This window comes from Carassius carassius, chromosome 29 (genome assembly GCF_963082965.1).
Source record: "Carassius carassius chromosome 29, fCarCar2.1, whole genome shotgun sequence".
Classification (NCBI taxonomy): Eukaryota; Metazoa; Chordata; class Actinopteri; order Cypriniformes; family Cyprinidae; genus Carassius; species Carassius carassius.
Window position 1 is genome coordinate 18436964 of NC_081783.1, and position 121896 is coordinate 18558859.

The 121896-nt window shown below is 36.2% G+C and overlaps 7 protein-coding genes, 1 long non-coding RNA gene and 1 other non-coding gene across 16 annotated transcripts; 4 read left to right on the forward strand and 5 right to left on the reverse strand.

Moving 5' to 3' along the window:
• Positions 1-1618: 1618 nt before the first annotated feature.
• Positions 1619-1691, reverse strand: trnaa-agc (transfer RNA alanine (anticodon AGC)). Its single transcript has one exon. It is a non-coding gene; the product is annotated as a tRNA-Ala (tRNA).
• An 83-nt stretch (positions 1692-1774) lies between these two features.
• LOC132109810 (bromodomain-containing protein 8-like) lies at positions 1775-21445 on the forward strand. The gene is made up of 19 exons (XM_059516163.1): positions 1775-1826; positions 2243-2339; positions 4140-4209; positions 4313-4362; positions 4704-4826; positions 4904-4984; positions 5228-5292; positions 5577-5719; positions 5803-5994; positions 6512-6614; positions 6897-7022; positions 7854-8038; positions 8367-8858; positions 10348-10550; positions 10623-10715; positions 10799-10867; positions 13545-13827; positions 15901-15993; positions 20947-21445. The coding sequence occupies exons 1-19, from the start codon at positions 1808-1810 to the stop codon at positions 21004-21006; spliced, it is 2547 nt and encodes an 848-aa protein (XP_059372146.1). The 5' UTR covers positions 1775-1807; the 3' UTR covers positions 21007-21445.
• A 201-nt stretch (positions 21446-21646) lies between these two features.
• Positions 21647-24023, reverse strand: LOC132109811 (DNA damage-inducible transcript 4-like protein). The gene is made up of 2 exons (XM_059516164.1): positions 23716-24023; positions 21647-23123 (listed from the first exon to the last, which is right to left on the reverse strand). The coding sequence occupies exons 1-2, from the start codon at positions 23870-23872 to the stop codon at positions 22675-22677; spliced, it is 606 nt and encodes a 201-aa protein (XP_059372147.1). The 5' UTR covers positions 23873-24023; the 3' UTR covers positions 21647-22674.
• A 3330-nt stretch (positions 24024-27353) lies between these two features.
• On the reverse strand, positions 27354-31088 carry LOC132110159 (stimulator of interferon genes protein-like). Its single transcript, XM_059516756.1, has 6 exons — positions 30817-31088; positions 30308-30485; positions 29413-29521; positions 28833-29056; positions 27811-27997; positions 27354-27688 (listed from the first exon to the last, which is right to left on the reverse strand). The coding sequence occupies exons 1-6, from the start codon at positions 31041-31043 to the stop codon at positions 27411-27413; spliced, it is 1203 nt and encodes a 400-aa protein (XP_059372739.1). The 5' UTR covers positions 31044-31088; the 3' UTR covers positions 27354-27410.
• Positions 31089-32865: 1777 nt separating this feature from the next.
• On the reverse strand, positions 32866-33239 carry LOC132109813 (uncharacterized). Its single transcript, XR_009424553.1, has 2 exons — positions 32955-33239; positions 32866-32912 (listed from the first exon to the last, which is right to left on the reverse strand). It is a non-coding gene; the product is annotated as an uncharacterized LOC132109813 (long non-coding RNA).
• An 85-nt stretch (positions 33240-33324) lies between these two features.
• ppp3cb (protein phosphatase 3, catalytic subunit, beta isozyme) lies at positions 33325-82131 on the reverse strand. 2 transcript variants are annotated; one of them, XM_059516165.1, is made up of 14 exons: positions 81703-82128; positions 59341-59541; positions 55742-55866; positions 55505-55616; positions 53923-54068; positions 50297-50436; positions 48264-48341; positions 43263-43357; positions 42195-42320; positions 41729-41806; positions 41326-41410; positions 40625-40722; positions 40235-40282; positions 33325-35110 (listed from the first exon to the last, which is right to left on the reverse strand). In XM_059516165.1, exons 1-14 carry the CDS (start codon positions 81758-81760, stop codon positions 34932-34934), a joined length of 1569 nt encoding a protein of 522 aa, XP_059372148.1. In that variant the 5' UTR covers positions 81761-82128; the 3' UTR covers positions 33325-34931. The 2 variants fall into 2 exon arrangements, with proteins under 2 accessions (XP_059372148.1, XP_059372149.1); XM_059516166.1 differs by lacking the exon at positions 40235-40282 and having other exon boundaries at positions 81703-82131.
• A 1217-nt stretch (positions 82132-83348) lies between these two features.
• On the forward strand, positions 83349-91195 carry ube2d2 (ubiquitin-conjugating enzyme E2D 2 (UBC4/5 homolog, yeast)). The gene is made up of 7 exons (XM_059516185.1): positions 83349-83689; positions 84889-84952; positions 86399-86430; positions 86555-86632; positions 87009-87114; positions 89719-89812; positions 90542-91195. The coding sequence occupies exons 1-7, from the start codon at positions 83666-83668 to the stop codon at positions 90585-90587; spliced, it is 444 nt and encodes a 147-aa protein (XP_059372168.1). The 5' UTR covers positions 83349-83665; the 3' UTR covers positions 90588-91195.
• A 1298-nt stretch (positions 91196-92493) lies between these two features.
• zgc:110843 (uncharacterized protein LOC541492 homolog) lies at positions 92494-96102 on the forward strand. Of its 2 annotated transcripts, none has more exons than XM_059516168.1 (3): positions 92494-92661; positions 94144-94316; positions 95516-96102. In XM_059516168.1, exons 1-3 carry the CDS (start codon positions 92589-92591, stop codon positions 95603-95605), a joined length of 336 nt encoding a protein of 111 aa, XP_059372151.1. In that variant the 5' UTR covers positions 92494-92588; the 3' UTR covers positions 95606-96102. The 2 variants fall into 2 exon arrangements, with proteins under 2 accessions (XP_059372151.1, XP_059372150.1); XM_059516167.1 differs by having other exon boundaries at positions 92499-92661; positions 94114-94316.
• A 5475-nt stretch (positions 96103-101577) lies between these two features.
• LOC132109815 (CXXC-type zinc finger protein 5-like) lies at positions 101578-117063 on the forward strand. 6 transcript variants are annotated; one of them, XM_059516171.1, is made up of 4 exons: positions 101580-101719; positions 102659-102792; positions 106233-107259; positions 115382-117063. In XM_059516171.1, exons 3-4 carry the CDS (start codon positions 106435-106437, stop codon positions 115424-115426), a joined length of 870 nt encoding a protein of 289 aa, XP_059372154.1. In that variant the 5' UTR covers positions 101580-101719; positions 102659-102792; positions 106233-106434; the 3' UTR covers positions 115427-117063. The 6 variants fall into 6 exon arrangements, with proteins under 6 accessions (XP_059372155.1, XP_059372154.1, XP_059372157.1 ...); XM_059516172.1 differs by lacking the exon at positions 102659-102792 and having other exon boundaries at positions 101578-101719; XM_059516174.1 differs by lacking the exon at positions 101580-101719 and having other exon boundaries at positions 102432-102792; positions 106233-107267; positions 115385-117063.
• The last annotated feature ends 4833 nt before the right edge of the window (positions 117064-121896 follow it).

Sequence of the window (121896 nt, forward strand, 5' to 3'; positions counted from 1 at the left end):
TGGCCACGCCCTTAATTATGCAGAACTTTAAGGATTAATATAATTTAAACGGATTAATTTAAAAGAAAATCACCCCCCCCCCCCCCCCACAGTTGTCATGAAGGGCAAAATTGGCTAAATAGACCAAAATATTTTTTTGAACCAGGCTGTAAACGTTTTTTTTCTGTTGTAAAGTTAAGCATTTTAACGTGGAGTCTATGGGACTGACTCCCTTTTGCAGCCAGCCTCAAGCGGCCAGTCGATGAATTGCAGAAGTCACTTCCTTGTTGGCTTCAGGAGAGAGAGCGGGAGGTTGCCGCTCAGTTCTACGAAATGAAGTCACCTACATCTTGGATGCCCTTGGGGGTAAGCAGATAAACATAACATTTACATTTTTGGGTGAACCATCCCTTTAAGTATTTTTTTGGGGGGGGGGGTAACCTTATCTGTATTTTACTTGAGTTTTTATATTTCAGCGAACTTTTTACTTTTACTCCCCTACATTTCCTATTTAACATGTATAGTTTTACTCCGGTACATTTGTCCTAAGTATATTCATTACTTACTACAAAATAGTCAGAAGAACACAGACTGCAGGAAAGGAGGTTTGACGAATCAGTGGTCTGGCATTTGCAAGTTAGACTAAAACCCATTTGCAAACAAGTGAGTCGTGTGCGCAAGGTGCGATCTACAGCATCATCTGCAGTGATATGGTAAGTGTTGTTCTAATGATGTGCAATCAAGTAGGCTTTATTACCAAATCACGCACATTGATTTATTAGTCTATTAAAACTCAGTATTACAGGCATTCTAAATTGTATACGGCAAACATGTTTCTGTATGCTTTTTATATTTATATAATTTAATTTAACTAGGCATAGTTAACTTAATCTATAACGTTACCGTATTTTTTTCAGATGTATGAACACATTTAATAATAATTTTATATAAGTTCAGTAAAGCAATAAGTGACTTATATTTTAGACATTACAATGCTTGTTTTGCTAGCATTTTGCTAACGAAAGTAGTTCCAAACAAAGATCACAGCACTGTTTTGCATGTCTGAGCAATAAAAAACGGTGTTCACTTATTGAATAAATCAGCTTTTTGAACGAATCGGTTGAATAAGTTATTCAGTGATTCGCTCATTAACACAGTCAAATGCTTTGTTTCTGAATGAATCATCCATTTGAATGAATAGGTTGAATCTCAATGACTCACTCATTAACAGTCACTTGCTGTCACCTACTGGCCTTTTAATTTCACATATCGACTTTTTTCATGTTTTAAATTATTTCAAATGTCAGTATTCAACGTTTTATGTTAAAAACAAAACATTACACTGTTTATGCATTGTTTATACATTTATACATTTTTTTCTGCAGTTTAAATGCATCCATGTCCCCTCTGAGATACATAAACTGTGTAAATACATGCTAAACGGTGACTTCAACTTCTACCAATCATTTTCTGGTAAGATATCTGTACTTGAGTATGACTTTCATGTACTTTATACACCACTGACTATAAACTATAAGGGATAGCAACTAACGTTACTTGGGTATTTAGTAATCTCTCATTAATCCTCAATTGCTTCTGTGTTGTACCAGAGTGAAGTTATTAAAAGTAAAGCAATAAGTGGAGGATGCGGGCATCGATCCCGCTACCTCTCGCATGCTAAGCGAGCGCTCTACCATCTGAGCTAATCCCCCTGTGCTAGCAGTGGTGGTATGTCGGAAATATATTTATGTTACACCTGAAAGTGTTCATGCGGGTGTTACACTATAATAGTTCCGGCGGAAGTAAGTTATTGCTACAGACACTCAAAATGTCAACCGGGGTGGGAAGTAAGTGTTATTTTATTTCCTCAACATATTCACAACACAGTCTAAAATCAAATCACTGTGTAAATTTGATTTTGAAGTATTTTATCCTGTTTAAACAGAGTAGCTAATGCTCTTAGTAACGCCGTGGCGAGCAATTTAAGTTAGTTGTTGACGAATGACGATCAATGTTTACATTGTCAACACACATTTATCTCAGTCCTTGAACAAAAGAAGAAATTTTACGTTGTATATATGTAATATAAATAATTTTGTTTAACAAATGGTCTTGTGTTTAATGAATGTTGTTTTAAAGAAGCACCTAACGTCATACTACATTATAATCAGCCTTTTTATTTTACCATAATTTCCCCCCACTTTTTTGTGTAAAGATTTGCATTCAGTACAGCTTCGAATAAAACTCGTGTTTTCAACCCTAGAACACAAGATGCTGTCAGTGGGTCCGACTGAGCCCTGGTCGGTTCGGGAGAAGCTCTGTCTCGCCTCCTCCGTGATGAGAAGCGGCGATCAGAACTGGTGAGAATAGATAATTAGCACTCATGATCACAGAACTGTGTTGAGATTGAAGCATGTTAATAATGCAAAGCTCTACTCGTAGCAATATCTGTTTTGTAGCTTTTCTTAAATGTATGAGTACATTGTTAATCGTCCTTAATCAGACGTGGACTTAAAAATGGCTTATTTTATATTTAGAGAAGATTGTGGTCAGTAGTTATGATTAGGACGTAAGATAATATTTTTTGGAAGATGCGGGCATCGATCCTACTGCTACCTCTCGCTTGCGTCCCACCGACTGAGCCAAATTAAGCCCACATGAGCCAATCTCGTTTCGCCTGTGGCTTACTTTGGACCAATCGTGTTTCTCCTGTGGCTTACTTTGAACCAATCGTGTTTCTCCTGTGGCTTACTTTGAAACAATCGTGTTTCTCCTGTGGCTTACTTTGAAACAATCTTTTTTCTCCTGTGGCTTACTTTGAAACAATCTTGTTTCTCCTGTGGCTTACTTTGAAACAATCATGTTTCTCCTGTGGCTTACTTTGGACCAATCGCTTTTTTTACTTTTGTCCAAAAGCTTGACCGTCTGAGCTAATTGTATTTATAATTTTTGTTTTTCATTTACCAATAAATGTCTGATAATTTTTTATTTCATTGATACTGTTTTAGTACATAAAAAAAAAAGCTAGCGGTGCAGCACAACGCATTAAAATGAACAAAGTTCTAATATTACAATTCACTTATAAGTAATCAGCAAGCATTGCTAAACAGGGGTGCGTTTCCCAAAAGCATCGTTAGCTAACTATGGTAGTTAAAGTTAGTTCCATTGAAACGACGGAACTCCATACCATAGTTGCTTTTGGGAAGCATAACGTTACCCCTGATCAGTTGTAGTTTGTGCAGTGAAATGACTGTTGGAAAATGCTTTCATTAATGTATAAAGCATGTTTCATTACAAATTACGTTATGAGCATAAAGATTAAGATTTGAAAATGTTTCCAATAGAAATCTGTGATTAAGAATTGGGGGGAAAACACATTTATGTTTTTAAAATTGTAAATCATTGTTTTTCTTTCCAAGTAATAGAGTTTGAATCTATTATCCAAGAAGTTGTGAATAAAACAAAGATTACTGGCGTACATTTTTTTTTTAAGAAAACTCTTAGTCTTTATACTTAAATTTTGCATTTAATTTTGTGCTGTCAAACTATTAATCGCAATTAATTGCATCCAAAATAAAAGTTTTTGTTTACATAATAAATGTGTGTGTACTGTGTATATTTATGTTTATATTAATACACACACAAATAGAGTATTGTTTTTTATTTATTTATACACACACACACACACACACACACACACACACACACACACACACACACACACACACACACACACACATATATATATATATATATATATATATATATGAATATATATATATATATATATATGAATATATATTCTTAAAATTGTGATTATATAAACAACATATTTTTCTTAATTATTACACGCTTGTGTGTGTATTTATATATACATAATAAATATACACATTACACACATTTATTCTGTAATTCATTTTATTTATTTATTTTGTATGCCATAAATCGCGATTAATATTTTGATAGCACTAATTTAATTCAACGCGTTTATTTTTTCTTTGTAATTGTTTGTGAAGTTTACTAGCAATTGCTGATTTGGAATTTTATTAATTATATTATATATGATATAATATATATGAATTTTATCAAATTTTATTAAGTGCATGTAATTATTTATAAAGAATTAATATATATGATACACTGTTATATTTTTTTGTTAGGGTGTCTGTAAGCAGAGCCATCAAGCCCTTCTCAGAGCCTGGACGACCCCCGGACTGGTTCTCCCAGAAGGTAATTTAAATAGAGAGGGACTGGGAGTGATTTTATTAGTATTAGTGATTTGCTTGGTGATTCATATTTTCAATACGATCTCAAGTCAATACGATCTCTGCAGCATTGTGCCTCCCAATATTCTGAGCTGCTGGAAACCACAGAGGCCCCAAAGTAAGTAAATCCCTCTCTCTCTAATTCTCAAAACATTTGTGCTGAGAGTCTTTATTAAATATTGCCATTGTTCTCGCAAAAACCAAAAGAGTTCAATTTTACGACCTATTCTGTGTATACAATGAAAACTAATAATCAGCATAGAAGTTGTACTTTATATTTGTGCATGGAAAGCAGTAAATATGTGAAAAAGCATTTTATGATTTTTGCACAGACTTTGTGTAATTAAAACTCTGGCTATTATTTTAGCCAGTTGTAGTAGTTTTGTTGTATTAAACCTAAACTATCTCAGTGCATATTCACAAGTTCACTGGTAAGTTTGACATGTTCATTCCCTGCAGACGTAAACGGGGTGAGAAAGGGGAGGTGGTTGAGACCATTGAGGATGTGATCGTGCGTAGATTGACAACAGAGAGGATCGAGGAGCTCAAGAGGCTGATCAAAGACACACAGGAGAAATACAGGTACATCTCCACCTGCTTCTCCATCTCACTGTCTATATCTTTCACACATATGTGATACCTGTGTGCTGTCCCTTCAGGAAACTGAAGAGAGAGGTGGATTTGATTCAGGCAGGCCATCTGGACCCTAAACTGGAGGAGCTGTGGGCAGATATAGAGCTGTAAGACAATTCTGTACCGGTTTTGCACTTGTCTGTCATTTCTGTTATTTGTCTTTCTTTTCTATTCTTTTTTCTATATGGTCTAGTTTCAACCACCCTTGTACTGATTTCACTTTACCAAACATTATTTCACATTAGGTTAAACACCTTAAGAAATGGCTGGAGCCCTTTATTGTATAAAAACATGTTTTTATGAAATGAATGCACTCTGTCATCATGAGATTGTGTGTGTTCTCTTGTCAGAAAGAGGAGGCAGGAAGAAGAGCAGACAGAGCAAAAGAAGAGGGCGACTGAGGCAGCATATCAGGGTGAGATTTACATTCACTCAGCACTTTCAAAAGTGAATGCCTCCACAAAAGAAACAATTGTTTTAATTAAATTAAATTAGCAGAGTAACATATTGCTGATGTACTTGAAAATAATATTAGTTTACCATGCATCTTATTGCAAAAATTGCATTTTTAATACTAGGAAATTTCAGTTTGTATTACTTTGGGCTTGTTGCTGGCAGTGAAATGTTTATTTTGCATAAATACATTAAATACATTTCTTTTGCATTAAAACAATAATACATTTTTCTCTTTCTTTCCAGTTCGTCAGGCAGCTAAAAATACACCAAAGAGAGTTCCCAGCGTGACCGTACGTTCTCCACCCAGTGCTAGTTTTCCCAGCCTGGACGTCTCGCAACCAGAAACACTGCAGCCAATGACAGATGAATCCTGTGCCAGTCCCATGGTGAATTCCTACCTCTGTTTTATTAACATTTAAACTTAAAGCTGATTCTAATAAGAGATCATACTCATGATTTCTCCGCCCAGGCTCAAGGACTGACCGTCTTCATGGCTATGTCAGAGGTCACGGGTCCAGGGCCTAAAGAGTCAGGTCTGGCCCCTATGGTAGATGACTCCCCGCAGAAGAAGCACCTTGTTTCAAAAGCCACACCACCTCCCTCCCCGCTGCTGTCTGAACTGCTGAAGAAGGGCAGTCTCATCGCTGCCAGCTCTAGACTTGTGAGTGTGGGATACCGTGAAGCAACGTTTAAGCTTTAAGTTTAAGCTTGGATTTAAGGGGCATGTCACAGCAAACAGGATTTTGCCTGTCCATTTTACATTTCTCAACTTTACATTCATGTTTACTTTATATTGTCCTATAAATATAGTCACCAGAACCCCATGGTTCTAACCTTTACAATGTAAAGCTCCCTCTTCAGGCCAACCCATTTGTACCAACTAAACTGCAGATATGTATATATGTATATATATATACATACACTTCTTATATTTATTACTTGTTTTATTAGTAGTTTTCTCATATTAATTAAGGCAATATTTAGAATTTTTGTGCAAGGTTTTAATCCTATTTAGGCTTTTTAAATTTATTTCAGCCTAATTAAAAATGTTTCATAAATGTTTTGTTTAGTTAACGTGCAAGAGTGCAAGAAACCTTGACTAGCATTAAAAGTGGAGAGTGTGTTTGTAGATTTTGCGAATGGTTTCTCGTATTGTTCTGTGTGTGTCTGTTGGGCAGGTGGTTGAAGGTGATGTGGCCACAGGTTTGAGTAATGGATCACATGGAGTGGAGCTTCACACTGCTGCAACCGCTCTGCCTGCTAATCTAGACATTACAGCTGGTAAACAAAGACACACTTTTCTTTCTTTATGTTTTAAATGTCTCTCTTCAACATTAAACATTTTCTGTGTCATTGAACAAACTGAATTTTGAGTCATGCTGTTTGTTTTGGTTTGATTTACTTTAGCACAAATCTTTTGCATTTTTACAATGCGTCCTGCATGCAAGTTCTAGATTTCATGCTCTGTGTAGGACATTATTACCATGTAGTGTGATTATTGTGAGAGTAGCTGTGTGCTTTAGTGTGTGTTTGTAGCACTGTATGTGTGTGTCTCTGTGTCAGATGCTCCTACGTTATCTCGTCTGTTGGAAAGCGCCACCCCAGCGCAGCCACCTGTCAGTGCTGATCCCCCTAAGCCCCCCACAGTGGTCCTCCCAGCCCCAGACCACCTCTCTGTGCCCAAAACAGGTCTCTGATCTCACTGATTTCCTCTCTTCAGCACTCTCTCTGTAGAACTGTCTGTATGTTTTTGCTCTGGCTGTCTGTTTCCTGTTTGTGTAGTTCATTTTTATCCAATCATAAATCACTCAGAGTGCACTGACAGATATTCTAGAATAACAGTTAATACAAACAAAGTTTGTGGTCAACAAGATTTTTTATTTTTTTTATGTTTTTGAAGAAAATCTCTTCGCTTACCAAGGCTGCATTTATTTAATCAAAAATACAGTAATACTGTGAAACTTTAATACAATTTAAAATAACTGTTTTCCATGTTATTATATTTTAAAATGTAATCCATTCCTGTGATGCAAAGCTGAATTTTCAGCATCATTACTCCAGGTTTCAGTGTCACGTTCCTTCAGAAATCATTCTAATATGTTGATTTGCTGCGTATTTGAAATATTTCTTCTTATTAACAATGTTGAAAACCGTTCATGTAAAAATTCCATTCCATTTTTTTGCTTTTTTTCAGGATTCTTTGAATTAAAAATTCTAAATGTATTTGTCACTTTAGATCAATATAATGCATCCTTGCTGAATAAAAGTATTAATTTCTTTCAAAGTAATGGCACTGACCGCAAAGGCCAAATTCAGCCAATTTTGGGTTCACCCAAAAATTTTCAGATTTGGAAGAAGGATAAAAGTGAATAAATGATGACAGAATTTTTGGGTAACCTAACCCTTTAAAAATGTGTGTTTTTTCCTCTTAAAAAGAGGCATTACTTCCTCTTCAGTGCACACATGAAAGAAATGAACCATAGTGAGAGTACTAAGCGATGTGTTTCCTGTTGTGTGTAGGAGCTGCAGCCATTGCTGAAGGTTCTGGAGCAGAAGCAGTAATGGCAGGGTCATCCACTCCAGCTGAGGTGGAGGGGAAGGAGGCAGAGCTGGTGGAGGAGGACACAGTGCTGTCAGTGTCATACATGGCCCACGAACTGGACCTGGAGACCGTGGGAGACATCATTGCAATCATAGAGGAGAAGGTATATGCACACAAACACATGTGTATGGTTGTGATGTGCGATTGGTTGCTACTTCATGTCATGTCAAAGGGATAGTTCATCCAAAAATTTAAGTTCTGTCATCAAATACTTGCCCTCAAGTAAACCTGTACAAGTTTCTATCTTCTGTTGAGCACAAAAAATATATTCACAAGAATGTTGCTAACCAACCAGTTGACTTCCATAGTATGGAAAAAAATACAATGGACGTCCGTGGGTACCATTCATCTCTCTGACTCCTAAAACAGAAAACAGTTCGAAAAGCTTTTCCTTTCTGTTGCCAAAAAGTAAACTAGTATATCTGTCTTAGGTGGACGATCCTGTGGAGGCTTTGGACGCAGCCGCAGTGGAGGCGGCTCTCTCTCTCTGTGAGGACCCAGCGGTCAATGGCCACCCCCTCACCAGTCCTTGGGAGTCACAGACCTTTAAGGCAGCCGAACCAGAGCCCATCGTCCAGCAGAGTCCTGCCCCAGCGGTCACACAGAGCAGCCCTGATCCTGCGGGTGTGCAAGGAGAAATGGAGGTTCTGGTAGAGAAGGCTACAGAAACCGAAGTAGTTGATGAAGTGACAGGGCACACTGTGGCACCTGCCGCCCCTGACACAGAGCAGAACCAGGACTCTGAGGTTAAGACTGAGGGTGAGAGGGAAGGAGACGGAGAAGGAGGGATGGAGGAAGCGCAGCAGGATAACAGAACCCTGAGTCCAGTCGTGAAGTGTGAGCGGGAGGACTGGGTTCAGCCAGACACCATGACGCCCTGTCTGGACTCAGAAGATAGCTCAGCCTCGGCGAAAGACACAAAGGTATCAGCAAAGAAGCAGAAAAATGAAGCCTGTCTTAATATGCATTTGTTGTTCTGTGGAACTTTCTATTCATCTTAGAATCCTGTACAAAATGTATCATGTTTTCCACAAAAATATGAAGCAGCACAACTGTTTTCATCATTGGAAATAATAAGAAATAATGCTACTTCGGCAGCAAATCAGCATATTAGTGTATGTATTTCTGAAAGGATCATGTGACACTGAAGACTTGGAGTAATGATATTGAAAATTCAGCTTTGCCATCACTGGATTAAAATACATTTTAAAATATAAAAGTTATTTTAAATTGTAACAATAGTTCACAATATTAACATGTTTGCATAACATACAGTACAGACCAAAGGTTTGGAAACATTATTATTTTTAATGTTTTTGAAAGAAGTTTCTTCTGCTCATCAAGCCTGCATTTATTTGATCAAAAATACAGAAAAAAAATGTAATATTGTGATATATTATTACAATTTAAAATAATTGTTTTTAAATTTATTATACTTTTAAATTAGCATTTATTTCTGTGATTCAAAGCTGAATTTTTAGGATCATTATCACATGATCCTTTAGAAATCATTCTAATATGATGATTTATTATCAAAGTTGGAAACAGTTCTGCTGCTTAATATTTTTTCAGAACATGTGATACTTTTTTAGGATACTTTGATTAATAAAAAGTAAAAAAAAAAAGAAAGAAAGAAAAAAGACGCTATGTTTTTTAAATATAAATATGTTGTAATAACAATATACACTACTGGTCAGTACTGTACATTTGGAAAAACACTATAAAACACATTTATAGTGTCAGATGAAAGCATAAGAAGTTACCAACAAATGTCTTTTTCTAGAAAGGGAATGAACAAAGACACTGATGACCTCCAAAAATGTCAAAAAAAGCACTTATGAAGTCATAAGATTGCTTTATGTGAGTAAAAGATCAAATGTAAGTTATTAATCACTAAACATTATACCTTTTAAAACTCTCAATCTTATTTGCATTCAAGTATGTATGAAAGACACATTGGACATCAAACCTGGTCTGAAGCATGTTGACATGCTTTATTTAAAAGACTGGGAATGCAAATGAGATTTGAGCTGTAGTGAATTGGAAGAAAATGATTCAGTAACAACATAATTAGGAAATTCGGCAAAAATAAAGCTCTCTTTTTTTCTGTAGAAAAGAAATTCAGAAGAATTAGAATGGCCAAAATGGCACTTTTAACCCTTTTGACCTAAATAGGTACCTTTGAGATTTTAATGTTAGTATTTTAATAATTTAAAAATAAATCAAAATGTTCTCAGTTCTCTGATGCTGGTTAATGGTCACATGACATACAGGTAAGCAAATAGTGTTTTTTATTTTAAATTAAAAAAAAATGTAAACTTCATCAACTCACAAGCCCCATGCATTTCCCTCACAGAATGACTTGAAGGATGAAGAAGTAACTGTTTATTATTCCTCCTTCAAATGCTGTAGGAGGTGAAGGAAGAGGATGGAGGCAGTGAGGTGGATGTGGATGAAGGGATGGAGATGAAAGAGTGTGGCGATGGGGACGGAGAGGGGCCGTATCTCTCAGAGGTTGATCCTCCTGCCAGTGAGAGTGAGGATGGATACGGCAGTCACTCTCAGCGCTACACTACAGCGGACTCCACCGCCAGCAGCCCTGCCTCATCTCAGTTGTGAGTGTGTGTGTGAGCTTGTATTCTGTGTGTTTCAGCCTCTCATTTGCCTTTAACAACACTCTCTCTCAGCTCCATGTGCAGCGAAGATCAAGAGGCCTTGCAGGCTCAGAAGATCTGGAAGAAAGCCATCATGCTGGTGTGGCGGGCAGCAGCCAATCACAGGTGAGCTACCTCAGCTGCTGTTTTGTGATGAGCTCTCACTTGTAGACACAAATGTTGTATGCATTTGTCAATTATTGTTTCAGGTATGCAAGTGTGTTTCTGCAGCCTGTGTCTGATGACATCGCCCCTGGTTATCACAGCATTGTGCACAGGTATCAAGATGAGACTCTCTTACTTTTTTGAGTGTCTAGGGCTTTTGGGTGAATAAATCTGTGAATAATTAACCAAATCAAGATAAGGATAAGTATCTTAAGTATGAATAATAATAATAATATAATATAATAATAATAAAGCTGTATTAAATCATAAATCCAACCAAATTAAAACAGATAACAGAATTTCCTGAATTAATGAATTAATGAAACGGTTCATAGGGCCCTATTAATATAAAAATTATGATTAGATTATTAAATTAAAGTGTCATGTATTAATATGATATGATTTATTGATGATGAAGATATATTGAATATTAATTCATTAAAATATTAAAATGTAAACATGGAATGTGGAACCAATAAAACACAGTTTGGGAAAAAATAAAAGATTTCATGGGATTGTAAAAATTTAATTTTGGTTAAACCTTTAATAAATTGTTGAATAATAAACATTTTGTGACTTCAAGGCAATAGATATGCTTTTTAATCACTAAAATTGCTAATATTTAATTTAAACATTAAAACATGATCCAGACAAATAAAAACCAAAAATAACTTTATCCAGAAAGGGATAAAATAAAAATTAGAGAACTAAAAATGAAAAATACGTTTAAAGGATTAGTTCACTGAAAACTGAAAATTTGCTGAAAATGTAATACCCCTTAGGCTCAGACCATCCAAGATGAAGATAAATGTGTATCTTCATCAGAACAGATTTGGAGAAATGTACATTATATCACTTGCTCACCAGTAGATCCTCTGCAGTAAATGGGTGCTGTCCAAATGGCTGTTAGTAGCGATGCACCAATACAGTCCCGATACTGAGCTCCTGTACTTGTACTCATACTCGTTAAAATGCCCCGATACCACACAGCATGTGATAAGTGCCATATTCAGACAAAGAAACACAGACAACAGAGAGCAGAATTGAGTTATTAGAGATTAAGGTTGTCTACGTAGGATATCTATGCAATGAATATTATGTTAAACATTCAGTATTAACGCCTGTGTAGTTGACATGCGCAAGCTGATAAAGCACGCTCAGTGGATTGAGCGCACAGCGGCGGAGATGCACGAGGTTGCCGACTGAAAATACATTTCGTTACTGGAAAGTTTGTAGTTCAGTCGGATATGTCGGATAAGTAATACAATGTACAAGCTACTTAACGGTAGAGAGTGACAGAGAGAGAGAGCGAGAGAGAGAGAGAGAGAGAGTGAGCATGCTCCAGCACTTTTGTTGTGTGATTTTTGATGTTAGCTCACTAAGCACACGCATTTGGATTAAAACTGAATCGTAAAAAAAAGAGTTTATATGGTCATTAACTATAAAAATCTTTAATTTTCTACCTTAGGCATACATGAGTTTATGGCGAAAGTGAATCTAGTAGCCTGTGTAGGCAGTACGTTACTACTGTCCCTCTAGTTCTAGTACAAACACATGCACGCATTGGGCGTCTTTTGCTTGCTTGAGTGTTTCTGCATTATATGAGTAGCTTTGAATATAAATAGTAGCACGTTACAGATTAAAAACAAAACAAAAACAAAAAAACCCACCTTCTATGTGTGAAAATTATCACAGGAGATTTATAACGAGTGGTTCCCTTCATTATTACAGCAAAGTGCGTTATTACAGTACGAAGTCGCTGCAGTGGAGCAGCTCTAATGCTATTAAATTACAGATGATGAACCATAGATCAAAAACATGAACAAAGAAAGTAACAAAAACTTATCAAATATATTTTAATGGCTGTCTGAATAATTTTTGGTTGATTGTAATCCATTACATACCTTTCTATCAAAGTTATCTAACATTATCAAGATGAAATCGTTCTGACACAGTTTAACTATGAGTTCTTGTAATATTTAATTACCATCATCTAAACTATAGAGAATAAACTGTGATAATGTCAAATGTTGGTGTCTGAATAAACTTCGGTTTGACTATCTATTTAATAAATTAAGTCAACCAGCTAACATTATACATACTCTTTTGGTTTCTATACCCAATATAAAAAAAAAAATTACAAATGCAATTTAAAATATCGGTATCGGTACTCCTGTATCGGCAAGTACCAAAAATAAAAGTATCGATATCGGGTGAGTACTGGGAAAGAGTGGTATCGGTGCATCCCTAGCTGTTAATTTAGGTTAATGCATTGGTCTCAAACTCAATTCCTGGAGGGCCACAGCTCTGCACAGTTTAGCTCCAACCCTAATCAAACACACAATCGAGCTAATCAAGTGAAGTGAGTGAAAGTGACATACAGCCAAGTATGGTGACCCATACTAGGAATTCGTGCTCTGCTTTTTAACCCATCCAAAGTGCACACACACAGCAGTGAACACACACACCATGAACACACACCCAGAGCAGTGGGCAGCCATTCATGCTGCGGCGCCCGGGGAGCAGTTGGGGGTTCGGTGCCTTGCTCAAGGGCACCTCAGTCGTGGTATTGAGGGTGGAGAGAGCGCTGTAAATTCACTCACCCCACCTACAATTGATGACTACAAGGTGTGATTTGTAGCTGGTTGGAGCTAAACTCTGCAGAGCTGTGGCCCTCCAGGAATTAATGTATTAACTCATGTCAACTAAACAAACATTATAGTAAAGTATTACCAGTTTTTCTGTTGGGTAATTGTGTTTTTGTCCTTCCTGAAACCTCCACAATCTCAGACCGATGGACCTATCAGCCATCAAGAAGAACATCGAGTCTGGGCAGATCCGCACAACGGCGGAGTTCCAGCGTGACATCATGCTGATGTTCCAGAACGCGGTGATGTACAACAGCTCGGATCATGACGTCTACCACATGGCCCTAGAGATGCAGAGGGACGTTCTGGAACAGATCCAGCAGTTCTTGGCCACTCAGCTGATCATGCAAACATCAGAATCAGGCATCGGCACCAAGAGCCTACGCGGAAGGGAGGCCAACCGCAAACAAGACCCTAATGAAAAGGTTAGAGACAAACATGCATAGTCACACACAACGAAACCAAAAGTGGAAGGAAAACGCTGTGGAGAAGATTGGAGGAATATCATCATCGCACACACACACACACACACATATACACACAGTGAGCACTATAGGGAGAAGTAGTCACACAATGCTTTCACTGCTAATTATTTGGGCAGTGACATTTCATAGTTTTTCAACAGACATACTATTCAGTGAGAAAAAAGAGCGTTTAAAGAAGCAGGAAGACATTAAAAGCTATTTAAGACTGTTATTTTAGTTTATTTACATGTGACTATAGTTATTAATATTTTGAATTGGTTGTTAATTTTTAAAAATAATTTTAATATTTTGCTTATTTCAGTTGATAACCAAGGCAGCAAGTTTTTTTTTTATCTAATACTTATATTTAATTTTATTCCATCTATATTTCATTTCTCTAAAATGATTTTTTAAATAATTTTAGTTCAGAATAACAACACTGGACTGTTGAGAGAAAAGTAAGTGCAGTTATATATATAAAAAAAAAGCATCTCTAGAACAAATTAAGATGCTTGATCCTTTTCCAGGATATAGTCTGAGCTGTTTTTCAGAGAGCAGGCTAGAACCTTCAAACGTCTCAAGGACAGGACATCAAAGAGTCTGTGGACATCTGAAGGGAAGTATTGCAGACAGTGAAACGGTTTAGGAAGCGCAAGCTCAGAGTCACAGAAAGGAGAGTAAAAAACAGCGTTCTGTGCATCACAGCATGAAGCTTTATCTGTGAGGATGACGCTGGGGGTTGGCTCTTATTTCGGTCTCTGTTGAAGCAGCATTCATTCAAAAGTGTCCTGAAAACAACATTATTTAAAAACCATTTGCCTCTAACTATCGGCTGGCAGTGGCACTGAGCGGCAAAAGAACCTACAAACTGACCTGCTTTCAGTCCATCTGAGAATGAACGGGAAAGCACAAACTGAAGCATCATCAGGAAACATAACTCGTAATGTCTTTAGCCTGCAGACTTAATGGCTGTCAATACACACAAAATGGATTTGCGACCACAAACTGCATATGACGTTGTAATACTCACAGGTAATCTGCACAAATTGATTTTCTAGCTCTTAATGGGATGGCTGCGCTCAAATTGTCGTTTCAGCACTTAGGCCCTGAGCTAAGTTTTATTTAAAATCCAAAAGTGCTGAAGTGCAAGAAAAAGTGTCACTGCCCAAATACTTTCTGTACAAACTCATAAATGCAAACCTTGTTTGCATGGTGAATCTCACAAAAATGGTTCATATTTCACCCCAAAATGAGAAGCGTAAAATAAGAACCAGAAGTTTAATTTCCATAGTTATGTTTTTTATGGCAAATATAAAATACAGTGCATTCAGAAAGTATTCAGACCACTTAATTTTTTTACATATTGATTGTGTGGCAGCCTTAAATCGCACATAATTTCACAGCAATCTAAAATCCATAGCCGAAAATAACACATTTAAAACCAGACTTGTAAAGTTTTACAGCTTTTTTAACTCATTCAAGTGTTGATAAAAAAAAAAAAGATTGCTTGAAGCTAGAATAAAATAGTTGTTGTTGTTGTTTAAAAAGTAGAGGCTCTCTGTATTTTGATGTATTGCATGTTCAGGTATTCATACAATAAAATATTCAGGGGCCATGAATTTTAGCGAAATGTAAACTTTTTTTTCAAAAACGCTGTCGGGGAAAGAGTTAAAAAGAAAAATCTCATGCAACTGAAATAATATGCACAAAAAAATGCAGCTTTATAGGGTATGGAGTGTAGATGGATGTGAGAAAAAAATAATAATAATCTGCAACACAAAAAAAAGTGAGTTGAGTTTTTCTGAATGCACTGTACCTTTTATTTGGGGTAGAAATGGGGCTGGACATGTTTGTGTTAGATTGATCCAAAAGCACTTTGGTTTCCCCACGTTCCACATAGATGAACCCCCTTTTGATAGAACCCAAATAAAACACTTTCTGTCCCTTACACACACTAATACACACACATGAACTGCTGAAGTCCCTGACAGTAAGGTTAGCGTTACTTGCATTAACACACAGTCTTGTATGTAGACCCTGAGTCCTGCACACAAAGACCCTCATTTAGAGCCAGAACCACCAGCCAGAAGGAAAAGGAACAACTCCAAACAAGACACTAATGAGAAGGTCAGTGCTGTACACACACACACTCACAGGTGAGAATCAAGGGCACTGCAGGTGAGAGGACCTCTGTACTAACCCATGCACAAACACCTTGAGTCTAACACTCGAGTTTCTCTTCCAGGTTTCCACATGGCACCATATTTGTGTCCTAGTTGTCCTGGAAATGATTGTATCGAGTAATCTAACATTTTCAGAAATATGGGAGAATATCTGTCTATCTATCTATGTCTGCTTATACATACAATACTGTTCAAAAGTTTAGGGGCAGTAAGAGTTTTTAAAATGTTAAAATTCTTTAATATTGCGAGATAGTGTTAAAATTGTAAATGTTTTCTATTTTAATATTTTTTTTAATGTAATTTTATTCCTGTAATGCAATGCTGATTTTCAGTCTTCAATGTAACATGATCCTTCAGAAATCATTCTAATATGCTAATTTGCTTCTCAATAAATCTATTTTATTGTTATTATCAATGTTGTAAACACTTGCTTAATTTTTCTGGAAAATGTGATGTTTCAGGAATATTTGATGAACAAATTTCAAACAGCATTTTTTTTTAATAGAATTGTTTAACTTTTGCAGCGTTATAACTCTTTTTTTGCTGAATAAAAGTATTCATTAAAGTTCTTACTGACCCCAAATTTTTTAACAGTAGTGTATTATTTTATTATAAACAGAATATAAATGTGATTATTGTAAGCATGTAAATAATGTATTTATGTATGTGGTGCAAGGGTTGGCTTAAACACCTACTTGACGGTTTCTTTGGTTGAATCTGTGTGCCGTTTTTATTTTTAACACACACCAGACCAAAGTTAAAGTTTTTTTATTTTATTTTTATTTTATTTATTTTTTTGCATGGTTTTAGTCTCAGTGATGCTTTCACACTAAGTTGTTTGCAGTGTGATTGAGGTCATTTAAATGACTGGACACTCATTTCATCATCTATTTGAGTTTATGTTGGAGTGCTGCGGTCATCATGCAATTGGTTACAACACACTCCCTCACACATGAACATCTGATGTCTTCATCACGCATATATACACATCACTGTCACTCATCAACCCCTCAGATCCTCTCTTTAGTATCTGCAGTCTTAGGATTCTCTTTTCCATTGTGATTCCATCCTCCTTTTCTTTCTCAGCTGTGTGTGTGTCTATGTAGAGAAGCTTCTAGGGTGACCAGAAGACTGTGAGAGAAAAATACTCTGTCCTCCCATGTTTTATATGTGGGAAACTTTAGAGTTCAAATCCATTCCAATGTAAAAGTTTATGTATTTGTTTTAATGCACAACCATCTGGGAAAAAAATCCAGTGGAAAGCAAATGTTTTGTTGACCTGAAGTCATTATAAGATGTTTTTAAGAGGACTGGCAATGTAAAAGGTTTGCCAGAATAAAGAAAAGCGAGTCTGCTAAATGTGTAAATGAAAATAATTCAACTATATCACGAGTAGGTTTGTTTTTATAAGCAATTAGAAGATGATTTAATCACTTTTTTCAGATTTTATTGTCAGAACAATAAAATTAGCATCTGCTTCTCCTTAAAAAAAATTGGCAATCATTTTGCACATGCATGATCTATATTTTCATCTTATCTCTTCGTATTATAAAGAGAAAGCAACGGATATCCCATCCACTTTTGTCATTTAAGGCTATATCAAATCACTACATAGAAATCAACTAAAGTGAATGTTTGTCCATCAAGATATGGGATATGGCTCATAAAATGTCTGGTCATTCTAGTCTCTTTGCATGTGTCTGATGTTTTCCGTCTCATGATCAGGGGTTTAGATTAGTATGCCAGCCGTTTGCTCCCATAACACCTGCTTTTGCTCTATTGTACATTTCTTCTCTCTGTTTCTAGAATAGGTTTAAATAGTGAACTTTTTTTTTTTTTTCACTGTACTGTTTGTCCTTCTACAGGACAGCCTCTCCATGGCCTCTCCCGCTTTCCTTCTCTCTCTCTTTGTAAGTATCCAGGCTCAAGATCACAAGATATTTCCCATCCCCTCTTACCAAACACAATCACAATCACACACATTTATTCTCTGACACTGCTCTCTGATTGGTTAGAGCTGATCACTCGCTTTGTTCCAGGTCTGTGTGTTAATAAGTTGTGAATAAATTGTCATTAGTTATTAAATGTATTCTATTTTAAGGTTTGAACACTTTTATTTAGCAAGGATGTGATGAATTGATCGAAAGTGACAGTCAAGATATTTTAATGTAATACTTTTTTTTTTTTCAAAATAAATTATTATTATTATTATTATTATTCTGTTAACCCTTAAATACATACCTCGGGTCTCTGTGACATCATTCACTACCTTCTTCCTCCTCCATTTTTTAAAAGTTAGATGTCAACTTTCTTCGTATTCCTCAGTCTATTCATTATAAACAATATAACAAGAAAAAAGTCAAATTTAAAATAATGTTTTCTGATAAAAAAAAAAATTGAGTATATTTTTTCCTGAGCAACAATAAATTAATATATGACTATGTAAGTGCACAATGATCACATTTATTCCTTAAGGTGGCGTTATTTTACACTTAATTACTTCAGGCATAAAACAAAAGAATATCATCAGTAGTATTGAACCTGACTGAACTGCTAGAATGGCTTTTACTACAGATCCATTACTGTAAGCAATTAAAACAAGTGTCATTGTCGTTTGATGGCGGATGTGGTGAATAAGCTGCCAGCAATCACAATATGGATTTTTAAAGTAATTGACGATAGATTTGTGAATATGGTTGAGATCGCGAATATGAGCCAGATTATGAATGTAGTGGGAAAATGCGCTCTGATAATGACCGTGATGGAAAAAGCGTCTGCTCAAATTAAACCCTTCTATGTTTCAAAAAGTAAAGAAATATGCTTTATTTTATTCTTTTGTAATTGATACAATACAAGAAAACTATATAATACAAAAATATTAATCAGGACAACTGTTTTCGATGATGATTTTGACTTTATTCTGAAATATTACGACTTCAATCTCGTAATCTTAAGATTTTTTTTTTCAAGTCAAAATACTCCGAGAATGAAGTCGAAATACTCCGAGAATGAATTCGAAATTTTCAGAGAATAAAGTCGAAATACTTTTAAATAGTATTAATTAAAGTTATATTATTTTCAGAGTAGGCCTTTGTTGAGGATGTAAATGTCCCAGATTGAGAGCATCGGGAGAAATTGCAGGCCACTTGAATTGATTTGAATATTGTTGCGTCCGAGCGGCCACATCTTACTGGGATGAGGAAGAGTCAATTTTATTAACAGACTTAACAGGAACAACTTTTTTTTTAATATCAGGAACAACAAATTTTAATATCAGCTCACACACCCGATCGACATTCCTTTGGGGGGGCGCTGTAGCTCTTTTATTTAATACACTACAAATATATGTTTGATTATTAGCAGAAATCATACCATGTGTCATACTTGCAGGGACAGTATGCTTAGAAATAATATTTCTTATCTTCCATTGCATTCGTTATTTAAAGTGCGCAAGCCACACTATAGTAATAAGATTCATGCTTTTGATAGACCTGCTTTTAATATCTCCGACTTTATTTCGACTTTATTCTCGAAACATTTCAACTTTATTCTCGAAACATTTTGACTTTATTCTCGTAATAATTCGAGTTTATTCTCAAAACATTTCGAATCTATTCTCTTAATATTTAGACTTTATTCTCATAATCTTTTTTTTTCCAACGTGGCACTAAAACGCCGTCCTAGTTTTCAACGTTGATATTACTGAAAACAATTTATAAGCAGCAAATCAACATTACAGTGATTTCTGAAGGATCATGTGACACTGGAAACTGGAGTAATGATGCTGAAAATTCAGCTTTCCATCACAAGAATAAATTACATTTTAAAATATATTAAAGTGCCCCTATTATGCCATTTCCAATATTGCCTTCCATGCAGTGTGTAATGTAGCTGTATGTGAAAATAAACGATCTCCAAAGTTGTAAAGCTGAAAGTGCACAATAAAGTTATCTTCCAAAATAAAGAAACAGCTCTGTACAGACTAGACGAGTCGTTAGTGGTTCGAATCCCACAGTTCAGTGAGGGCTACACGTCACTGGGTTACACATGTACATTATCCCGGTCCATGTTCTACGTTGGCCGGCCGCGTACAACTTGAAATAGGCCTATTATTTCAGACACATGTACACCACACTGTACACCGTAGACCAATCACAACAGACTAGGCCATCTGACCAATCAGAGCAGAGCAGGCTCATGGAAAAGAGTGGTTTAGAGATCATTGTATAACTGGAAAATGAGGTGAAATGAAATGCATACAAAAGCGTTTTTCTGACCTTGCATGCATATAGTCCTATTGTAGGAGACTCCCAAAACAATATTAGGATCCGAATATGGCATAATAGGGGCATTTTAAAATAGAAAAAATATATTTTAAATTGTAATATTATTCAATAATTTATGGTATTTTTAAGAGAATGCAGCCTTGGTGAGCACAAGGGATGTTTTTAAAACAAACAAGGAAAAAAAAAACAACAGTGTTGTGACATGATGATTAAATAATAGCAGTTTGAGAACTTTCCTTTTAAATGGATCGGTTAGAGTTTTTTTTTTTTTTTTTTTTTGTCTTCAAGAAATGACACAAAACCTCCATGAGCAACTTTTAACTATTAACACATTCACACCTAAGCACTATATTTTAATGCGCTTTTCATGATTGGGTTTTTTTTTTTTTTAGCCTTTTAGGCCTACTCATCAATTTCGTAACTATGTATCGCACAGTTCTGAAGTCACCGTCTCTTTAAGATGAAGTGCTTGTTCTATTAACACACACACACACTTCGTGTTCTCAGGTCAAATTAGTTAGTTTCTCACACTGATGGTCCGGTGTGTTAGGGCAGTGGATGACAGGCTGTCTGCACTTTCTCACGGCTGGCCTGCTTCTCTGCTCTTCCAGGATGGAGGCACCAGAGGGCGCCGCAGTGCCATTGAGGCCGATATGAAGATGAAAAAGTGAACTGAGATGTCGCACTGCTGCGGTTACAGAAGTTCAGATAGGATTTATTTCCGTTTTGTTTAGAAGTTCTGGCTAAGCTTGACACCGCAATTCGACAGTCTAATTACAGGGACACAAAAAGAAGGGAAACTTTCACAGAAACCCTTCAGTCCTAGACCTGAAAAACTGGCCAAATGTGCTCTGATTCTAGACTCACAGGACAGGACAAACTGACCTTGTGTTTGAATTTAGGAGTTGCTTAAAAGTTTTAGACATGATGTCACAAATCTAGCTGTCATCACTGGCCTTTTAAAAAAAACTGAATGTACAACCGTCATGAATCAGAATGTTATTTTCTAGAGCTAATGAAACCTTACAAGCCATTGTTCATGATGTGGAACCCTGAACGATGGAGGAAGGAGCAATAAAAGTAAGCTTTTTTTCTTCTATAGGAATGAAGATGGATTATGGATGCTTTGGTTTACAGTTAAAGGTCTACTGTACTATGTTCAGTTTGTTTTTGTTCTTTAAGTGAGAAGTAATTTGACATCTGTATGTTTAGAAAGAACATAGTTTTGTACAGGGTCTTTGTGTACAGTGTTTTTGTATATTGTGTCATTAAATGTGTTAATAAAACACGAAAGTCTGGAATTATAAGATATCGTTTTAGGAATAATTTATTGAACTTGTGCTTCAAAACAAAAAATATTAGTACAAATGCTTAACTGGGAGGACAATACCAGCCTGTCCTTTTCAAAGTCTCACACACACCCAAAAAAAAAAAAGACTCAATATCCATTAAAGACGTCAACATATATCAGTGGCGTGATTCATACACAATGTGAACCATCCTATATCCCTGAACATCAGTAAACAATAAATAGTGAGAACTGAAACTGAACATTCTGGAGTCTCTACACACCCATCATACTCACACAAACATGATCTGATCTCACGTGCCGTGTCACCTGACAATAGTGTTTGTCACAAACATCAAGATATGACAAGGTAAAATCCCGGGTTATACAGGAGTCTACATTACTGTTCACACGCTCTGGGTCAGTGAGATTTTTTTTTAATGAAATAAATTATTACTTCTATTCATAAATGCTGTTCTTTTGAACTTCCTGATCGACAAATAATGTAATATTAATTAAATGTTAAATTGTAAGCAATAACGGTTTACAACATTGATAATGCTAATGTTTCTTGAGCACCAAATCAACAGAATGATTTCTGAAGGTTGCAGACTGAAAATGCAGCTTTGCCATCAAGGTAACATACATTTTACAATATAAAAACGTTATTTTAATATTTGTAATATTTAATAATATTACTATATTTTTAATCTAATGAAACAAGATTGGTGAGCATAGAGGCTTGTTTAAAGAAAATGTATAAATCTTACAGACCCCAAACTTTTGAATGATTGTGTATATGCATATATTAATGATATTTTAAGCAAACATAATGCAGTATTATAACAGCTGCTTATACGGTGTTAGAAATTTCAGTTGTATAATATCACATTCTTTCTTTGAACTGAACATTATTATAAACTATTCGGTGAACTGAAAGACACTGATTTAACAGTTATAATGGTAATGTGCAAAATGAGCTTTTCCTAAAGTTGTCCTCTTTCTCTAAGACCTAAGGCATTGTCTTCTCTTTACTCTTAATGCCAAACTTTTAATAACACTCCAGTACAGTGGGAGTGGCGGACGAGTAGAGCTTCCGCTTGATCAGCCGATATTCCCGTCTGAGGCTCAAGACCTTCCCTCTTCCGAACAGGATCTTCAGTGGAGGCCATCCACCCAGATCAGGCTGCAGCACCACAGAGACCTCAAAAGTGGGTGTGAGACTCCGATCGGGAATGACGGTGCCCAGTTTAAGTAGTGTGCCCTTGCTTTCCATGAACAAATGGATCATCGCACCTCGTATCCCACACGGCTCATCGGTGGATGAGCGCAGGATGTCTCCGGCCACACGTGCGGTCATGCGTCTGGGCAGACGCAGCTCCTGGCAGCTCAGACTGGCTCCTTTGGCCTCATAGAGGCACTTCTCAATGCGTTTGGCCAGGTCGAATTGAAGACACACATCTTCTCCTTCCTCTTCCAAACTGCACTCAGATCCCAGACCTGTGAATGAGTAAATGGGAAGAATGTGTGAGGCTCAGCTGACCAGACAGAAACTTTACACCTCAGCAGTTTGAGAGTGACCAGTGGCTCATTAGATAAGGATCTTGAAACTAACACCGTCAGCCTCTGATACATTGTCATCAGCTGATCTAAGCTGCCATAGACTTTAGTCTGCAGAATTAATATGTTGCAATTTAGAAAAACTGGAACAATGCTTCCCTGCTCATAAATAATCACGTGTCTGATCTAAAAGCTTTTGAACATAAAATAAAAAAGATTTAATACACTATAAGGGCTAAGTTGTCACAATGGGGATATTCTGTCATTTTCAAAGTATATAAAAATCTAATCTAGGCCTACACAAAACACGACATCAATGTTCATTCGACTTTTAAGCTGACCTTTGCTTCGGTGTCATCCAGGGTTTTTTTTATTAAAATATTTCAATTTAACATTAGTGAGCTGGGTGATTTCAAATCAACGCGCAAAACCAAACCTTTTGGTTTTTGTTACTGAGATAGAGCGCCTAGTTGTGACAACTTGACCCGGTTTCTCTTACAATAGATAATTTAGACAGGAATAGGTTACTTACTTGATGAGCTGTGTGCTTTCATGAGTCTGCCACAGTGTTTGAGTTTGTCTCTGTCTGGTCTGAAGTGCTGTAGAAAGCTCAGGTCCTCAGCTAGGTTTTCCAGCTCGCTCCTGACGGACATCTCGTTACCGAACACGAGGGCTTGTGTATAGACCATGTTAACGTGATTTCTTCCGAGTGTTTCCCCGACAGCTCGCCCAGCTCTTCCACAGAATGTTTCTTTGTTCCTTCCATGAATGCGAGAGGTTGAATGTGTAACTCTTCTGACTGCAGCCGGTTTTAAACTGAGTGTAATGTTGCATCAGCTGAAGTTTGGGGGCTGGGCTACATTAGGCAATCCCGAGAGAGATGATATCATCAGAGCAGACGCCGCGAGTACGTGCAACCGAACCGGCTTCTTGCGTTTATATTATATTATATTATATTATATTATATTATATTATATTATATTATATTATATTATATTATATTATATTATATTATATTATATTATAATATAGACATTATATTAAGTAAACATTTGGCAAATAAATGTGAACTTTTTGGATTACTATTTATATATTTCTATTATGGATTTTTTAAAATATTTTACAATAATCTGGCTGCTCACTATTTCCTTTCCCACATTTTTAAAACACCTTTAAGTTTTATTTGTTTGTTTGCTTACCATGCAGATACCTATTTTTATAGCCTATTGTTTTTCTTATTTTAATCATTTTAATATTTACAACACAATATTTATTATACTTTTATTTAATTTACATGTATTCAATTAGGTCATAAACATGGCTAAACTGCTTTAATCAGTATAGTAAGCAATTGTGGGAATATTATAGCATTATTGTTGTTACTTATTTTTTCACAATTTTTAATAAACTTTTAAAAATTCTTGAAATTCACTTAAGTAGTCCTAGAATATTCATTTATTTATTCAGTTGTTTATTTGTTTGTTTGAATGCAGTTTCTCAAATAATATGAGATCATAAACATTACTAAACTACTTTCATCTGTAGCAGATAATTATGGTTATACTATATAATTTCCCCCCATTTATTTATTTTATTTTGTTTACTACTTCTTTTTCCACTATTTTTAATCAAACTTTAATGTTGTTGAAATTCACTTAAGTAGTCCTGCAATGCTTATTCATTCATACATTTATTCATTAAATTATTTATTTGTTTGTTTACATGTAGTTTCTCAGATAATATGATATCCTAAACATTACTAAACTATTTTCATCCATAGCAGCCATTTATGGAAATATATATATAGTATTTTTTCCACAATTTTAAATCTACTTTGCAATGCTTCCTTGCATATTTATTTATTATTTTACATGTAGTTTCTCAAATAATAGCCTATTACAGACAATTATGGGAATATACTTTTTAGACCCTTGGTTAAAAAAACAACTTAAAAAAATATATTATCCTAATAATTTATCAATGCACATAAATGCTGATAGACAGAACAAGTGTGTGCTGTACTAAAAATGTATTTTCCAGAAAGTGATTCAGACAGTGTGAGATTAGGTGTGATTATTCACAGGTGAGACTCACATGACCAGAAAGACAAACACATGGTCAGTAAAATCCAGTTCAGCAGCCTTCTCTTTGAACCAGGAAGCACGTTTACACTCTTACAATTACAATCACTCATTTTTTCAAATTACATTGAATTAATAAACAAACAGAACCTTTTTACCTGTTTCTTTTTCTGACAATTTTCATTCAGAAATGTCTTAATGAAGTAAATCACACAATAAAGTCTGTCTAATCTGGTGCAGGTTTGATCTAGAAAGTGCTTTTACAGTTTTACTGGCATCATTAGCAACAGTCTTTTTGCCGTCTGTCTGTCTCTGAGTCACGATAAGGGACTTTTCCTCGTGACCTCACCTTTGTTCTCTGTCATTAACTAACCGGTTGCGCTGTGATGTCACATTGCCCCACTCAAGCACACAGAAGTAGAGAATCATCTTACGATAATTCAATGAGGAACTAGGAGAGACTTCTGTAGAAGCACCTTCCAGAAGTTATGTAGTCTAAATTAAGGGAGAATAAATGAATCACATATCTCGTATATGTTTCAATGAGTGGGTGAACGAGGAAGGAAGAATAAACTATCTAGAAACCTATGACCATGGGGTGCTTTCCTAATGTGACATACAGAAAAAGATTGTGTGTATTCACTGAATCAGCTGCTAAAACAATACATTCATGTGACCTTAGACTAGACTTCAACAATATGTTTTGAAATATTTTAGTTCTTTCCTTCTTTCCAGTCCAGTTGTGATTTGATCACAAACAGACAGTGAAACCCGTGATAGTTCATCCATCACTGTCAAATCAAAACCTGATGGACAAGCTCTTTCAAACAGCTGCATATATGGACCACTACATAGGAAAACCCTCAGTCATTTTCAAACATAATTATTCACTATAAAAAAGATGATCAAACCATCCATAAACCTAAAAACTTCTAGTCTTCATTTATCATTTGAGTGCCGAATTACATCAGCTCAGCTGCAGGAACCTGATGGACTAGTATATTACTTCATAAAAAATATTACTCAGCTAAATTGCTCAGCTTTAGAGTAAGCACTTAATAGATCTTTTTAAATTGCCTATCTCAACTGGATAAGACATTAGATCTGTGGATAAATGTTAGATTTATAGAGAGTGTAGTGATTCAGCTTAAAGGATGTGTTATGCATCACCTCCGTCATCATGACTTGTTCACACTTGTTTCTCTCATTCAGTGTAATTGTTCTGCCACAGGACATGGAAAGTAAAACAGTCAGTCAGAAGAGAGCTGTTTCACTGGAAGAAGCAAGGAATTTTTCAACAGCATTAATTTAGAATATGTAGTTCTTCAGTAAGGGAAAAAGCATACATAGGAATATATGAAGACATTAATTTTAAAATTGCCATTTTCAAAAGAAAAATAAATTCATTTTATTTTCTTGTAAAATCAAAAACAATTTCACCATTTTTAATTAAAAGTCCTGAGTTTTTGCAATATCTTTCAACATATTCAAAGATGCATATGTCTCTGATAATTGCAAAAAACAAACAAAAAAAACAATATCATATACAATTTTGTTAATAAATGATGCTACATTTATTAGTTGCATATAGGTAGCATAAAACATATTCATTACTTGAAATAAAGTATTTAAATATTTAAAAAATCTTCAACCTATTTTATTTTCATTTCCATTTAGTTGAACTTGAAGTACTAAAATAACTAAAACTAAATAAATGAAGAAAACTAATAAGTAATAAAAAATACACTGTAGACACATAAAAAAAAACTAAACTAAAAAGGTACTAAAACCCTTAACTTTAAATAAAATGAAACTGAAAATTCACAATATTAACAAAAACAATAGTAAATAAAAAAATATATAATAAAATGCCAGTGTTATTAAAATAATAAAGTAAATACGAAAACAAAAATGATCCTAAAATAACACTGGAAGTGTGAATGTGTCATGAGCATATATTTGAGAGCTGGTAGATAATTCTCATTGAAACTGTCCATATTTACAGAACAAGACACGACAGAGAGGAAACAGAGAAAATGAGGCTGGTAATGAACAGCTGATTTAATGGATTCTTAAATATTATTATTACGTCTAAGACTGAACAGAAGCAACCAAGATCTTATGCAGAGCACTGTATGATTCAGTCTCATCTCTTTGCATTATTAGGTTGGTTAAAATAATCAGTGGTCTCCACTGGTTCAGATCTTAAGGAATGTGGTTGGCTAAACATGAGGGTGGGGTCATTGCTTATTGGGTCTTCTGGATGATGCGCACCATTAAAATTCCTAATCGGACCCTCTTCTGGAACAGGATGGACTTCATTGGGTAGCTCTTGGATGGGATCCATGTGAATCTCTCTGTCCTGCTGTTTCAGGTGCTGGATGATCTCTCTGGAGAGGTAATGAGGGTCACCTGTGTGCTCATCTAAAAAATAAGGGGTATGAAATCAATAATAGAAATAAACAACCGTAAGAGAAAACCACAGAATTATATCCAGATACGATTTTAAAGTCTATGTCAAACTCTAATTCGAATGAAATTCTGACCGTTGAGCAGGATGAGCCGGAAACGGTTCCGGCACTCTAGAGAATCTTCCAGAATTTGGCTGAGCGTTCTGTAGAACAACAGGACCTGCTGCTTTCGTTCTTTTTCTCCAAACCCTGCACTGCTCTCATGGGACATCTGATACAGCGTCAGCAGTGGTGTGGCGTATTCCAGAACACAGCTAAAAGTCTACAGCAGCACAAAGAGAAGGTATGACCTTGGATTTATTTCCAGTGCCACTGCAGCTTTTAGCCACAAGGAGATGTTTGTGTTGCTGCATCCCAATTTGCATATTATGCATCCAACTCTACTATCCCTGCTATTTCAATGCACCTCATTGAAAACAGTATGCAGCATGGTGTCTAGTATTTCAGGTGGGTTGTCAAAGTATATTTCTGTAGTCACAGGGTTATTACAGTAAAAAAAGAACTGTATATATATATATATATATATATATATATATATATATATATATATATATATATATATATATATATATATATATATATATATATATATATATATATATATATAGGCTGAGACTAATAGTCTATTAGCCGGATTAACCAAATTCTCTATAAAAATAACCAACACAAACTCTGCAGATTAATAAAATAAAATTTTTATTGGTATTAGATGCTTTGTTAATTGCATTTAATAGATAACACTTTCAATAAAAGTAAAAATTGTAATATTATTTTACGAAGCAACTGGTTATGTTGCTTCAAAGTTTTGTAAACGTTTGTTTCTCCCATCACTAAGACGTGCAAACCTCTGCATCAGTTCTGGCATATAACCTTACCACATAGCCTACTTAAAACTATGGAATTCCTGACCACCAGGGAAGTCCAGACTAGAAAGACCGCATTAGCATTAGCATTAGCAGGCACATCTATCTCTCAATCAGTGGATACACTGATGCTAGTTTGAATTCTCTGTATATCATATCTTTGCGATGATTTCTTTGAAAAAGTTCTTGATCATTTCCAGTAACTTCAATAATCAGCAATCAGCATTAGCCCACCTCTCTGTCCTGGGTGATCTTGTAGACACTATTCTTGTAGCTACGTTTCCGCACCCCTGCTGTGTCCCGCTCCAGTTCTGGGAGGTTCTCGCTGAAGATCACATTAGTGTCCTCCTCTTCAGGTTTGGTTGGAACCCTGGCGTTGAGGGGCAGAAGGATATGTAGACGTGGAGAGCTCAGTTTCCCCCTGGTGGAGGAGTACTGGCTCACCTTGTTCTGTAAATCTGCAGGTGAAAGAACAGAAACGTGAAAATAGAAAGTGAGCAGAATCTTTCAAATGATCAGATGGTTTTACAGCTCAGGGTCATAATTTAATTACACATTTGAAACTTGACTTTGAAATTATGATGACTGTGCACACTTCCAACTGAAAGGATAAAGTGATCAGGGACTACCATGATTCAAAACCAACATAAAAATTAGTTTGTGCACTAAATGTAGAATTTTCTGAAGTTACAACCAGGCATGATTAATACATCCAGCTGTTTAGTGAGCAGCCTTTGAGTAAACCGTGTGTCATTACTGTCCCCTAGAGGCCTCAACAAGTATCGTCTCACAGGTAGAGTGCAGACGAATGTACCTGGAAGGACAAATCTGAGGTAGCCAAGATAGAAAGACCAGGCCAAACCATGTGCCACATTCATCTTCTTCATTTCACAGATTTCTGAGATCTCAACCAGAGCAGGGTCCTGCAAAAACAAAGAAATATACAAATTTGATATATGGCCTACTTGTTTAATTTGTACATTTTTTTTAGTCATTTTGGATCGTCCACAGGTATGTTGCCATACAAACACAAGAAAGGGAAATTGAGATAAATTAATGGCTAGAATGGGAATTTTAGCTTCCACAGTAATCCTGTATGTACGAACAAGTAATGAACCAAGGTGCTGTGAAGGATGACATTCTGTAATATTTAATATTAATAGCAATTTATAAATATAAAAAATGAGATGTGGTTTTAGTTGGAAACCTGAACTGAAGAGAGAAACTGCAATCAGAAAACCACAGGGGTATTTTGAACATCTCTGAGCTATTTATATCAGTATTACATATCAGAATCAGGTGTCCTGATAAATCCCACCCGTCTCTGTGAAAACAAACGTGAAGCTGAGATTATACAGCACCTTAAGCTGATCATTATATGATGCATACAGTGTACTCTGAATGATTTCCATGTGTTAAATGAGTACTGGGTGTGTTTTATCTTTAAAGTGTAGCATTTCAAATCAAGACTGAATGTCTTTTAGCTTCCAAACTGTGCTTTATGAGTGTGACGATCTAATATTTTTGAACATCCTTATAGACTCAACTGTGTAGACCACTTGAAAACCAATGAGAATGCAAAGGGCTGTGCCACACTGCATACTGTTCCTTTAGCATGTAACTGAACCAGTTGAACAAGTATATACTAAATATTATTCACATAATCATCTGATGTAAACATTGCTTTCCTGGCATGTGATGAATCTTACCAGAAACCCCAAGCTTTTGAGTAACAGGGAAACGGCACACATGAGGGCTATGGTGCTCCTCTGTTCTCCAGAGAATGAAACTACATCCAACACTAGCATCAGGAATATTGAACACACTCCGATAATGACATGCCATCTAAAGCAAGCCTGAAAGATCTCATTTATTCTGCCATGATACCTAGAAAAAAAGCATATTGTAAATTGAAACAATACATTTTTGAATACTTTCATTCAAAACTTTTATTTTTATTTTTTTGGTGTGTGATTTCATGATGAAAGAGGTGGTTTACTAGGTTTTTTCTAGGGTTGATTGTGTTTATGGGGTGCAGTTTAATGTGTTCATGCTTCGTTTCTTTGCGGAATCAAAAATGGTTCTTCTGTGGCATTGCTGGACAAAAAAAAAACCTTTTATAATATTTACTTTTAAGAGTGAAGACAACGTGTCATCACATTCTGCAATTAAATTGCATAAAACAAGGACATACATGGTATAGGAATTGTTTTCTAACCTTTGCTTTGAATGGAAGAGCCACTCCTCTGCAAACAAGCACATACTGTGAATGAACGTTTCAACAGTGATGCAAAAAATTTTCATTCCAGCTCGATCACTGAACCTGGCAGGGTCCAGCAGCCAAGCAAGCAGCAGCATGAGAAGCCCCAGTCCAGCAGAACACACCACCGGCAGCCTGCTGCGCGCTCTGGGGACCAGACCGTCCTCTCTCATCACACCAGACATCTGAACACATCACATTCACACCCACTCCTTAACTCCACTGATATACTGCACTTTCATTCCCCAGAGGTTGATTTTTCTCAAAACTAACAGGCCTTCATTATTTAGCCTACTGTACAGTATATATTTTTCATAGATCTAATTTCTTAGATTTTGATGTGATTGTTTTTTATGTTATTATTATTATTAAGGACATCTAATATAAAATGATAATATTATCATTATTACATTTTATTTATTTATTTTTCATTTATATATTATTAAACTATCGTTATTTCGCCGTTGGTCGTTTTATTCCAAAAATGTAATTTGCATCACTAATATTTCCACTACAGAACACTGTTAGAAACAACAAATGTTAATGAATTTCTTTAATATGAAGAAAAAAAACTTAGTTAAAGAAACAACTAAATCTATTTGTCTTGTTTTATACTTCTAAATTTCAGAGCAATCCTTCTTTTACTTTCAGTTCTGAATTGGTTCTTGTTTTGAACGTGGCGTAGGCTATATCTGTAAAAATGTATTTAATCATAAAGATGACCTGGGTTTACGGGAACTACAAGTTTTAAATTACGATTAAGAATGCCACTCCTTGTTATGCCACTGTCGTCTCTAAAGCTTCATTTGGTTATACAAACATAATTTAGCGGAGCTTGTTTGCATTTCAGATATGATAGATTGAGAGCTTCAGACAACACAAATCATAAGTGAGGGGAAAAACACCCGCTGCAGTTGTGTGAGAGATTATCAGCACCTGTTGCTTTATTTCGATATCCACTGTAACCACAGAAATTACTCGATCTAACCCTGATGTGTGCAAAACTTCATAAAGATGAAACGGCTTTATCTGTGTTCACTATCAGTACCTATCAATCATTAACCAGTGCCATTATCTTACAGTCGAACGTGGCGTGAGTTTTGGGGGTTGAATCTAGTTATTAATTTTAGTGCATCAGATAAAAAGTTTTAAAGTAGCCTATCCTTCACCTATTCTGCTTGCTTTTGATATTTGAAATAATCAGAATATTGATAAGAAATTCTAACACATGTTCAAAGCTTACCTTCTCCTCTCTCTTCCGTGTAATCTTCTGATCTCTCTTTCTCTCTCGCTCTTTGTCTTTATTTGGTTAGTTAAGCACACCTTATTTTTTTTTCATTTACTTTCACTTTTCGGTAAGTTGCCTATATAGTCCTTGTCCAAACATGTTTGAAGTTCTGTGAGTGTTTCAAATTATTTTTAATGCACACTAGAGGTATAGACTCAAACCTGCATGTTTTAGGGGATCATGGGGAAAAAAACCCCAATGACTTGCACTTCAAGTGAATAATCAAACAATTCAATTCATGATACTGACAATGTAAACTTTACAGAAGATCAGATGTCCTTCCAGTGAGGACATATTGTATTATATTTCCATGCAGTTCCAGAGATTCATTTGTGTGGTATGAGACAGACTCGTGTTTTGCTTTGAAAGACTTGCAGTGGTTCATACAGCTCTGTATGTTCACAGTGGAGCGGTTCAAGAGTTTTATTTTGAACTTGGACTCAAGATCTAGAAAGGTGATTTCTTGCATGAATGAAAGCAACTGTCTGAATGACTTTCTTTGGAGCAGTTTTCATTTACAATAGCAACATATATAAATATGTATACTATTTTTATGTTACATTAATCAGTATTAAGCACTTTCCTAAGGAAGGGACCAGAAGACATTGCAATTACTTAATGATATTTAGACAGACTTAAAGAAGTTCCAGATCTATACTTGTGGTTTTATTATTTAAATTATTTTGCCTTTAATGTAAATAAAAGTGCAAACAATATACTTGCTCTTGTGAATTTATTTTGATGTAAATTACATTGTGCAAGCTGTCTCTTTAATACTGTGTGGTTTATATACATGTTGCTGCACCACCAAACAAGATAAAACGCATCTCGAATCCCCTTGCACAATGTTGCACACCATTTCCAGGAAACATGTCATTCAAACCGGAGCCTGTAGCAAAACGGTGCACACCGGTTTGAGTTTGAACTTGCCCCTGAACTGGGTGTTTCAGACAAAGGAGAGATGTAAAATGTGCAGTGTTGGAGGGCCTTCAGGAATGTGGTGGGGATCCACTGATTTATGCAACCTGACCTTGTCATTTCTTCATGATTTCACTCACTAATGCAGCATATGTTTAACATTTTTTTGTTTTATGGAGATGCTGATGTCCTTGCTAATTTATCGTTTACTGTTTGTGAGACACGCTGGCAATGCGAGTTGAATAAATCAGAAAAATCCAAAAGGTTCATGCATATTTTATTCAAGAGTAAAAAAGAGATTTGTCCCATAGGGCATGCTCACACTATCCGTACTGTAGGTCAGGAAATCATGATGCTCAGAATGAAGCTCCAGAGAAAAATACAAGATATAGAATCACAAATAACTCATGAACGTTTTCATTATTCATAAAGTAAAGCACAATGAGCAACCAAAACAAAGGATGAGGCAAAGTGGAATCAACCAGCAGAACTCTTAATAATAATCATAAGTAACCAGAATATTGTTTAGAATAATGATCAGAATATATTTCTCCTTAAAAATGTGAGACACGTTAAGGTGTGTCCATATTCGATTTACATTTGAAATAACCATGCAGTCATGCTTTGGCAGCCCGGGTGTCTTTTCACAGAATTATATGTTCCTTCACACTACTGGATAATTTCTGTACATCGATAAAGAAACGCAAAAGGTTTAACACTTCATCTGAGCTTAATTAACTGTACAGCAATGTAAACAAACAAAAAAGAACCCAACAGACAATAAATAAATAAACAGCTTGGATACAAAATAAAATAACATGAAAATAAGCGATAACAAAACCGTCCTTAAAAATATACGCCATTTATATACAAAATAAACTCCCATGAATTATGTGTGGCTGGGAATCCGTTCTGTCTAGTGCGCCAACACAAGACAAGGACCTGTTTGAAACCACTCATAACAGCCAGACGCAATCCCTCAGCTCAAATCACTCCCCTGTTTCTCGAAATCACTCTCTCTCTCTCATACACATACACAGACATACACACAGAGCTGACTGAATGCTTCCCCCTGCTCAGCTCCGGAGCACCAGAGGAGGCGGGAAAGTGTCAGACTGCCATAGCAACCGCAGCAGGACGTGACAACGGCGGATTTACTCAACACAGCGAGCACACAACATGAGGGGCGTTGCAGCAACTCCAAACCTCTCTATTATTTGCAGGTTAATCGTGATAACCTGTGTGAAGTTATTCTGTGTAATATTAGTTATTCCATAGATATAGTGATTACTAGTAGCAAAATATAGAACTGCAAGAGAAGTGTGAAAGTAAATGGTTACAAGCTTCTCGCACACGTACATACGCAAACGTGCGCTCCGACGCATTCGAATAAATAGTGCGTCGGCCTTGTGTTTTATGTTTCACATCAGGCCAAGAAAAAAAAAGTAAGCATTTGTGAAAACCTACTTAATCATCATCATCATCATCGTATAGTAATTATATATCCCATGTCGCCCACGCACGCACACAAACACGCACACAAAGTGCAAACACGCATAAATAAACATCTCTTCGGACAAAGGAACAGGAAATGCACTCCGTGTTCGTATTTCCATTACATAGCCCCATATCAATAAAACTACATATCCCATCATGCAACTTTCACGCATGATCATCTTCGCGCAGCCCGTCTCGTGTTTGTCGTTGAGGCCGTTGAACGTCAAGCAGGGAGTTCTGTCTAAACATATCACATAATCCATCTGCTACATAGACAGTAGCAGTGAAAATGAGGGGAGGGGGAGAATTGCATTATGGGAGGAGGAGCAGGGGCGAGCGAGGGACGGGAGGAGGAGAAGGAGGAGATGAATCACTGGATATTGCTGTTGTCATCCGTGCCGTTGGATTCGGCCATGTTCATCTTGCCCATCGACTGCCCCACACTGTTGACCACGTCTCGGCGAGGCGGCATGCGCTCATTTATGCGGTCCAGACCCTTCGCCTCCTCAAAACTGGTGATCTTGTGCTGTGGAGAAAAGCCACGGATGGCTACGAGAGAAAAAGAGAGAGAAAATAAGAGCAGTCACAAATTGTGAATAGGCAAAATCTAAACCAGACAAGCAGACATACCACAAATGATCACATACTTTTAGACAGATGAGTGGATTATTCTACAAATTGGATACAGACACTGAGTGTTCTCTTGACATGATGATATATCTATATCCAGAGATACACACATACACATGTCTGGGTCATATTTCACTTCAAAATCATATTTAGCATTTGTTTTTTAGGTGAAAAAATATTTTTACTGTAATATGAAAAAAAGATAAAAAATAAGATATATAGCCAGCAATATAAAAAAAAATATACTATTTATTTTAAATAAATAAATGCATGTATTTATGTATAAATACAAATTTACTTTGACATTTTCCTCACAATATGATTACTGTAATGTAATTTTTTTTCTTCGAATTTTAAATAATAACATTCATTATTTTATAATATTGGACAAATTATATTAATGAATAATTCAGGGGCATTATATTGCAATATAAATAATGTGAATAATACTGCAAAAATATTCCTTTATTTAATATTTTGCATACACTAATATTTTCTTTATGCAAACATTTATTTTGATTATTGGAGTGAAATGTGATCTGGTATGATTTAAAATTTCACTCATACACAGATATCTCTTCAAACACTCGACGGTTTCACTCTGCCATGTAATAGTCACATTATAAGCACAAATTCACAACTGCACATATTTCACAACCAGTAACACACACAATATATGGTCAGTGTTGGGAAGGTTATTTTGGAAATGTAATAGGTTAGTTCAAACTATTTGAATAACTTTATTAAAAGTAATGTAGGTGATCACATTTGATTGCTTTTCTAAATGTATAGATTTTAAAATCATTTTCAGACATTTAAACAAGGCAGGTTAACCTTACAGTAGAACTCAACGCGGATCACTTTCAAAATCCCTCGTCACTTAAATTAAGATTATAATAATTTTATTTGAAAGCACAACCACCACAAACTCAGCACTTATTTTTACTTTGAGATTGTTCTGAGGTTAAAAACAGATGGAAAATAATGAAAAGAAATAGTTTAATAGCTATAATACTGTTTTTGAAATAAATCACTGCATAGCAATGACAGGAAACACTGGCATGTAACAATGCCCAGACAAAAAGTTAATCTTAAAAAAATAAAGCATATAGATAAAGCCAAATAGGAAATAAAACTGCTATCAAATAAGCATTTGTCCTCTTCTGTGTCCTAAACTCCTGAAATTCAGAACAATAAAAAACTATTTACTTCCCAACACTGTATGTGATGTACAAGGGAACAGCTGTGGCAATGATAATGGACGTTACATCTTATCCCTTTCACTCCCAGTTTAACTGGAAAACCTCACAAGGACCAATAGCACAGTCAATGTTTCCATTAGAAAACAAACTCATTTCACTGGCATCAAAATCATGTCAATTTTTTATGTATTTCTGATGGAAACATAGTGCATTATATCACAGATGATGTGAGACTCTCTCTTGGGTTTGTTCTCAGACAACAGAGATGCTTTTGGGTTTCAAATACATTTAAGCTCTTCTCATCTCACCCTGTGTGTTGAGAAAAGAGATTGGGAGTATTTTTTGCTACTGATTTTCTCCACAGGTATTTTTTGATAATAGCTGTAAACCTTGAAGTTAATCAACTCACTTTGATATGAATAATGATGCTAAAACACTAATAAATATTTGACTGTTATATAAAAAAAACAGAAAGTGCACCATTGTTATTAACTAGAAACTTTACTAATTATAAAAATAATTTCCATTCATTCAAATAAAGCTGAAATAAATTAGAAAATATAAAAAAACGTTATAAAAATAAAACATTTTGCCTAGGAAACTAACTGAAATAATTTGAATTTGAAGTACTTAAAAATGACAAAAGCATAACACCAAATTACCAAAAACTAAAATGAAAAGTAAAACATTATTGTTTTTTTTAATAAATGTTATAATAGAAGTAAAATAATATTAAAATAACTGTTGTTTACTTAACATCTTCCACTAATATATACAGTACAGACCAAAAGTTTGGAAACATTACTATTTTTAATGTTTTTGAAAGTTTCTTCTGCTCATCAAGCCTGCATTTATTTGATCAAAAATACAGAAAAAACTGTAATATGTGATATATTATTACAATTTAAAATAATAGTTTTCTATTTGAATATACTTAAAAAAATAATTTATTCCTGTGCTGCAAAGCTGAATTTTCAGCATCATTACTCCAGCCTTCAGTGTCACATGTAACATCCAGTCTGTCACATGATCATTTAGAAATCATTCTAATATTATGATTTATTATGAGTGTTGGAAACAGTTCTGCTGTCTAATATATTTGATGAATAAAAGGTTAAAAAGAACTGCATTTATTCAAAATAAAAAAAAATTCTAATAATATATATTCTAATAATATATTTTCTTTACTATCACTTTTTATCAATTTAACACATCCTTGCTGAATAAAAGTATTGATTTTATTTAAAAGAAAGAAAGATAAAAAATGACTGACCCCAAATTACTGACCAGTAGTGTATATTGTTATTACAAAATATTTATATTTTAAAAACATAGCTTCTTTTTTTTTTTTTTTACTTTTTATTCATCAAAGTATCCTAAAAAAGTATCACATATTCTGAAAAAAATATTAAGATATATAATGATAATGAATTGATAATGAATCATCATATTAGAATGATTTCTAAAGGATCATGTGATAATGATCCTAAAAATTCAGCTTTGCATCACAGAAATAAATGATAATTTAAAGTATAATAAATTTTAAAACAATTATTTTAAATTGTAATAATATCACAATATTACATTTTTTTTCTGTATTTTTGATCAAATAAATGCAGGCTTGATGAGCAGAAGAAACTTCTTTCAAAAACATAAAAAATAATAATGTTTCCAAACTTTTGGTCTGTACTGTATATATATATATATATATATATATATATATATATATATATATATTTCTGAAGAACAAAACATTTTGTATATATTTTGTATATATTTATTTTTACTGTTCCTAAAACAATTCTTAAATAAATGTTCTCATTTCATGATATTTTTTTTTAATAAAAGCTCTACACGGAAATTAATTCAACTTGTTTTGTATTATATTGTCATCATGAATACAACATAATGAAGGGATTTCAGATGTGAAACTTTTGGTTTCAAGTAAGACTCACTTTCTAAAAAAAAGTGTATTTCTTCGTTTCACAACCTTGGAGCTTGAGGTCAGTCTCACAAGGCTATGTTATTGATTTAAAGCTACTTTGCTATATGGAGATTTTAAATGGCATTTAATATCCAGAGCCCTCACTGACCTTTCAGTCAATGTTTACCAGATTTAAGCAGAGACCATTTAGAACGAGTCTTAAAAACAAACCCTATCATAGAGAGGTCACATGATCCCTGCAGATCACATGGTCATAACAGACCAAACCCAGAGTGAGTGCGCGAGGAGCGGCGCTGGGGTGCTCAGTGTTTGCTGTAAGAATACTGGCTCATTAGTGAGAGGCAGGGGCGGGTGCCCTCACCTACCCATGGCCCAGATTCTTGCCGTCTGCTGAGCCATTCTGTAACCTTGCTGATTAGGTACATAAGAATGTGTGCCGTTGGAAAAAAAGGTGGAAAACAGCAGAGCAGAGTCCAGCATTTGCATAAGCAGGAAGACACAGGTGTTTGTGTAGTTATGTGTGAGTCTATGTATGTCTGTGTATTTCTATAAAACACTATTCAGACTAGTTTTTTAAACAACCTCTGAGTTACAGTTATCAACAGAGGACATATTTTATAATACTGATTTAAACAGGAATGGGATCTAGTTTTTACTGGAATGAGATTGTCTGTTGGCTGGATGTCATTACAATGTATAAGAATGATATCCATGCTGAAAAAACAGTTTAAACTGTGCTGTTTTTGGCTGGTTTATGCAGGTCTAGTTGTTCTCCCTGCCTCTCAAGTGCCCCAATCCCTCTAAAACTATCAAAACAGATCAGCTTGGCCGGCATGGGAGACGTGAAAAGCTATTTAGGTTGATTTAATAGGTTTCTTTTAGAGGGGACATGATTATGACATTATGTATATTATTATGGGAAGGAATTATTTAAAATCATAATCAAACTTGATGCTACATAATCCTATTTGGACTTATTAGTTGAAAATAGTAGGCAATTTAGCCATTACTTTTAACAGAGATGACTACATTAGAGTAAAATTGGAGAAAACATAAGTCTGTGAAATCGTGCATGAAAACTGTTCTAAGTTATTAACAAAACCTCCATTAGGAATGCCATCAACGGTAAAAATAAAAATAAATAGGATCATTAAATAAAGCATTTTTTATTTTTATCTAGAAATTAAATTTTTCATTTCTAGTCTGTAGTCTTTGTAATTAACATCAATGTAGCTTAAAAACAATATAAGCTTATGGTTAATGTTTTTAAAAGAGGACTCTTTTAAAAGGTTAAAGGTTGAAAGGTTACATTCATTTGGATAAAAATACAGTAAAAACAGTCAAACTGTTAATTATTATTACAATTTAAAATAAGTATGTTCTATGTGAATTAGTTTTAAAATGTAATTTATTCCTGTGAGGAAACGCTGAATTTTCAGCATCATTACTCCAGTGATCATTACTCAAAAAATATTTCTGATTATTATCATTGTTGCAATTGTGCAGCTTCAAATTCTTTGTGGAAACCATGATATATTTATTTTTTCAGGATCATTTGATGAATATTAAGTTCAAACGAGCAGTATTTATTTGATATAGAAATTTTCTGTAACATTGTTTTTATTGTCATTTTTGATCAGTTTGCTTAATAAATGTATTCATTTCGTTAAAAAAATATTTTACTGACCCCAAACTTTTAAATGGTGTATGTTCCCATTTACACATCTAGATAAATGTGTCTGTGTGTGTGTGTCTGTGAAAAATAAACAATCCCTGACCAGTCATAGCACCCCACACGCTCCGTTAGCTAGGTTTGCTGTCTAGCTAGCTAGCATGTTACAGCGGTCGCTATGAAACCTCTGAGCAGCACAGAGAGATAGAGGCCGGCCGGTTTACCTTCTCCATCCTCAACCGTCTCCACGGCTTCAATGGCCTCGATGGTAGCTGAGGAGGCACAGAAAGACAGACGGAGAGAGAGGGAGAGAGGGAGGATGGATGGGGAGTTTATTGTGACAGTCATGCACGCAGCACAGTTCCCCAGCATTAGCTGCCAAGTAGCTGCTTCGGACAGTTAGCAGTTAGCATTAGCCGGTTAGTGTCCCTGTATGTGTGTGTACATTTCTGATGGTTTAATTAGTGAAGAGAATAAACGGAAGTGTTTGACTAAAAGAGAGGGGTTAGCAAACATGTCCATGAGTTTGTAAGTCATTGTCTTAGTGACCTTGAAAGAGAAAAGAGGCTGTGATGGGAGAGAAAGAAAGAGCGATGTTTGCTTTTGTAACTCACCGCTCTGCAAGGTCTGTTTTCCTCCAGACAGTACGCCGCTCGGCAGCATGCCGGTGGGGGTCAGACCTTTCAGGGTTAACACATTCTCACTCTCCTCTCTGTCGATACACAACCACACGTTTGCGATTTAAACACTCATATACTGTACGCCACACAAACATTGTTTAACATTCTTATGTGCATAATTAAAAGGTTAATGACATGAATTGTACAAGCTCAGCATGCAATTGCTTGTCCATTTGTGGAAATGTGTCTTCTGAAAAGTACTACAATAATACAACACATGAATATTTAATGATGCAAGGATTGTTTAGTTTGTGATTGGTCACTTTTGGCACTGCATTAGACATGTGATTTAAAATCAGTGCTAACCAAGGTTAAAAGTGCTTTTTAACTCATGATTTAAAAAGTAGTCAAACCTGTTCATTAGAAGTGGATGTCCCAATAATTTTGTCCATATAGCATATTTCAGTTGGTAGCCATTTGTAATTTTTATTTGAGATTAAATTAAAGTTTTTCATTTAAAATGTTTTTTTTTTCTATCTTTTTTCAATTAATAAAAATGATTTTAATGGTAGCAACGAAAACACTGTCTCACACCGCACAAATACACACATATGGCTGTGTATATATATATATACATATTTTAATGTCCTACAAATCAAAACCACAAACGTGTTCACAACCCCTTCCAGACTCACCGCAGGACTGAGAACATTTTGGCCATTTTGCCGATGGCACGGATCTTGTTTCTGATGACCTCTTTACGAGCGGCTGCAGCATTAGCTAAGAGGAACCAGGAAACAAACTTAGATTTCATAAACAACATACTGAAGCTGAATATTCTGCATAAGATTTTACAATGAAGCACTGTTCCTCTATGAATCTGGGATGGCTAAATATTATTTTTAAAGCTACAGTACATCAATGTTTATTGTTCAGTTGCTAAACAATTTAAGTTGTTAGAGAACTTCATCTTAAGTTTAGTTGTCATTTTGTTGTATTTGACTCTAAAAACTATAGGTGTAATAATTGAAATGATCTAGTCATGTGCGTTTTAGAAAACATTAGAGGAAAAACTTATGAGTAATGTGCAGTCCTCACCATCAAAGATCTCATCTCCATCGTTCATAAGCTCATCATCAGAGCAGATACTGAGGACATTCACCAACATTTCTGTCACTGTAGAGGAGTCAAAGGTAAAAAAAGAGGCAAGATCTTTTGACATTTTTGCATAAACTATGATAATTTTGAACAAATACATTCACAACAACACCAAAACAAGAAATGCTAGGGTAATATTGATATCCTGGATAAACCTGATCTCCATCTCTATCTAGTGAAATATTTTTGGATGGCTCATTTGCTTCATCCTAGTTTGACTTGTTGGGACAGAATAGATGGATCTATTCCATCTGCTTTGTTTTAACAAGTCAGCAGAAGAGCGCATCCACTTTTCTCACACACCCAGAATGAAGAAAATGTAAGGCATTTGTGCAGTCACAAAGCCTGGCTGTCTCCAAGCTGTTTAGCAACACTGTTCAAGAACATGTTTCCTATAATTTCCCACCTTTCTCTCCAACGAACGGAAGAGACCAGGTGAAGACGTCCATGAAGTTGGGCAGCCAGTACGGATGTGGAGAGCAGTTGAACTGTCGTATGTTCATTACGTTGTTCTCGTATTTAAGCACGGCCGCTGCAGACAGGCATTAAGGCAGTTATATTCACAAAAAAATCAAATATATTTACATAAGTATCTTCTGTAATGAGCATCTGTAAATTACTTTCTGTGTAATGATTGTTACACAGTGAAAACACAAAGCCTTGCAACCTTGCATTACATACAATGGCCTCTGACATACTTGAGTGTTTATAAATCTTAAAAAACAGGTTTATGTAGGAGAGATTTATAAAAAAAAAAAAAATCAACAACATGCCTGGGTTACATTTCATATTTCAGACAAAAATAAGAAAAAATATTTTGCACATACAAAATTAAGCCTTTTCGGGACAATCAGGTAGATGATATGCTGTATATGAATTATTTATCATGTGTGTAAATAATAATGATTGTAATTAATTATATATTATATAAATTGTTTTTTAAATGTATTTTTTCCTATTATCTCTCTCTCTCTGTGTCTCTCTCTCTCGCTCTGTATATATATATATATATATATATATATAATTCCTAATTATATTATATCATATTATAAATTTCATTTTTAAATTTAATAAAAAACATTAAACTTATAAATAAACTGTTTGTTGTCTATATTTATTGTATGACTTTTTACTAAATTAAACTAGCAGTTAATTGGACAGTCACAAGCCTCCCAGTTCTCATCCAAAATATTGTTCAAAAGACGAACAAAGCATTTACAGGTTTGGAACGACATGGAGGTAAGTGATTAATGACAAAATTTTGGGGTGGAGTTTCCCTTTAAGGGCTGCTTAAGAATAAATGTTCTTGACTCACTGAACCTGGATCGAATTAGTGAGATTGTGTGAACCTAAATCATCGTTTATGAAACAGCTTTAGTCCCGATTGATTTCTTAGATAAATTCAAGTCAGGTTTTGGACTTTAATTCCCACTTTTCTTAGCATCTTTTATGAAATAGCCCCCTGAATTCAGACCTTTGTTGTTGTAAACGTCCAGGTAGTTTGGAGCTGAGAAGATGGTGATGAGAGAAGGGAAACCTGTAGTCTGGCTCTTCCTGTACATACGGTAACTGAGAGAGCAAGAAAACAAAGAAGAGAAGGAACATAATTAGAGTATGGCAATCAGAATCACAACAGGAAATAAGTGAGGGAAAAATAATCTTCTTCCTCAGATTTTGCTAAAAATTAAGTACTTATTTGTGGTGGACCCCGTTTAAAACCCCAAAAAGTTTTGTTTCTCAAAGCATAGTCTCATAATAATACATGATTGTTCGGAAGCCTTTATTCACTGTTTATTTTAAAGAACTTGGACTTTAATGTGCAAAGGTGTGCAATACAACAAACATAAAATGCTTTAAATTTGATGAAAGAACATTAATATTATTAGTCTGTGTAAAATGAATGTACTCATCTAACTGTCTGTTGTTGTCTTCTGTTGTACTCAGGGATTAAAGAAAAAAAAAATTTTTTGACTGAAATTTTATCCTCATCCAAACCCCATTCCACAGCAATACCTGTCATACACCCAGTTTAAAGGGGTCATATGATGCGATTTAAATTTTTCCTTTATCTTTGAAGTGTTACAAGCTCTTGGTGCATAAAGAAGATCTGTAAAGTTGCAAAGATTAAAGTCTCAAATCCAAAGAGATATTCTTTATAAAAGTTAAGACTTGTCCATGCCCCCCTAAAACAGCTCGTTTAAACACGCCCCCACATCTCTACATCACTATGTGGGAAGATTTGCATAATGCTGCCCAAATGTTCACACAAAGAAAGAAAGCGTAACTTTTATTCTCGCTGTTGTGGAGTTTCACTGTGAAAGCAAAAATACTTTGTTTGGCCTTCCAAAAGAGGACACAACTAGAAAACAGTGGTTAAGTTGTATCTACAACACTGTTCCAGAACAGTTCAACCCAAATATTCAGATGTGTGCAGCACATTTTATTGAAGAGTGTTTCCTGATCCTGGGAGAGAATACTACATTGCCGGCTGTTCTGACTCAGTCTATAAGTATTTTTACATACGTAAAGGATTTGCCAATGATGATTTAAACACAAGTTTTGAGCAGTTTGTTCTATTCGAAAGTAAGTGCCCTGCAAAGTGGACATCACAGGATATTCCGTCATGATTCCAGTTCGAAGCGAACGTATATGTTCAATTCAAAGTTCATTGAAGTATGTGAGACGTGAATTTAAATTGTATAATAATTTTTGAACCTTAAACCACATAAACACATTTCATTACACCAAATAATGTTCTTTTTAGCAACATCATATGACCCCTTTAAGAGCAGTTTTTTTTTCTTGGGAAGTCGTGGCCTAGTGGTTAGAGAGTTTGACTCCTAACCCTAGGGTTGTGGGTTCGAGTCTCAGGCCGGCAATACCACGACTTAGGTGCCCTTGAGCAAGGCCCTGAACCCCCAACTGCTCCCCGGGCGCCGCAGCATAAATGGCTGCCCACTGCTCTGGGTGTGTGTTCACAGTGTGTGTGTGTTCACTGCTGTGTGTGTGTGCACTTTGGATGGGTTAAATGCAGAGCACGAATTCTGAGTATGGGTCACCATACTTGGCTGAATATCACGTCATATCACTTTTTTTCTTGCAAATTTAGAAGCACCTTCTGACCGAAAAAAAAAAAAAAAACTGTTCAAAAATTAGCCATCCTAATATGACGTGACATTCCTAGGATTTTTTCCAGTTGTGGTGGCAGGACTATTTCCCATGGACCATGCCCCCTCCTCTCCCCTTCCCACAAAAGAATCACATGCACTCAGAATTGAATTTATGAAATGAATGACAATCAATAGCACAAACAAAATAAAATAACACTGGGTAGTCTTCACTGTATAATGAAAGGTAGAAGGAGGTTTATTTAGGCTGCTGTCTCTTTAAGACCTCATGCGCTAATCTAATATTCTATTACACATGGCTCTATGCTTAATTTTCTTTTTAGGAGTGCTTGTCCTCCTAATTAAAAAAGATTTAGGAGAACCTTCTGATCAATAATCAAAATTTCTGATCAAAAATTATCCTTTTTAATATGAGGTGACGTTTGACTCCTTCAAGTGACTTACAGGGGTATTTTCTTTTTACCTTTGTAATGGCAATAATTTTCATCTGTCAAATTCTAATTCTAAGCTTCTTAAATTTTTTATTTAAAACCATATAATAAGAGGTAGAATAGACAAATAAATTACCAATCATATGATAGTATTAATAAAAAAATTATTTGTACTACAGAGGAGGGACAGAAGAACACAAAAGTGGCTTGTAGGTAAATTTTGAGACGTTTAATGAGGCTCAGAGGTGGCATGAGTGCAATTAAATTCATACATTCATGTGGAGATTAATGTTTTAAATATAAAAGTTTGAATACAGAAATATTAAAGGGTTTAAATAACTGAAATTATACACTAAAAATTGAAACTAAATCCACCAGCAGGTAGCGGCAAATTAACTGATTTTATCACCTAATCATGCATTCAATTGATTCGTTGGAATGTCTGATACATTCAGGAATGAAGCAAGTGACTGTCTTTATGAATGGGTAATCATGAATCACTGACTGTTCAAAATTGCACTTTCATTGAATGAATGAATCTCTGCTGTGTTTGCTTTTAGAGATGAGCAGTGGCTGAGCTGTTAGTACAGGTGCGTCTCAATTAATTAGAATGTCGTGGAAAATTTCATTTATTTCAGTAATTCAACTCAATTGTGAAACTTGTGTATTAAATTCAATGAACACAGACTGAAGTAGTTTAAGTCTTTGGTTCTTTTAATTGTGATTATTTTGGCTAACATTTAATAAAACCCCACCAATTCACGATCTCAACAAATTAGAATATGGTGACATGCCAATCAGCTAATCAACTCAAAACACCTGCAAAGGTTTCCTGAGTCTTCAAAATGGTCTCTCAGTTTGATTCACTAGGCTACACAATCATGGGGAAGACTGCTGATCTGACAGTAGTCCTGAAGACAATCAATAACACCCTTCACAAGGAGGGTAAGCCACAAACATTCATTGCCAAAGAAGCTGGCTGTTCACAGAGTGCTGTATCCAAGCATGTTAACAGAAAGTTGAGTGGAAGGAAAAAGTGTGGAAGAAAAAGATGCACAACCAACCGAGAGAACCGCAGACTTATGAGGATTGTCAAGTAAAATCGATTCAAGAATTTCAGTGAACTTCACAAGGAATGAAATGAGGCTGAGGTCAAGGCATCAAGAGCCACCACACACAGACGTGTCAAGGAATTTGGCTACAGTTGTCGTATTCCTCTTGTTAAGCAACAACGTCAGAGGCATCTTACCTGGGCTAAAGAGAACAAGAACTGGACTTTTTGCCCAGTGGTCTAAAGTCCTCTTTTTCAGAAGAGAGCAAGTTTTGTATTTCATTGCAAACCAATGGTCCTGGAGTCTGGAGGAAGGGTGGAGAAGCTCATAGCCCAAGTTGCTTGAAGTCCAGTGTTAGGTTTCCACAGTCTGTGATGATTTGGGGTGCAATGTCATCTGCTGGTGTTGGTCCATTGTGTTATTTGAAAACCAAAGTCACTGCACCCGTTTCCCAAGAAATTTTGGAGCACTTCATGTTTCCTTCTGCTGACCAGCTTTTTGAAAATGCTGAATTCATTTTCCAGCAGGATTTGGCACCTGCCCACACTGCCAAAAGCACCAAAAGTTGTTGTTCTTGAAGTAATCTAATTTGTTAAGATAGTGTATTGGTGGGTTTTTGTTAAATGTGAGCCAAAATCATCACAATTAAAAGAACCAAAGACTAAAAGTACTTCAGTCTGTGTGCATTAAATGTATTTAATACACAAGTTTTACAATTTGAGTTGAATTACTGAAATAAATTAACTTTTACACAATATTCTAATTTATTGAGATGCACCTGTATATTTAGAACTATTTTCGTTGAAGACAGAGCAAAATCAGGCAGTACTTGTTTATTGAACTGTTGTATTAAATCAATATCACATTTGCAAACACATGTAAATGATACATTTCGTCATCTGTCATCCCGTTATAAACACGGAACCTGTGGGAATGAGTAGAATTGTTATTAACAGCAGCAATCACGCGTAGAAATTCAAATTCTGCTCCATGTTGTCTACACTATATTGTCACTAAGAAGCTGCAGCCATGGCGAGATGATTTTGGTGTGCAGGCAGAACAATCCACATGGAAATAACCTATATAAACATAAATGTTTTAATATAGGTTTTTAATATATGTGACATATATAAAATTGGCGCAATAAACCGATTACACAATACTAGAATGCAAAACAAAAGCACCCCAAAACTTTGACTTAACACAAGGAAAACTAGATTTTCTTACCTGACTGGTACTTCTTGCTCTGACTGACACAATTATGTGGCATATATATGTGCATATAAACTGCATATAGGTTTCATATATGCGCATATATCCTCATATAGGTTCTTTCCATGTGGGTTAACAACAACAACAATACGCTGCATGTTTCTTTTCCGATAATTTTTTCCAAATGACTCGTTGCAATTAACGTAAATCCACAGTAGCGACGGATAACTTTAATCCCTGTGTACTGAATATTGTAGATGCATTACTGACTGTTGTTTAGCTGTAGGGTATAGTTCACTATTGTGGAGTATTGTAGAGTATCTTTGCACATTTAAAGCTTCACTGACCGATAAGTGGGCATGGGCGGAGGTGAATAGGTAAATGTTTGTTCACTGGTGGAATTTCAGATCAATAAACAGTACTGTACTGTAATGTATGTGGATTATGGAGAATCAATGGCTCTATGTGTCTGTCTGTCTGTCTGCTGTATATGATCATCCATCAACACAAACTCCACCAGCCTGTCAATATACTGTACACATACTGCTTTTGTGTGGGTGTTTCATCAGGCATATCTGTAGGAGGTGAGAAAGGTGAAGAAAACAGCCACATAGAAAGAGACAAGAGGTCAGAAGTGAAGTTGGTTTCTCACCCCGCATCCTGTGCCTCATGTGCCCTGATGACAGACAGTAAGTTGTTGGTCTGTAAAAACTCACACACTGCAGGATAGCTGTAAAAAACAAAACAAAAAAAAACATAAACCCAACATTAATGAGGCTTGATAAACACTGTTTACAGTCCTTCACTAATAACACAACTCATTTTACTAAATAACTAGCTAAATACATAGCCAGGCTGAGAGAGCATCTAAAACCAGCTAAGCCCAGCAAACCAACAAAGACTGCTTTTTCCAGCAGGATGTTAGTGTGTCATTACTAATAGTCCAGTTAGCACTTGTGATTTAGATCTAGCATATCTGTTGAAACCTCATTGCCAGTTCATTAGGTTTTATTTGATTACACAGCCTTCTGATATTTATGATAGAGGACTTCACCCGTTGCTATCGTGTTTATTATTGTCTTGCCGCTATCAGCCACCAGGGGGGAGCAGTGATGAAAATGTGCAGCTTACAGTGAAATCACCATCATTTTCTGCTCAAAATATCTGAAGGGTCTAACTGTGAAACCAGTAAAGAGATGAGCACTCAGACTTGGTGGTGTTTGATTGCATGTTGAAAAATAGTCCTGCATGTTATTTGTTAGTTTAACTTAGCATTCTATTATTTTCTTATTTTATACTGATATATTAAATGTAACAGACCTAAAGCGCATACAGACACACACTCTTGTGTTTCATTGATTTCAGAAGGTTTCATAAGAAGTGAAAACAATGAGGATTGTGGGTAATAACCTTCACACCCAAGGCTCTCATTCACATTCTGTGCAATTTTAGCTGTGGGATCCCTCCTCTTTCACTCGCTCTTTTTCTGTATATATTTTTAAGTAAGTCTGAATCTAAAAGTAATTTTAAAGTAAAAATGCTATCTATTTTTGTTTATTTGATTGCTCTAGATTTGCTGTGATTCCTTGTAATTTAGCTAAAATATACATTCTACATTATTACTAATTTATTTTAAAGTATAACAGAAAAATAATAGTATTATATGTAATAATATTATATACATATATATAGAATATTACACTGTAAAAAATATAAAGAAAAAACATCAAATTAAAGTAAAATATCTTAATTGAAATAAAGTGCAAAAACTATAATTTTACAGATTTTTCCTTGTTTCAATTAAGATTTTTTACTTTAATTTTACGTTTTTAATTTGGCAGCCTTAGCTGCCAGTCATTTATCTTTTTACGGGACTTTTTTTTTTTTTAAATGTATATAATATACAAATGTATGTCTAAATGTCTTTATTTTCAAATGTTAAGCCATTGTACATTTATCATGTGGAAAACTGCTTCTCCTTTGTTGGCTACAGGTTTAAAAATGCTTCTCGTTACAAAATGCTTTACTAATTGTTTAATTAAATAGGAGCCTTTGTGATTTGGTAATCGCACTAAGCCATATCACGATTTCAGTTTCATTTCGATTAATCGCTTGGCCCTCTTTTCTATCCTCTCTTCCTTTTCTGCTCCATCATTTCTGTCTTTATCTCAGGTTCTCACAATATCTCTGTATCTTCATATCTCAGCGGATCTGGCAGTAGTAGCCAGTTGTCATGGTAACGGCAGAGCGCAGATTCCCGTGGGATTGTGGGGATTCTGTGTTGTGCTGAGGTTGGTCACTGTTTGGACTGCTTTACAATTCCAGTTAAACTCGTGCAGCACTTCAGGCGCTGGACTTTCATCTGCACCTTTATTTGACTGTACAAACGGTCCCTGAGGAACATCGGTTTGCTCAGTGGTTGTTCGTTCATAGTGCAGAAGATTTACAATTTAAGATGGCTCTCCTAAAATTAAACGTAATTAATATAAAATGCATAAATTACACAACTGTTGACATACAGTAAGAGTATAGCGTTATAAAATAAATGTAGATCATCAGAGTCAATGTTTGAGAATGAGATTTCAGGTTACTGGGGGTTTTCTGAGGAGAAATGTGAGAACAGGAGAGTCTCAGTTTGCTGTCTAGGAGAAATCCCTGAGATACCGAAGGAGGCTGTGTGTTCACCTGTAGAAGTAGGAGCATCCGCGCACCGTGTTGTGACCGAAGTAATCTTGACTCTTTTCATTGCCGAAGTCCTCCAGCGGGTCGGCCCAGAGCAGATCACACATGGGGCCAAATGCTGGCGGTTCCTTGAATCTGTCCAGCTGAGAGACAAACAGAGTGACAGTTTAGTCTAAGTAGTATAAGAAATGTGCTCTGTTTCGAGAATCAATACTGCATAACAATGAGTGCATGTTAAATACAGCCATACTCTGGAGGCAAATTAGTTGACAAATTTCCCCACAAATACAAATATAAATATAAATAAATAAATAAATATATATATATATATATATATATATATATATATATATATATATATATATATATATATATATATATTTATAATATATTTATATATATATATATTTAAAAAATATATATATTTTTACATGTATTTATATATATTTATATATATATATAAATACATGTAAAAATGTAAACAGTATTGCTTTATTTTATTCTAAATGCAAAAGAGTGGCACTATATTAGTTGAACAATTAAAATCTGAAAATGTTTATCTCAAGTTTTTACATTAATGCAGTGAGTCATATGCTCAGTGTCAACATCACTAAAATTCAATATTATTTAAATATGCTAATAATACTAATAAATGAAAAACATTATTAATATTTAACCATATTTTTCTGTATTATTATCTTATTTTACACCACACTATTGTTTTAATTTGTTAATACTACTTTTTTACTCCATGTACATTTATTTACATTTGCATTCTTTTTTTTCTGCATTGAAAATAAATATACTTTGTTGTATAAAGTAACGAAGACAAGAATAATAATAATAATAAACAGTGTTGTGTGCTGTGTTTGTGCACAGCCTGTTCATTGCTAAAGAAAACACACCAGAGGCATAATGGGAGATTTTCAGAAGATCCGTCAAACGTCTGTTGTTAGAGCTCAGTCTTAACACGTAAAACCAGGGTAGAAACGAGTTACATTTACTTCGTTACATTTACTTGAGTAAATTTTTGGGGTAACTAATACTTTTTGGAGTACATTTAAAGATGGGTACTTTTACTCTTACTTGAGTAATTTTTGGGGCAAAAATTTGTATTTTTACTTTGTTACTGTGGGCCACGCTCCTCTCGTTACTTTATCTTAATGCAATAAATGTTAAAAATGCTTTAGTTTGATCCAAACGCGACGTCTACTTCTCTCAGGGCAATGAGCGATTCCCATTGACGAATGATTCATTCTTTTGAGTCAATTCTGTTCAATGGCTTGATCAAACCAGTTGGCTAACCAGTGAATTGGTTCGTGAATCAGTTTGAATGATTCGTTCAGTATCCTGCCGTGCGCGTTGAGCGTTTGAAATGGTTCACTTCACTCAGAGTTGTAACGTTTAGGAACAGAAAGAGCGTTGAAGACGTGGCTGGATCTGCACTGAATTGAAAGCAAATCTGCAAAGGCTATTATTTGCTTGCGATGAAGATCTGTATTAGATGAACACCACATGCGCTGTCTACGGTTCAACAGGTATAACTTGGGCTACACTCAGTACACGATACCACTATGACATTAGTTTGTTGTACATGTAACTTATAATAGAGGGGAACCAAGTTGAATGCAGCTTCCAAAAGACAAAAAATAGCCGATTAATATTTTTTATATTAATACAATCACACCGGTGTGAGAACTCAGCGAGTCATATCATTAGCTGCTAAATTCAGATCTGTGTTCGCTGGCTGGCGGTGAGCCAGAGACAGACGCGTTTTTACAGTGCTGCGCATTATAACCAATCACACAAGATTCTGTTGAGCTTATTAAAGCATTGGCCAATCAGAGGCGTTCAGATGAGTCATCGCTGAAATGTCGGTGCTTCCTTCACTCGCTCACTGACTGGAGACCGCTTTCTGGCGAATTCTCTCTTCAGAAACAACAAAGTGCCGATGTGTGTGTACGAATCTGTAAATAAGATATTGATTTCACAGTGTTAACAGGTTCAGTGATTTTAATGGGAGTTTCTGAGAGTGATTGATAGACTGTCAGCGAAAATTATCTTTAATAATGTAAATGTTATTTGCTCTCTTTCTGAACAATGAAGATTAGTAGCAGTTTTTATATCACATTAACTTTCAATGTTAAATTCACATTTAATATAAAGTCAGCCGTATTAAAAATATGTTATGGCATGTCACCTATATTACTTAAGTAAACAGACAGGTTTTTATAATAAATTACATAATCAGGCTACTTTGACCATCGCATATTATCATTATTAACAATTTATGAAAAGTGAGAATCGAGATATTTCATTATATAGTTCATGCTTCTGGGAATGTTTCTAATAAAAATGAAAAAAAAATAAAAATAATAATAATTTGCCAATATGCTGTGGCTGCTGTGTGTCACATAACGACCCCCCTATGCCTAGACACAATTAATAATGATATTTCCACAATATTTACACTTACAGAAATATACATTTGTTTACATTTTGCAGAACAGATGAAAGAAGATCCGTCAATGTGCATTTGGTTCGTTATGTTCAGATGTTCAGTAACTTAGCGGTTATGTTAGGAGTTTTCACTCTTCTTTGTGTCAGAGGTTATTTATACATATATAATACATTCTTATATAATTTATTTCGTGATGCAAATCCGAATTTTCATCAGCTGTTACTCCAGTCTTCAGAGTCATGATCCTTCAAAATATAAATCTAACATATTGATTTATTACCAGTGCTGGAAACCGTTTTGCTGCCTAAATTTTTTTTGTTTAGGATTATTTGATGCATAGAAAGATAAAAAGAACATCTGTGATAGTAAATCAGCATATTGGAATGATTTCTGAAGGATTATGTGACATTGAAGACTGGAGTAAAGGCTGATGAAATATATATATATACACACACACACACACACACACACACACACACACACACACACACACACACACACACACACACACACACACACACACACACTACATACATTTGATCTATATATCTAAATAAAAATAGACTCAGTATATATGACCCAAAGTAACTAGTACACAACTACTTGAGTCGATTTTTTATCTGATACTTTTTTACTCTTACTCAAGTAACTATTCAGACTAGTACTTTTACTTTTACTTGATTAAATATTTCTATAAGTATTTTTACTTTTACTTGAGTACAGTTTTTGGGTACTCTACCCACCTCTGCGTAAAACATTTGAACTCATCTAGGATTGCTTGTTAAGGAATTTCTGGGGTTTAGCCTCTTATGCTCACCAAGGCTGCATTTATATGCTCAAAAATACAGTCAAAAAATATTATATTGATAAATAGTATTACAATTTAAGATAGCTGTTTTATTTTGCATTATATTTTAAAACTTAATTTATTCCTGTGATGCAAAGCTGAATTTTCAGCATCATTACTCCAGTCTTTAGTGTGACATGATCCTTAAGGAATTCAGAAATGGTTCTAACATGATGATTTGCTACAAAATAAACATTTTTATTTTTGTTGAAAACAGTCATGCTGCTTAATATTTTTGTGAAAACACATTGACACATTTATTAATCTTTGAGTAGAAAGTTCAAAAGAACAAGCATAAAATATATACAAACACACACTCACCCTCTTAATGTCATCTAATGTGTGTATCTCTGGAGACAGGCCGCCATGAACACACAAAAACTGCTGATTCATCAGAGCAGCCAGAGGCAGACAGTCAAACGCATCCATGCACACGTCATACACCTGCTCCGAGTATTTGATTTTACCTGAAAGGAAGAGATACAGAGATCACACACACCTGCACGGAGCATCTGATTTCACCCAAGAGACAGAGAGTGAGACAAACAAAAAGAGCGCAGAAGAGATACGGATGAGAAGTAATGTCACTCCAGAGCTCAGATATGAAGTGAGCTTCTTCTGAAGAGTTTATTTTCTCTGTATGAAACTAATTAGTACATTAAGCTCTTGCATTCATTTACACTTTCAGAGGACACTAAACCTGAGATGTGCGTGCGTGTGTGTGCATGTGTGAGAGACAGTCTGTGCTGTGTCAATCTCACTGCTCCAAATCTACCAATCTGTTCAGCCACATCACCGCAGCACTCTGCATTTTCTCTCCAGCTCTCCCTCCGTCTTTCCTCTATTCACACACAAATACTGCCAGTAATGAAGTTTCTGTAAAAACTACAATCAATATGTAAAACGTATGTAGCGTAGTAGTATAAGAATACAAATGTTATCTGTGTCAGGAATCTACACCGAATGTGACGGCCTTCTCAAATATACATCACAATGAGTGAATGTATACAGTCATACTCTGGAGGCAAATTAGTTATTAGACAAATTATATAACCAAAATATATGACAAAACACACACACACACACACACACACACACACACACACACACACACACACATATATATATATATATATATATATATATATATATATATATATATATATATATATATATATATATATATATATATATATATATATATATATATATATATATCATTCATTCAGCTGGATCTAATTCAAATTAATATTTCTAATATTCATAATTTTTTATTTTATTTTATATCATGCTAATGACACTTCAGACTCCATGTAGAGAGGAAGATTATTATTGAATAATGACTTTCAGTCGCAAACATGATGATGAGTAAACAATGACAAATGTAATTTTTATTTTATTTTATAAAATAATACATTAATTGTTTTTTTTTATGATTATTTTAAATGATGTACTTTATTAGCGGAAGTAGAAGTAGTAGTATTTAGTTTTATTTTAAACTCATTTTGGGTGTACGGTGTGTCCCAATTTAGAAAGCACAGTAAACATTTGTTTACAAGTTTGAGTGTATTAATGTGTGTGTGTGTGTGTGTGTTCTGTCAGTCAGCAGCTGGTAAAGGAGGGCACCCACTCCTCCTCACTCCCCTCATCAGGGAAATCACACTCACAGGCTCCCTGGGCCTAACATTAACAGGCAAATTAATTTTCTGCTAATCATACTCCCTCTTTCTCTCGCTGCATCTCTCTTTCTGTCTGACAAGAGACTGCTCCAGAAAAGACCTCCATCAGAGGAGAGAGGAGGGGAAATGTTGTGTTTATAAGAACTGTATAGTTTCACACCTTAAATTTAAGAGTAGAGACACCATAAATGACAAAGAAGAGTTTTTCTCGTGTTAATACTCACATTCTTGTTTGAAAGTGAAATATTCAGTCAAATGTCTACATTCATGGTTTCCCCGCAGCAGAAACAGCGTCTTTGGGTAGAGGATTTTCAGCGACCAGAGGTAAAGGACACACTGAAGAACAGAATACAGACAGAAAGAAAGATGCTTTCACAGACCAAATCAAGATATTTAGACAGAGGTGGTGTGTCCTACAAACTAGGGTCCCTAAGCAGTGATGAAAAGAACCTTGTACTCACCTCAATACTGAAATACCCTCGGTCCACATAGTCCCCTAGAAACAGGTACCTTGTTGTCGCAGGAGACCCACCAACCTCAAATAACTTCATCAGGTCGAAGAACTGCCCGTGAATATCCCCGCACACTGCAATAACACAAAAAAGATTGCCAATAGCCGAAGGAAACAATAGTGCTTGTAAAAGAGTAAAATAATAGAGTTAGAATAGTAGGAAGAATTTAGCAGAATTGCTGTTTGTGACTGTTGAAAAAGAGAACGGGACTAATTGAGACCTCTTAACTGTAGTTGAGTTTCCATTAAATAAACTAGCATAGAAACCTTACAAATATTTATAATTTTAGGATTAGATGTATTTATTAATTTATTACATTTTCTAATAATTTTAACCCATTTAATCCCATTTTTTTCCCAGACATGAAAATATCCCAATGATGTTTCATTAGTAACCCTTTGAAATAATCAGTAATTATTTTTTTTAATTACTTTGGAAAAGTGTGTGAAAAAATGTGTTTTATGTTTTATGTGATAATGTGTGTACTGAAATAACATATTTCGGCAGTCATAAAAATGGTTAGATATCTTAACCCAGCTATTTTAAACTGTTTAATCACATTCTAGGATTACTATTATGCATAAAAAACTTATGCATTCACATATATTTTGTTTTGTTGAGTGTGGTTATAGAATGAGTAAATATGCTGATGGTCACAATAGTGACCAGTGGGATAACAATGAACTTAGATATACAATATAAATCTAATTGCAGTTGCTAGTGAAAATGACAATAAAATGTTTCAGTGACAAAATATAACACTAAATTAAAAATAATAATATACAATAATATTTATAATATATTTATAATATAATAATAATATAATAATAATATAATAATATTTATTTTATTTTTTATCTCAGTGTTCCTATCAATGTTGCATACATTTTTTGTAACATTTTAATTTTTAATTTAGTGTTATATTTTGTCACTGAAACATTTTATTGTCATTTTCACTAGCAACTGCAATTAGATTTATATTGTATATCTAAGTTCAATGTTATCCCACTGGTCACTATTGTGACCATCAGCATATTTACTCATTCTATAACCACACTCAACAAAACGAAATATACAGTATGTGAATGCATATATTTATACTAGACACCCTAAGGATCACGATTAAGACACTTTTCTAGCCTTTAGTTTTGGAGCTTTGATGCAGCCATCATCTTCTCAAGGTGCAAACAGGAAATAACTTGCTCTGGTCATGTGACAATTTGCATTAATCATGTGAAACTGCACATATTTAATTGAGACCCTTTATTTTTTTCCATATTTGCTGGAAGTACACTAACACATCAGTCAGTAAGGTTTTTAGAGCTTTATAAATGAAAACAGTCACTATTGTGACCGGTGGGATTAAACGGGTTTTAAACACACAAGTATATTAAATAAATGAATAATATATGATTGTTATACAGTTATTTGCCACACAATATGTATTTGTGCTTACATTTTCAGTTACGAACATGTAAACATAAATTTAGGAGAAATTAGAATTTTTTTCAATAACTGACCTCATTTTTAGAACACAAGTACCTATTAGAACATCAAAATGGCTCTTGCGATTATTCTGTGATATACAAAGTCTGGTTGTTTTGTCACCACTGTAAGATCTTGTCTAGCTGATCACCATCCTGACTGGAATGTGTGTATTTGAGAAAAAGAGAAAGAGTCTGAAGAGTGTCGTTTTAGATCTAATGAAGTCGTCTAATTGGAACTATTCACATGTGAGTGTGTGTTCCCAATGGGAGGTCAAAGGGTTAAAGGCCATGAGGTCTGAACGACTGAAAGCACACATAGCTAACCATCTCTCTCTGTAATGGGTTCCAGGGAATTAAATCAGTTAATGTTTAATGACTCCTGTGTGTGAAATTCACCAGGCCACCAGCTGATGAGGGTTCAGAAATGCATGATGGGACAGAGGGAGGAGTTCGGTCTCAGGTGTGAGGCCAGCGAGAGCAAGGAAATGTGCTCGTGCCTGCTAAACGATTGTATCTTCATTATGCATCAGACCTGCTGTCTGTGTTAAACAACGCTTTGACTCAATGGGAAATTAAGTTCATAAGGAGCAGTTCATTATCTGACCTCTCCTAACAACGTCATTTATTCCATAACGTCTTCTCAGCCTGTCTTTTCAAAAGTTTTCTACTTTATTAGGGTGAGAGAAATAATCTTTTTCTGTTAAAAAAATATGCAGTGTAATTGTGTAAATACATGCACATGCATATCTTAAACTCCCTGTCTCTAGAAATATATTTCATATTCATATTATGTATATTTATGTATTTGTGTATGTATCTTTTTTATCATCTGACACATGACTAAACCGAATCACAAAAGACAAAATATCTCTTATTTTTCTCTAGAACATGAATATAATAAATCCTTTTGTTCAAGATTATGGGTATATAAAGGTAAATATTCAGCAATGTTCATTTCTGTTGTCATAAATAAAAAACATATGACACAATGCCGTTTGAAAATTTGAGGTTGGGAAGAATTTTGAATGTTTTTTGAAAGAAGTATCTTATGCTCACCAAGGCTGCATTTATATGATTGAAAATACAGTAAAAACAGTAATATTGTGAAATATTATTACAATTTAAATGATTCGTTTTATATTTAAATATATATAAAAATGTCATTTATTCTTGTGATGCAAAGCTGAATTTTCAGCATCATTACTCCAGTCTTCACTGTCACATGATCCTTGAGAAATCATTTTAATATGCTGATTTTCTGCTCAAGAACCCTTTTTATTATCAATGTTAAAAACAGAGTCTTTAAAGAAGTTCAAAAGAACAGAATTTATTTAAAATACAAATCTTTTGTAACATTATAAATATATTTACATAAATATTTCTTAAAATGGCACCAACCTAGTGCAACTGTAAACTTTACATTACATATTGCAGATATTAATATTTTCAGTAATTAATCAAATGTGTATGTTAAATTCAACATTATATTTCAAGGACCTCTATCGAATTTTCACAGAGCCCAACACAATGCATTCTGGGATTATCAGCTCAGTAGATTTTGAAATAGAGCTAACAGAGCAGTGAATATAATAACATAACATCAAATAATTATACATGGATGCCTTATTTTGGACAATTTTAATGCAGTGGCGCACATATTCTTTGTGGTGAAGGCAATCCCTGAATGCATTGTCTTTAGCTCAGAGTAAATACAAGATGGCTATTTATATTTAATTTAATAATGACAAATAAAAATGTACTATCACACCGTGTTCTTATGCATGCTGTATTTTATTGCAATTAAAATAACAAGTTGCAAGCTTAGCGTCATGCTCACGTCAAACTCTAGGCCTACTGTAATCTATTACGAGTGGAGTCTCCTGTGTGGAGAGCTATTTGTATGATGCATTGATTGTAGTGATCCAAATATGTCACTTGTGAGTTTACATCTCACTTAGAATGTAATACCCATATTAAGCTGTGTTTGGGAACAATAACAGTTTCTGTTTGTGTCTATTGATCATGCCCTGTTTTCTTGTCAGAGATGTCTGTATCAGTAACCTGTGACAGGGGCCTCTATGTCCAGCATGGTCTTCTCCTGGCGGAGGATGGCGGCCCCCTCATTGATGATGCGCAGAGCGACGGGCTCCTCCACGCGGCCCTCTTTAGTGAGGTGAGCCTTCAGCAGGTCCACACGCGGTTTCCCCTCGCAGTCGAACACCTCTCGCATGCTTAACCTGTGGCTCAGCGGAAACGGCACCGCTGCAGAGAGAGAAAGAGAAGGACAGAGAAAAGAACTGAGTTCACGATAACCAAAAGGGAACCCGATTACAAAATAAATAAATAAAGATATCCATTGTACAATTTTTAAGTAATATTTTAAGGCAGCAATTGAAACAGCACTTCTTTTTACACTGAGCATATGTTTTAACAGTCTAATTCAACTGGGATTTTACCATAAAAGACACTAACTTCAACCAAATTTGCTCAGAAACAAATCCGAACATACATATAATGATTTTATGCAGGCATTTAAAGTTATTATTTGAACAGACTTGGAAAAACTCCTATAAGTAAATCTCCTTATTATCTCAAATTTTTCTCCTCAGACAGAAATCAGATGAATTCAGATCATATTATCTCATGTTTGTTTCCTCCAGAGTTTCAAAAGAGACCTCAACAATGTCTCAAACTTTGCTCAGATATGCTACAATGCAAGACAAGATATAGATCTTCAAGATTTTAAAAAAGAAACAAAGTTGTTTAGGGAAATACTGTATATTTTAGGAAAGTATTTAATAAATACTTTCTAAAACCGCACACAAACGCTAGAGTTTGCTGATTAAAAAGAGAGAAAAGGTCAGGACAGGCAAGTAATCCCAGTAAAACAACAGTGATATTGGTTTATTATCATTTCAGCATTACATAAAATTCTGGAAATGATGATGAAATGGGAAAAAATGGATACACCGAGAAAAAGACAAAAAGTCTGTAAAAAGGTGAAATGAGAGCAAAACTGTGGCAAAGTGTTACCGGGCAACAGCAGCCAGAGGTTGGCATGCCACCAGTGAAGCGTATCACACACACACACACACACACTGAGTCATAGCAGCCCACATGCTAACCCATTTCCACATCCAAAAAATGTGTTTTCAGAAACTTATTTTTCGAGCTTTCAAGCCGCGCAGACGTGCTGCAGCAGCCAAAACAATAACTGTGAAGATGAATTCAGTCAGATAACATTTACATATTTCAGAAACAAAGGAATGGAGTCACTTCCATGATGCAGAACATCAGATCATACACAGAGAAAAGTTTTATTGCCCAAAAGTTTCTCTTTTGCTGCTTGGATGACTTAATTGAGTTCTCAAGCATGTTAAAATGTCAACTTTGTCTCAGGGGACTCTTCTTAAATTCCTTGCAAGCAATAAAACGAGACACAAATGACACAGAGAAACATTGACAGAGAAAATATAGAGCTATAAAAACCAATGGAAATAGGTGAATTTGTTGAAAGTTTGAGTTCATATTAAAATCTCTGACTATTGATTGTAGCAATGTCTCAATGAGTAAAGATTTCTATTTGAACTGAAGCATTTTACATAAAATTCCTCTAAGACCCATTAAGTTATAAAGGTGATATATATTGTGCAAATCTTACTTTTTCCATGTTTAAATGCTATATAATCGGGTCCTTAGTGCATTTACCAACCCAGGAATTGTGAAAAAGAACAACCTAGTAAATTTTTGGTGATCCTTTCTACGTAAGCTTGTGAAAAAACAAGTACGCGTGCTTCAGATGTGTGCACCGTATATCAGAAGTTTCTACTAATATGGTTTAAAATGCATTTCAGCATGACAGACATGATAATCAGAACCAAACAGATGTTTTTTGTCAGAGTATCTGAGGTAAGAGCTGTAAAGACAGCCCTATTATAGAAAAAGGGGTGGGGAGCAGCAGCTCATTTGCATTTAAAGAGACATGCACAAAAACAGTGTGTTTCTGCTTCCACTCAAAACAGGCATTTTTTAAAATGATATAATAAATGATTTGTGAGGTATTTTGAGCTGAAACTAAAAACTAAAAAAGGGGCATAATAGGTCTCCTTTAAGGACTATGAAAGGGCAACCTTTAAGTATGACTTTCTCTGAGTTCGCAAATAATATCTGCTCAAATATTAGCATAGTCTGAGACACAGTTAAGATGTCTTCTAAAACCCTCAAAGGAGATATTAGGGTCTTTTACTCAGAAGAAACTGAGAAGCAGGAGAGTCTGCATCTCTCCAGTCTAGGAGAAACACTTGAGATATCACAGAGATGTCATCTGTGATTTTTCTTTCCTGCTGATAAGAACACTATGGCATTTTACTAGGCTCAGTTTGTTAGGACAAGCTCTACAGTGAATGTGTGCGTGTCTTTATTTAGCAGTTTGGGTATATTATTGAAGTGCAGTATGCTGCAGAGATAACTTACATAACTTACATAACACTGACTCCTCAGGCAAATGCACTGAACTCACACACACACACACACTGCCGACTCTACAAACATTCACTTGCACGTAATAAATGCACACTCACACACACATGCTCACGAAAGAAGAAATATGCATGACTCGTGCAAAGCCAGACATGTGCATGCAATTATTTTGTGCATGCATTTGCACATATTTTTCAAAAAGACTAGAAAATAGGAAAATAAAAAGACCCCAGTAATCTTTCGTTTCCTTTAAAGATTCAGAGATCTCAACAATGTCTCAAACTTATTGCAGACCCTAAAGTCTGCAATCAAAGGAGATTCAATATCAACTCGCATGATGTTTCTCTTCAGATTCTGCTGCTATTCTCAATAATTTAAACCCTGTAATCTTACTCCAAGTCAATTGTCCAATTTGTGTTGATTTTGATTTTACTTAAGAAATTACAGAAAAAACATCTTAAAACTTATCAAGAAGTTTTTTTCATCAAGAAATTATCATATGAGATCAAGCGAACTCTGAGCAACAACCTTTTTCTTCTGGTAACACTAGCGAAAACAAACACACAACTTTACAGTACAGATATTTGCATATGTTCCTTCTGAATAAGCACATACTGTATGCTGTCCTCTCTCTGAACATTGAGCATAATTATTATTGTCATAGACACAGTCATAGAGCGACGGGCTTCACACACCCTCTCATGTCAATAAACACACGTGCTTCTTTTCACAGGCATTTAGATGTAAATAAACATGTTGGATTATGAACCACAACAATGAAATGAAACTCCATGAATCATTAATCAGAGAGCGGAACAAACCCGCGCAAAACAATGTGAGCTAAATATAAACATGAGTGTTGCAGAAAAGCAGCACAAGCCTAAACAATAAACACACGAGTATAGCTGACATATAATGTGTCTATGAACCTGTGACTATGTATAGAATTAACATTTGTGATAGACTTTTTGTTTAAAATCAAAACACAAATTTTATATCAACCACTTTAAAAGCTGAATTTAGTGCTGTTTTGGCATCACATCATTATAATGTATAGAATGAAAATGACTTAATTCTATTAATGACTATTAATCCATTAACGATTTTAAGTATTAACTTTAGCATTATAAAATTTAATTAAAAGCTGGTCAATAAATTATAAATAGATTATATTAAAATTCTATATTATAATATTTATCTAATATTAAAACACAGTTTAAAGTCAACCATATTAAATGCTGAATTTAGTCAAATCACCTCAGCATCCTAATGTGCAGAATATAAAACGTAAATTCTTTTTAAAAGTTTAAAAAATAAATAAAGTTGGACTTTAAGGTTATACATTTTCACTATTATTTTATTAGCAGTTTATTGTAAATGTAGTTCTGAAATGAAAAAAATAATAAAAAATCAAATATTCCAACTAGTGGAAAACTAGTCAAAAAGTTATATAAAAATAAACCATGACAATTAGTAAAAAAATATATAATTAATTATAAATTTATTATAAAAGTAAGCAAAACACTGCCTAAAATAGGAAACATATTTCATGTCAGCTATACCACATACACATTTTTGCATATGTTGATCAGCAATGCCAATACGGAGCTGGCATCTGCTCTGCGTCAACATTGGTGTTGACCTTTTGACCTCTGGCATGGAAATGTAATATCAGCATTTCATGAATACTCGCTGTGCTTTTTTTTTTTTCTTCTCTCTGTCGAACTTCCTTGGCCCTTTCACAGCCTGTACGCTCTCTGCATGTGTTTGTGTGTGTGTGATAGAGCAGGTCAAGGCAGGACAAGCAGCGGCAGTGTAAGGTCAGGATAACTGACCTACGTTTGAGAGCATGTGTGTGTGTGTGTGTGTGTGTGTGTGTGTGTGTGCGTTTGAGACAGCCTCCAGCTGCTGAGACAGATGCTGAGACTCCTTCTGCATCTACTAGAGACTGAAAAAAACAAGCAGCAGACCAAACACACTCACACAAACACTCTGATCCTTCTCTCTCACTCAAATGCCCACATAAAAATACACTCACAAAATCCTCAAACGCATTCACAAAAATAAAAAAAAAACCTCTGACTGTTCACATCTCATTTCTGACCGATGCAGAATTGATATCTTGGCACACCCAAATTGTCATGACTTAATGAGACATTTTGTGGAGTGTTTATGTTGTTCTTTTCTATACAATGAAAACATACAATCACCGGCGGCTGTAAAGCTTTTAAAAAGACAAAAAAAGAAAAGAAAAGCACCATCTGGTTCAATTTGAGCTATTGTTGTCTGAAGCTTAATTAAAAATTAATCTAACTATTTTGCTAAAAACTTGAAAACCGTTAAATCTGTCAAACGGTAGAAAAGAAATAGTTTGTGCATTATGGACAGTGCCACTTGGTACTCCCAGTTTTATGGGGAAGATGTAACTCTTTGATTGTGTTTGCTGTTTACCATTTTTCATCCTGTCAGCACAATTTTCATCTGGAAACCAAAATGTATTTTATTTTTGTTATTTTTTTTTTTTCTTTAGTTACTGCTGTTGTTCCTGCATCCTGTTTTAATTTGTATAGATATAACTGCTTTGATAATAACAGTAAAAAAATTCTGTTCTAAATTAATCTGGATTAGAATTGTGGTTGCCAAACCTTAGTGGAACGTGTCGATAGTTAAACTGATTGACTATTGTTTGATATTTTGGATTCAGTAGGATTTTTTTTAAATGAAATTCATACTCTTATTCAGCAAGGATGTATTAAATGGAACAACAGTGACAGAATTCTTTTGCAGCATTATAAATGTTTTTACTTTTTCAAATAAATGCTGTTCTTTTGTGACACTGACTGGAGTGATGGCTGCTGAAAATTCAACTTTGCATCACAGGATTAAATTACATTTGATAATATATTAACAATATTGTGACATAAAAATGTTAATATTTCACAACATTACTGTTTTTATTGTATTTTCAATCAGGCATGCCTTGGTGAGCCGAGATACAGTGCATATGATTTAAAGAAAGAAAAGAAAAGGGTGTGACATGTGACCATGTATGGTATCCCATACTTGGAATTGCTGCTCTGCATTTAAATTTAAACAAACACACACATGCTGGACATTCACTCTCCCCACATACAGTCCCTGCCGGTATCAAGACTCAAACCCATGACTCTCTTAACCATTAGGCCACAACTGCCCCCCGATAAGATACATAAAAGGCTACTGTATGGCAGTTAAACTTGTTATTAAACTTTATTTCAGCTAAAATAAATAAGTCAGTTGTTGTCTGGAATGTGACAGAATATTGACAGAGACCACAAAGGCTCACATACAGCCTATGAATGAACGAATGATCTGAATAGTCAGAAAGCTTAGGGACTGTCAGTGGCGGAGCTAGAGTTTTATACATTGGGTGGCCAGGGGGTGGCCAAGGCTAATTAAGGAGGTCCATGACAGAAAATCCGAGAGCATTCTCGGCATTTTTAGGTGAACTAACGCTTTAACCTCATGTCATTCCAAATGACTTTCTTTCATTTGTGGAACACAAAGGTACTTACAAAAATATACATATATTGTGTAAACTGTTGTTTAGATCCAATTTATTTTCAAAACCTTTTGTGTGTTTCAAAGAACAAAGTATTTATTTATAGACTCGGGTCAAACTTGTATGCATGAATAAATTTATTTGCATTATATAAAATAATATCAGTGAACAGCAGTCTAATCACAATGTGCAGTAGTTTGGTTGATAATCTCTCTCCTTTTATTTCCCTGCTATTTTTTCTGTCTCTTTCTCTATCCTCCTGATCTCAGTAGTCGACCTCACCTTGACTCCCTCCTGTAAGATACGTTCCTCTCAGAGTAACACTTCCAAACGGCTGGCCCTCCTTCATGTGTTCACGGGCAATGAAAAGGATTGTTCTGCGGATCCGTTGAGCCCACTGGAGCCCCACCAGTGGTAACACAGATAATGGCCTAGAATCATACTTTGGGAAAGTAGGCCGCTGACTGGCTCGCGCTTGTTCCCGGACCCCAGAGGTACGATGGGAGGGACTCATTCAGGTCACAGCTGTGCTAGAGCCTCTCTCACACTCTCTCTCTATCTCAGTCTTTCCTTCCCTCTCCTTCCTGACCATTCACTCCTGCCCTCGCCCCATCCTGACCCCCACTTACAGGAAGACACTCGCAAAGGTTTGCCTTCGATTCTGGAGTCTTCGACCCCTGCTGTGGAGGAGAAACTATGGGTACACTAGTACAAATAATTTTTAATGATGTAGAAAAAAAAAACGTAAAGTCAGTATATTTTTTATATTTATTTAATGGCACCTTTTTAATGATTGAAGGTGAGTGACACTGATACTAATACTACTGATGTCTCTAGAAAATGGTTCTTTTTATCCCAATATTTAACCACTGACTAGCCATTCAACATTACAAGAGCTATCAACTTCAACATTTATTAGATAAAAAAAAAAATTCTCATTTAAGTGAACTTGAAACAATCTTCACATAAAACCATTATAATAAATGTCATATCGACCTGTGCCCCTCAGCAAGAAATATACAGAAATTGAATAAAGTTATCAAACACTAAATTCTAAACAGAATATAGAAGAATCCTTAAAGCTACAAAACCTATTGCTTTCCTCTTTTATCTTTTCTTTGATTAACAGACATCACAGCAGCAGGGCCGGCGCTACCTATAGGCAAAGTAGGCAGTTGCCTAGGGCCTCGGGCTTGGAGGCAGGGCCTCCAAATCATCTCTATATGCTTGTCCACCAATCAAGAGCAGCAAAATACTAGGCTGTTTGTCCATTGGATATAACAATTGTCATTCACCATTAGTAAAACCAATTAATTTCCCCCTTTAAACCTGAGTCACGCCCACCCTCTGAATATTTAAATGAAGAGATTATATAAGTTACTGGTTTTATGAATGAGATCCAATTTTACTACAAATTGATCTGATGGCGCCGAAACGAACGCATCCTTCAGAGGCTGCTAAGCGTAAGGCTAAGCAGGCACGCAAAGAAAGTTCAGCTCGTCATGCAGGTACCATCTATTTTGGAGTGATTGTAATGTATTGTAAAAAAAATTTTTTTAAATAAACTGAGCCTGACGATCAGCGTCGTTTTGGGATAAATCATTTGACGGTTATTCTGAGTTCAAAAGAGCGCGATCACCGTTGATGGACAATTCGCTTCTGACACTTTGAATCTGAGCATACAATGCAGAATTTTGTTAGAAAAAAGTTACGTTACGAACCGTCCGAAATAATCTGTTCGCGGAAATTAATCGTAATTCCAGTCACTGTTTCACTGAGGCGAATTCATGATGAACTGTTGATCTGAATCTTACAAAGGAGTCGGTTCTCCTCGTTGGAATCGATTACAACCTGTGGAATCAAATCTTGATTTCTTACGCCTTTGAATAAAGGAATCGATTCCTTTCCTTTGGAATCGATTTCCAGCCCTAATCAGGCGCTGACTGTCAAAATACCAAGTTAAAGAAAAAGTTAAGAAGTTTGTCAGTCAAAGAGCAAGCGCACTATACTAGAGCATTGTTTATTATGTTTCAAAACAGCTACCTCAACTGTCTGCATTTCTTCTGAAACGCAGATGTTTAGTCTACATTTTCTGCTCGATCATAATATGCCATATTTACTGAAAATATTTTTAAGCATATGAACAAGCACACCCGATTACAAGAAGAAACGAACTAGACTTTTTATTTAGTAGCTAGTTTATTTCTATCACTTCCACTAGCAGCTGATTTGTGTATAATCATATTAATTGTATTTCTCTAATATGACATATTTAGTCTATTAAAAACAAAACAGTTCATTATCACAAAAAAGGGGTTAGTGTGTTACTATAAAGAAATTACTGAACAAATTACTGAATAAATTCTGGGCCAAATTTCAGAGCCCGGAGCCCTCCCTCGATTTATAAAATCATGTGCAGGATTTAGCAAATCAAGGGAACGAATTAGTAAATTGTGCGCACAATTTTTAAATTGAGGAAACGTTTTAGCCTCCTATTTTTCTCCTGCATGCCATGTGTGGGGCTCCGTAATAAGGTTATTTGGCTGCTATTACTTTAACACCTGCCTCTGCTGAATGTGACGTGGATCTGACATGTATGCTCGTATTTCATTCACACATTAATATGAAATGATACAGGCTACAGCGCACACCACCAGATTTTTGTATGCAATTGAAGAGCACATGCTACGAGCACAGTATAATGGCTGATTGCACAGGAAAATTAGTTTTAACTGACATATGGCCGGACAACATCTCATCTCACTGCAATTCACTGTTGCTGTTTTGAAGCTCCTCATCACCTGTACCATTTGACTAATGCCTGGCACTGAGGCAAGGTGGAGTGTGCATCTAAATATGACCTGTTTAATATGGTCATAAAGATGTTCTGCATTTAAATAAATCCAATTCTTGTCAGGGAAAAAAAGTTCTGAGTGAACTGGCCAACCCTAGCTCAAACCCTGCGTTAACTGCATTAAATATTTTCAACACTGTTAAACTGCCTGCATTAACACACTAATTCTGGCAGCACTAGTTGAAACATACTCTAATGTACATGAATACAGACACTTCTAGCTACACTAAGCTTAATTTCACATGTGTCAGTGTGTAATTCACAACTCAAGTGAATGGTGTATTCTCAGTGTTGCCACTAGGAGTGCTATAGCAGACATTTGTGTAAGCTGTCTTCTTTTACAATTGTTTTTTCTCTTTTAAAGGCAGGGTAGGTGATTTGGTTCAAAAAGATTTTTTGTTCAATTCTATTCACATCCTGATAGCAATCAAATGTTAAGTGGTCTAAATGTATTTATATCATCTGTTGAAGGTGTAGGACCATAACTTGTTTGTCTGTCCAAGTGATACAATAGGCAGTCCTACCTGCCTATCAACATATGCATCTGCATACCTCCACGCACCCTGTTTACGCAGACAGCACATTCCATTACACTATAAGCAGACAAAGTAAGAATGGAAAGTGTTATTACTGTAATATTATGTACTTTGCTCTGTTATGTTTTCTTACCGGTGAACAAGACATGAGGCAATCTGACAGCATTGCATTCAACCCTCCACCAGTGGCATTTCTCATTGTGCCGCTGGTTAGCCTCTGATTTGCTTGTGTGCTTTCAATAGTATGGGAAACCAAAGATGCAAGGCAGCTTAAAAATAAATAAATAAAATAATTATAATAATAAATGCAACATTTGAAATCAAGTAAACGTGAGAAACGTGACTGTTGAATGCAGTTTATATATGCTACAGCTCCCCTTGCGGCAATAATAGAGGAGTGCTGGATAGAAAAACAAAAAAAACAAACCTTGTCATTTGAGCCAAAGGCCAACTACAACCAACTGAGACTGAAACCCTTATTAACATCTCTACATGTTCCTGCAGAGCTCTTGTCCTTTCCTTTTGGCCCTAAAATAAGTAAGCTACAAACTCTTTGTGGCTGCAGCCTCATCATACACCATTTCAGACATTTTTCATGCAGCCGGTTGATGATTCTCCAATATAGGTATAAACATGTTGAGTTGGCACAAAATACAATGCTTTGCGGTGATTATAATGCACACATCTGCATTAGAACCACTTTAAACCTCCTGTACCATTGCACTGTGTGAACTGCTGTTTTATAAAACCCTCACGTACATTTTTGCGATTATTTCAGATTTTTATTTTTGGGGGGGGGGGGGGGGGCTGGGGGGGTTGAATATAATAAATACAATAAGTTACTTTTGCAAAACTAATCTTTTCAATATACACTACTGTTCAAAGCATTCGATTTCATTGAATAAATGGTCATTTTGGACATATTGACAATAATATGAAATGTTTCTTGATCAGAAAAACATTAATGATTTCTGAAGGATCATGTGACCTTGTGAAGACTGGAGCAATGATGCTAAATCTCAGAGCAGTGAACACACACACCCGGAGCAGTGGGCAGCCATTTATGCTGCGGCACCCGGGGAGCAGTTGGGGGTTCGATGCCTTGCTCAAGGGCACCTCAGTCGTGGTATTGCTGGCCTGAGACTCAAACCCACAACCCTAGGGTTAGGAGTCTAACTCTATAACCACTAGGCCACGACTTCCCACGTGAAGCACACTGCATTTAAAAAATTTTATGCGATTTTGAGTTTCATTGGATAGAGAAAACTTAAATTTTTGGGTGTACTAGTTTTTTTTTTGTTTTTTTATGAGGAAAATCACTTAAATGATAAATTCAGCCTTTGGACTACTCATTCACAGGTCCATGAAGTATGATTCAGGCACATTAACTTATGCAGAAGCAGAAGTTTCCTGTAATGAGGTTGTACTGAAGACATACTGGATTATTAGAGAACCCACTGTACAATATAACACTGCTGCTGAATATGTTGTCAGTGGGAAGCTCATTTCTGGCTTAGGTGGGGAGGAAGTAGGACAAAGAATTTCTGAGATTTGTAATGTCGAACAACAAACTTGTGCAATCTGAAGTGGCTGTAACTGCAGCAAGCGAAGACCATCAGACACCCACGGTGCCATTCCAGAAGCACTTCCAGTGTGCAAGCTGCAACATCCTGTAATTAAACTGCTGACAATCTGAAATACATCATCCTGTGATCACACAACTATAGGATGGCTCTGTTTCAGCCCGAGACCTAAAAGCGATGGAACACACATTTTGCTGTGTGTCAGACAGAAGCGTTGTATTGTTACTACAGGCGAGCTTCAAAAATACAGCTGCCACATCCTTTGACAACCCAGAATTCTGTATAGAGATGAGACAAAGAGAAAGAAAATGTACTGTCGGAATGAGAATGGAGAAAATTGACTAAAGGGATGGATAAGAGGGAGAGACGCGCCTGACCCAGATCTGGAGAAGGTAACAGCATCATGTGCCTTTGACGGAGGGATTTTTACAAGCGCCGTTTGATGTTGCACAATTAATGCATGCTTCACACATGAAGGGGCCATCTGCACGTGCATAAAAGCAGGAGGCGGGATTTAAGATGACAAAAACACCAATGAACCAATCAGCAGAGTGAGCTGGGTTGACTGACAGGCCAGAAATGATGAAGTCATCCACTCAGGCAGCAGTAAATACAGGATAAAGATCCGTTCTACTGGATTTCTGGATCACAGAAGTGTTCCTGCTTTCGCGTGGCCTCATTAGGTCTCAGCTCTGCGCTATCCAATGTGTCCTCTGTGCTCCAAACTCACACTCAAAGTATTTATGTTAAAGAGGCTAAATTTAGTCTCACTCATTCTTTCTCTCTTCCTCTTCCACTCTTCCTCCTAGTTTCACCTTTAGTCTGTTTTGAACCAGATCTGCGTATGTGGCGGCATGTTATTGTTACCCTGGTCCACATCCTGTGTTGTGCACTAATGATTTCGAATATCCTACAATTTCCTGGCTGTCACCCTGCTGCATTCTCATCCAAGTCTTGTGTCAGTCTAAAGCAGCAGTTCTGCCAAAAATGAACAATCTGGCATTATTTACTCACCCTCATGTTGAGACAAACCTGTATGTTGTGTTATGTTTTCTTCGTCAAACACAAAAGGAGATATTCTCATGCTGCTTTATAATTAATATTAAAAATGTTATAATATTAATATTTTTAATATTATAATATTACAAATATGGTCATTTCACTGACAAATAAAAAAAGTATTTAAAACATACTATAATTTTATTTTACATTACAAATGACAATACTAATATTTATGTATATCTTAATTTATTTATTTTCAAATTTATTTTGGTGGAAGCCCTCAAAGGTTTCTTTTGTTGACAACAGCTGGTGCAGGTGCACTGGGCAATGATTTTTGGGTCATGATTTTTGTTTTATTTCAATGAATTATGCAGCCATAGCATACAGGTTTGAAAATAAGTAAACGATGTCAGAATTGTACTATTCCTTTAAAGGAAGATATGGCTTATAGAAAGTAATGATGAATGACAGACTAGGGGGTGAATGGGATTTTAGCTGGACTTCCTGCCCAGGGCACAGATGACTGCATTTTGTTTTCCATGATGCGTGTGTGTGTGAGACAGATTGTGGTGTGTGAAGGTGGTCAAGCGTGTGAGCGTTCTCCATTACACACATCTGTATGTATCAGTGTGTGTGTGTGCTCAAGTTAACGTCTCTAGTGACCTGTAACATGTGTGTGTGTGTGTGTGTCTTGTGTGTGTTTGTGCATCTGTGTGGGAGGAAACAGTTTTCATCATTTTCCTGCAGTCCTGTATCACCGCATTTGATGCGAGATTGCCTCTCTCTCGCTCTCTCTCCATTGGATCATTCAGGTGGGCGATGAAGTTGATTAGCTCAGTATCTGGTTAGATGGGCAGCACTTTAGTCCTTAATAACAGCATTCTCACATGCTTGAAAGCAGAACTGAAATGTGTGACACTATCTACTTTCGGAATAGCATACTACATACTTCATATTACAGTACAAGTCTTAATATTTCTGCAGTATGCAGGGTGTACACTGCAGCATGCAACTCTTCTGTATGCATGAACTACCTGGATGAACTACGACATTTGCCAAAATGTGCAGTATACAAACGAGCACTGCAGTATGCAATGCACTGAGCACTATATCCCACAATACAGTGTACTTGACCTTCCATTTCCAGTGTAACAAATCAAGCTACTATTATCAGCTGCAATGCTTTATATCTTTTTCTGGCTTCACTATTTGAACAGACTGCCAAGAGTTAAGACGACTTTATAGAAAATTAGATTAAAAATGCAAAAATCTGAAACTTGACTCCACTTGCTGTAATATGCTAATTTACTGCAAATGGAAACCACTACATTTTGTAATTACCAGCAAGAGAGTCTACATTTCTAAGTTGGCGAATGTAAATTTGAAAATAATGGTGGACACAAATTGATATTGGTTATGATTAAATGGGCCTAATTGTGAATATTTTTGTACAATTTTCATTTGTACACATTTTGTGCATTGTAACTGAATAAAAGCAAGTTAAATTTGAAGCAACAGGTTTATTTGACAAAATATTTCCCATCATTTTCTGTGGCAGAAAAATTATGTTAAATACATTGACAATGCATCAGTTACACACTTAATGTGCACTTTCTTTTTTTCTTTAAATAGTTTTTGTCAATAGTAAAATTTTGAATTTTAAAACTGGCCAATGCATTCATAAAAAAAAAAAAAAATGAACACAATTACATCATAATTATGACTTTCAAACTCATAAGCAGGAACATCCCAAGAGGATCAAACATGCATGTAATGAGGTCATGTGACAAAGTTAATGAATAGAAGAAACCGCAATGCGCAATATGACGGCTCCAGTCCTGCCTTCTAAATAAAAGAGTCACTGCCATTAGAAGCTTTGGTTCCCATAGAAACCTGAGACTCGCATACACTTAGGTTTACACATCCGCATTGGTGGTACCGACCTGAAAAATACACTTTCTTAATGCTATTCATGTCATGTCTGTCTAAGGTTTTTGTTCATGTTTCATGTTTTCAGTTCAGGTCTATCAAGGCTTTTATGTCCTATCTTTTAGTTTGGTATCAGTTATGTTTCCTGATCCATGTCATGTGACCTCCAGCTTGTTTCTTATGTCTTGTTTTCATTGCATTTTTCATTATTAGTTCTGTTCTCTCACTGGTTCATGTCCATTTGTCTTGTTATCTTGTTTAGCAGTTCAGTTCTGTAATTGATTATGTTATGTGATTAACACAGTCTTGCATTTAAGTCCTCATGCTGGACATTTTTCCTTGTTGTCAGGTCATTGTTTTGTCTAGTCAAACTATAGTTCCTCATCTGGGATTAAGTTCAGAGTTTATGTTTTGGATAAAATCTATTCCATCTTCCCAACATTAGACACTGGACCAAAGCATTACACTGGTTATTATGTTTACAAGTAGCATGGTAATACTATGGTATTCTTTGAAGTGTCTTTCAGTAATATGTAAAAAAAAAAAAAAGATTATGCCTTTATAGGTTTAATGTTTTGTTATTATCATGTTTTTTTCTGAACATGGTACTACGGTAATACTATGTTGTTTTGGACACGATACCATGGTAAAACTATAATATCTTGGAGAAACATCCAATTAATTATGCCATGTATGCCATCTTTCGAACATTGGAAAATAATTATGAAAAGCACACAATCTACTTCACTAAAAGCACCATGGTATTATAATGCTTTTTTGAAGTACATTGTAATGGTACTAGTTTTTCTGGACACAATACTACAGTAAAAAGTCAAGAAACATCTACATAATTACGCCAAGCACACTATTTAACGCTATTGGCTTGCATTTATTTTATTGCTTATGGTTTTAATGCCTTTTTAATGCTATTACAGCATTTATCAGACAAGCCAGACTTTATTGCTTATTGTAAATATGAGGTTTCAGTATTTCTCCTTTCAGATAAGAGGTGGTCTTGCATGCCTAATGTAGCTGCATCGTAAATATGGTCATCAAGTAAACTAATGTTCCTTAAAAAGTACTTTTATACTACATTGTGCAACATGGATTTGGCTAGTTAGCATAGTTCAGTTAACTACACCATTCAGACAGTCATTCAAAAGTATCCATGGGATTTACAGATCAGGTTATTGGCTGATAAAATACACTGCAAAATGCTTTGAAATAAACTGGAATGTTAAAATGATCATTTTCTTCAAGTGTGATATAATAAACACCATTGGTTTGATTAGAATTGCATAATGTCCACATACTATTTTTTTAAACACAATTGGCAATATTCAGTATATACTGTGCAGTATGCAGTACCTTAGAATTCCATTCCAAACACTGCCTGTGCATTTGCCCCTGTGTGCGAGAGAAAGAGATTGCTGGGATACAAGTGCATACACATCCATCCATCCATCCATCTATCGGCTGTCAAGTGGCTGATTCCCCATCTCTCCCACTTCTCATCCTCCACACTTTTCACACTTCCCCCTCTCTTTTCTTTCACCTGCTCTTGTTTCATTTATCGCCAGGCTCATGTCAACACTCTTACTTCGTTTCAGTGTTGGGCTTTAACATCCCGTTCATGCTGTGTGTCGCACTCGGCAGGAGGCATGCATGAATTAACACAGGCACAAAATCAGGAGAAAAATGTCAATCTTTGAAGCCGTTTCGATAATGCCATGAAAGTGTGTGTTTATGATTGCATGCAAATAATATATTCCTGTTTCAAAACCTCTCCATTCCTAGGGGCCAAGAACACCTATTAGTACCAATCATAAAAAATACACTATGATGCAGTTAGAATAATCTAGTCATTAATGTTGCATTACTACATTCCTTTAGGAGACAGATGGCAGTGAGGCGCATTCTGTCTCACGGAGAATGCAGCACATAATAACTTGTGGAAATTAGCAAATTCATCTTAAGCAATCTACTCGCTTACTCATTTGTGTTTGTCTCAAGTGTGCCTTCTTCTATGCACCAATTTTACTCTCTGTTACGCCCTAGAAAAATTTGAAATACAGTACTGCCATGGACATGGTACAATAGTGATACTTTTAGCTACCGTGGTCCCATGGTAAGATATCTTGGAGCAATATCTAATATGGAATCTTATTCCATCTTCCCAACAATGGACATTGGTACCATAGTATAACCATTGTTTCTAGAATAGAACATCTATACAAGCATAATGGTAATACCATGGTATTCTTTGAAGTTTCTTTGAGTAATATGTGAATAATTATCCCAAGCACACCATCTTCTAGACTAAAAAACACCATGGTATAACCCACAGTACTTTTTTCCTAAAGGTTTCTATGAACGATCAGGCAGTTTCTTACTTCTGCTGTGTCCTCTTTATACCTTTCTCACCTTCATACTGGCTGCTTTGCCTTCCTCATCCAAAAGCTATATCTGGACAGGCTCTCACACAGACCTTCCCTAAAGCTTAGTACCCAAGATACCTAACGGTCAATATTACATAAATGTGACACATATGCTGCACTATGATTATTTAATGCAGAATGGCATATGTTGCTAAATAATTACAAGCGGCCACACTCCAGGGTTGAAGGGATAGCCCTTACAGTACACAACACCTCTCTCTCTGCCCAAACCACAGTTGCTCACACACTATGGTGGCCCAAAACGTGCCTCCCCATCCGCCTTTATTGTTTTCCATAATCCAACCAAACTGATCACATATACATAGGGGATGATTTTGGGTAGCTTTTCAGTATGCACAGGCATTGCTGAAGACTAATTAACCCCTCTCTCCACTGGCCGCCCACACTATACATCCACATACACATATCTCATCATCCAGTGATGCTGTAGTGCCCACATCTTCACTACTTGACATTCTAATGTTGTTGCTGTTTATTATTATTATTATTAATATTATTATATATTGAATGTGTATTGCAAAAACTGGAAATATAAATATGGCTTTAAATTTTGCTAAGCTTACAGTACGTGCATGCGTGCATTGGTATAGGCTAGTTATGATGGGTTTGCATAGTCTCTTAATGTATTTATCACATCACATGAAATATATAGTTCTGCAATGCAACTTGTTTTTCTGCAATAACATTTCGATTTAATGCCACTGGGATTTCTGGATCCAGCACATCCTCTATGTGCAAGCCTTGTTTACAGTGTGTAACGATGTACCAACGAATCGATAAACTGCTACGGAAAGATACACTAAAATACCCTCATAGGCCGTCTATGCAAGGATGTGTATGTCAGTGCACGAACTGACTGCGAGGAACTCAACGCCCTGCATGACAAGAGTGTACTCGTGCAAGGTCTCGAGGCATTACACATTTCACATCATTACACGCACAATCGATACGGTAACTCACGAGATCATCTCGTTATCCGAGCGCTGGTAGCTACCCGACAAGCGCGCGCACTGACATTGGAGTAAAAGATGCGAATGGGCGAGCGCAAGGAGATACATGAAACAATGCAGGAATGCAATGCAATAGCCACGCTACCTTTAAGTCGTCCTTTCGCTGTCATCCTCAAACTGCCAAAAATATTTCATTGGATCGAGATGTTAATCTCTCTCTTTTTCTCTCCTCCCCCCTTTATCTCTCTCTCTCTCTCTCTCTCTCTCTCTCTCTCTCTCTCTCTCTCTCTCGGGTAACCTGCCACTGTATAACAGTTCATCCATCCGCCAGCAGGCGCGCGCAGCCGTCGATGCGCTCCACAGATGTGGCAAGCCGTTTCACTTTTGTTCTTTACAACTGTCTTAGATTTATGTGACTACTATTTAGTTTTAATTACTACATGTATACATGTAATATAGATTCTAGATTATAGTCAGAAATTGCTAGCAAATTCAGAAAAATTTACAAAAAAAAAGCAAGTAACATTAAATTAAATGTGTCATTTTGAAGTATAAACAGTTTGAAAATAGTATTTTCTTTTAAAAATGTCCTCCAGTAATCTTTGTTTTATTTACATCTTCAAAAAAAAAAAAATAATAATATTAATAATTATAGTGTATTTCAGTTCTATAGCATTTATTAGACACTAGTACTTCGGTTATATGATACCTACATTTGGAATCACATCACACCAAACAATTTTGGATGAAATGTGCAGTTTGTCCTGCAAACTATATATAGGCAATATAAATAAAAAAAACTTCACCAGCTGCTAAATTCAAATCTGCATTCCCTGCCTGGCACAGAGCCAGAGATGCACACATTTTTAAAGCATGGCACATTATTACCAATCTCATATGATTCTGTTGAGTTTATGAATGCAAGGGCCAATCACAGCCGTTCGGAAACATGCTGTTTCGCTCGCTGACTGAATTCTCTGGCTAGTTCTCTCATCAAAAACAGAGTGAAGATGTACAAATGTAAGTAAGATATTTATTTCACAGTGTAAACAGCTTTAGAGATTATTATGGAACATTTTGTGTGCTTGAACCCACTGGACTGAAGTGAAAACGTTCTTTGATAATATAAACATTCTTTGCTCTCTTTTTGTACAATGAAAGTGTTATAGGCTAATTAGTAACTTACGATGTTTATATTAAATTCACATTAAATACAAAGTATTAAAATATTTTGTACTTAAGTTAAAAAACTTATTTTTATGCAAAGTTAATAGATTACACTATTAGGCTACATTGCCCATTACCCATTATATTGGTTGCTTGTTAAAACCAATAAATCCTAATGGAATTAGAGCTGGGACAATAAATCGATGCATCGCAAATCGAGAAATGATTCTGCATCGATTCTGAGATTTTCCAAAGGCATCGTGATTCTCTCTTAAATCGATTCTGAGCTTAGTTTTTAACAGAAGAAGGCACTGCGTGCTTTAGAAATAGCTGTATTGTGCACTGTAAAACATTTCACGTTGGTTAAACTTATAAATGAAAGTTCACCTGCTGCCTTAAAAGTTAACTCAACTTACAGATACTCTTTGTTTCAACTCAAGAAGTTAAGTTTTACAATTTATTAAACTAATGGTCATTTGTTGTTTCAACTTGATGCTCTGAGTTAAAACAACTTACTATGTTACATTATCAGTTCAAGAAAACTCAAATCAGCTCATAATAGATAGACTTGTAACTGGTCTGCTCAAAAATGTAAAACATTTATTGAAATAAATTCAAGTAATGTACAAGCTTTAACATTGGTTTGAAAATACAAATTCTTGTAGGAAAACAGGTTTTAAAAAGTAATTTAAGAACACAAGTGCTTAAACATCCATTTCATCAAAGATTCTCTAATAATATACAGAACTAGAAGAAAGGTAGATGAGTGGTATAAAAGAGGTATAGAAAATGTAACTGAGGGGGAAAGAAAAAGGCATGAATTAGGGAAAAATGAGGAGTGGCAGGCAAAATAACGGCTCATCGAACACTTTAAAGATTGTAAGTGTTCTCTACATAAACAAGTACATGTAGCTTTCTGACCTTTGAATGATTTGCACAATATTTGTACATTATATTATTGATGACATGTTTAGGCACAATATATAGTGTAGTACTTAGATTAACTGACAGTCAAAAAAGCATTTTAGCATAAATTATTACTGATTCTGGGATAAAATAATAATAATAAATATATTGTAATAGTTAAGCTGATTTACTTTCTCCCTACACATACTGCTCTACCATGAATTCACTATCATCAGTACATTCACAAGATTTAAATATATTTTCTTACATCACACATCTTGATTATCTCAGAAGTCTCCTCTGAAAGGAAGCGCAGAAGGCCAAGTAAGGCAGCTTTTCTTCTGTTCCAATTTGTGTCCTACATACAATTATAAACAATACTGAGTGACTCCAATATATATATATATATATATATATATATATATATATATATATATATATATATATATATATATATATATATATATATATATATATATACAGATTAGAATACTTATATTAGTGCAAACTGATCAAATTGAGTTCATTTTTATTCATACCTCCTTATCAAGGCACTGTATAACTGCTAAGGCTCAAGCTCCTGCTTGATGATACAGATGCTTTGTACAGCTCTAAAAGACACCAAAGCATCTAGTCCATTCAAGAATAATTGCAGACGATCAATGGTGAACTCTGTGCTCATCTGAAACAGACACAAGACAGGAGGAAAAATGGAGCCAAAGAGACTAATAATGGGTAGCAAGTACAGATGAAAAATAATCACATATGTAAATCACATGCCATCTTATAACGTAAATGATTAAAGAGGTTATATATAGAGGTCATGTCACAAGTAATAAAATCAAGAATAAAGAATGATTTAAAAATAAGCAAGTTCACAATTACCTTATTGTGAAATGAACATCCTTCAAACAGCTTCTTGAAAACTTTGTAGGGTGACACTTTATATCTTGAGGTGACAATAACTTTGAAGAGGAATCAACAGCTGTGACGGTGCAGAAAAGCAGTAGCATATCAGTAGAAGCAATATAGACTAAGCATATGAAATTGTACAAAAAGAACTGCATGGTCTGCATTAAATATGTTGTGTGACTGCATTAGGCCTGCAACAAATATACAAGTAAAACAGCAAAAGATTTTAATATCAGTAAGGATGTGTTAACTGTACCTCATTGTAACATGAATGTCCTTAAAATCAGCTTCTTGAAAACTCTGCAGGGTGACAACCTTATATCTTGAGCTGACAATAACTTTGAAGAGGGAGAGCTGTAAAGGAGTGAAAAAGCAGTAGCATATCAGTAGAAGCAATATAAACTAAGCATATGAAATTGTGCTATACAAAAATCAGTAGACAAACAGCTGTCAGAAATGTTTAAAAGTAACTAAAATATAAGCACTGAAAACCGAAGTGAAATATTAAGCTATTTAAGCATCTGAGGCTCTAGGAAACTGTCAAATTAGCAAGGGAAAACCCTGTGTCCTTCTATTGCCCCAGGCAAGTGAGTCTTTATCTGTGTAACGTTACACCCGGTCAAGCCAGCCGCTGCCTGGATTTGAACATGTCTATTTTTTAATTACAGTACAAATGCGTGGCGTGGCCAAAAAGCGGAGAAAGACGTTTTTTGTAAGCGTAATGTATCGCGACACTTTAATTCCACAAACAGACGTGCAGCAAAATGCGGGCGGCGACAGGCTTGACCGGGTGTTCACAGACGGCGGATCAACTGACCACGGTCACTCGCGGAGCACGGTCAATGCAATAAATAATACCTACAGACTTCAGGCCGAAGACCAACTAAAATATAAGCACTGTGAACCAAAGTGATATACATATTTTAGCGTTTGAGGCTCTGGAAAACAGTGAATTGACGAGGGAAAAACTTGTGTTGTCGTATTACATTCGCGAAGCACAGTCAAATTGGCTAACATGCAATAAATCACAACACACTTACACTTAAAACTCACATTTATCATTACAAATAAAAAAAACAAAAACTCACCTTCCTCGCAGTCTTTGTGTTTCCCGACATGAATTCGTGTAAGGTCTCCAGGCAGCTGCATTAACTCAAAATGGCGATGACTTCTCTCTGTATTTCGCGCTCTCCGTGTATCGCCCCTCCCCAACATATAACTTACAGACACAAGTTTAATGAACTTTTACAAGCCAGACAAAACTCAGAAGAAGTCAAGACAACACATTACTTTACGTTAAAATTTTCAATAACTTATAAACTTTAATAACTTATAAACTAAAAAGTTCAGTATCCAAAACTTAAAATGACAATTTATTTAAAAGAGGAAAAGTAAGTTCATATAACTTATTTGGGCTATGATGTTTTACAGTGTGCTTACTTCCTGTTCCTTACACACACACACCATTTGAACCATTGAAGGATGTTCACAGTGGGCTGTGTTTACATTAATCTTGCATCATAAAAGCCAATGTGCAAGTACATTTAACCACTTACATTACTCAGTCGAATGCACAAGCGCTCCTCTTCGTAAGCATGTGATTTGAAATTGTTATAGATTACTTGTAGGTTGCAGTTATATATGACGTTGAGAAATGACTGAATGAAAAATAAAGTAGGTTAAGATGAATTTTAAAATTGTGCCCCCCTAAAAGCACAAGTGGCCCCTGTCTGCCCCAAGTAAATAAAAAATAATAATAAATAAGCACTTGTTACTAATTTGCTAACATAAAAAATTTAAGTTTTAGGTAAAACATGTTAAAATGGCTTGCCATACCTCTCCTGCATCAGCATTGGGTTGCCAATCTCGTTTAATGGAAATAGTTTTTTGGATGCAAACACACCATCTGAAGCATCCTTTGATCACTGATCAATCATTGATGCATGACGTATGAAGATGCAAAATATCTTTTGAAAAAATATTTTTTTCTTATAGCGCATCATCACAGAAACAGAATCATCGCGAAACATGCACAATCGCACATAACGCTGCATGCTTAAAAATGCTGAGTACGATTAAAAAGGTACAAAACACAATCCACTTACATTTGATCACGCGGTCGGTAGGGTTTAAACCCATGATGTCTGCGCTGGACATTCTCATGGGTTGTTGAGGATAACTGGGAAAGTGCGCCTACTCCTAACTGGTGAGCGTGCGGTCTTCGGTGCGGCGGGATGCGCGGGCTGCAGAAGCCGCATCACTTGGTGCGTCTCTCCTCCGTCCACCGTCGGTCAGGGGGGAAGATGTGTCGCAGTTAATCCGGGGAAACTGTTATGCTGGAGATGCTGGACTCTGCCTGGTGCCGTGTGGGGGCGGATAGATAGATGGATGGATGGATGGATGGATGGAGAAGCAGGAGGGGGCTGGGAGACTTCTCGGTTCAGGGTATCCTCAGCGCGTTGCAGCACCACCCCGACATGGCGAAGACAGGAACTCCCACGCTCTGGCTTGCAGGGACTGCCTCATACTGCCATCACGCGGAGGCTGATTCGGGGTTTCCCTGCGAACGAGATGAGAGAGAGCGCGCGCACCCAGGCCTTGTTGCTGCTTTTTTGACGTCAGTCTTTTTAATGCTTCATGGCATAGAAAGTCAGAAAAGGCAGCGTATAATCTTACTGTATTTTGAACGTTGTAAGAACAACCCAGCTTCTGTTTTCTGACTTCTCTTACCTATCTATCTATCTATCTATCTATCTATCTATCTATCTATCTATCTATCTATCTATCTATCTATCTATCTATCTATCTATCTATCAAAATTTTGAACAAAAACCATTTTGGAATTGAACATAAGTACAAAACAATTCTTGGTTTTTATTGTTTTTGGGCACTGCACCATGGACTTCTGAACATGAACCATAGTAATACAACGTATTTCTTTTAATTCCCACATTTTATGCTTTCATCACTTTCAATTTTGTACTAGAATCGTCATTATTTTGTGCTGTACCATTGACAATTTCCTTTGAACCCATTGTGTCAGTACTGTTCTGTTCTATTCCTTTTTTTGCAATTAATGTGATTGTCCGGCATAAACCTGTGCAATGGGATTAAAATATCTCAATGAAACAAGGTATTTCAGGAATATAGGACGATAGTTTGATCTTTTTGGATTTGTGTAATCATAATTATATGAGGATCAGACAAAAGCAGCCTAAAAATATTTGCTATTAATATTTTAGACAATCAAATATTAGAAATTAGAACAAAAACAGCTAAGGAAATAAATAATTACAATGCATCAGATTAAGTCAACTCATATATTTAGAGAGAGAAAGCAGTGGTTCTTCTCTCAATGGACGATAATCTCGTATTTTGCCGCGATAAACCATTAATTTGTCAAATATCACTCCGCAGTGGTGAAACTTACTTTGAACGAGGTTAACTGTTATATGTGTTTACTGCCAGTTATGTTAAAATTGAATAAACTGTTTTGCTCATATGAATATAAGTCGCATGAACACTACTAACAATAAACGTCTCGAAATATATTTATATCCTCATTATTCTCTCCATTCTGTTACTGGGCTGTTCATCAAGATCGTTTGTCGGCTCGAAATGGAAGCGTTCAGACACAGGCTTTCATTTGGGCTCATTAAGCGTTGAAGTCGCTTAGTGCGATCCGCCATTTTGGAATCGCTAGTACATCAGCTTCGTGATTCACTACCGCACTAGCAAGCAACTGGCGTCGGCGCGCAATCTGTCTCCGGCGACTGCGTCAATTGGCGGAAGGATCTGATTAGAGCAGCGCAGTGTGCGTGATGCGGTAGCTGCTCTCTGCCGCTGCTGCAGGAGGAAGACCGAACCGCTACCAGCACCACCTTTCAGTTTCGCCTTCAAATTACACCAACCGGCTCCATCACACACTGAACACCGACTGAATTATTACCCCAAGGCGTCCCTTATTAAGACACCGGAGGGGTTGGTCGCGTTGAAATTGAAGAAGCGCTGTTTTAATCGAATACAAGGCGGGTTTTGTGTGTTTTTGACAGTAGTAACAGCACAACAATGGCTCTGAAAAGAATCCACAAGGTAAGAGAAGGAAGTCACGGGCGCCATTGCCCTATTCCGCATTGAAAACGCATCATCCTTCCTCATTTACGCCGGAAAGGCGATTTAAGGGATGTTATTGAGAAGTTAAAGTGTAAAGTGTTGCACTGGTGGAATGACAAGTGTAGTAAAGTAGCCCGGTTCGACGGTTCGGCCCGTGCTAACGGTTAGCATGATAGCTAGCGACCCTCCGTCGAACTGTGTGTGAATGATAAATAAATATTCGGTCATTGCTTTTGTATTTCGTTTTCTCGTTTTAGTCTTAAACGGATATAAATAGTCATTTGAAATTGAAGTAGGGTTGAAATGGTTCCCTTGACTATTAATGTAAGATCATGATAACGTGTTAGCATGCTAACCCCTCGTTGCCACTAATGCTAAAGGCCCATTTGGAAACCTTGAACAAAGACCGTTTATATCCACCACAACTTCAACAGTTTACTGTTAATATATTAGTGTACGGTGCTATTAAATTATAGTTCTTTATTTTGTGTTGGTTTGGGTTGTTAACTGGCTAACTGCTCTGGTAGGGCATGTAGTCTCAGTTTGCCATCGCGTTAATGTTTAAAATTTATTTTAGGATGTCTTTGTGTTCTTTATATTGTATATCCGTTTCTCTTCACAAACATCTAAAGATTTGGTCCTTCAGTGCATCTGTTTAATTTTTATAGGCAAGCTGGCAGATTATGTTGTTGGAGATTTGAGGTTAGCTCGTGGCGCAAGCAAATCGGTGTTATGAACGTGGTCCAAAGCATTCATATTCACATTTCAGACCCCTTATTGTGCTTTTCTGACAATTTTGAACGTTTCTATACTCTTGGGTTTCAGTAGAACAGACTAACCCGGAAAAATCTTGAGTTACATAAGCTGTGGTCACCTCTCATGTCATTACCGCAGCAATAACTCCATTACACAGACTGTTGTGTGTCTGATTTGAGATTGACCTCTCTAGTCTCTTAATTATCCATCCATTGTGTTTGTTCTGCTTAATTTTACTATAACTTTATCAAATGCACAGATATTTGGAGTATTAAGTTTCGGTGTCAGTTTCTCCGCTTCATTGTCAGCAGCGTGCACTGCAGGTGTTTCAGGAAGGGATCAGGACAGGTGATGCAGAGCTTTTTAAAGTCATGATAGGTGAACTGTTTTTAAAACGCAGTTTTGATTCTGGTGTGTTGCAGGAGCTGCATGATTTGGGCCGTGATCCACCTGCTCAGTGTTCAGCGGGCCCAGTAGGGGATGACAGTAAGTAACTCATTTGGCCCACCAATGAATTTGATAAACTAGTGAGTTTATTTTTCAAATTAAAGTTACAGGTACTTTGAAGATAATCATAGGAAATCTCAGCTTTGATTGTGTAACAAAAAGTTAACTTAACTCTTTCTATGCTGAAATTCCTTTACTTAATTGGGTGTTCCTGTGAAATGACTGTCATTTTAAATTTTTTAGTGTAAATCTCTTATTACGCAATATCACCAAATCTAGGATTTAATGTTTTTGTCATCTGGCTTTCTTTGAATTGGCAAGGGTTTTTTTTGGGGGGGGGGTTGGTTGTAGGCTTCACTGATCTGATCTCACGCACATCAGTTTTTGGGTAAATATTTTCAAAATTAATCACAAATCATGTTTTTTCCCCACTCAAATTGAAGTACGTAAGCTCTAATCAGTGTTTTCTATGATCAATCCGTTCCAAAAGCAAACACAAAACCTGCACTGATTGAAAGAAAACAAGTTAATGAAAAGATTGTGTCCCAGGTGATAATATATTATGAATTTATAAGCAATATTATATTGGCAGATAATTTTTGACTGAGGAACACCGTGAGTAATGAGGTGGAGAAACGTTACAAAAATTAGCAATGTTTTTTATTTTTATTTATTACTTTTTTTTGGTGGGTTACAAGGGAATTCAGTAAGTTTTTGAACAGTGCAATAACAAAAGAGAAATGAAATTTTTATATATATATATAATACATAATACAAGAACAAGTTCTCTTCTGGGGTGACGTTATATTCCTTTTTTTCCAGATTTTCTTTATCAGCCATATATAATATATGTTTATAGTTAAAATTTAGTAGATGCCTCTATATGCATGTATGTCAAGTTTGAGGAGAAATATTGGTGTTTTGTGAGGTAACGGCTAGTTACAACTAACAATCTGTCACTACTTTTCTGCTGAGATTTTTATTATTATTATTGCATTTAATAGAATCAGCTCTTCAAGATGTCTTATGTATACAGCACTAATAGGAACTGAATGTCATAGTAGCTTCAAACACATTGTCAGAAGTGCTTTTTCCTGTGTGATCATGTTTTCTGTCTGTACTGTGATAGACAGTGCTCATCAATATTTAGCGTGAAGCTCAGCCACAAGACGACGGATTGTTTGATCCAACAAACAGCATATACAGCTTCCCTCGAAAGAGTCACTATTTTATTAAATTGACTCATACAACCATCTGACCCACTTAGTGCCTCAGAGATTTGACTGAGATATGACAACATAATTGGACCCAAATTTGCTTCATATTTTATACTGTACTCTCAGTGGGCTCTTTTAATTCTGACAAGACTGATTCTAAGCTGGCAAGCAAACATGTGTACCTCTTTGAGTTGTATAAAGACATGATGAACATGGTGTGACTGATATAGGCTTTCCCTGACAATCTTTATTTTTGGTCTTGTTTCAGTGTTTCATTGGCAGGCCACAATAATGGGACCAGTAAGTATTTTTTGTGATGGCAACATTACAGAAATCCCTTGGAGCATGATATTGTTGTCTTGAAATATGGAGTAAATATAGATCATATATATATATATAGTAATTAAAGGTGTTTACTCTACAGAATGACAGTCCTTACCAGGGCGGAGTGTTCTTCTTGACCATACACTTTCCCACAGATTACCCCTTCAAACCGCCAAAGGTCAGTAACATCCACACCTGTTTGACTCAGGCACAGCCTCTCAGATGTTTTGGTTATTCTCAGGAGCTGCTTAGTTATTTTTCACTTTGTGTCCTCAGTGTACCAACTTGTACTTTCTTTGTCGTGACACAAGGAAATGTTTTCCCTCTCACCATATAGTCAAATAATTCATCTTATGACTGTATGTCATATGCAGTTGTAGAATGCAGGGAATCTTGTTGATGAATTTAAGGAATGTGTTCGAAGGAAGCCAGTGCTTGTGTTTGGATTACAATCTTCAGTAATTAGGAACTGGTCTAGAGTTGGCTGTCATTTTATTTTTTAGCCTGTAAAGGTTGTGATTTGCATGCTTATTTTTTTCTGGCTCCTTTCTAAGGTTGCATTTACCACAAGAATCTATCACCCAAATATCAACAGCAATGGCAGCATTTGTCTGGATATTCTAAGGTCACAGTGGTCACCGGCACTTACCATCTCCAAAGGTACACCTCCGTTTTTAAAGAATGTTTTACAGCAGGTCATTTTAGAAATGTTTGTTTCTTAACCCAAGTCTTTATCTTCCCATGGTCTAGCATGTATGGGGTTTTAGTATGATTTTATTGTTAACCACAAAATTTTGCATGTAGACCAAATATTAAAATGTGACTAGGGCTGTGACGGTAGCAGATTTTTACCACTGCGGTGGTAGTGGACCAACTACCGCGGGTGGCACGGTGTTGATATACATAATATACATTACAGACCAAAAGTTTGGAAACATTACTATGTAATGTAATAAATGTAATATTGTGATATATTATTACAATTTAAAATAATTGTTTTTAAATTTATTATACATTAAATTATCATTTATTTCTGTGGTGCAAAGCTGAATTTTTAGGATCATTATCACATGATCCTTTAGAAATTATTCTAATATGATGATTCATTATCAAAGTTGGAAACAGTTCTGCTGCTTAATATTTTTTCAGAACACGTGATACTTTTTTAGGATACTTTGATGAATAAAAAGTAAAAAAAAAAAAAAAGAAGCTATGTTTTTAAAATATAAATATTTTGTAATAACAATATACACTACTAGTCAGTAATTTGGGGTCAGTATTTTTCTTTTTTTTTTTTTTTTTAAATAAAATCAATACTTTTATTCAGCAAGGATGTGTTAAATTGATGATAAAGTGATAATAAAGAAAATATATTAGAATATTATTAGAATCTTTTTTTTTTTTTGAATAAATGCAGTTCTTTTTAACCTTTTATTCATCAAATATATTAGACAGCAGAACTGTTTCCAACACTCATAATAAATCAGAATATTAGAATGATTTCTAAATGATCATGTGACAGACTGGATGTTACATGTGACACTGAAGGCTGGAGTAATGATGCTGAAAATTCAGCTTTGCATCACAAGAATAAATTGTTTTTTTAAGTATATTCAAATAGAAAACTATTATTTTAAGTTGTAATAATATTTTACAATATTACATTTTTTTCTGTATTTTTGATCAAATAAATGCAGGCTTGATGAACAGAAGAAACTTCTTTCAAAAACATTAAAAATAGTAATGTTTCCAAACTTTTGGTCTGTACTGTATTTTAGCAAAACACAAAAATATTCAAATAAATAATACATTTAAACAAGAAAGTAGCCTAAATAAGAAAGTTAAATACACTCACAGAAGTGGAGTGAGGACTAGGCTCATGAAGTGGAGCCAGGTGAAAGTATAAATCCTGCTTTAAGCGAGTATAATAATTTGGTCTCCCAACAGGGTCCATCGCCCAACACAAAATGAATTTGCTGAATGAATAAACTGTTTTCCTGGGCTCAAACCTGCCAATCTAAAGCCTGGAACACACCAAGCCGACGAACTAGCGCTGATGAAAGCCAACTTTGTTGTCACCTCGCGTCGGGGTAAAAAGCTGCACTTGAACACATGAGAGAACTACTGCCGACTGTTAGGTAGAATGCGCGTTTTGCGCCTGTGTGTAAATGAGACAACTGTATATTTCTGCAGATATATTCGTCATTCAAAAAGGGAAACGGACTCTGCCGGCTGAAGTTATACAAACCGTAAACAAAGCAGCGCGTGCTTACAATTTTGAACATTAATCCTGCTAAACACTTTCTTTATTCCACTCCTCTCGTGTTAATATTGAAATATTCGCCAAGGAACAATCAGGTAAGATGACATATCATTAGAACAGCCTCTATCTGTACCGTTTTGACTTTGCTCGCTGTTTTGCTATTATTCTCGTCCACTGACTCGTTCACTAAGCTGAACAGCCAATCAGAGTTCCCTCTTTCACCGACGGCCCGACGCCGATTCAACATGTCGAATCGGCAGAAGAAAAGCCGACGAGGACCAATTTCAGCTGACGGTGCGGAACACACTGAGGAAACGCACAAAAACTGCCCGACGGCCGACCGTCGGCTTGGTGTGTTCCAGGCTTAAAGGAAAAACTGTTTATGTTGTTTGAGCTAATTTTTAAATAACCATAGACTTGTAGTCTAAATAAAACAATTTGCAATTATTACTGTTATAACACTTGTATACAAAACAAGTGTGCGTGATATCACATGCACTACTGCCAGTGGCAGTAGACAACACGGTTGTGCAGTTGTCATGGGGACCGTCACAGCCCTAAATGTGACGTTTGAATGCTCAAGTGCTGTGAGAACTGCTTTAAATAATGTAGCACCCAGAATCCTATTTTGTATTCAGATTCATTCGAAGTTCAACTAAAAATATTTTGTAGCCTTGTCATGCAGAATTGTTACCTTTTAAATATATAAAATTTTACTTTAGTTAGATGTTTGATTGTCTGTGTGTGCCATGAAGTAGTCTTTGAAGATTTATGTGGCAATAAATTGAAATATGTTATACCTATACACCAGAGGGGAGCGTAAGATGCTGCTGGTTTCTCATTGACATTTTAGGCATAAGAATTGTTTCTAATAATAATCTCATTCTTTAGTGTAAAACTCAATCACAAACAAAATGATAAAGAGATACTGGATAATATTGTTCAAGTATATTGTTCTTCTTTTAATGTTTTTCTTTTAATGTTTTTATCTTGCCCTCCAGTTCTCCTGTCCATCTGCTCCCTGCTGTGTGACCCCAATCCGGACGACCCCTTAGTACCTGAGATCGCCCGCATTTACAAGACTGACAGGGAAAAGTAAGTGTCATCTTCTGCACACTGTTTGCCCTAATGCTCTTCTCCATAGAGATAATCATTTGCATTATTAGCTACGTTATTGTTTATGCAGTTTCCTGTTTTGACACTTGTCACCTTTCTTCCCTGGGGATGTTGTTTATACGCTGACATTCCGAAGTCCTGTTTTGTGAATAATTTACTTTTACTGTTGTTGAGCTTTGAAGTTGACTGAAGTAGAGACATAGCAAAAGTGATAATGTTTTCAGCTTGCTGTAATTCCAAAAGGCAGGCTTCAATAGCTCAACAAGCAACAGTGTTTTATTTTATCTAAGCCAGACTGAGCTGGGTGTAATAATTTGAACTGGAGGATGATTCTAATCAAATTCAACAGAAAAGGTAATTAAATCCCAGCAGACTCCCATTAGATCCTTATTGTGCAAATGTGGGTGGAAGTTGGGCGAAGTTCTTTATTGGCATCTATGGTTCCATGAACAAACTTTAGTATGAATGGCATCCTTCTATTGTACAAAAGCTTTTTTATGTAGCAAAAAAAGATATAGATATTTAAAATCTTCACACTAGGAAAATAATGGTTCTTTTAATAACTTAACTGAAAGGTTCTTTGGGGAACCAATTTTTTTTTGTATTTGCTTTTGGAGTCTTTATTTTTAAGAGCTTATGTGTCATGCAAATGCCTTACTGACAAGCGATGGTAATGTTTGCTTTTGTGTTTGTCTTTTCTCCTCATAGGTACAACAGAATAGCTCGGGAATGGACACAAAAGTATGCAATGTAGTTTTGGAGTTAAAATCATGAGGAGGAGAAAATTACACCTCTCCATCTTAAGGTTGGGGGAGATTTTGAACGTTCAAAAGATAAAAAAAGAAAAAAGCTTAAGAAAAAAACAGATCTTGTTGGTTTCCATTTGGAGTGCTTTAAGCCACGCCTCCCCTCACCAGAGCACCTCCCCCCAACTCTTAGCCCTCTGGCAGCCATGGTGTACATACTCAAAATACAACTGTAGCCCCTTTTCCTCCCCAAATGCAAACCTCCACTCCACAGCTCCTGCTTTACCTTCTCTGTTGCTATTGCGACGTACCCGCTGCTTAGGATCAGTCCATATCAATTTTGCTGTAGAAGATGTTTATGGCTCTAAAAGCATTCCTTGTTGTTTTTAAGAACTGGGAAGGGAAGGCTATATTATTATCATTTTGTTTTCTCCCTGCAATTTGTGATAATCTGGACATAGAGGGATCTGTTTTTTACAGTTTACTTTTTCATTTCCTGGGCTTCCAACTTTACATTGGATCAGGAAGTTGTTGTTTTTTTTCTTTATTGCAGAGAAGGGAGGGGTATGCTGGCTATCTTTTTTTGTATAAAATCTATAAGGAATTCTTTTAAAATCATAGCAGTTAAATAAATGAAAATGGACCTCCTGTCCTCTCCTCCGGTGTATTCTAATGGACTCCATTTGTCATTGCAAAGACTGTCTCTACCACTTTCCTTAGTTATGACCAACTTCACAAACATTCACCACATGGAGGGTTTCGGGCCAGTTATTTAACAGTCTCTATAACATGCGTCTTTTTTTTGTTGTTGAATTTTTTTTTCTCTCTCTCCCCCAAACCACCCTTGTAACTCTTAGGTTGCTTTTTTTTCCTGGTCTTGTTTAATTAGATGCTAACATGGTTCAGCCAGACTCGATTGGGTCCATGGGTGAGAGGACAAAAACTCGTCACAGACAAACTTCTGTATATTTAATTTCCTGACAGGCTCGTTGAGCTTTGTGTGTTGATTAAAACTGTGTAATAAAATGATTACTAAAGTCTGAAATGCTTTGTGTCTGCATGGTTTTTCCTGATGTGTTTGTTAAACGGGCGATGCAGGTCTTGTTGTAAACACTGCATGTGAGGATCTTTGTCCTTTTGGGGTTTTAAGTCTTTCGAAAGTTCAGTTGGAAAGGGAAAATTTCTCTGATGCCTTCTGCTTGTCCATTTGATGGTTCTTTTGATAGAAAACAAATGTGCAATGATTGTTTGATATGTGCCTCGTGACAGCCACTGTCACAGTTACTGTACTATAGTAAAAGTTGCAAGGGAGTTTTGAGCATCAAGTTGTGCATGAACCTTTTATAGGAGCCTTTTCCCCATTTGGTGTGGAAGACCAAAGCACTTAAAATGACTGAAACAATTGAATGCACAATGTGCAATTTTCTTTATTTCATAAATGCAAAATATCCAAACAGCACCTAATGGATTTTTAAAATGAAAACAAAGATTTTTATAATCTGAAGTGGCATACAGAAATATTATGGAAATAAATGAACTACAGTTTTGTGCAACTGGGTATCATGAAATGCTTTGTGTTAAATTGGTTATTACAAAGTTAATTTATTTGTATTATATACCAAGTTATTTAATAGTGGCTGTCCATAGTTCAGGGACAAATTGTTCATTTAAATCTTTTCAGTCAGGCTTTTCAGTCAGTGAACGTTCTGTTACAGGTTTCTTATTTATGTAACATTTTATATTATGAAACATTTAAATATCAGGGCTAAAAAGTGTATAATAAACAAACCCTCGCTGCCAAACTGACTGCTGCACAGTAAAGATGTATTTGTGACCCATGTTTACAGTAATCTGAGCTAGCAGTACGAGTGAGTCACGCTTTGCAGCCATTGGTCAGATATCCAGTGACGCAATCACGCAGAGCTTCCGCAGTGACGGCGCCTCTCAGGTTCAGCGTCTCTTAGACCTTGTGGTGCCCTTAAACTCGAAGTCCAAACAACTCTCCCGTCATGGCATCTCAAGTGCCAGGGCTCTCAGCTCTGACTAAACCGGGGTTAATACCGGGTTTTAAGGTTTCTAAAGGTAAGAGTAGTGTTTGATTTAATATAATGCAGATTGCAGCAATTCCATAAAGAAAAATGCAGATATTTTTTGGATTGATTATGAATTTTGGATATTTAAATGAATGCCCTGTTTCAGTAGAAAATAAAGCTGCATCCTGTTGTCATGTCTCTCTGCAGCATTTGTTATGCGGCAGATCAGGAGCTTGACAAACTCGACTGTTTTGATATCTCGGTAAACGTACAGCGATGAACGAATAGTTATTTTAAGTGAATCATTTGAACCGACTCTGTACGATTCGTCAACATTCACAAATAAAAAAAAGTGTTAATATACGTTTACAACTTAACTGTAAGACAGTTTAGACTAAATTTATAATATGTCACGTCGAGATGTCAGTAATCACTCGATGACGTTGAAGAATTGTGAAACGATTCGTTCTCAAGAACCGATTCGCTGAATCAGTAATGACTACCAATAGTAGAATCAGAGTGAATCCTTCTCACCTGACCAGGATTTACAGTCTGAGTTAAGAGACTCTTTGGATTTAGCCAGTCTGTATTTGTGTTGATATTCAGTAGGTCGTGGCTATATTTTAGTTTCATGGGTTTAGCTCATATGACAGTAAAACCAGACACAAAGATTTATTTTCTGAGCTGACGATTCACTTATTTCTAATAAGAGGTAATGCGGTATACATGCGGTATTCAGACCTGTGAAACAATTGCTTAATATGATTGTGAAATGAATGATTGCTTAATATAAGCTGCATGCCACTGTCAAATTTACTTTACTATTAGTTTTAGTTATAACATTGAAGTTTTTTTTTTCTGCCCTAGGTGTGGAGGACCAAATTTACATTTTAAATTTTTCATAAAGGCATAATTTCCAAATGATAAGTAATGATGAATCATGCTTTTAAAGTAATTTTAACAAATGAATTTTTGGGCAAGTGGATATTGTGAAATGTTTTAATAGTTATGTTTTTGTAGGCTATACAGACCAGAGTCCTTAATATGACTTTTTATAGATGTCAAATTCAAGGTTACTCTACTCTGAACTACTAGCACTATTACTTTAAATGTTCTAATAAATTACTGAAAAACAGGAAGTATGGAATTTGTGGAAAATCAAACAAAAACAGATTCCATGGAGCCATAAATGAAGTTTTGGTTACATTTGTTATAAATTGTTGATAAGTTTGCACACATTTCATAATTGCAAATAGTTAGACATGCTTAAACCATTAAAATGGAATTGAGAAAAATTCCAAAAGGGAGTTCGATAGAAAAGTGAATTTAGGGAAAATTTTATAGGGCACCACCTAGGTTATCATGTCAAAAGTCCAGCTTCAACATGGCTGGGCTTGACCCAAAGATTAAACTAAATCTTTTCTAGTAAAAAGTAATGCTCGTAGAATAGTGTGCAGGAAGCCTGTCAAAAACGAGCGCCTCCTCGTGTGTACATTTACAGATCAGCTGACCACCATCGTTCCCGTTGCAGTGGCCGCGGCTCTGAGCACCTTCCTGCTGACACGCTACTTCAGTTCACAGAGCAGCCCCAAAGGCAGGGTCAACATGTCAGTCAACAAAGACAGCCCCAAAGTAGTGCACAGCTTCGACATGGAGGACATCGGCAACAAGGCCGTCTACTGCCGCTGCTGGAGGTCCAAGAAGGTGAGTGAAGCCTCCTCTGAGTTCATAATAATAGGATGGTGTGGCTATTCTTCATCTCTATGCATTTTAAGGCCTCTAAAATAAACACCATTATAGCTTTTATATTGTTAGAAATATTTCAAGATGAACGTTTGATGGACAAAAACAAATATCCATTCAAAATCATGTTAAAATGTGAATATCAAATAGCAGGTGAGGAACGTTTATTTGTTCATCCCTTAATCATCCTTCTATTGCATTTGATTGCATGTTTTAAACCCACAATTAAAAACTACAAAGTTGATCATAAAATTAAGCATTTAAAAATCATCTTACTAAGACATATTATTAGGAATGAAAAATTATATTAAGCATTTAAGTAGTCTATTATACTTTTATAAAAAAAAAATAATAATGTTACTTCACGTTACTTTTTAGCCATTTAAATGACATCTTCACCAAAATGTTTGTTTTTGCTTAATTTTCTCCCTGTAAAAAAAGATATACAAAAAAGATACAAAGATATATCTTCCTGCATAGATATAAAATTATAACATTGGATAAATTAAATTTAATTGAGTTTTGCTTAAAACAAGAAAAATATGTCTGCCAAGCCCAAGACAAATAAATGTAATTCAAAGGAAAAAACTGTTTATCTTTCTAACCCCATTGGCAGACTTATTAAAGATAAAGATAAAAATAAGGAAGAAAATATTTTTGTGCAGTTAGGGCTGCTGAATATGTTATTCAGAAGCCCTAACTGCAAAAAATTATTTTCTTCCTTATTTTTATTTAATAAGTCTGGTGTGTTTTCTTTTCTTATTCCTCGAGTGAGAGATCAATAATCTCACTATATCATATTATATTAGCCATACAAATCCTGATGTTTCAAATATGATATTGAACTAAAAAACAATACATGTGCAGACTTTTCTCTAAAGGTTCAATACATTGTTCCATTAAAAAAAAAGGTGCCTTTTTTTGGCTATTATTCCATATGTAAGGCTTTACAGGGTTAATGGTATAATTCCCCTAGAATTGTGTTTTCTGTCATGTATGCACCCTCCTGTCACTGTTTGTCATATCCTGAAGAACCACAGTGATCTAGAAGAGCTTCTTGCAGATTAAAACATTAAAACGATCCAGATACGTCTTCACACTCTCTGAATGATAATCATATCTGGTTCTGAATGTTATGTATTTGTTTGTTCCCTGGACAGTTTCCATACTGTGACGGCGCACACACCAAACACAATGAAGAAACTGGCGATAATGTCGGACCTTTGATCATTAAGAAGAAAACCCCCTAAATACTCAGTGAGTTGAGTGTGTTTGCATCAGTGTTTTCCATCCACTGGCGATAAGAGGAACTGGATGAGCATTTAATATTACAATTACTGTATTTCTCAATGTTAATGCATCTCATTTACATGAGGACTTCCTGTAGCACTGCAGACATGCATCAGCAAACATACTGGATTTCCTGTAAACATGCGGTTCTACACTTGGTCTTCCTCTCTGCCAACACAAACTATATAATCTAAATGTGCTTTAAGTGTACTCAAAACTGACTTTGTACTACAGCGCAGATGAATGTGGATGAGAGGAGGTCAGAACTACAACACACAGTTTGATGAACATTTTGGTAATTATGACTTGAACAATTATGTAGTTTTTACCATATTAGGTGTAAAACTAAACCAGGTTTAATTTAAAAACCGCATATCCTGATGTGTAATTCAGAGGCCATGTGTATTTTGCTTTATGATGAAGATGTGCAATTTTAATAAACGTAATTTGAAAGGTTTACTCTTGTGTCATTTTGTCAGGATTGGGTTTTCACTCTCTATATTCAGTAAGCAGGGTTCTCACATCCAGCGTTTTAAAACAGGATGTGGGAGATAATATGTACTTCCTGTACTGCTGCAAAACACAGGAAATTAGAGATCGCCCTGCTGCAGTTCCGCTTACAGCCACCAGATGGAGCCACTGTATCAGTTCAACGCACTTGAGTTTATTTTGAAGGGATTTTGAGGCAGCGTCACCTCTTTGGCTCTGCAGGAAGTGTGTGGTTTAGAAATATATAGATTTTTAAATGCTGGATACCCCAAACTTGCATGTTTACGAAAAGTTTCTTCTGTGTTTTTGAAATATTTATAGTTATTTGTTAAAAGTATATAGTCCCACAAACTGTTATTTATTGGGTTTATGTTGATATGTTTTATATTTAGCTGTTTTATGTAGCTTAAAGGTGCTGTGCATTTACTTTCTACAGTGTAGAGGTGTGGTCAAGTTAGTGTATTAATTAAAAAAAAAATCTCTATAGTTACTGTATTGATGTATGAAGCACATTTTACACAGAAGTGACTTTCAAACTAACCAGCTTTTTGTTGATCAGCAGTGAACAGCTTAATGGTTTACTCCACCCCAAAATGAATTTTTTTGTTATTAATCACTTCCAATCCTGTAAAAGATTCTTTCGTCTTCGGAACACAATTTAAGATATTTTGGATGAAAACCCATAGTCCCATAGACTGCCCAATAAATAACAGTGTCAAGGTCCAGAAAAGTATGAAAAGCATCGTCAGAATAGTCCATCTGTCATCAGTGATTCAACCGTAATGTTATGAAGTGAACGAGAATACATTTTGTATGTGAAGAAACAAAAATAACTATTGAACAATTCGTCTCCTCGGTGACACTTTAGCGCCATTTTGGAAAAAATGTATCCACTGAACGCAAACTGCCTATGCTGTATGTGGATACACTTTCTATGCTTAATTAGGCTATGATTTGAATGAAAAGAGCGTATTCATGTGGTGCGGCCGACCGAATTTCGTTGACACGGGGAGATGAATTGTTGAATAAAGTTGTTATTTTTTATTTTCTTTGTATACAAAAAGTATTCTTGTCGCTTCATGGAATTCTGATTGAACCACTGATAGCAGATGGACTATTTTGACAATGTCTTTCATCCTTTTCTGGGCCTTGATAGTGTTATTTACTTGGCAGTCTATAGGACAGTCGCAAGCCTCCCAGTTTTCAAGTAAAAAATTTCACCCATTCGGATTTTGCACTGGATTCAAGTTTGTAAAAATTTTAACATGCCTATTCACAATATTTACCCATATATTTTAGCTGACTGGTTTATTGACACTTGAGTAAGCAATGTTTCACTATTGATTAAAGGCCTTCTTGACTCATCCACACGAAGCCTTTTCCAATCTTTTTTTCTTTGTTCTAAAAAAAAAATTCAGTAAACACGTCATCTAAAAAAATATATGTACACACGAAACCACTGAAACTGACTTAAAAACTATGTAGTATACATGCCAGACCAGTATGTGGTGCTGTAATTCTGCCACAGAGAAATAAGGCTTGGAGCATGTGCATAAACATAGCAAGACATAGGGTGATGACATCATTGTTGCACAAAATATACAGATTGGCTGTACACACAAAAAGGCAAGGATGTCTTTTTCAGTTTTATCCACTCCAAACCTGGTTTAAAAAAATAGTGATGTCGGATCCGTCTGGACGCAGATACAATAAAGATGTTAACGTATAAGGCTAAATGCGTCTCCATGTGTATGGGCTCTTTAGCCTGAAAAAAAGAGCAAAGATGTTGTTAATGTGACCAGGACTTAAAGCGATATTTCCCCCCAAATTTAAAATCTTGTCATTAATTACTCACCCTCATGTCATTCCAAATCCGTAATTCCAAATTAAGCATTAGATAGCTTTCTGAACTATCTGACCCAAAAGTGTAGTGAGAACATCATTAAAAAAGTCCATGTGACATCTGTGGTTCAACTGTAATTTAATAAGGTACGAGAATACTTTTTGCGTGCAAAGAAAACAAAAATGAGACTTTATTTGACAATTCTTCTCTTCCTGCATCACTCTCCTCTGCCATCATAGAGAGTAGTGACGCATTCCTCTGCTCTTAAACAAGGTGCAGCGCATGTGTGTTCTACATACAGGAACGAAGGTCTACGAGTTTGGAAAGAAATTAGGGTTTGTAATGACAGAATTGTCATTTTGGGGTGAACTATCCCTTTGAGTGTGTAAGGGGATGTTTGTATTGCACAGCACTATTTTTTTATATTTTTGTTTTCTATGAAAACATGCACTAGATGGATTTGTTTGAACATAGCACTTGTTGTTTCTGCAGTGTTTTGTGCATGATGCAGCATTATAAAAGCGTGATGCTGAAGTTAGTTTCTAGTTTAAAGCTTTTCTCGTTTTCAGTGCTCTACTTTTCCAAGTGTCTTTCAATGAAAATGTTAGAAGGATGTTTTTGACCATTACATCTCGTGCATGACACAGTGTTCTAAAAATACAGCACTCGATTTTTGACTTGTCAAAATTAAAAATGCATCTCAAGACCTTTTTTTCCATTCCACTTGCTGTGTCTTGCTTTTTTCAAAGCAAAAGCACATTCTAAGTGAATTGCCCTTAGAACTTCAGCTTAAAAAAATTAATATTTAAATACAAATACACACGCATTCTGTGTGATTGGCAACTATATGAAAATATTTATTAATTTATGCCAAGTAAAAAAAAAAAACTACTACAAAACTCTGCACAGTCATCCTGAAGTACTGAAATGGGGTTAAACAGTGTTCTAAGTTGTTGAAAGCTTGTTGTCAGTGGTTGCTAGGGTGTTGCTAGGTGGTCAAAACAGCCTTTAACCACTTCAGCTGTTATTTTGATTTTTTGAGAATTAGGCATATGCAATATTGGACCCACCGGTGGGTCCCCAGAGTTGATGTGGTTAAGTCTTGAATTTTGACAGTTCTATGGCCGTATTACAGAAACCTAATACGATTATCAAAGGATGGTAATCAGTGAGATATATTTTTGCTGAATTCAGGTGCCTATTTCAATGCAAATCTACAAAATGTTCACGTTTTTCATCTGCTAGGTAAAATTGCATGTCTAATTGCTTAGAAAAATACCAGCATAACTCTCCTGAACTACGCGCACAATTTTAGTTATAATTAATCTCCGAAGCACAACTGGCATGGGATGAGTAAAGTTTCTAAACAAATCTCTTAAAAATAAATTGCTTATGAAAGAGAGACCTATAACAAGACTAGTAACAGTCTGTAGGTTATTCATTGACTAATAGATATTTTTGAAATAGTACATGGATGGGGGGCTGGAGATGTTAGTCATTGAAAAACAGGAAGCTCTGACAACATGGTGCCCAAAACCACGGGTAACTCACAGGAGTGAGAAACCGAGAGAGCAGAAGAAATAGGGAAAGTATCTCATGGGGGAATGAGTCTACTGCATTTCTACGTTCGAGAAGCAGGCCGATGGCATTCCTCAGCGTCTGAGAAAACCGGACGTTTGCTCCATTTCTTTCTCCCTTCTTTTTCCCTCCTCCTTTTCCTCGGTCTCTTTTCCGTCGTCTTTCAAGTGGGTTTTATCCCCTCCTGTGGAGCGGGTCATGTGTCTGGCTGCCAGAGAGAACCATGTGACGTTAATCCAACGTCCTCATCCACCCCCCTCTTCCCACTCACCACCACACAATCCCCCCCAGCTGAGAGAGGAGGGGGGCTGAGGTCTCAAAGTTATCTGGGAATTATGTGGCCGTAAGGATAGGCAAGTGTTTGTTTATTTATTTGCCCATTTTAATGATCTATCATGTGGCTTCGTTTGGAGACGATCTGTTATCTGTCACATAGCAGGGATGTCTCGTCATGCTCCAGTGATATACCAGCTCAATACTACAGGAGCGTCCTCCATGCAGGGTGAACTCAGGGTATGATGCAACTCAAGATCCAAAGGTCTGATCAATGAGCTCACAAACAAACCTGGCTCAAGTCAAGCATCCTGGAAGAGTTCTCTGAATAGTCCACTTACACACTGATTGGTACAAAATGCTAAAGAAAAAAACAAGAAAAACAATAATATGGATATTTATGTTTAAAAATATTATTATAAGTATATTATAGTTTATAATTTGTATTGATATATATCCTAGTTTATATTTATGTATAAATATTATTGCACAAATCTCAATTCAAGTTTATTTGTATAGCACTTTTCACAATACAAATCGTTGCAGAACAACTTTACAGAAAATTAAGTTTCTACAATATTTAGTAGTAGCTTCAGTTTCTACAATATTTAGTAGTAGCTTCTCAGTGGTGACTGTTAATGTACATATGGCAGAAATGTACGGGAAAAAAATATTTTACATACGTAATCAATCAGACGAACACTATGAACAGCAATTATTATATGATGCCATCAACCTAGAATATGACATATTTTCAGTTGTTTCACACTTTTTTGTTATGTATATAATTCCATATATAATTCCACATGTGTTAATTCATAGTTTTGATGCCTTCAGTGTGAATCTACAATTGTCATAGTCATGAAAATAAAGAAAACTCTTTGAATGAGAAGGTGTGTCCAAACTTTTGGTCTGTACTGATATATATATGAAAATGTATGTATTAATTATATAAAACATTTGAGGTACTTTCAAGTGTGTATATATGATATGTGAAAATGCTATTCATGTACTGTGGTATACACCAAATTATCAAAGTACCATGTTTTTGGACTATGAAATAATACCATGGTATTCGTTGAAATATATACTTTTGAGTGCCATTCCTTACAAAAAGTACTTTGGCTGCACCATGGTATGAGTTCCACCAGCTATATTATATTTCCAAGAATACAATGGTATTACCATGGTACTGTTTTGTTGGTGTTTTACACAATATTGTATTTTAATATAGTAATATAAGTATGATATGATACCATGTTTTAGGAAACTACCGTGGTATTTCTAGCCTATTTAGAAGTGCCTTGAAGAGACATGTAGTGTAAATACCATGGTATATTAATCTCTTCATACAGTACTACCATGGTATAGCCTACACAACGTCTTGTAAGTGAAAACTTTACCCCATACGCTTAGAGTATAGTTCAACCTTTTGTGAATACAGATAAATGAAAAAAAGAGAAAAAAAATACATGATGGGAAGTATAGCCGTAAAATAGTGTCACTTTACTCAAGCCTAAACTTTCCCGTAAATGTAATTGTGGAGGACTGTATCACGCAGCCCCCTCAAACCCGCAGCGTCGCGCTGATCGATCCGCATTGATCGTCCCTGACGAGCTGCTCCACTTTCCAGCCAATGCACGCTCGCCCGCCTGCGACTGGGAAGAAGCCCGAAACGGAGGAGAATTTCTGCCGCCCTGGCGGTGTCACTTCCCCACACTTCAGCTGGCCGCCTGCCAGACACACAGGACGCTCACAAGAGGTGGAGTGGACTCCAAGCGACCAGGAGGAGCGTCTGCGAGCGAGTGGACGGACGGACAAATGGACCCACAGCACAACGGCTCCTCGGTCACAGAGGAGTCATCAAACACGGAGAAACGCGACGACTGTGGTAACGAGTCCAGTCCCTCTGATTTCTTCACAAAAATTAATGACTCTATGTATGCTGACTGTTAGAGAAACTGAAATGAATGTATTTAGGGGTCGTTTATGGGTGTATTACATTCATTAATAAATGAACTATTGATTAAGCTATTATTAATTCAATTAATTAATTTAAAATTATACTTAATATATAAACAAAATTAATTGCATTAATAAGTTGCTTTGATATTCATTAGTTATAAAACAGTAAATAAAAAGTTAATATAATAAAACTAAGAAAAATAAACAATGACTAATACAGTGTTGATTTTAAACCAATTCATAAAAATACATGAATAATATTAAAATACGAAAAACGAATGTATGTCTATGTTGTTTTAATTATTAATGCATAAATTATTAATATGGATTAAATATTAATTTGTATATCAAATATGCTACAAACAATAACGAATTGCAAAAATACACCAACAACAATAATCATTTTTTATTATTGTTATTATTATTTAGTTTTTATGAACATGCATTTATTATTTACAATTTGCATTTTATTTTCATTAACAGAGCAGCCAACAGGGTTATATTTCAAATGAGTGAATGGTGGAGCCGTGTTTTGTATATTAAAATATCTATCAGCCCCAAGTTCCTGGAAAGCGTGGATGTGGAAAAGTTCCGATATAATAAATCTATCCTGAGCGCAGCCAACAGCCATTAAGAATGGAGTCAACATTGGGCTGCGTGTCCAGCCCTCGCAAAACTATACTTCATTCATTATTCCGCTCTCACGTGCACAGAGAGACAGACAGCCTCACCACAGACAGCCCTCGCGCTCATCCACACCTCTTTAAGGTTTATTTTTTCCCCCCGACGGAAAGTCCACTTCGGTTTTTGTGTGAAGCTCCAAAAATCTATGAAATGTGTTTGCATGTTCTTCTCCGGGCGCGAGGATGTGGAGGTGGGATAGAGAGACGCGAGAGGCTGGAGGAGCGCACGCGCTCGCTCTCGGACAAAGTGCGTTCTGCGTGTATCTGCCGGTGTTTGGGCTTTTTTGAAGGAAACAACGAGAAGAATTCACCTCGGGTGAGCATTTGCTATCGTTTGCCTCTTTTACCTTTTATTCTCTCTCTCTCTCTCTCTTTTATATAAATCTCCGCAGCGCGTGAGAGCACTGGACCGCTCGGACAGTCGGAACGCTCCCCTCGGCTCACGAGCGGCGCGAATGAAAAGACGCCTGTGTTTGCAAATATGCAGATACCATATGTTTATCAAAGAGAGGCCAATGAGACTTTGTTGAGGACTGTTCAAAGTTACGATGACACCCAGCCAAGACGAATAAGTTGGCAGTGAAATAACAAGGGAATGTGCTTAACCAACGCGATGTGTTGGCGCATACCGCGCGCTGTCACCATAGACACATCGGTCGAGATGAGACAAAAGGGATTTTGTTTTACTTTCTAAATGATCGGCGTTACATCTGCTTGACAATTTGCCCGTATGCATTAGATGCATTCGTGCAACTTTGCCACGCGTAACCAAATAGGCGCACGGAATAGTTGCATTTACGGGTAGCCTGTTTGTTTGTTTGTTGTTTGGCTGTAAAAAATAATATTGTGACATTTTCAGTTTTTATTTGTTGTCTGGATTCAAATATGAGGGATTTACCGAGCGTGAATGTCTGATTTATTCAGAATTCCTCTTGGGGAGAGATATGAATGCAAGTTATATGCGCTGTTTATTATTAATCCATTATGAGTAACATGCAAACTTTTTGTGTGGTGCGCATTTGCATTCATATTATTTAAATATATAACCTGAATATATGCAGTTAATCCAGTTCTGTGTTTTGTTTTGATGCGGGAAGGGTTTAATTGAGGTGATTGTGTGACAGAACATGTAGATCTTGATAAGCAGGTCATCTTGTTTAGCCACAGTTGGGCTATTTGTGCAGGTTTGGCTATTGTTCCCTGGTGATGTCCAGACCTCTCTACGTTGCGCTATTGTCCCTCTGGCTCGCCGCAATACTGGACACAGCAATTTCCATGTGCATGTGAGCATCGTATGTTTGACATGCATTAGACATCAGGAAATTGCTGAATGGTCATTTTAACTGTTGCTAGGAACTTATTTATCTGTAAGCTGGGTCAATAATTTACCGAAACCCTCAGTAGATGCAGCTATTGTCCTGGTTTACCTGCAGGTGAGGGCTACCTGTCTCCAGTAAGTTTTGATGTGACTCCTTGATGTGGATGTGATGTAATTGTAATTGATATGGTCGTGTTTTGCTAACGGATAGAGTGCTATGTAAAAGTGTTTTGGCAGATAACTTACAGTAAAAGTCTGCCTCATATGGTTTTAATCAGGTCAGTTATATTATTTATGTAACTAAATCAACCTTTAGACAATAGGATTAACCAATTATTGGAAATTATTATTATTATTATTATTATTATTATTTAGATTAGTAAAAAATAGCCTAACGGAATGACCAGGGGTATTTATCAATGTGTTGAATATGTTTATCTTTCAATAGACAAGAACTTTATTACAAAAAAAAAGAAGAAAAAAAAACAGCTAAGTTTCCTCTGTTGTCAGCTGATATTATCACATGTTGACTTATTGTGACAGCATGCTCCTGTATTGTTGTCTCACTATGGGGTAGGTTGTCACAATGAAATCTACCATTAAATGTTCAACAGTATTAAACCATTGTTTAGCCAACATGATTATAAGTTATACCATTTAAAACATGTGACAATTTATACCAACCCATTGTTTGTAAAAATATTTTTAACTAGATATTTGAAACCAACATTTAACACCTTATAGTTACTGAGACAACTTCCCTGAGTGACAACCAGCTCAACTCTCCCTTACATGCATTATTTATTTATTTATTTATTCATTCATTCATGCATGCATGTTTGTGTGAATGAATGCCAGTTACCACATCTTCATGGGCAGTCAGTCACAACAATTTTTCTCTCTAATTATTACCAATAATATGATCTACTGTGGCTTGGCAGTTAATTGAAATGTTAAGTCGTTGATGAGCGTGTGTACGTGCGTCAGTGCGGCTGAGCTTGCACCTAGACATCCTGATTTCACTGTCGGCTCACCCCAGGGGCTTTGCGCTTGAGCTCACGATTCCGGTTTCGTGATAGAACAGACTGCCTGTGGCCCCTGATAGACGTCTCTCACTGAAGGGGAATTGCTGTCACAAGGAACGGGCTTTTGCACGTAAAGGTTATGAAATATAACAATTTAACAGACTCAAACCGTCCAATTCAATATCCACACAAAATCTTCTCTCTTTTTTTTCCATGAGCATCACAGTCAGTTTCAGTTCCTTGGATGAACACCGAACGAAGTTTAATTGTCACTAAATCAGATATCTAGGGCAAATGTTATGTATGAAACATAAATGTTGGCTAAGGAATCAAAATGGGTCGGATGAGGCCACAGCGAGCAATAAACTATTTGTCACCCTGAACTTGTGCTTATTCAGCAGAGGAAAACAATAAATAAATAGAATGGGATTTGTTTATAGGGATGATTATTTCGGAAGAATTAGATATGTTAAAATGGTTTTTAGCAGATAGGGATGAATTGTGATGCTGTACCGTGAGGAATCACACAGATATTCATTTTGCGGATGATGGGTGAGGTCGGCGTAATGTGTAATCCATGTTCTTTAGGTTTGGATGTACACTACTGATTAAAATTTTTGAATAATTTTTCGTAACACTTTATTTTAAGGTGTCCTTGTTAAACGTTACATGTACTTATTATTATAATAACAATAAATTATGCATAATTACATGTAAGTAACCCTAAATCAAACCCTAATCTAAACCCTTACCATATAGTAAAAAAAAGTTTTATAGTAGTCTCCTATGCTCACCAAACCAGAATTTATTTAATCAAGAATACAGTAAAAACAGTAATATTTTGAAATATAATTACAATTCATAAGAATTGTTTTCTTTAGTTATATTTTAAAATGCTATTTATTCTGTGATAGCAAAGTTGAATTTTCAGCATCGTTACAGTCTTCAGTGTCACATGATCCTTCAGAAATTAATATGCTTATTTGATAATCAAGAAATATTTCTGAAAACAGTTGCTGCTTAATATTTTTGTGGAAACTAATGAACTACCATTCAAAAGTTTGTGGTTGACAAGAAAAAAATAACAAATAATAAAAAGATTTGTATTTCAAGTTCTTTTGAACGTTTTATTAATCAAAAGATTCAGAGACAAACATACAGGAAAATAGTTTTCAACGCCCATTAAGACCCATTAAGAACAATTTAGCAAAAATAATAATTGAGCACCTAATCAGAATCATGTCTGTAACACTGAGAATGGACATTTCAGATTTGCATCACAGAAACAAATAACATTTTGAAAAATATTAAAATAGAAAACAGTAATTTCAGAATTATTCCTCTTTGCATGTACCATACATCTATTCAAACCACTCTGGCTTTAACCTCTATGTGCATTATCTTCCCTTCTAGGATTCTCAGACCTTAGTGAACGGATCCGTGAGATGTTCTTGAGACTTGACTAGTGTGGACCGCCGCTTCAGTGGTCTGACTTTCCAGCTGTGTACGCGTCAATCTCATCTTGGCTTCGGTCTTTGTAGGAAATTTGCAACTCTATCTCTGGTTCATCGTAAGCTCCCTGATCTCCCTCTCCCTCCCCCTCACGCCGTGGCCCATGTCTGCCAGCGGAGGGTCCATGGAGGGAAGTCGAGCAATAGAGGAAGAGGAGGCGCAGGACAGCTGCTGCGGGGACGAAGACTCATCCCCGGTGGTGGAAAGGAGAAACCGCAGCGGCATCATCAGCGCTCCACTCAGCAAAAGCCTGAAGCGCTCACGAGCTCTCTCGCAGTACATCGCAACCTGCTCAGCTGCCGCTGTGGCCAGTGTCGCAAATGCTAACAGACTTGCCCAGAGCTCTATGGTGGCGCCGGGCATCAAAGCTCACCCTACTGCCAGCCAGCACAGGTCACAAATCGGGTATGCCAAACTGGACCGGGGTGCGTTAGTCTCCGGCCTTCTGGACTCTCCGAGCGGCCTGCATCTTGCTCAGGCCGCCGAGCTCCTGCGACGGGCGGGGATGCTGCTTCCTGTCAGTGACCCATCCAGTGTCAGTGTGGGCGGGGACATGGAGACTGTCTCGGCTTCTGATTCGCTGGGCAGTGTGATAGACTTCCCTTTGCTTGGCAATGGCGGAGTGGGTGTGAGTTTTCCATATCACCCAGGGCTGTTCATAATGACGCCAGCAGGAGTGTTCCTCGCTGATGGGGCACTCTCTCACATGACGGGCGCGTCGGAACACCAGCAGACACAGAGCGAGATTTCCTCGGCCATCAGTGCCAACGGGAAGAAAAAACGGAAGCGATGCGGCCTGTGTCCACCTTGCCGGCGCAGGATTAACTGCGAACAATGCAGCAGTTGCCGCAACCGCAAAACCGGCCATCAGATCTGCAAGTTCCGCAAGTGCGAAGAGCTCAAAAAGAAACCTGCTGGTGGGCTGGAGGTAAGATGGTGAGCAATGCATAGTAAATTCATAAATATTATCACTGTATGCTAGCCAGATGCAAGATAGCATCATCTGCATGGGCACCACAGCATAATGCTTTTGCTAAATCAGTAGGCTACAATTCTGATTTGTTGTGCTGTGATGCTCATGCAGGTGGTGCAAGTTTGCATAACTTCTTGATTCTCAGCCCTCATCTCCTTATTGTTTCCTGTTTGCTCTACTCCAAAAAAAGCAGCAAAAGTTGAAATTAAAAGTTGTGAAATACAAGAAGAGAAAAGTTGTTTTTAAATAATTTGTGGAATCAGTTTTGTGTTAATAACTTATTTCAGTTCAGTGCAATCCTTTACGTAATGGATTAATGGAAAATTATGGATTTTACTTAAGTTTTTTTTATATATTTTTTTTTTAAATAACAGAATTCACTATAGTTTAATGTGTTATTTTAGTGCAGTTAAATGAAAGAAAAAATAAGATTATAAAACTGTAAACACTGTAAAATCATGAGCTCTGTCACACGTCAAATCTGTAAGAAAGTATTTTCTACCTTATGAAAAATGTACACTACTATTTAAATGTTTGAGGTCTTCTTTAGAAGAAATTAAAACTATATTTAGTGTCAATGCATTAAATTGATCTAAAGTGACAGTAAATGTTTCATTTTTAATAATTAACTTTTAAACATGCTGTTTTTTCCACAAAAATATTAAGCAGCACAACTGTGATAAACATTGATAACAAGAAATGTTTCTTCAGCATATTAGAATGATTTCTGAAGGATCATGTGACACTGAAGACTGGAGTAATGATGCTGAAAATTTAGCTTTGCATCACTGGAATCAATTACATTTAAAAATATATTAAGGTAGAAATCAGGTTTTTACTGTTTTTTTTTTTTTTTAAAAGCAGACTTGTTGACAATAAGAGACTTCAGAAAGAAAACATTATGATCTCAGGGTTGCCAACTCTCACTCATCTGGCATGACACTCACGCTTTCAGCATGCGTGTCACGCTGAAGTACAAGCATGAGTGTCACGCCAGATGCGTGAGAGTTGGCAACCCGGGATCTGGGGTGCGTTTCCCAAAACCAAGTAACTAAGTTAGCAACTTTGTTGGTTGCAATGCAATTTCCCATTACCAACCAACTAAGTTGCTAACAGGTTAGTAACTATGGTTTTGGGAAACGCACCCCTGTACAGTACATGACTTCTTAATCTATTATGTTTGCCACAATGGCTTTACATTTTTCAGCATATGTTGTGATTAATTCAGTTAATTACTTTGTGTATTTTGTAATTATTTTGATTAGAATGTTTAATCGATTGACAAGCCCTACTTTTTACAAACATTCCACATAGAAATTAATGCTGCTTGTGTTTCATAAATCTTTTGCATAGGAACATTACTCATCCTGACGAATGGCAAGCTGAATGCAGTTTCCCGTCTCTCATGCAGCGTAACTTGAGATGTTTCTGCCTTGTTTACAAGCAGGTTCAGGTGTGGGAAAATTAGCTCTGAGTCTGTGCTGATGCAAGCTAGTTAGGGTCTAACTTTGTGAGAGTGGTGTCATGGTAAGATTGGTCTAGTGGGTTGCTTATTTTTTTCTTGCAAGGAAAATGTTAAGGCATCAAAGTGTTCCACAGCTAAGGTTTCCCTTCACTGTTTGCTATGATGAGATGATTCAGAGTTTCAGCTATCACATTTAATTAATTTGAATGAATGTGATGAATATAAAATGTTGAAATAACCAGGCACAACGCACAAGTTTCCAGCATTAAAGTGTTCTGTCTTTACTCAAAGTACTGAATGTGGAACTTTGGACCAATGAGATTTCACAGTGGGCGGGGCTACACAACACACCAAGACAATAGAATATGGTGCTTTCAAGTCATGTCAGAAAGATTTTTATTATAATTAAATAATTAATAAATAATAAATAGTTTTAATTTTAATTATAATTAATTGTAATGCATTTTTATATAATCTTATATATAATAAATCAAACAAACTAAAAAACATTGATCACTGCCTTAATGTGACCAAAGTGATTGAATGCACTTGACATCATAATTACAAATTTCCCAGGAGGACTTGAACATTCCAAAGCCATTTATAAAGCTGACTTTGGAAATAGCATTCTAGCATTATATTTTGAAATGGAAAACTGGCAAACTATTTACTGAAAAGTGTGTACTGAAATTATTTATTATTCCACAATAAACAGTTAAAGGGTTAGTTCACTCAAAAAGGAAAATTATGTTATTAATAACTCACCCTCATGTCGTTCCAAACCCATAAGACCTCCGTTTATCTTTGGAACACAGTTTAAGATATTTTAGATTTAGTCAGAGAGTTTCTGTCCCTCCATTGAAGCTGTGTGTACGGTATACTGTCCATGTCCAGAAAGGTAAGAAAAACATCTTCAAAGTAGTCCATATGACATCAGAGGGTCAGTTAGAATTTGTTGAAGCATCGAAAATACCTTTTGGTCCAAAAATAACAAAAACGACGACTTTATTCAGCATTGTCTTCTCTTCTGTGTCTGTTGTTAGAGAGAGTTCAAAGCACTGCAGTTTAGTGATATCCGGTTCGCTACGAATCATTCGATGTAACCGGATATTCTTGAACCAGTTCACCAAATCAAACTAAATCGTTTGAAACAATAAGCATTAATCCACAAATGACTTAAGCTGTTAACTTTTTTAATGTGGCTGACACCAATATCCCGGAATAATTAATTTACTCAAACAGTACACTGACTGAACTGCTGTGAAGAGAGAACTGAAGATGAACACCAAGCCGAGCCAGATAACGAATGAAAGATTGACTCGTTCTCGACATTAATGACATAATTTTAATATATGGGTGAACTAACCATTTAAAAAAGTTGTAAGCTAAACAGTTGTCACATTGCATATAACTGGAAATAAAAAGGTAATTTTGTCTTTTTAATTAAATTCATGATTAAAAAAAGTTCCTTCACACTTGATATAGAAGGTCAAGTGCATTGCATTGTGGGATACAATCATCTTTACTTTAATAGGTGTAGTATTGTAAGCTAAACAGTTGTCACATTGCATATAACTGGAAATAAAAAGGTAATTTTGTCTTTTTTATTAAATTCATGATTAAAAAAAGTTTCTTCACACTTGATATAGAAGGTCAAGTGCATTACATTGTGGGATACAATCATCTTTACTTTAATAGGTGTAGTATTGTAGGAAACTGTACGTAGTATACATACTATAAACTAAATGGCCCCTCCCACAAGTGAAATCTCATTGGCTCAAAATCCTGCTCCTTATTTCTGTATGCTAAATATTAAATAGGTTCTGATATTGTTGCATGTGACCATGTTTTTTACTTAATGCTGCAAACTTGTTCTGAATGTTTGACTCAGGCAACGTTAACAAAAATAATTTGTAAATGTACACGTGGGGCCTTTCATACATGTTGTGAGACTGTTTTTTGCAGCATGGCAGTTTTTATTTGTGAATATGAGTTGTTTTTATGCATGTTCACGTACATGCATGTGTGCGTCTCTGTGTGCATGTGGCAGCCTAGATCATATGGTCCATCTGGCCTTTGCGTCTGTCATCTGGAGCGCCAGGTGTCAATGTGTCCCAGAACCCCTCTCTTTCTTGTCCTCCAGAGGCCCTGAACCGCATGTGTGTGTTTGTCTATTTGTGTGTATAGCATTGCAGGAAGAGGCAAACACAGGCCTGGTTTATGTCATAATGGACTGCGTGTGTTTGAGAGGGGTTGTGTTTAAGTGCATGTACTGACCACTTACCAGGTTTCTTTGAGAATTACAGCAGTGCGGAGGTAGAGATTGAGGTATTGGTGTGCACCAGAGCTTAGAGGGCTCAGTTTGTGTGTGTTTGTGTTTATGGGTCTCTATGAAGTCTAAGCCCCAAAATATATGCAGTTTGTGCATACAAATGTTTCTAGCTGTTTTCATTCTTTGTAGAATTTGTAATATATAATGTAAAAAAAATATGTTGCCACAAGGGAAATAGAGCATTAGCATAAATCTGTACTAAGTTATGGCTATCAGGTCAACTACTGTCATGGCTGGCAACAGTTTCAAGATAATCTAACTAAACAATTTAAAGTTAGTCAGACTGGACAAATGTTTATGAATAGGCAATTCTTAAGAGGTCATTCATACAGATTTTTTTTTAACATGGGAATCAGGGCAAAAAAGAAGCATTTTTAAAGCTACACTGTAAAACACACACAAACACACTCAACGTGCAATAGTCTGCATTTGAACATTCATCAGTAAATACTTAAACTAATAACAAAACATACTTACAGTAGCTAATTCAGAAGTGACAGATTGTCGTGGCAAAGTCAGAATTACTTCCTCTCCTAGGTTAATGAAATGGTCGTCCATAAAATGTGTTGCTGTTCTGTTGTAAGTAATCTTATAGATTCCTAAATGCATCTACTTTCTGAAGGCCAAATAAAGTGCTTTTGCTTTCACCTAGATACACACAGCATCTCCCTGACATGGCTGCTTCAACACTAACTGCGGTTACTGAAACCACACCTTCTTTCTTTGTGTGAACATTTGGGCGGCATTATGCAAATATTTCCACATAGTGACGTAGACATGTGGGGGCATGTTTGAATGAGCCATTTTAGGGGGGTGTGGCAGAGTCTTAACTCTGATAAAGTATATCTCTTTGGATTTGAGACTTTGCAACTTTACAGATCTTCTTTATGCACCAAGAGCTTGTAACACTCCAAAGAGAAAGGAAAAATTTAAATCGCTTCATATGACCCCTTTAACAAAATTTAGTAAGCACATTAAAACAGTTTTGCCTTTGCACTAAATCACTATTATCAGACTTTGTTATCTTATATTTTACAAGTCGACAGGATGGATTTCCTGGGAAATGATATACTTTTGTCATTCTCCTGTGGTTATTTTTTGTCATATCTATAAATAAATAAGTTCAGGCTTCTACTATATGCAGTGGAAGTAGCTTGAATCTACAACAAAGTTGAATCCAGGACCAAAATGAGTTTGCAAGCTGAAAGTCAAAGCAATAATATCCGTAATAAAACATGAATCAACATATATGAATAGCATCACATTTGCTGTGGCAGAACCTGATTTTACCAAGTGAGACATGTTCCTGGGACAACATCTTTGTTGTCCCTGGAACAACATTGTGATTAACCAATCAGATTTGAAGAACCAGTTTATAGATTTTGTGAAGTTTACGCTTAAAATCACTGTTTGGTGCTTGTACATCAGTGTCATTCATCTATCATTTCCTCTGATTTTAGGGATTACTCGTGGTTAAGGTTAGGTTTAGGTGTAGGAATATGGTCAAGAATATATTTTTGGAGGAAAATGTTGTTCCAGGGTCAACTAAATATGTTGACCTAGGAACACATGTAACTCAGCAAAATCAGGACGTGCTTTGCTGTGCACTTGGTTTAACAAAACAATGTTTGTTAGTAACATTGCCATATCTTTAAACCATTTTCTATTTTGGTTTGTTTGCCTATATGGACAATATATTTTGCCTGAATATGAATATATAGGCCTATATTTTTCTCATACTGATAAGGTGATCATCTGTAACCATGAGCACAGTGGAGAGTCAAACCCATCAGATTAATCCATGCAGAGCTTAAGCACAACTCACATAATGACCAAGATAATGTTTCTCTTTAAGTTAGTAGGTTTGTGCTTCCAAATTGCTGGAGGGCCAAAAGTTATACAGTGTAGCTTTAATCTCAGTGTCACATTTAAGAATGCTGTGTAATGCGCAAGTGCTTTGGGACAGTGTGCTTGTGATGCATTTGCATACTCGTGTAGTGTATACTTTTTGCCTAAAACCCTGTTTACATGCTCAGTGATTGTCCCTGCATGTTGCTAGTTCCTGTACTGGTTGGTCACTAGCTGGTGTTGAGTTCTTGTAGCTCTAACAGTAGACCATGGCATTAGCAACATCAAGGTCATGGGTTCAATTCTCAGGGAATGCATGAACTGTTATCATGTGTGTCTTGAATGCAATGTAAATCACACTGGATAAAAGCAACTGCCTAGTTTATAAATGTAAATGCAATTACCCTAATAACACATATTAGCATCACTACCATTAAGATGACATTACATGATGTAATTTAATCAGTTTTTTTAGTTCTAAAAATGAATATTCTGGAGAAAACAAATGCAGAAAATTGCATATATTTGTGTGTGTGTGTGTGTATTGTGTGCTTTTTATTGACAGTGGGGTTGGTCTGGTTGAATAAAGCATAGAAAACTTATAGTTTAAAGAGCCATTATTGACAGGTCACAGTCAGTGGTGCGGGGGTCTATTGACTTCTTGATGCACGTTTGCATGTATGTGTGTGTTTGGGATGGATAGATGTGTTTTCATACGTAGGGCACTTTTATGTGTTTAGAGCCAGGTTAGGCGTGTTTTTTTGTGTGAATCCCATTCGATTTCTGGCCATTGATCTTAACTTGCATGCCATTGCTTGAAAATTTTGTTGATGTGTGTGTACTGCATGATGACACATCTCACTGCGTCCGTGTGGCAGCCAGTATCTTGGAAAGTCCCTGATATAGCTGGAAGCAGAAGGAGATTGAGTGGGCGGGGCCTTAGACATTGCCCGCCAGGCCCCACCCCTTCCTCATGTAGAGGAATCTCAGTCTCACAGCTGGACGGCTAAAGTATTTTAGGAACAGCGAGTGTGTCGGTGTCTGTGTGACAGAGACAAAAACAGGCAGACACACAATATATCAACATATACCTGCTTACATTTACATACATACACTCTTTGGACACTTTGGTGGCATTTGCTAAACCACATATCAATGTTAATATTGCTCATACTGTTTGTGCTAGAGACATATCTGTTGCCTTAAATCAAGACTTGTTGAGAAGAGTGAAAAACATATAAAAATGCTAGCAAGTCCTTTTGCATTGCACAGCAACACCCTAGTAACCCATAACACCTTAGCATTGCGGCGATAAATTCTGCATTTGATCTACTTTATGTTCATCATAGACAGACTTTATTTTTGTCCAAAAATTTGAAATAAATAGAACTGCATTAAAATAATAATAATAATAATTTGTTTTTATTATTATTATTGCTGTTGTTGCTTTATTTTGTATTACAATAGTTGTTCAATTATTATTGTCAAAAATCTGAAATAAACAATAATTATGACTGTAGAATTGATTTAGTTGTTGTGTTAAAAAGTGGAAATAAAACAGAAATCAGATCTGTTTATAGATTAAAATCAACTGTATCAGTCTCTGCCAGTTAAAAAGTTTCTGTGTGTAAAGTTTATGGTGCTCTTGATCCTCTATTCTTACTGTCATTCTTGTGTATTGTTTATGTGTTTTTATGTGATGTAGAGATGAGATGATGGGTTAAAAAATAACCTTCGAAATTAATCTGGTGAGTGTTTTGTGTGTGTGTGTGTGTGTGTGTGTGTGTGTGTGTGTGTGTGAGTGTGTGTCTGTCCATGCACTCATGCTCTGTCTGATTGGCCATGTGCATGGGCCGACAGCCCATCTGTATGGCTTGTCTATGGGGTCGATGAGGGAAAAGGGGGTCTGGATGCGTGTGTGCGCGCATACAAACGCCAAAGCCCTGTCAGAGAGTAATGAGAGAGTGAGAGCGTGTGTTTGGGAAACAGAGAAAAGGACTAGGTCATGTAAGGTGAAATCATTGCCTGCGCATGTTACTTCATGATGAAGGGAACGCTCCCCTCCCTCTTTTTCTCCCTCGGTCCTTCGTTCTTTCATTCTGGACCTCTTCCCAGGAAACGCTGCCGTTGTCTCCACTCTCCCAAAGTCCCAGAGCCATAGACTACCCCTGCCCAGTCCAAAAGCAAGCTGGGAAAAAATCTGCCATTTGCACCACTGCGGTATTTCAGCCCTTAACGGTCTTAGCAAGTCTGGCTACGCAGAAAGAGAGGGATTTGAGACGGAAAAGGAAAAAGGTCTGGAGATGAGGCTTGAGAATGCAGTTTAATGAGACATTTCCCTTTTTCTTACTGCTCCATTGTTTTTGTTTATGTTATATTATCAATGACTCACAGTGTTTTCTTTCCTTGTTTCCTTCCTCTGTCTTTCCAAGAAGGTGATGCTGCCAACCGGAGCTCCTTTCCGATGGTTTCCGTAGGGCAGCTGGACCCTCCTCCCATGACTTCCATCCCATAATGAAGGACTCCCAATGGACAGCGATGCCACTCCCACTAGGAAAGCTGTGGCACTTGTAAACACTGGGTGCAAACAAACAAATAAAACAAATGAAGAGTGGAATGAAAGCACTATTTGAGAACGAACATGTCCTGAACCAAAAATAAACAGGGAATGGCAGAATGTCATTCCATTTTTCTTTTTTCTTGTGTTCCATTTTGGAACCATCTGAGTCCTACTTTGGAATCTTGCCCTTTATTGGATACTCTGGAACTATTTACCACCAAATGGAAAACGGACAATCATTTTTATTTGTGTGTTTAGTGGTTTTGTTTGTCCATGTGTGGAGAAATGCCGTAATTTCGTTTAGAGAATGTAATCCCAAGGCTCTGTTTTTAAGCTTGTGATAATTAAGGAGCACTATTGTAATTTAGCACAGTGGTTCTTACTGACTGCCTCAATGTTACGATTGCCTTTTTATGTTGGGGATGGGGGGGTGTTTTTTATTTTTATTTTTTCATTCAAGTTTTCAAGTTGCTCAATATTTGATACAAAGATGACCATGAAAAACACTCTAATGTAGCATCCCTTACTACAGACATGCCTGAAAGGTCCTTTTGGGTTTGATGTTCTGTTTATTTGTTTTTAAATGCTGTAGGCCTGCTGATATTGGATGGAAGGCAAAGCTGATGGAACTACACTATGTAGACCAGCTATGCGTAGGACCCGCCTCTTTTTTCTTGTAGCCTCTTGGAGTTGGTCAGATGGGAAACAGCAGACCAGGACCTCCAAAATTCAGGAAATTATTGATGTTTAATGATAATATTTCTACGATTAGAATTTTTAATTGCTGAATTGCCCTAAGACCTGATCTCCAGTACTCCTTTAAGTCCTTTTCACATGGTTTGCATCATTGAACATGTACAATTGTTGTTCTATGATGCTTTAAATTTAGACTGTTTCAACTTAAACTCCATTTGTCATTAAGTTTTCATAATATAGACAAGGATTACCAGACAATACCCCATTGTGACACCTTGAGCTGTTTGACACAACATCTGTCTAAAGCATTATGAGAAAAGTTTCATAAACTCTTGTTCGACAAGTGATTTCCTTTCTGTTTTAAGCCTACAAACTTGTTAGCACTTTCATTTTCATTGTGAATGGTTCTCTGGTTTCTTTCTGCCCAGCAACCATGTAAACTCACCCTTCTGTAAGCTATCTGTAAACGCTTTGCACATGAGCGTCAAAGCGCGAGGTGCTTTTGTTGAGACACGCATTGACGCTATTCATGTGAAAGGGGCTTAAGGGCATCCACGTAACATGGACACCAATATGTATAAGTGATTTTTTTTTTAGATGTAATTGTCTTTTTGGTGTTTTTTTCCCTTCTTCTTCATGCTTGAGTCCTACTGAACAGGTTCGCCCCAATACTGATCTAGATTGAGTGAAATGCACAATACCAAAATGATTTCTAGTCAAAATCCAACAGTACGCCGTTCCCGTGCCATATGGGGCCAAAATTAACGGTCTGCGTAAATTAATGCATGTATATGTGTCCAAAGCCAACCATTCTGAGGTCTTGGCAGTTCTCAATTTAATAAAAAGGTGCAAACCAAACATTTCTATAGTCGTTGTCGAAATATATGTCAATTTTATAGCATTTTAGCATGGTGATGACCACTTAATGAATGATTACAACTTGACTTGAGCTTCAGTAATGATGCTCTTTGAAACATGCTTATTTGATATTTTGGTTTCATTTTGGGTTTGCGTTCACAAAGAAAGTCATGGACGGAGGAAGTCATGTGAGGTGAAATCAATGAGCACTCATAATTTTCTTCTGACTGAACCGTGCGCAAGTGTGAGAATGAGTGTGTGTTTGTGTTGTGGGTGGGTTAAAGCAGTGAACTGAGCGTGATATTTTTGTCCGTGGTGTAGGAGTGAATGAGAGTGTGAAAGCTTTTTTTTCTCTCTGCAGGCCGAGTCTGTCTGTCTCACTCCTCGTGGCCATCAATCCGAAGAGAGCGAGCGAGCCAGAGGGCCGCATGGGGAGAGAGAAAACGCAGTGTAGAGGGGCCGAGCATGTTTTGTTCTCCTCCAGGTGCACGGCCATCAGAAACTATTTGAACGCCGCCCTACCCCACATGCAATGTCCAATCTGTATATCCCAGCAAATCAGATTCTTTAGCATGCAATTTAGGGTGCATGTGCACATTTGAAATGATGGCCCACGATCACAGAGCGGGTGAGGGACGCTGCATAGGCTCCTTCAGTCTTATCAACATCACCCAGAGCCTTCTGTGCTCATGTCTGCAGCTCTGTCCAAAACACACACATTAGCAGCTAGGGCGCCTGCTCTGGCCTCTCACTCAAGCGACGGGGCGCGTGTTGAGAGAGAGCGCGGTAACCAGGGCGATGGTTGATAAGATATTCGCTCCCCCACGGTTCATTCGTTCCAGGGGAACAGGAGCACGGCGCTACTATGGTAACGGCAGAGCGAGATGTTGCGCTATAATTGGTGCAGCAGTGCTGCGAGCAGCATAGCGGCACTTCCAGGTGCGCGTGTCAGCGCGCAGGTGCCACGATATTACACTCCCGCTGGGAGACGGCGGAAAAGCACAACGTGTCCGGTTCTCATCTCCTCTGTCCTCCTCCTACTGCTCCCCTATGTTGCTCTGTCCTCTTTGTTTTAGTCACAAAATAATCGCAGAAGGCTTGAGGTTGTTTAAACAGTATTCATAATTTTACCAATAACCAAGTTATTGAGGACGGCCTTTTAAACGTAGCATGCTAACGGGGAATAGCGTACCATTTTAAAATTCATATCAATGAGTAAATTTTTTTCTTTGAAATTGGACTATTTATACCATTTTAAACTTTTAAATTAATTAAATAGTTATTTTTATCCTAAGCCTCCTTTACAGTCAATTTTAGAGCACAATTAAACTGTAAACCGAGTCCCTAAACACACTTGCAGCCAATCAGCAGTATGGGGCGTGTCTTGCAATGATAGAAGAGAGCGCTTAATTATTTTTGGTGCACAGGATGGATAGTAAATAGACTATAGATAGAGAGATGGCAGATAAAAAAAAATAGGAAAATATCAGAGAAACAAAACATTAAAGGGGTGGTTTATTGTTTTTTTCTAGGCTTGGTTCATGCTTTGTTTAAAAAAAACACATTTTTCACATAATATACCTGTATTTCACACCGATCTGTCTCTTCCATAGACAGTAAAAGAAATGGACACAGCGACCCCATTGGAACTCAATTGAGACAAGTGAAGATTTTTAGCACTTCCTTTTCTGACCCCGCAGACTCAAACTAAGCTTGATGACTTCAGCAACCTGTCTGACAGATGTAAATCTTCTAGTAGCTGTGCGTGAAAACTGCCATCTTTAATCTTGCAGAGACGGCGAGCTTGAGCGGGGAGTTCTTTGGCGTGAGTGAGCAGGAGTAAGTATTCTGATTAATTATTTTGTATAGTATTTTAAAATGTAACACCAGGGCTTGTATCTATGGGCTTCTCTCTTGACGTCTCCCCGATTGCCTGCGAGCTCCTCCTGTCTGTACGGTAATTTCTCTACTGTGCGACAGAGAGTCAAGTGGTTATGACGCAATCGTTAGCCTATTTTTACAAAAACTGTTTCTACGGGGCCATAATGTAACATAGAAGGTAATGGAGCCCTTTATACATTGTCGTGTATCTTTAGAAATAAATAATGGACAAATTGAGTTTTTAAACGCCTCAGATGTAAAGTTATTCGCTGTCAAAGTGATGCCAAAATGAATGGGAGTCAATGGGATGCTAACGCAAGTGAAGTTCTGCTACAAGATGGCGGCACGCGGCCGACTTCAACTTCCGGTCGACTTCCTTCCCGCCTGGTCTCTTCTCTGACAAACACCTCGATTTATTTCCTTTTATTATGAAGCACCTCCCTCACAAATACGCGATTGGCTGAGATTGGTTAGCTGGCTCAGTGTGTTGTGATTCGCTAAACTGCCTCGAGTGCGTCTGAACCTCCCGCCTCTCTCAAGCTCAGAATGTGCTCTGGTTGTATGGTAAACAACGACATCTTCTATATGGCTTATCAATTTGAGCCAGAGAATATTAATTACTAGAATAACATAGAGAATATGAAGAAGATCACGCAGCACCTGTGCAAGCATGGCTCTTAATGGTTTGTTTGTTTGTTGTTGTCTCATGAAAGTGAAAGTGACGTGACATTCAGCCAAGTATGGTGGCCCATACTCAGAATTTGTGCTCTGCATTTAACCCATCCAAAGTGCACACACACAGAGCAGTGAACACACACACACACACTGTGAACACACTCAGAGCAGTTGGCAGCCATTTTTGCTGCAGCGCCCGGGGAGCAGTTGATTTATCATTGCTTTGTGAAAATAAGTGTATAATTGGAACAGTTTGTTAGAACTGATCAGATGGTCTGAATTAGATTTTAAAAGATGATATTTTCGTTTGCATTAAACTTTCAGCACTGCAACTTTGCAGATATTGTTTATGTTCAAACAACAACATTACAAGCTAACGAATGTTAAAAAAGTGAAATCACAATCAACCACCCCTTTGAAAAGAGGGGTTATGATCAGGTAAGGGGTAAATATCAGAGCAGCTTTCCAGCGGTGAAGAGAATTCGAGGAGCAGGAAGGCCTGGAATCAGACGCAGAGGTTGCATAGTTTTTTGTTTTCGATAGGTGAGTAACGTTGATTTTGCTTTGTTTCACACAACTTATCCATGTTGGCTTTTGTTTGAATATGCATTATTCAATATGCATAACATGTTGGGACAGATCACTGTGCCTCTGTTTCTGTTCAAATGGCATGTGTACCGATCATCTCTTCAACTTTACTAGTAACAGGAAATAATCTTGAACGAACATAAGAAGGTATCTTGTTTGAACTGCAAAAAAGAGTCAATGCACACAGTTTTTCATGTTTAGGTCCACCAATGTTAATCTACTCCTCCGTCGTCTTCTTCTTTTGTTTAACTGGTGGGCATCAAAAGCACATGTTTCCACCTACTATTCAGTTTAATATACTATAATCTACTTCTTAATGCTTTTACCCCAAGCCTAACTCCATCAGGACTCAGATGTTCAGCTCTTCCTTCTTTTACTCCCCAATCTGGTTTGTTTGTCAGACAAAAATGGTGAATTTGATGTTATGATTGGTCAAACTCCCTGTGAAGAAGAGTCAATTGGAATTTAAGAAAAAACATATTTGGACATAAACGTTAATCATGTGCTCTCTTTCTCCACATATGAATGAAGTATAGCTTCTTCCTGAAAATACAGTTGAACAGTTACTTTTGTTTATGATTGCATACAAACAAGAGGTTCTTCTTTATAATAAAAATAATACCAATGTTCAAGTAAAGTAATACATACAATAAACAATTATTTTACAGAGTAATATAGTTTTATTCAGCATGAGAACAAGATAAATTTATCTTACTTAACTGATTTTGCTATGAACATTTTAAATAAGTTAAAGATTTGCTGGATTTTGGTCAATAATCAATCAGATATTTATGCATTCTTTTTAGTAAACATGCATTTGGTCTGGCTCTGTTCTTTCTCGTCAAATATCCTGTTTCATTTAGAAATGAATCACATTTCAGAAGAACTAGTTGCACCACACTTGGATGACTGTTTCCAAACAGGTTTCCCTAGAGCAAGCTGTGTTAGCAGTACCATTTCAATGATACAGGCAGTGCATCTTCTTTATCAAAGATCGAAGAGATCCATCGTGACATCATGGTAAAACATCAAAATTGTCAGCAACTTCAAAAATTTCTACTAAAGCTAATTATGTACTCGTTTCTATTTGATATGCCATTGTATTGTATTCAGTATTATTTGGTGTACTTTCATTGCTAAATGCAAGAGCTTAGAGGTCAGTTTAATTCAGTAATGACTTTTACTGTAAACAACAGCAACAAAGTTGCACATGGATCCATGTTGGTGTTAGTTGCCATGGTATCAAATCATTTAGAGTCTAAGGACATAAACAGCCCTCAGCAGTATCTAAGTTCTCATTTTCCAGTAATTACAGTAATTCCAACAATGACGTGAATGCAACATAATTTTGGCTATTTACAATGTCTCGTCCAATCAGAATATAGAGCCATTTTATGAATTTGAAGAATCAACCACTAATTCAGAGAAAAGGAAACACACTGACGCTGTCATTTGAGTTCTTTTTAAGCACACATTGGAAACACTCCAATGTTGGACATGCAATTTTTTCTCTATCCACAAAAATACAGATCAGAAATGAAACCTCACATGGTGACAGTGCTTTCACAGGCCAATCTACCAGAACTGATGCTTGGGAGAGGACTATCAGCACAGACGGAAAGAAAAATTTCTTTTTGCTCTCCTTGAGATTGCCGGTCCCTCCAACCCCCCTTTGTCCAGGCAGTGTCT

Coding starts and splice junctions, on each gene's coding strand:
- zgc:110843 (XM_059516167.1), top strand. CDS start 92,589: ATGGCATCTCAAGTGCCAGGGCTCTCAGCTCTGACTAAACCGGGGTTA. Junction 92,662..94,113: donor GGGTTTTAAGGTTTCTAAAG/GTAAGAGTAGTG, acceptor GTACATTTACAG/ATCAGCTGACCACCATCGTT. Junction 94,317..95,515: donor GCTGCTGGAGGTCCAAGAAG/GTGAGTGAAGCC, acceptor TTCCCTGGACAG/TTTCCATACTGTGACGGCGC.
- ppp3cb (XM_059516165.1), bottom strand. CDS start 81,760: ATGAGAATGTCCAGCGCAGACATCATGGGTTTAAACCCTACCGACCGC. Junction 55,867..59,340: donor CATAGAGGCCCCTGTCACAG/GTTACTGATACA, acceptor GTGTTATTGCAG/TGTGCGGGGATATTCACGGG. Junction 40,723..41,325: donor AAAATGTTCTCAGTCCTGCG/GTGAGTCTGGAA, acceptor GTGTATCGACAG/AGAGGAGAGTGAGAATGTGT.
- LOC132110159 (XM_059516756.1), bottom strand. CDS start 31,043: ATGTCTGGTGTGATGAGAGAGGACGGTCTGGTCCCCAGAGCGCGCAGC. Junction 29,057..29,412: donor CCTCAGATTTGTCCTTCCAG/GTACATTCGTCT, acceptor TTTCACCTGCAG/ATTTACAGAACAAGGTGAGC. Junction 27,998..28,832: donor AGATCACCCAGGACAGAGAG/GTGGGCTAATGC, acceptor GTGCTGCTGTAG/ACTTTTAGCTGTGTTCTGGA.
- LOC132109810 (XM_059516163.1), top strand. Junction 4,985..5,227: donor CTGTGGGCAGATATAGAGCT/GTAAGACAATTC, acceptor TTCTCTTGTCAG/AAAGAGGAGGCAGGAAGAAG. Junction 13,828..15,900: donor AACAAGACCCTAATGAAAAG/GTTAGAGACAAA, acceptor TCTTGTATGTAG/ACCCTGAGTCCTGCACACAA.
- LOC132109815 (XM_059516172.1), top strand. CDS start 106,435: ATGTCTGCCAGCGGAGGGTCCATGGAGGGAAGTCGAGCAATAGAGGAA. Junction 107,260..115,381: donor AACCTGCTGGTGGGCTGGAG/GTAAGATGGTGA, acceptor TGTCTTTCCAAG/AAGGTGATGCTGCCAACCGG.
- LOC132109811 (XM_059516164.1), bottom strand. CDS start 23,872: ATGGTCTATACACAAGCCCTCGTGTTCGGTAACGAGATGTCCGTCAGG. Junction 23,124..23,715: donor GAAAGCACACAGCTCATCAA/GTAAGTAACCTA, acceptor ACTCATTCACAG/GTCTGGGATCTGAGTGCAGT.
- ube2d2 (XM_059516185.1), top strand. CDS start 83,666: ATGGCTCTGAAAAGAATCCACAAG. Junction 84,953..86,398: donor GGGCCCAGTAGGGGATGACA/GTAAGTAACTCA, acceptor GTCTTGTTTCAG/TGTTTCATTGGCAGGCCACA. Junction 87,115..89,718: donor GGCACTTACCATCTCCAAAG/GTACACCTCCGT, acceptor CTTGCCCTCCAG/TTCTCCTGTCCATCTGCTCC.